This window comes from Phascolarctos cinereus, unplaced genomic scaffold (assembly GCF_003287225.1).
Source record: "Phascolarctos cinereus isolate Bilbo 61053 unplaced genomic scaffold, phaCin_HiC Scaffold_2;HRSCAF=192, whole genome shotgun sequence".
Taxonomy (NCBI): Eukaryota; Metazoa; Chordata; class Mammalia; order Diprotodontia; family Phascolarctidae; genus Phascolarctos; species Phascolarctos cinereus.
The window spans coordinates 136,038,037-136,170,469 of record NW_027555625.1 but is presented as its reverse complement, the minus strand read 5'-3'; the positions used below and the strand labels follow the sequence as shown (position 1 = coordinate 136,170,469).

Genomic DNA, 132,433 nt, shown 5'->3' with positions numbered 1-132,433 from the left:
AATTTTCCCAGAAATTTTTGTCAAATAATGAGTTCTTGTTGCAAAAGCTTGGATCTTTATATTTATCAAAAACTAGATTACTGTGATCATTTACTGCTGTATATCATGTACTTATCTTATTCCACTGATCTACCACACTATTTCTTAGCCAGTACCAGATTGTTTTGATGATTACTGCTTTGTAATACAGTTTAAGATCTGGTACTACTAGGCCATCTTCCTTCACGTTTTTTTTTTATTAATTCCCTTGATATTCTTGGCATTTTGTTCTTTCAGATGAATTTTGTTATTTTTTCTAGTTCTCTAAAATAATTTTTGGTAATTTGGTATGCACTGCATAAGTAAATTAATTTAGGTATGATTGTCATTTTTATTATATTGGCTCAGTTTACCCAGACGCAATTAATATTTTCCCAATTGTTTAGATCTGATTTTATCTGTGTGAAAAACGTTTTGTAATTGTGTTCATATAGTTCATGGGTTTGTCTTAGCAGGCAAACTTCCAAGTATTTTATATTGTCTGCAGTTATTTTAAATGAAATTTTTCTTTTTATCTCTTCCTGCTGGACTTTGTTGGTAACATATAGAAATGCTGATGATTTATGTGGGTTTATTTTATATCCTGAAACTTTGCTAAAGTTTTTAATTATTTCAGCTGGTTTTTTAGTTGATTCTCTAGGATTGTCTAAGTATACCATCGTTTTGTCTGCAAAAAATGATAGTTTTGTTTCCTCATTGACTATTCTAATCCCTTCAATTTTTTTTCTCCTTTTATGGCTAAAGCTATCATTTCTACTGCAATATTGCTTAATAGTGGTGATAATGGGTATAATTGCTTTACCTCAATCTTATTGGGAAGACTTCTAGCTTATCCCCATTACAGATAATGTTTGCTGATGGTTTTAGATAGATACTACTTATCACTTTATCTACTATTTATTTTATCTATCATTACTACTTATCATACTTACCATTTGTATGAGCAGCCAGGTGGTGCAGTGGATAGAGTGCCAGGCCTGGAGTCAGGAAGACCTAAGTTCAAATCCAGCCTCAGATACTTACTAGCTGTGTGACCTTAAGCAAGTCATTTAACACTGTTTGTCTTGGTTTCCTCATCTATAAAATGAGCTGGAGAAGGAAATGGCAAACCACTCCAGTATCTCTGCCAAGAAAATCCCAAATAAGGTCATGAAGAGTCAGCATGACTGAACAACAACAAACTTATCATTTAAGGAAAGCTCCATTTATTCCTGCTTTCTAGTGTTTTTTAATAGGAATGAGTTTTGTATTTTGTCAAAAGCTTTTTTTCCTACATTTATGAGATAATCTTATGATTTTTGTTGGTTTTGTTAGTGATATGATCAATTGTGCTGATAGTCTGTCTAATATTGAACCAGCTCTGCATTCCTGGTATAAATCCCATCTACTTGTAGTGTATGATCTTTGTGACATATTGCTGTAATTTCCTTACTAGTGCTTTATTTAAAATTTTTGTATCAATATTCATTAGGGAAATTGGTCTGTGGTTTTCTTTCTCTCTTTTTGCTCTTCCTGGTTTAGGTATCAGCAACATATTTGTATTGTAAAAGGAATTTCGTAGGACTCCTTCTTGGCCTATTTTTTCCAAATACTTTATTTGGTATTGGAATTAATTATTCTTTTAGGGTTTGATAGAATTCACTTGTGACTCAATCTGGTCCTGGGGATTTTTTCCTAGGGAGTTCATTGATGGTGTGTTCAATTTCTTTTTCTAAGATAGATAAACATTCTATTTCCTCTTCTGTTAATCTGGGCAATTTATATTTTCATAAGTATTCATCCATTTCACTTAGATTGTTAGATTTATTGACATATAATTGAGCAAAACAGCTTCTGTTGATTGCTTTAATTTCCTCTTCATTGATAGTAATTCTACCTTTTCATTTTTGATACTCATAATTTGGTTTTGTTTTTTCTTTTTTTAAATCAAATTAGCCAATGGTTTATCTCTTTTATTCATTTTTGTTTATAAAGCCAGATCACAGTTTTATTTATTAGTTCAATGGTTTCCTTACTTTCAATTTTATTAATTCTTCCACTGGTTTTCAGGATTTCCAGTTTGGTGCATGAGGATTTTAAATTTATTCTTCTAGTTTTTTTTAACTGAATGTCCAGTTCATTGATCTGCTTTTTCTCTATTTTATTGATATAAGGATTTAGAAATCTAAATTTTTCCCTAACTACTGCTTTGGCTGCATACCATAATTTTTGGTATGTTGTCTCATTATTGTCATTCTTTTTAATGAAGTTATTCATTGTTTTTATGATTGGCTCTTTGACCAACTCATTCTTTAGTTTAGGTTACAATTAATTTTTAATCTATGTTTGTATGCTCTTTATTTAATATAATTTTTATTGCATTATGAGCTGAAAAGACTGCATTTAACATTTCTAGTTTTCTGCATTTGGTTGTGAGGTTTTTATGCCCTAATACATGGTAAATATTTGTGAAGGCTCTATGTTCAGCTGAAAAAAAAAGGAATAGTCCTTTTTATTGCTATTAAGTTTTCTCTAGAGGTCTATCATATTTAGCTGTTCTAAGATTCTATTCATCTCCTTAACTTCTTTCTTGTTTATTTTTTGGTTAGATTTATCTAATTCTTAGAAGGAAAAGTTGAGGCCCCCCATTAGTATACTTTTACTATTTTCTCCTGTAAATCATTTAACTTTTCCTTTAAGAATTTGGATGCTACATCATTTGGTACATATATATTTAGTATTGATGTTACTTCACTGTCTATGGTACTATTTAGTAAAAGGTAGTTTCCTTGCTTATCTCTTTTAATTAGATCTATTTTTGCTTTTGCTTTGTCTGAGATCATGATTGCTACCGTGCTTTATTATTTTTTTTAAACATCACATGAAGCATAATAGATTCTGGTCCAGGCCCTCTGTGTGTGTCTGTTTCAAGTGTGTTTCTTGTAAACAACATATTGTCATATTCTGGTTTTTGATCTATTCTGCTATTCATTTCTATTTTATGGGTGAGTTTGTCTCATTCACAATTATGATTCCTGTGTATTTCCTTCTCCCCATTTATCCTTTTCTCTCTCTCTTTTTAACATGCCCCTCCTCAAAAGTCTATTTTGCTTCTGACAATTGCCTCCCTTAATCTGCCCTTCCATTTATCAGCCTCTTCTCTTCTCTTCTCCCCTTTTCCTCTTATTTCCCTATAGAGTAAGAAAGGTTTCTATACCCAATTGAATGTGTATGTTATTCTGTCTTTGAGCCAATTCCTGATGAGAGTAAGGTTTAAACATTGCCCACCCACCCCCATCTTCCCCTCTATTGTAAAAGCTCTTCCTTTTGCACTTTTTTATGAGATAATTTTCCCCATTCTACACCCTCCTTTTCCTCTTCTCTCCCAATGCATCCCTCTTTCTCCCCCCCTTCATTTTATTTTTCTGAAATCATCCCATCATAGTCAACTCACACTCATACTTGCTGTCTATGTATACTCCTTCTAACTGCCCTAAGAACAATATAGTTCTTAGGAGTTATAAGTATCATCTTCCCATATAGGAATAAAAATTGTGTAACCTTGCTGAATTCCTTATAATTTCTTTTTCATGTGAACTTTTTTAAGCTTCTCTCGAGACTTGTATTTGAAAGTCAAAATTTTCTATTCAGCTAGGTCTTTTCATCAGGAATGCTTTAAAGTCTTCTATTTCATTAAATATCCACTTTTCCCCTGAAGGGCTCAATTTTGCTGGGTAAATTAATCTTGGTTGTAATACCAGCTCCTTTGCCTTCTGGAATATCATATTTCTAGCTCTCCACTCCTTTAATGTAGAAACTACTAAATCTTATTATCCTGACTGTGGCTGCATAATATTTGAATTGTTTCTTTCTGGCTACTTGCAATATTTTCTCCTTGACCTGCAAGCTCTGAAATTTGGCTATCATATTCTTGGGAGGTTTTATTTTGGGATCTCTTTCAGGAGGTGATCAGTGGATCTTTTCCACTTCTATTTTACCCTCTGGTTCTAGGATATTACTGCAGTTTTTCTTGATAATTTCTTGAAACATGATTTCTAGGCTGTTTTTGATCATGGCTTTCAGTTAGTCCAGTGATTTTTAAATTATCTCTCCTCAATCTATTTTCCAGATCAACTGTTTTTCCAACGAGATATTTCACATTTTCTTCTATGTTTTTTTCATTCTTTTGACTGTTTTATCTCATGGAGTCATTAGCTTCCATTTGCCAATGTGAATTTTTAAGAAATTATTTTCTTCATCTGTCTACACATCCTGGAAAGAATCCTTTCTCTTATGTTGGAATGGTGAAGGACAAAGGTTGTGTCATTGGTTGTGCCTTTGCATTGGGTATTCTATCCACAACTACCTTCCTGTTAACTCCCCAAGGGTCTACTTAGGACTCAGGCTTACACCTTTAGCTTAGCTGAAAAACCTCCTATGAGGCCAAAGTGATTAAAATAACTTAGACTTCATATCATGGTTTTATTTTTTTTAAGGGAACAATGTGCTTTAAACTATAAGCATTGTAATATCAAGAAAATAAATTATCTACTAGCCCTCTCAAAAAAAAAAAAAGAAATTATTTTCTTCAGAGAGCTTTTGTACCTCTTTTTCCATTTGGCCAATTCTGGTTTTTAAATTTTTTTTTCCAGTGAGATATTTCATATTGTTTTCTATTTTTTCATCCTTTTGGTTTTGTTTTACAATGTCTTGATTTCTCATAAAGTCACTAGCTTCCATTTGCTCCATTCTAATTTTTAAGGAAGTATTTTCTTCAGTGAGCTTTTGGACTTCGTTTTCCATTTGGCCAATTCTACTTTTTAAGGCATTCTTCTCCTCATTGGCTTTTTGGGTTTTGACATTTGAGTTAGGCTATTTTTTAAGGTGTTATTTTCTTCAGCATTTTTGGGGGTTTCCTTTAGTAAGCTGTTGACTTGTTTTTCATGATTTTCTTGCATCACTCTCATTTCTCTTCTCAGTTTTTCCACTACTTCTCTTACTTGCTTCTTTAAATCCTTTTTGAAATTTCACCACTGTTAGTGAACAAGCATTTATTGAGCACTTACTATATGCCAGGCTCTGTCCTAAGTGCTAGGAATACAAATGTAAGCTCTAGGTGAGAGCTGGGGAACGATTTCCTCTCACTATCTTACAAAAACACCTGTTGGTTTTTTATATTGAAATGTTTCCTTTGGTTTCTGTGGGGCTTTTTTCTTTCTTTTCTTCTTTTTTAAAAATTTATTTTCTTTTTAATTTATGAGATAAAACATGCATTTCCATAACATAGTATAATAAAAAGATGATTGCGCATGAAACTACAAATTTATTATGTACAACTTGCTATTCCTTTAAATGTGTAACAAAACTATCATGTGCAATAAATAAATAAATAAAGCCTTTTTGAGCTCTTCCATGGCTTGGGACCAATTCATATTTTTCTTGGAGGTTTTGGATGTAGGAGATTTGACATTGCTGTCTTCTGGTTGTATGTTTTGATCTTTTTTGTCACCAAAGAAAGATTCGATGGTCTGACTTTTTTGTGTAGTTTGCTCATGGTCCTAGCCAATTATCTGAGTTATAAACTCTTTGTTAAGGTAGGGGTCTGCTTCCAGTGTGGAGAATGTACTGTCCCAAGCTTCGGGGGGTTTGTACAACTGTTTTCAGAGATACTTCTAGGGACCTGTAAATTTCCAGTTCTTCCAAGGTGGTACAATCAAGGGCAACGTGTTTACTCCTTTCCTGACTCGTGCTCTACTCATTTCCTGACCCGTGCTCTACTCTATGATCAACCACAAGCACTCTTTTCTGCCTTGGAACTGTGAGAAGGATTTCCCCTTCACCACAATTACAAGTTCCACCACACCAGTGCTCTTCCTTGCCCCAGGACTGCCACCCAGAACTGCAACCCAGATCTAAGCACCGGGAAAGCAAGAAAATCTTGTCTCAGCAGCAGCAAAGAGATCCCTACAATCCCCCTCTGATCAGCCACTCGATTCTCCCTCTGTCTGTGGGCTGAGCTCAGAAAGCAGCCGCTGCCCCGGGGCTATGCCAGAATGGGGGCAAGGCCGAACTTCTCTCTCACCACAGTCACAGACTTTTCTTACCGACCAGAAGGCCAAAGTTGTCTTTGGCATTTGTGGGTTGAGAAATCTGGACACTGACACAGCTGCCTGTGATTCAGTCCTCTGAGGCCTGCTCCAGGTTCTCTGAGGCCTGTTTTGCCTGCCTATCCATGCTGAACTGTGTTCCTCTACCAGCCCAGCACAATAGACCTTTCCAATCAACCATCCAGGTTGTCTTGGCTAGAAATTTGTTTCACTCTGTCTTTTTGTGGGTTCTGCTGCTTTAGAATTTGTTTAGAGCCGTTTTTTACAGGAATTTCGAGGGGTTTGGGGGACAGCTCAGGCAAGTCACTGCTTTTACTCCACCATCTTGGCTCCACCTCCCTAGTCCCAATTCTGGTTTTTAAGGTATTATTTTCTTCAGCATTTTTTGTGTCTCTTTTTGCAACACTGTTCAGTCTCTTTTCATCATTTGCTTGCATCACTCTCATTTCTTTTCCCAGTTTTCCCCATGCCTCTCTTACTCAATTTTTAAAGCCCTTTTTGAGTTCTTCCAGGAATTTTTTGGGGGCTTGTGTCCAACTCACATTTTTCTTTGAAGCTTTGTATATAGATGGTTGGACTTTGCTGTCTTCTGAATTTGTGTCTTGATCTTCCCTGTCAGCATAACTTTCTATGGTCATGTTCTTTTTTTGTTGTTTGCTCACTTTCCAGTATATTTCTTGACTTTTAACTATGTTAATGTTGGTCTCTGCTCTTGGGATGAAGGGGGTACTGTTCCAAGTTTCAAGTTTTTGTACTGTTGTTTTCAGTAAGTTTTTGGTTCTTTCAAGTTGGTATGATCTAAGGAGAGGTGTGGTCTCTGCTTTCCTGGCCCATGCTTTGGTCTTTGAGAAACCATAAGCACTCTTCTCTGCCCTGGAACTGTGACCAGAGCCTGCGGCCACAAACATTAGAGTGCTGGTGCTCCTCCTTGCCCTGGAACTGCAAACCAGAACTGTATGTTGGCAATGCAGTAGGATCCTGTACCCAGTACTAGCAAAGGATTCCCTGTAATCTCCTTCAAACCTCCTTACTGCGTGTGAGCCAAGAGCTCCCGAAACTGCTGCCACCACTAATGCAACCACCTCCAAGATCTGCTGCTGTTTTGCCAGGGTGTAGCCTGCACTACACTGTGCTCCAGGCCTGACCACCATTCTGGTGACATAGACCTTTCCTACTAACTTCCTAAGTTGTTTTGAGCAGGAAAATTGTTTTACCTCAACCTTTTGTTGGTTTGACCACTTCAGAATTTTATTTGAGGCATTATTTTGAAGGAGCTTTTTTGGAGGGGAATTTGGGAGAGTTCAGGTGACTTCTTGCCATTACTCCACCATCCATACTTTTTCCTTAATGTGATCACAAAGAATAACTGAGCTTAAGCTAATAATTTCTCAGATTATCAGAAATATAGCTTTCTTCATAAAAAAATGTAGTTTAGTAAATTATGACTTTTAGCTTTATCAAATTGGTATATGAGTAGTGAAACAGATTTTGGGATGGATATTGCTGTATTTTGAAGATAGTTCAGGAAAAGAGAAAAAATCCAAGTAGCCAGTTATGTCTTCATTTTGTCGTCTTGGTAACTAAAGCAGCTGTTTGAACCATTTTCTATTATTTTCCACTACTGTCACTAGAAAGAAAATTTTGAAATGGGAAAGCAGATGTACAAAAGATATAATTAATCTCCCTGAAAATGGCCCATTAAAATAATGTCAATGGACATAAGGATAAAAAATTATCCAAACAAAAGAAGTAGAATAATATAAAGTTAAAGCTGAATACTATTGCACAAATTATTCCTTTAACATAGTCATACTAAAGATGTTGCAACAAACCAAAAATCTCTTTGGCTGAAATCAAATGAGGCCCCAGGCAGACACATTTTACTCAGTAACCAGTTATAGAGGAAAAAAATCTTTTTGGTGCCAAAATCTTCAATAGGAAGTGCTAAGATTTCTAATAACTCATGCTACAAAGAATATGGCTTTGTGAAATAAATTTTTTAAAAGTTATTTAACTCTCGGCAGCCTTGCATAGAGTCCACCAAGAGTAAACAAATAGAGAATTTCTACTTGTACAAAAACATAGAATTTGAGAGATGAGGACTTCAGCAGCCATATAGTCCAACTGCTACACAAAAGAAGTTCTCATTATAACATGTTTAACAAGTAGTCAACCAGTAAGCTTTTGCCTGAAAACCTCTAAAGACAGAGAACCCACCACCTCTTGAGAAAACCTATTCCATTTTTAGACTGCTCTACTTGTTAGGAAGCTTTTCACAAAATCATGCCTAAATTTATTTATTTGCAATTTCCAACTAAATCACCTATCTCCAAAATAATAATATGCAATCATTCTATTTCTGGATGGGAGATTTACTATAGATTTTTTTTTAAGTCAATCATAAACAATTATAAAATTCCACCAAGGTCATCTATAAGCTAATAGTACAGTTAGAGATAAGAATAATATTACTTTTCTTTCAAGTAAAATGTCAAGATAGTTTCAAGTCATCTGTGCCTGATGACTTAACATAAGCTCCTTAAGAATAAAGAGCATACCTTGAGGCAAAGCCATGATGGTGGATTAGAGACAGCAATCCAGCTGAACTCTCTCAATATTCCCCTCCAAAAAATTTTAAAATAATACCTCAAATCAAATTTTGGAGCAGTAGAGAAAATGAAGGTGAAGGTAAAATATTTTTCCGTTGTAAGGAAACTTACCAGGTCAACAGCAGAAGTCTTTGACACTGGGGTATACATCTCATATACATATCATATACACATGGAGTAGTCACAGCAGCAACATTGGCTTCAGAAGCCCCAAGGCTAAAAGAGGCTAGGGACTAATGGGGTTGGACAGCTGGTCAGAAAGAGATTATAAGGCACTCTTTGCTGGCACTGGGTACAGGTAACACTGATTGGCAAGTCTATTGCCCATATGCAGTTCTAGATTGCAATTCCAGGGTAAAGAGGAGAACTGATGGTCTGTCACAGAGAAGCAGGAGCCCTGCTCACAGTTCCAAAGCAAAGAGGAATGCTAGCACTTGTGGCTGTAGGGGACTAGGAGCTCTTCCTGGGTAAAGACTAAAGCACAGACCAGGAGAGTAGTGATCATACCTCTCCCAAAATCACATTACCTTGGAGGCACCAAAAACTTGTAGACTCCCAGAACTAGCTCTGAAAACAGCAGTACAAAAAAAAAGCCTAAAGTTTGGGACAGTCCCTTCTCAACTCCAGGTGAGCAGAGCCCAACTTTAACAAAGTTAAAAGTCAAGAAACAGGCTGGAAAAAAAAGCAAACAACAAAAAGGTAATTTGACCATAAAAAGCTACTAGAGTCACAGGGAAGACCAAAACATAAACGCAAGAGAAGACAACATGGGGCAGCTAGGTGATGCAGTGGATAGAACACCGGCCCTGGATTCAGGAGTATCTGAGTTCAAATCCGGCCTCAGACACATAGTACTTACTAGCTGTGTGACCCTGGGCAAGTCACTTAATTCCATTGCCTAGCCAAAAAAAAAAGAAGACAACATGAAAATAGCTACAAACAAAGCCTCAAAGAAAAATACTAATTGGATCCAAGCCCAACAAGAATTCCTGGAAGAATTAAAGAAAGTGACAAGATTGGTAGAGGAAAAATTGGGAAAAGAAACGAGAGTGATATAAGAAAATTATGAAAAGAGAATTAATGGCTTGGTAAAAGAGGCACAAAAAAAAAGAAAGAAAATAACACCTTAAAAACCAGGATAGGCCTAATAGTAAAAAAGAGGCACATAAAATCACTGAAGAAAAAAAAGCAGAACTGGCCAAATAGAAAAAGAGGTACAAAATCTCACTGAAGAAAGTAATTCCTTAAAAATTAGAATTGGGCAAGGGAAAGCTAATGTACCCATGAGATATCAAGAAAGAATAAAACAAAGTTAAAAGAATGAAAAAATAAAAGAAAATGTGAACATCTCATTGGAAAAACAAGTGAACTGGAAAATAGATTGAGAAGAGATAATTTAAGAATTATTGGCCTGTATAATATTTCAAGAAACTATCAAAACAAACTGCCCTAATATCCTAGAACCAGAGGATAAAATAGAAATGGAAAAAATTCACTGATCACCTCCTGAAAGAGATCCCAAAATAAAACCTCCCAACAATATGATAGCCAAATTTCAGAGCTTGCAGGTCAAGCAGAAAATATTGCAAGCAGCCAGAAAGAAACAATTCAAATATTATGCAGCCACAGTCGGGATAATAAGACTTAGTAGCTTCTACATTAAAGGATTGAAGAACTAAAAACATGATATTCCAGAAGGCAAAGGAACTGGTATTACAACCAAGAATAACCTACCCAGCAAAATGACTGTAATCTTTCAGGGGAAAAATGTATATTTAATGAAATAGAAAATTTCCAAGCATTCTTGATAAAAAAAAAAAAACCAGAGCTGAATAGAAAATTTGACATTCAAACACAAAACTCAAGGAAGCATAAAAAGGTAAATATGAAAGAGTAATCATAAGGGGCTTAATTAAGTTAAACTGTTTACATTTCTATATGGGAAGATGATAACATGTAATTCCTAAGAACTTTAGCATTATTAGGGCAGTTAAAAGGAGTTTAAGTAGACAATGGGCATGGGTATGAATTGATTATTTTGGATTGATCTCCAAAAAAATGAAGGGGAAGAGGGATACACTGGGAGAAGGGGGAAGGGAGATGTAAAATGGGGAAATTTTTCTCACGTAAAAGGAGTGCACAAGCAAGAGCTCTTACGGTGGAGGTGAAAATGGAGGAGGCAGGCAATGCCTGAATTTCACTCTCATCAGAACTCGTTCAAAGGGGGAAGAATATATATCCACATTCATTTGTGTTTAGAAATTTAACTTAATAGGAAAATAGGAGGGAGAAAGGATAAGAAAAGTGGGAGGGTGATAAAAGGGAGGGCAAATTAAGAGAGGCAGTGGTCAAAAGGAGGGGTTAGGGTAAAAAGAAAGAAAGATAAACAGAAGAAAATATTACAGAGGGAAATACACAGTCAGTAATCATAATTGTGAATGTGAATAGGATGAACTCACTCACAAAATGGAAGCAAATAGCAGAATGGATTAGAAACCAGAATCCAACAATATGCTGTTTGAAAAAGACACACTTAGGAGCAGCTAGGTGGCGCAGTGGGTAGGGCTCCAGACTTGGAGTCAAGAGGACCTGAGTTCAAATATGACCTCAGACACATAACACTCACTAGCTGTTTGACCCTGGGCAAGTCACTTAACCCGATCGCCCCATTAAAAACAAAACAAAACAAATAAAAAAGACACACTTGAAACAGAAAGACACACACACATACGGCTAAAACAAGGGGCTGGAGAAGAATCTAATATGCTTCAGCTGAACTGAAAAAAAAAAAGGTAGAGGTAGCAATCATGATCTCAGACCAAAGCAAAAATAGACCTAATTATAAGGGATAATCAGGGAAATCACATGTTGCTAAAAGGTACCACAGACAATGAAGTAGTATCAAAATTTTTCACTGCAAGTTTCTCTGATAAAGGCCTCATTTCTCAAATATATAGAACTGAGTCAAATTTATAAAAATAAGAGCCATTCCTCAATTGATAAATGGTCAAAGGATATAAACAGATGGTTTCAGCAGAAGAGATCAAAGCTATCTATAGTCATATGAAAAAAAATGTTCTAAATCACTATTGATTAGAAAAAGGCAAATTAAAACAACTCTGAGGTACTACCTCACACCTACTGGAAATGACAAATACTGGAGTATATGTGGCACACTAATTAACTGTTGGAGTTGTGAACTGGTCTGATCATTCTGGAGAACAATTTGAAACTATGCCCAAAGGGTTATAAAACTGTGCATACCCTTTGACCCAGCAATACCATTACTAGATCTGTACCTCTAAGTGATCAAAGAAAAAGGAAAAGGACCTATATGTACAAAAATATTTATAGCAGCTCTTTTAGGGGTAGCAAAGAATTGGAAATCAAGGGGATGCTCATCAATTGAGAAATGGCTGAACAAGTTGTGGCATATGATTGTGATGGAATACTATTGTGCTATGAGAAATGACAGGGAGAGGAGTATTAGGAAAAAAAATGTGGCAAGACATATATAAACTGATGCAAAGTGAAGTGAGAAGAACCGGGAATTCATTGTGCATAGTAACAGCAATCTTGTCATGATGATCAGTTGTGAAAAACTTGACTATTCTTATCAATACAATGATCCAAAATAATTCCAAAGGACTTATCACGAAAAAATGCTATCTACCTCCACAGAAATGACTGATGAACTCTGATTGTAAATTGAAGTATAATTTTCTCAATTTCTTTATGTTTCTTGGGTTTGGGGGAAAATAGGGCTGATATATAAATATGGTTTTTATGATTTCACATATATAATTAATGTCATATTGCTTGCTTTCTTAGTAGGTGGGAGAGGTATGGAAGGGAGGCAGAGAATTTGGAACTCAAAATTTAAAAAGAAAAGAATGTTAAAAATAAATACTTAAAAAGAGTATACCTTGTACTTTCTTTGTATTCCCCATAATTCCTAGGACTATGCTATGCTCACAGCCATCACTCAGCGTATGCTTGCTGAATGAATCAATCAATCAATGAAATCACTGAAGAAAAGTAATGAGTTTATACTATATACTTCTTTGGCAACTAAAAAAAAGTACCCTCTGGGGGAAAAAAAGAGATCCTACTAAATTCCTTCAGTAGTACTCTGGGCTAGTCTCTAAATCCCACTTGAAGATTTTCAGTTTAGGTGCCCAGAGAGGGCAACAACCTTGGGGCCTTGGGATAACCCTGTGGGGTATGTAATATCAATACTGTAACTCACAAGGCCCCCACCACTGTGCTTCCCATTAACAATCAGCTGGCCAGCTCAATCAGCTCTTAGCAAAGGCATTTACTCAAATGGTATATCAAGAACAGTAATTCCAAAACATTCTCTCCATAAACCAGCAGTGTGCTCTCTCACAAACATAGAATCCAGCAGAAGAGTTGGCTCAGACTTAGAATAAAATGGTAGTAAGGTACACATGTGGCAAAGACAACTCATAATTACTCATAAAGTAGAGGGTGGAGGTCCTTTTTCTCTTTGGAGAGTTCTCATGCTAGCTTTCTAGCTCCTCTCTATAACTCAACTCTTGATTGCTAGGGATCAGGCTCCTTGAAGCTGCTTCCTTCTTTAGATGGTCATCTCTTTGTATCTGTGTCTGTCTGGAGTGTGTCTCTGTTCCTCACTAAACATAGTATATTCCACTGGTCCAGTAGTTCCCTTTTAAACCTAAATGGACAATGTAGGGAAAGAAAAGAGAGAATTTGCTTCATACACCCAAACCCCTGAAGGATTTTCTTCTACAAGTAGTTCCTGGCTTTCAATGTCTTCCACTTTTGGACTCTGAAATCTCTGAAATTCTTCTAGTACTTAGCCCTCAGAGGTGTGGCTAATTTGTTTGCTCAGCCAACCAGAAAGATGTTCATACATTATAAAAGGATTAGGGTGTAGGCTCATCTCTACAGTCAGTTTAACATTTCATTAACAATTTGCAATTATATTCTCAGTTTTCTGTGATTCTATCCTAAGATGGAGAGGGAACTGTCCCTCTGCTCCATTCTCTTCCAGAGGCAGCTGGTGGTACAGTAGACAGAGTATGGAACCTAGAGTCAGGAAGACCCAAGTTCAAATTCAGTTTCAGACACTTACTGTCTGAGCCTGGAAAAGTCACTTAGCCTCTATTTGCCTTAGTTTCCTCAACTATAAAATAGGGATAATAGTAGCAAGGTTTGTTGTGAGAATCAAATGAGGAAAAAAAAATATATATATATATATATATAAGTGCTTAGCATAGTGCCTTGTATATAGTAGGTACAATATAAATACTTATTCCTTTCTTCTTCCTCTTCCCTTTGTAATGGAGAAAAATAAGTTAAACGAAATCCAATAATATAGCATAGTACCCATTCTGGGTTACCTTCTCTCCCCAGCAACTCATGCTTGCAGGTTGGGTCTCCAAGAAAGTGATTATCCCCACTTCAAAGTACTCTCTAAGTCAGCACTTTTAAACCTAGCTCACCAGCCCAAACAGAGGTGCTTACAATAACTCAAAGCAAGGGCATTTACTATGATGGTTTCCAAAGAACAACAGCAACAAAACATTCTTCCCATAAGCTTGCACATGTCATCCCACAAATATACACAGTGTCAGTGGGATCAGTGGGCATGCACTTGAAGACACTGGTAGAGAGACAAGACACACTTGAGAAAACACCTGTGGCTTAGGCAGTTCACACCTTTGGCATCGATAGACCCCAACGTCCTTTGTCTTTTCATGCTGCTCCCCGTACATGTCATGTCTGTGCTGGGCAGGCCACTCAGTTGGGCTCCCTGGGCTTATTCCTCTCTGCGGTTTAATTCCTAATGGCCAGGCCTGGTTCTCTTGAATTCACAGAGGTCACACTCCTCAAAACTGTCTCCCGCCTGGACTTTCCATTAACCTATTTTTTTTAATTATGTTTGATTTTTAATTAATTTTTGGTCATTGCACATTCAGAAACCTCTTACTGTTGCCAAATTTTTCATGACCCCATGTGGGGTCTCAACCCACAGTTTAAGAAGCGCCAAGCTACGTGACTTCTGAGAAGTACATCCTAGCTGAGACTCTAGGATTTTAGGCCTACCCAAGGTCTTGTCCTTTGTTTCCAGTTCAGGTAACACAGGCTGTTACTGAGGGTGGTCAGAGAAGAAGTCTCACCTAAGAACAACAGAGATTTGTGCATGTACAGCCCTTGGGAAGGGCCCTTTAGAAACCTGCCTAAAGGCCTTAACCTTCAAATGTTGTCAAGGGCACTCTTCATCCTCAACAGCTTTTTGTAATTCTGGGCATCCTGTTTAGGAGCAGAATCTACTGCTGGAACTCCTAAAAATGTGTGTGTGTGTGTGTGTGTGTGTGTGTGTGTGTGTGTGTGTGTGTGTGTATGTGCATGCATATATAGAAATATATAAATGTAAATATATATATATATGTACATATATATATATATATATATATCTTAATATTCAAAGAATATAAAAATGATACCTAAGAAAGCAGTGACTACTGATGGGAAATACTCAGTTGTATCAGTTCTAGAGGGTCACTCTTTGACAAAGTCACATAAACCATGCCATGTAAGGAGCCTGGCCCATGTTCTTCACCCCCAAACACATTCTAACTGGGATGGTGTCAGAATGGTCCTAAGAGGACTGGGAAGGAGTTTAGTTCAGGTTCACACAACTGCCAACAATGTCTGAAGGGACAGAAATACCTCTGGGACCCAAAAGACATACAAGAGACCACTCCTTTTAAATGCACAACCTTCAGGGAATGAGAAGCATGTTCAGACAGGGATGTAAGTGGCACATACATCTCCAGACTTTCCCCACCACGGTCTGGCCACACAGGTCAGAGTTAAAACAAGCCATCCAATTCTGGACTTTCCCTTGGGCCATACAAATGGCCCACTCTCAACCCCTTGGCTCAAAAAGCATTTTCAATATTGACCAGGGAGTGGGATCCAGGAAGCTGAACTCTCTCTGTCTTCACCTGCAAGTGTGGATAAGGGTGTTCAGGGCTTTGGATCAGGCTCTTTTAAGGAGGCAGGCCTCCTAATCTTTATGGTTGAAGAGCATATCTGAGGTCCAGACTTGACTTTGAAGCAGACATCATGGTGATTCCAGCTGAGCTCCCAGTGTCCCACCAGATAACAGCCATGGCCCTTGCTGGTCATGAGGATCACCCTCAAAATCTGATAGAGACGAGGTAAATGAAATGTGAAGATTCTTCATTGCTTTCAAACAGGGATTATGGAGATTGCAGAGATCTGGGGAACACTGCTCAAGGAAAGCCCTGGTCTAAGTCTGTTCAGGTCATATAGGAGTGGTCCAAGGATATCAGCCTAGATTGGGGACAGGACTCATGCCCTGAATTTGAAGAGTCACTTCAGGTGCCTGGTGTTGGGGGGACTTGGAACAACCCAGTGTTTGGCTACTTTGAAGCTGTCATCATAGGGACTTCAGAGGATGGCTCAGAGCCTGGCTGGGCAGAGGCCATTGTCCTGTAAGGCCTCATGCCAACACCATCAAGCCTGAGTTCCTGGTTGAGGTGACTGGACTCTGCCTCTGGCCTAGAGGGTATGGCCTCACAGACTGGCCCTCCTCTTGTCAGAGGCTAGGACCATTCTAGAGATGATATGCTCCAGAGGGCCTGTATGCATGAACACCAAAACAAAGAGCACCTAAAGTGAAGCAGACATCAAAGGCAAGGCAGGGATATAGAGTAAGGGCCAAAGTCTTCCTCTCTGTGCTGGCCTCATGAAGGACAGGAAGTCTTTGCCTTTGCAACCCATTTCCTGCTTGGAAGGAGAGAGGGTGGAGATGGCAGGAATTTGAAAGTGGAAACCAAGGTTGTAGATAAGTCCAAGTCTCTGTCCTTTTTTTTTTTTTGGTCTCTGTCCCATATCCACCATGGGGTAGGATGCAAGAGGCTGAACTCTCTTTGTTCTCACCTGCAAAAGGGGGATGGGAAGGGCTGGAGGGAGGGGATTCAGGGCTTATGATCAGCCAGCCTGGGGACAACAGGCATCTGGAAAGGGTTAATCAGGAAAGAAGGCCCTGGTTAAAAAAAAAATCACTGTTCTCAGGATTCCTGCATCCTTTAGGATCAACCAAAGAGGTCACCCCAGGCTGGGCTAGATACAGATTTCCTGGATGCCACCAGTTACTTCAATTTCCCTAGTGAAACTGTGTGTGTGGTGGAGGCAGGGGGAGGGGAGGGGTTGAGATGTTTCCAGTTACTTGGATTTCCCTAGTGAAACTAGGGGATAAGATACAGTCCAGCACTGTGTAGTTTGAAACTGCCATTATGGGGATATCAGGAGATAGTTCAGACTCTAGCTTGGCATCGTCCTGAAGGTTCCGATGCCAACCCCATCATTCTGAGCCGATGGGGGCCTGCCTCTGGCCCAGGGCTTGTGGCCTCCTCCACTGGCCCTTCTCTTGCCAGAGGCTGGACCCATTCTGGAAATGACACACTCTACCTGCTCCTGAGGTGTGGGGACCCTCCTGGGGCCATGGGGAATGAAGGGCATTGCTCAGGCCTTACCCCCTGAGGGCCTGGTGTAGATGGGCAGGATGGGGAGGCTGCAGCTGGGTAGCCCTCCAGGGCAGGGGCCTCTGGACTTGAGCTGCTCCCTGGGCACCCCCCCACTCACTCCCTCCTGTTGCTGCTGCCCTTCAGGAGGACAATCAGAAGAATCCATTGACCTACTTCTTGCTGGATATTGTGCCACCTATTGTGCAAATAGTGCCATTACAAGATGTCATAGCCAATGATGGGGGCGCTAGGTGAAGGCAAAATCCTCTCCTCACTTTGTACATAGTAGATAGTTAACAAATATTTGATGATGAAGATAATTGAATGACTTCTAGAAAAACCCCAAGGAAACAGAAAAGACCAAAAGGTAAAGGGTATATGTAGACATAATTTAATTCAAGATTTTCTTAAACCATTTTTTGTCATCAACTTGCTTAAAGTATTAAAAGATTTAATATTGCGTAATAAAATGTGTCAGAGGTAATAGCTCTATAATTTGAAAGACAAAGAGAGTTCTATTGGACAGGGGTGTCATTTATTTTCCCTAATGCCTCAAAAATCAACTTCAATGCCAAGGACTGTTGCAGTATAAGAGGTTGAGAGGTTGTGACCCCTCAAAGACTGAAGTACATGGTCATCTGGAATGAATTTACAGACTGAAAAATTCTTTAGGCCAAGGTGGCAAAGTTTATTGCTACGCTTTTCAGCGGGCAAGGATTCTTAAAGGATCCTGCAACCTTAGAGAGGTACAGTTAAAGTTTATATAGGATAAAATACAATAAAACATGTGCCAAATATGCTAACTAGGGGATTCAGGGTGGGATTAGGGAGTGGTTAAGGAGTGGTCAGTTCTTAAAAGAACATGCACTTCTTGTACCTACTGCGCAGGCGTTTTACCGGTAGTTCACTAGGAAAAGCCTACAAGGGGGGGCCACATGGAGGTATGGTTTTAGGCCTGCTATGTCACTAAGTCAACTAGAGTTCAGGGTAACTGAGAGCTGTCCAGTCTGCCACCAATCAATGTCTTGTTTGACAAGATAGATATAGGGAGCATACATATGTCTTAAGTCTAGAATACAGTTAATGAGGAGCCCAGGATGTAGATAATAAGGTAGGGCGGTAGGATAGTATAGTAGTGGGTAAGAATGTCTTTATGACCCAGTGTAAAGCCAGTTTAAACTAATAAATCCTTCAGGTGCTGTTTGGAACTGCACCAGGGAGAGAGATAAGGGTCTTGCTGAGGCCCACTCATGAGTAATTGCTAGGCACAGGGTCCTTGGGCTGGGGAGAAACTGTCAGGGACAGTGTTTCTGAGGCTAGGGAGAAATTGGGGTCCAAGTACAAGCACCCAAACACAAGCACTCAAGCACCCTGTCAGTACCACCTCCAAATAATCATAGTAATGAATTAACACACTAAATCCTTAATAAACCCAAAAGATATGTAGACAGAAATAAAGAGGAAAAAAAAGAAAGACATGGTAGAGTGAAGAAAATCATATCCCCAAATCTGTGATTGATAATAGACTCCAACTTTCATAACATTTCCGTTAAGTGGGAGTCCTTTGAAGAAAATCATGTTTACCCTGATATTAGAAGTACTCAAAAACCTCTGAAGTCAATCAGCAGGTATTTATTGAGCCCCTACAATGTTCCTAACACTGATAATCATTATAAGTATAGAGTTGACCAGAATATTAAATGAAGGTCAGATAGTCTATTATTGGAAGTTATATACAGCAAGTGTTAAGATTGATAGCTTTGTGGCCTCACTTAGACCTTCTGTTTTTGCTCCTAAGTTTATTTCCATGTCACTTCAAGAGCATTATGGTTACTGAGTAGGGCCTCATTGCCCCAATCTTCCCACAGCTACTGTGGGATTCTGTTGGGACAAGTTCCTGAAATAAGTTTAGGAACTCAGATTGATAATCAGGATTTAACAGGCATTAAAAGGATTTTTGGAGTCCAAATCAGATAGCTGACTTGGGCCAGAGACTTCAAACTGAAATGAGAAGAAAGGCAATCAAAAGAGTGGACTTAATCTTGGTTTAAAGGCTTTGGGGAGCTCATTTAATTAGTTGCCTACTTTACAATCCTGGGCTATGCACTAATAGAGCTTTAGCCCCGCCCCTTGCCAGAGAAAGGCTTTAATAGCTACTACACCGCAGCATGTGGTATCAGAGAACAGTAGATGGACCTGTAGAGGTTAGATAGCTGAAGCCCAAAAGATGGTAGCAGAAAGCAGGTAAGTGAAATAACTGAGAAAACAAAGATATGAGATACTGAACAAATAGATTTACTAAGCAGCGCATGCCAATTGCATAACAAATCAGGACCAAGACTCCCCAGCTTGGCACTGGACCCCAAATACAGGGGAAGACAGATTTTTATGCATTAAAAAGAAAACAATCAACAGGATATAAAACAGGATACAAGATTAGGTAATCTGATTTCTATTTGGAGGAAAGATTAGGGGCCTTTCCAAATTGGGATGGGGAGACAGAACAGGTGCAACTCCCTGAAATCAGAAAAAGAGGTGTCCCACTCCCCTCCAGGTAACTGTATTCAATCAAAGGAACATGAAAACAGTAACTGATTGACCAATACAGGGTCAGTTTTCAGTTGCTTGAGATGTATAATTGTGAGAAAACCCCTTACCTCAATCTTTGGGTCTGACTGGGTTTCTGGTCAACACACTAGGTCCTTGGTTAAGGGTCTCTTAAGTAGCAAGCAGAGGTGGTCCAGCTTCTCAGCCATGCAGGGCTAAGTTCAAATAACCCAATATAGTTTTCTCACAATTACCATAATTGAATAAAGTTTTCTCACAAAATGGAAATTGCATTAGACCTATAATTGAATAGAAAGGAAACTGAGCTATCTCCAGAATTGAGTCATAAGATGGAATCACAAGATGGAGTTCACTCCATTCTCACAGAAGAGACAATGAGACTGGAACATAGTAAACCCTTGATAAATGCTTGTTGCCTGAATGACTAACTATGATTGGAAGGAAGGGGCATGTTGTCTACTATTGCCTCCCCACACCGCAGATCATCTTTCTCAAGTTAAGTACTCATTATCTTCTGCTCCTTTCTTTTTTCTTCCTCTCCTTCTTAGTTCCAGTCTTTTATGCTAGGACACTTTGTATGCTGGTGCTCCCTAACCACCTTACCTCCAGTTTCTCAATCTCTTCAAATCCCAAGTCCCATTCCTCCATTCCACCTTAATCACAAAGATCTCACAATTACCCAGAATTATTCCATTTCCTTGATCAAAAATGCTAACACCCCTCTATGACCATAACCTTCTATCATTACTTCTCTCCTTCCTACACCTATTCCTCACCTTTATTACAACCTCCAATTCCCCTATGCTTCAATATTTTCTCATATTTACTCCTGTCCTGACTTCATTTTCTTCTCTTTCCCATCTCCACAGTATAGTTAATCAATTCAAGTCCACAGTATCCTCTACTCTCAAATTACTGGACTCTTCATCTCTTGCTAAACGCTGACCTTGGATTACTCCTACTATCATTTGCTGTTTTTCAGAGGTGGGGAAAATCACACAATTGAGCTGACTGGGTCCACTATAAATTTATGCTATCTAACCTCAACAAGGACCTCTCTGTAAAAAGTCCTTTTATCCTTCCCTAATTGATTCTCTATCTCCCTCTCCATGGAAGCTATTCTAGACCTTCTCTTCTCTCCACAAGTTTCTACAAATCCTCTTCTCTCCACCCTCTCATCTGAGGACCTTGTTTCTAATTTGCTTTTTTTTTTTTGCTAGGCAATGGAGTTAAGTAACTTGCCCAAGGTCACACAGCTAGTAAGTGTCAAGTGTCTGAGGTCAGATTTGAACTCAGGTCCTCCTGACTCCAAGGCTGGAGCTCTATCCACTGTGCCACCTAGCTGTTCCCTTTTGTCTCTAATTTTACTGAGAAAATTGAGGCTACTGGATGCAAGCTCCCTCTTTTGACTCTCTGTTCATTTCAAAACCCTCCGAAACCATGCCCCACTCTTTCCTTCATTGTTGGAAAATGAGATGGCACTGTGCCATTGATTCCATCCTCTTCATTCTTCTCCAGTAGATTGTCCCCTTAATGATCTCCCACCTCTAATCTCTAATCAAATCTCTGGTATCCACTTGTTCAATTCTCACCCTTTCAAACATGTCCAAATCTCCCCCATCCTTAAAACCTTCACTAGACCCCACCACTCCTTCGTTATCTTCCTATATTTCTCCTCCCTCTCTCATCCAGAAAAGTTCTTAATTGTCAAATCGAATGTTCTTTTCTGTTTTTGTCTTTCTTAACCTCTGCCACATTTGATACTCTGTCTCCTCTCTGGGTTTTCATGACACTGCTTTCTCCTGGTTCTCTTCCAACTTAGAACACTACTCAGTATCTTTTAATGGCTCATCATCCAGATAACAATCCCTTACTGTCAATGTTCCTCAAGACTCTGTCCTGGGTCCTACTGTCTTCTCTCTCTACACTCTCTTGGTGACCCCATCATGTCCCATGGGTTTAATTATCTTCTCTGCAAATGACTCAGATCTATATATCTAGCCCCAGATTCTAACCTAAGCTTCAGTCTTACATCACCAACTACCTAAGGAACATTTCAGACTGCATTCCTAGAGACATTTCACCATGTTCAAACACAGAACTTAGTCTTCCTCTCAAACCCCCCCATCTATGTTGAAGGCACCTCAGGGGCAGTCTTCCAGGCATCCTATGTTTGTAATCTTAGCATTATCCTCAACTCCTCATTCTCTCCCATAGCACAATCAGTTGACAAATCTTGGAATTTCTACCTCCATGGCATCTTTTGCATGGCACCCTTTCAATATCCTCTCACAGCCACAGTTCAACCTCTCATCACCTCTTGCTTGGACTGTTACAGTGGCCTTCTGATTGCTCTCTCTGGCTCAAGTCTCTCCCCACTCCAAAATCTTCTTCACATAGCTTGCAAAGTGATTTTCCTTAAGCATAGATCTGACCAAGACATTCCTTTACTCAATAAACTCCAGTGGCTCCCTATTGTTCCTGAGATAAAACAGAAACTTCTTTTTCAGGCTTTAAAAGTCTTTCACGACTGGCCCCAACCTATCTTTCCAGTCTCATTGAACATTACTGTTCTCCCCACATTCTACGGCCTAGTCCATTGGGTCTCTCTCTTCTTTACGCACTCCATCTCCTATCTCCCTGCCTTTATACTGTCTAACCCCCATATCTGTAATCCCCTTCCTCTTCACTTCTACATCATGTTTCTGTGCTCCAGTAAAGACACAGCTCAAGCATCATCTTCCACTTGAAGCCTTTCCTGATCCTCCAACCCATGTGTAGACACATGTACTCATATATGGTGTCCCAAAAGTTTTAATGCAGTCTTAAGCATGAATAGTCCAGGCATGAGATGATAGGACAAAGACCTGCTGTAGCGGCTGTGTCAAAGAAGGGGACTTATATGAGATACACTGTGAAGATACAAATGACAGAATTTGGCAATAGACTAGATATGTGCAGTAAATAAGAATGAAGAATCAAGGATATCCCCTAGGTTGCAAACCTAAGTGACTTTGAATATGGTGATGTCCTCAGCAGGAAAGTTCAGAAGAGGGAAGAATTTGGGAAGAAAGATAATTCAGTTTTGGACATGTTGAATTTAAGATGTACATAGAACATCCACTTCTAGATGTCTAATAGGTAATTGAAGATATGAGACTGAAAGTCAGAGCTGGATTAAAAAAAAAATCTGAGGATCATTTGAAGAGATGATAACTGAATCCATGAGAAGTGATAAAATCAAGTGAGAGAATATAGAGGGAGAAGCCCAGGACAGAGCCTTGTGGGATACCCACTGTTAGCAGGCATGACCTGGCTAAACACACAGCAAAGGAAACTGAGAAAGAATAGTCAGAAAAGACCAAAGGAAGATCTCTGGAACATTGGGTAAATCTTCCATTGAGTATTTATAGACAGAAATGGACAAGAATTGCCCCAACATGAAAAGGTACTGGTGGCTGGTATCTTTGCAACTAGAAAAAGCCCACAATGATGAGATCATGAAACCATCACATGATAGCCTAATAACATTTACAGTTTGTAGACATATGATATTTATAAAATGCTTTATATACATTGTCTCAGATCCTTATGATATGCCTGGGAGGTAGTAGTAAAAGTATTATTAGTCCCGTTGATTGAATTAATCTCGACTCAAACTCTATAAAAGTTTTTAGGTGGCTCAATTTTTTCCCTAAATTATAACAACTTTTGATTACTTTAATTTTTTTGGTTTTACATGAAAAGATATTAACAATGAGGGAATTTTACTCATATTTATCTTAAATAGAATTTTAATTTAAAGTCTTACATAACTGAATTCATACAATTGGAGCTGAACAAATACAACATCAAACTATTTTTAAAAATTTTAAATGCAGATCATGGGACCAACAAGTGCTAACCTGATGATCTCTGAGTCAACACTAAATCCGGTGACATTGTCGGTGAATCCTTGCCTTCTCATAAGAGCGAAGTTCTAGAGTTGGATCCTTGTGATTCCATTCCCAAGAAAGAAGCAGGCCTCTTCTCAGTGACTATCTAGCCATCTCCTTTATCATTGCCGGAAAGGACAAAGTGAAATACGTGATGGTACTTTGAAAAAGTTAAAACCATCATAAAACACAAGATAGATTAACATTGGAGTTAGAAGACCTATGTTCAAGTATTGGGCCTACCACCTAATAGCTCTGTGACCCCAGATGATTTAATCTCAGTCTGTTTAATCTATAAAATGGGGATAATAATTATGCTTCCTTCTTGAAGGGTTATCATGAGAATCAAGTAAAATAATCTTTCTACTAGCATTTTGCAGACTATAAACACTAAACAAACATAAGGTGTTATGATGGCAGCTGTGGAGAAAATGTCATTAACACATTGCTATAAATTGCAGGCATTCACCGTCCATTGGTAGAGTGAGTTTCTTCACCAAAAGTTCCCTACACTAGCGAATTCACAGGTTGTCTTTATACCTATACATCCTCACAAAGTGCTCTATGCACATCATGAACTCTAAGGTCCCTCCGATTTAAATCAAAGATATCTTTTAAGCATGATAACAACCCCATGAGATTGGCCCTATAGATATTATGTCCATTTTGGAAATGAAGAAACTGAGGCTCAAAGAAGTTAAATGACTTGCCCTAGTTAAGAATAGTATATTTGTAATTGGGTTCAAGTTCTGTTTCTGCCACTTACTAGATGTGACTTCATACTTGTAAATGAAGTAAAGTGTTGCTAGATGGCATAGAGGAGTCAGGAAGACCCAAGTTCACATCTGGCCTTAGACACTTACTAGCTGTGTGACCCTGGGCAAGTCACTTAACCCTGTTTGTCTCAGTTTCCTCATTTGGGGAAGGAAATGGCAAACTGCTCCAGTATCTTTGCTAAGAAAACCCCAAGTGGGGTCACAAAGAGTTGGACATGACTGAAACGACTGAACAACAGCTTGAATGTGAGGTATAGCTGCAAAGGAGGGTACTAGCTACTAGGTACTAGCCAGGTTGTTCTGAGGATCAAAAATGAGAACATATTTCTAAACTCTAGGAATAGATTCCTCAGTCAGGTGAGAAACATTTCTCTGCTAATACGGATGACAGCTGTTCAGTAATTTGTTTGGTCTAAGAGAATTACTCAAGGTTTAGTGACTTGTCTAGGGTAACAAAGCTAGCATGTATCAGTGACAGAAGTTGAACCCAGATCTTTGTGTCTCAGAAGCCAGCTTAATTATTGTTATGCCATACTGCCTCTTAGAATCTGACCCCCCCAACTACTTAGCATATATTTTTATTTATTAGCTTTATATTTATACTGTATATATTTTTATATGTTCCTGTCTCATCCATTAGTACATAAGCTCTTTGGGGGTAATTTCATTTTTATTTGTATTGCCTGGCATAGAGTAGGTACTTAATACATGATTGTTCTGAGTTCAAATCCTAGCTACTGACCTAATTTAGGCTGGTCTTTTGATGAGGGACAGGTTCTTATTCACTTATTAGAAACCTTATCACCTTGGAAAGCCCTGGCAGAGCTTGTAGTCTACTGATATTGTCCTAGAAAATCCAGGTAAATTCAGTCACCTAGCCACCATCAGAGAAGAGGTTTAGTGTGCCAACAAGCATTTATGAAGCCTTGCTATTTAGAAGGAATGGAGTGGTTAGACACAAGGCAAGGAGACTAATTAGGAGGTTTTTGCAATAATCTAGAGGACAGCTCATCAAGCCTGAACTGAAGATAGTGGCCCTGTTCGTGGTGACAAGGGGGTCAGAAGAGAATAATGATGTTGTTGAAAAGGGGAAGATTTGCAAACTGATTGATATATGGGGTGAGGGGTTGTGAAAAATAGAGGATAATGATAAGATTAGGAACCTGACACAATGCAAGAATGGTATTTCTTTTTTGAAAGAATTTTTCTTCAAAAGAAACAGGGATGTTTGGAAGAGGGGAAGGTTTAATGGAAAAAACAATGACTTTAATTCTGGATCCACTGAGCTTGAGATGTCTACAAGACATCAAATTCAAGCGTTACAAATTTAGAGGTTGTCCACAAAAGCAATATTAACTATTAATAGCATTACTAACTCCACGATGGGTCATATCCTATCACACCGTAAACTTCCTGAAGGGAGGTGGTTGTTCGATGCTGCACTAAGTCACTGGCCTGTGAGTCTGTATTCTCATCTGTAAAATGGGAAGAGTCGTTATTCACCTTGGAGGAGGCAGCTTAGGTTCCTCGGAGTCAGGAAGAGGGGAGTTCAAGTCTTCCCTGAGACAAATCAGGTGTCTGGCCACGGGCCATACCCTTAACCTCCAGTGGCCTGGGGAATTCTCTAGACGCTCTAGACTCCAGATGAAATATTCAATTTACACCGGGTGAGGCAGTTTCCACCCGGGCATTTTCTCACACGACAAAAATCCCAACTCAGGACAAAAAAATAAATCACCTTTTAAGGTTACTGTAGGGAAAGAACTTTGGAGAACACATGCGTTCCAATTATTATGACGATAATTACTATCCTCTTTTGGCCTGAGCTCTCTTACTATTTTACATGACGTTGGGAAGGATATTTCAGGCTGAGGAGCGACATCCCCAGGTCCGACCCCCCAGAGAAGTCCCGACTACCGCCCTTTTCCGTTCTTTTCCTGCCCAAAGCACCCACGTGGTCAGGCAGCCCTTCACACCCCAGCCCCGCCTCTCCCCTTTCTCACGCTCCAACCGCCAAAAGCCAAATCCCCGCCCCCTGCACCTGACGCATGCGCAATAAGACCGTCCTGGCGCAGGCTCTTTTCGCTCGCTCCTCCCCCGCCCCAGGCCCAGGATCTAGCTTCTCGCGACCGGACTCTGGGATCACCGCTCCTCCCCTCTCAAGGGCTCACAACAAAAGAAAGAAGAGAGGGATTGGAGGGACAACCAGACCAGAGGAAAGAACCAATAGACTTCCTTTCCTCTGCGCATGCCTGTTGGGAAGGACCGGGGTCGAACGGGAGATTAAATCCACTTCTCCATAGTTTAGTGGTGGCTGGGTCCGCCACTAAAATAGAACCGCTTAGGAAAAGGAACGCAAAGAAAGGGCGGCCTGGGGCAGGGCTAAAAAGCTGCTGATAAAATCCGGAAAAATGGAGCCAGCCTCTGGAGGCGATGGCGCGGCTTTGGACATGCGTAGTAGGCTTTCCACGGGTTCGGGTCCCGGGGTCGGAGGGTCGGGCAGCGAGTCCAAGGGACTCGCTTGCTCCAGTGTCATGTCGTCCCTAGGGGACTGTGAGTTCCTGGTGCAGCGAGCCCGGGAACTGGTGCAACAAGACCTGTGGGCGGCCAAGGCCTGGCTCATCACCGCGCGCAGCCTCTACCCGGCCGACTTCAATATCCAGGTCAGGGCCCGGCGTGCGCGCGCGTGCTTGTGTTTAGGAGACCGGACGTGCGTGGTGGGGGCGCGCGCTTGCGTGTGTCGGGGCGGCTGTGGGGCTGTCGCTGGCGTCCCCGCGTGCGCACGTGTGGGGGTGGGGAGCGCTGTGTGTTTGTGGTGTGTGTGTGTGCGTACGGCACGCGCGTGTGCGTGTATGTATGTATAGAGAGAGGGTGTATGTGTGTGTGTGTGTATATATATATATATATATGAGAGAGCGTGTGTGTACAAATCTAGGGCGCATGTGTAGGTAGTGTGTGAATAGTGTGCGTGTGTGTGCATATATATGTCTATAGAGAGTGTGTGTATATATATATATGTAGCGTGTGTACATATCTAGAGTATATAGGTATATGTAGGTAGTGAGTGTGGATAGTGTGCATGTATGTGTAGTGCAAGTATGTGTGTATATGGTGTTTGTTAATATAGTGTCTATATAGTGTATGTGTATATTATAGTGTGTGTATACATAACATTATAATGAGCGTGTGTATCTAGTGTGTGTATATGTGTGTGTGAGTGTATATGCAGACAGACAGACAGACAGACACACATACACAGAGAGAGAATATATGTGTGTGTGTATACTGTGCCCAGAACCAAGCTAGGTGAAGGTGTCAGGTTCTAGAGCAGGGGTTCTTAATCTGTAGTCCTTGAACTTGCTTTTAGGAGGCAACTGAGTGGCTCATTGGAGTCAGGAAGACCTCAATTCAAATCCTGCTTCAGACACTCCTTAGTTCTGTGGCCTTGGGCAAGTCACTTAACTTCTCTCAGCCTCCGTTTCTTCATCTGTAAATAGGAATGTAGGAATAATAATAATAATAGTATCTATAGGGGTGTTTCAAGGATGAAATGAGATAGTGTTTGTAAAGTGCTTTGCTTACGGTGCTAAGGCACCGTATAAATGGCAGTTATTTTATGTTATCATCATTATTAAAGGGGGGTAATAATAACACCTTCCTTCTAGGGTTATGGTAAAGTACTGAGCTATATAAATTCTAGTTATTGTTGTTATTATCATTATTATTACAACAGAAGTATCTGAAGTAATTCCTAGTGGCGTTCTGTGACTCTTTATGCACTTCTTTTTCATATCCTCTCCTTTCTTTAGTTTTCTTCTCTAGCTGTCGTCTTCTATTTTAGGTACTGGTGTTCTCTCCTTCCCCAAATTGTTAGGTCCTGACTTTGTCCCAGATTACCTGTGGAACTTTAGGCAAGTTATTTCTTTCTGAGCCTCAGTTTCTTCATCTGTAAAGGAATAAATTGAATTAGATGAACTCTAAGGTCCTTTCCAGTTCTAAGTCTATATAATATTGTCGTCTTATCAATTTATATATTATTTCTCCCTGTAAAATGTAAGCTCCCTGAGGACAGGGGACTATTTTTCATTTTTGTCTTTGAATCTCTGGTGCTTAGCATACAGCAGGCATTTTAAATTGAAATTGAATCCTGCTCCCTACCTTTCTCTCTGCCCCCTTTTCTGCTTTTACAATATGTAACATTGCTGAACCCCTGCAGTGAATGGCAAGGCTAAAGGGGCGGCAGACCCCATCATACGTTCTATTTGTTTTTAACTACATATAGTTTTTTGTTAAATCCATTATCACTACAGAAAAAAATCTCTCGATATTTATATTTTGACATAAAATGTCATGAGTGCTCAATAAATGTTAACTGGTGGTGATAGTTTACACTAGGAGTTGGATTAGGAATGAAGCAAACAAAGTTAGAAATTAGCTATTGCTGGCCCAGAAACAGTGGATAATGCCAAATGTGAATGGTCTTTGTTTCAGTATGAGATGTATATCATTGAACGGAATGCAGAGCGGACAGCTTCAGCTGGAAGGCTGCTGTATGACATGTGAGTGAAGACATCTCTTAACCCTGTTTAACTCAACATATTTTCCTCACTGAATTTCTATGTGAGGCTTTGTATCTGGGTATGGAACTGGGAGTGCAAGGATTATCTGCAGGCTTATCCAGATCACTAGGGTTTATTGTTTAGGAGGGTAGTTTCTTAAAAACAACACAGGGGCAGCTAGGTGGCACAATGGATAGAGCACTGGCCCTGAAGTCAGGAGGACCTGAGTTCAAATCCACCCTCAGACACTTGACACTTACTAGCTATGTGACCCTGGGCAAGTCACTTAACGCCAATTGCCTAAAAATAAACAAACAAAAAAAATTCAAATGATGTTTTTTATAAGTTTATAACATTTATATTTCTGGAGTTATTAAAACTTAAAACTACTCAAGACTTTTGGGATATCTGTATATGTGTATTTTATTTTCAAAGCGTTCTTTATTTTAAGGTTTGTGAATTTCCCAGACCAACCAGTGGTATGGAGAGAAATAAGTGTCATCACTTCTGCATTAAGGAATGATTCCCAGGATAAACAAACTCAATTTTTAAGAGGTAAAGTGTGACAATCTTGCATATTACAAAGCAAACTTTCCTGAGCCTCAGATTTTCTTAGCAATAAAAATTAATGTTTTTGACTCTTGTTCCTAACTATAGGCATTGTTCTTGGCATCTAAATTTGTTTAGATGTTGTCAGACAATCTCATGAGCATTTTCTTGAAGCCCCTTAGCATCCTTGGAGAGATGATTTTATCATTATTCCTAAAGAAATATTGTAAGTTAAAATAGGCTACTACTCAAATGCTTAAGGAATGAAGGCTGTTTCTTAAGAATTTTCTATATAGTGTCACGTTTAAAGTGAAAAGAAAAAAAGACTGTCTGATGCCAGATTTCTTGTAAATGTAGTTGAAATATAGAGGAAAAAAGATGGAGATTATTTTTGTTTTGTTTGTGTATTTCACCCAGAGGAAGGAAACCTATGGATGTCCAATAAAAGAACATTAATGATTTTAAGTCCTCATGGAAAAAAAAAAGCGAGGTGATCTGCCTTATTCCACCACTGTGCGCCAAGCACTATGCTAAGTGAGGCATAAACAGGGGAGACAAAGAAGGGCGAAAAACAATAGCTACCTTGGAGGAACTCACAATCTAATGAAGGGAGACAGTAAGCAAACAACTACATACAAATAAGCTATGTGCCTGATAAATAAGAAGTAATCAATAGAAGAAAGCCATTAAAATTAGGAAGGATAGGAAAGGCTTCCTGTAGAAGATAGTATTTTAGTTGCCACTTAAAGGAAGCCAGGAAAACCAGGAGGTGGAGATGAGGAGGATGCATGAGGAACAGCCAGGGAAAAAACTTGGGGTTCAGTAGATGATATGTCTCATTCCAAGAACAAGGAAGCCAGAGTCCCTGGTGTCTGTAAGAGTATGTGAGTGAAATTAAAGGATAAGAACACTGGAAAGGTGAGGGGGAGCGTAGGGGAAGGTTATGAAAGGCTTTAGATGCTAGATGATTTTTATATTTGATCTCAGATCTGTTAGGGAGTTACTGGAGTTTGCACAGGATGGTGACTGGGGGTGGGGGAATGGATGACATGGTCAGACCTGCATTTAAGGAAAATCAGTTTGACAGCACCAGTTGTGATCCCAGTAATACAGAATTTCCATCTTTAGGCTGCTATTGGCAAGAAATAATAAAAACTAACACAACAGAATATTCCATTTTGTGTTGGCTGGTCTGACCATTAATCTTACTCTTTTGCCTCTCTCTTCTCATTTTCCAAAAATAAATAAAAGAAAATTTTATTTTGTACAGGTCTATTTGAAACACTTCCTGGTCGGGTACAATGTGAGATGTTACTAAAGGCCACAGAACAATGCTTTAATACATTGGAGCGAGCAGAAATGTTACTTCTGCTTTTGAGGCGTTTCCCTGAAACAGTTGTACAACATGGGGTAAGAGAAGATTTGACACAGTAGTACCTTAATAAGTGTTCCCATTCAACTGATAATTGTTTTTCTTAGATCAGAGTGGAGGTGAAACTGATAGCCAACCAAGTAGTTTAAAATATTTTCTGTGTTGACTTTTACCTATAAAAACAGTTTGGTAAATAGTAATAGTTTAGATTTTCAACTGAGAATCCTTAGAAATTTGCCATATTGATTGTAAGATATTAAACTTTGCCTTATCATGCTAAGGAAACAGTGACTGAACTATGATAATAATACATGCTCAGCAAGCAGTGGTTATATAAATTTTTGTTCCTCGGGCCTAAACAATGTATAAATCCTTAATTTTGGTGTGTTTTGCGAATGGGCTAACAATTAGGTTTCAACAGCCCCAGTTTGTTTCTGGCTCAATCCTGTCTTTGGCCATGTTGCTTTCCTTCTGTCTCACTTTACCAGTCGTTCTTTAGTAGGTCAGTTCTGTTCTTCCCTTAGCCTGTTTTCTGGCTTGCTGACCAGATTGGCCTATTCTGTTACCCCCTCCAGTCTTTCTTTGATTTTAGCTTTTCCTATTCTGCAGCACGTTACTTTTTTTCACCAGTGCCACGATCTGGTGCTTTGTTAAAATGTGTAACCTTTAGTTTTACATACTCAGTGGGCAAGGTTGCTTTTAAGGGCCCCTTCAACTTGAAGCTCTTATAACATTTATTGGGAGCATCAGAAATACACAGGTGTCTTCATAATTTTAAAGGCATTCCTTTTGTCCCAGTGTCTTCAGGGCTTGCCTTTCAGAGCTCTTCAGCCTTGACTTTTGTGGCTGTAAGAACAAGTGCTGGTACTGTTACTTGTCCTGTACAGAGGAGAGTTTCCCTTCTCTGTGTACTTCTATGCACTTATAATGCTCTCCAAACTCCATGTCTGATGCTTTCCATTAGTTTTGTAGTAATGGTACCAGTTTCTCAGTTTTCCCAGCTAATAGAAACAAGTAATAGAAGCAGAATGGTCTGATGATCTGTTTGAGATTTTATTCCTGGCTTTGCCATGGACGTCTCATTTTGTTTCTCTAAGATGTAAAATGAGGATGCTTGCTTTACAAAAAAAAAAATTCATCTTTTAATAGGGAATATAAGTATATCAAGACAAAATGTTATTCTGTTTCCTTTATAGACTCTTAACTTATCAAACCTTACTCCAGTCTGCATTTGAATTTACATTTATTTGCATTTTAAAACAGGTTGGCCTTGGGGAAACATTGTTGGAAGCTGAAAATATTGATGAACAAGAATCCCCTGTCAACTGCTTTAGAAAATTATTTGGTAAGAGCAGTTTCCTTATTTCAAGCCAAGAAACATCCAGAAGGTTGGTGGGCAGGAAAGGCCATGTTATAGAAGCCAAATAGTGTGTCAGGAGACTCAGATTAATGTAACCATTTGTATTATGGAATTTTAATGTAATTAACCCATTTGTCAGTAAATTTTTATATTTTACTTGCCCAGGAAAGTGCTTGCCACAGTTTTCTTTTTAATGAAAAGCTTGGATTAGTAAATTTCCAGTGAACTTAGATTTTGCTGGTATTCTTAGTAGGGGGAAAAAAAACAACCAATTTTTTTTTCTTTCAACAGTTTGTGATGTCCTTCCTCTAATAATTAATAACCCTGATGTTAGATTACCTGCCAGCCTATTATATAAGTATTTGAACAAAGCAGCTGAATTTTATATTAATTATGTCACTAGGTCTACCCAGACAGAAAATCAGCATCAAGGTAAGTGAAACTAGCCTGAAATTGTCAAGTTAAAAACTGAAGAATATGTTTTGAGAAATTTAATGTAATGGTGTTATATCTAATAAGCTTAAAAGTTTTAAAGATTTTATTTGTTTGGTTTTTTGCTTTTTAAAGAAAAATAATGGAAGGCTTTATTCTTTTTGGTGGGGGGAGGAGAAAGGTGGCACAAATCACAAAGTATGTTTCTAATCAGACTGTCTTTCCTGTTTGACCTATCAGTGAACAAATACTTATTAAACATCTGCTCTGTACTAGACATTGGGAATATAGAGACAAAAACAAAATAACCGTTGCCCTTTGGGAGCTTATATTCTATCAGAGGAGCCATGTACACATTTCAATATATAAGGTAATTTCAAAAGGATAAACTAGCATCTGGAGGACAGAGGCAGGGTCAATAGGAGGTGACATTTGAACTTGGAAGGGAATTAGAGATCCTAAGAGGTGAAGAGGAAGTACATTCTAGGCGGGGGCAACAGCCAGTACAAAAGCACACCTGTGGGAGATAGGTTGTCCTGTGTGAGCAGCAGCAAGATAGCCGGTCCGATCAGCCCGTCACATTTGGGGGAAGTCTGGTGCCAGCTTCCAATGACAAACAGGAGTTTGTATTTGGTCCTAAAGGTAATAGGGGGCGACTAGAGCTTAGTGGACAAGAGAGTGATTGTCAAGCCTCTGCTTTAGGAACATCTCTCTGGCAGCTGGGGATAAGATGGACTGTGGAGGAAAGATCCTCTAAGATAGGGTTGTAGATTTAGGGCTGGAAAAGGCCATAGAGGCCATCAAGTCTAACCCCTTCATTTTACAGATGAAGAAACTGAGGCACAGGGAGGTTAAGTGACTTGGCCAGGTGCACAGCTAGTAAGTGTCTGAGGCAGGATTTGAACTCCAGTCTTTCTTATTCCAAGGGCAGTGCCCTATCCACTGTACCATGTTGCCTCTCAAGAGCTGAGGCAGGAAAACCAATTAGAATACCATTGTAGTAGTCTAGGTGAGAGGTGATAGTGGCCTTAAGAAATGACAAGATTTGTTAACTGATTGAATATGTGGGGTTAGGGACAATGAGGAATCAAGAATGACTCTGAGGATGCAAACTTGGGTGACATGAAGAATGGCCACCGAAGACTGGCATGGATTTTATTGTTATTCCATATCATTTTTCTTGTGCTCTCTTCAAAGCCAGGCTGGTTTGGGTCCAAGCTTTAGGGTTCAGATTGTGATTAGTCTGATCTGAGTCTTTTCTCCAATGGCCCTATTTGATCATTTTGGGAAAAGTGGGTAGAAAAAAAGAAGTTGAACAGTTAGAGCAAGATTGAAAATCTTCTAAAGATGCTGGAGAACTGGGTAAATTCAGGGCAGCAATACAGGTTGAATACTTACTGTGTACCTAGCATGATACTAGTTCTTGTGAGGAATAGGGAAATAGGATCATCAAAAGATTCAGTGACAGAGATAATGTAAGAAACAACTAACAGAAAGCAATATATTGAAGTGCCAAAATGTGTTTTACAGATAGAGTGCCATGATGAGAGATCAGAGGATTCATGAAAAAGTTGGGGAAATTTCACAACATAGATAAGAAATGAAAACGGTTTAGGAGTTTCATGGAATCTTTAGAGTAAGAAGGAACTGTTCGTTGATATCTCATTTAGATGTCTGGTCCAGTCTCCTACCAGCATGGGCACCTTATCTTCCACAGTTTTGACTAGTTTTCTAGTCTTTTCATATAAACATTTCCAGGGATGGCTTGCTGCCTCTTTGGGCAGTTCACTCCATTTTTAACAACTTTAATTGTTGGAATGTTTTTCCTTAACTTTAATTGAATCCTGCTTCCCTGTAACTTTGCTCATTAGCCTGAGTTCTGCCCTCTTAAGTAACACAGTAACTACTTCCTCTTCTACACAATGGCCTGTGTAGCCATGTGTTGATATCTGTTATGTCACTCAGGCACCTTCCCCTTCCCAAGCCTTCTCTTCTCCAGGTTAAATTTTCTCAGTTCCTTCAACCACTCCTCATAAAATGTGGCATTCAGAACTGAACACAGTATTGCAGATTTGCCTGATCATTGCCGTATACAGTGGGACTGTTACTTCCCTTGATCTGGACACTACTTGCTGTCATACAACATTAGTGCACAGAAGTTTTATAGAATGCAGCTCAAAATTCTGTTCCTAGCTATACCAGTGTGTGACCTTGACCAAAGACTTCGGGACCTCCATGTCCTAATCTTTCAAATGAAGGTAATGCCTCCTGCTTACCTCACAGAATGTGTGTATGGGAGGGGTGTGGCATGTGGGCTGAGGGGCATTTTTAAAACCAACTAGTCTTACTGTCCATAAAATGCAATATAAGCACCAGATATTTCCCCCTTTACTTTTCAGGAGCCCAGGATACACCTGATCTCATGTCCCCGAGCAAGCGTAGCTCTCAGAAGTATGTTATAGATGGTCTGACTGAAAAATCATCCCAGATTGTAGACCCTTGGGAAAGATTGTTTAAAATTTTGTCTGTCATAGGAATGAGATGCGAGTGGCAGATGGATAAAGGAAGACGGTAAGGAATGGTCTTTCCTCTTGGATTTGGTGTCTGATCTGGTAGCTTTGTAGTCACAGTTCTTTAATAGAGGACAGCTGGTGTGATTTGAAAAGCCTGTTGTGTGGAGGTATACCTTACTTTAAACAAAGTTATATGATCTGCCTTTACATAAAATAAAAGAGGGTATTTGTTTACCAAAGATTTTTTCAGCGTAGTTTAGTATGTATCTGAGACTTTCTTCAGCTATTCTGTTATGTTGTTAACAGCTATAAAACTCATTAAGCATATTTAGACCAGGTGACATCATGTTCTTACCCCTTTGCTGTCCTTTTTGTCTTTGTAAACACAGTGTTTATCACCGTGCTACGTAAGTAGACAGTTTAATAAACATTTGTTGCACATTTGTTTATCTTTCATCTTTCAGAAACCTTGGTGATATTTTGCATCGAATGAAAGACCTCTGCAGATACATGAATAATTTTGACACTGAAACTCACACAAAGTATAAAAATCAAATCGTGTACTCTACAATGCTGGTCTTCTTTAAGAATGCATACCAGTATGTCAGTAGCATACAGCCATCTCTCTTCCAAGGTTTGTCCTGAGAACTTGATGCAGTCCTGAAGTAGTGTTCATTGTGACAGCGGAGTGGTAAAGATGAAAGTTGGTTTTAGGAATAATGTTGATGAAAAGTATAACTGAAGTCCTCATTTTGGGTCAGGGCTTAACTATAGGTGATTTGTTCAGGTTTGCATTAATGTTGGAGTTTTGATTTTTAATTAATGTACCACCACTGAAAGGTCTCTAAGTGTGTGTAAAGAAAATAAATAAATAAATGCCTGTAGCATTAGCAGAATCAGAAAAGAGTGAGAGTTGTGCTCATAGAAACTTCTTGCAAATCAAGTAGCACTTCTAAAAATACTTTTATTTTTACTTGTAGGTCCTAATACTCCCAGTCAAGTTCCATTGGTTCTTCTTGAGGATGTATCAAATGTGTATGGTGATGTAGAAATAGATCGTAACAAACACATACATAAAAAGAGGAAACTTGCAGAAGGAAGAGAAAAAACTATGGTAACCTTTTCATTTATTCAACATGTACACTTATCAGTCGCTATGGTGCTTGAGTTACATCTTTGTATTAGTCTAGGCTATTGTTGTGGGGACCAATTGGAAATTTTTCTTTTGAGATGAAATAACAAACTTAGATGATGCTAGAAGGGCTGGTTAAACAATTATATACCTTTTTAGTCTTTTGTTGCATTGTAAAGCCTGTCCTAGGTGTTGCCTTGGTGATTGGAAGGATGCCACGAGGTCCAGCTTTCCTAAGATAAAACCTGATCTAGTGGGAAAAGAGTTGGGCTTGGAGTAGAGACCTGGGTTCAAATGCCACCTCTGTTACTTGCTAGCTCTGTGAATGTGGGCAAGTCATAGGACCTCTCTCAGCCTTAGTTTCCTCTTCTGTGTAATGGAGATTATAACATTTGTACTTCCTCCCAGAGCTATTGTGAAAACCGAATGATGTCTTATGTATGAAGTGCTACACAAGCGTCAGCTACTCTGGTTAATTTTGTCTGTCCCTAAGACTCTTTTAGGGTACCTGAATTCTCATTGTTACAGACCATTCTTTCGAGTTGTAGCATTAACAGTAGAAGGCTCTTTCGGAACACAGTGTGTTATTTGAGGAGGCTGTGACACAATTATGAGTTCTGTTCTCCCAGCCCAAGGATGCCCTGTCTCGTTACTACAGGATAGACTTTGGGTTCCTTCTTTACTACTACCATCCAAGGAGAAAAAGGGAGGAAGGATCCATAAGAATGTATACTTTCTCCTAACTTCTGTCAGTTTGTTCATTGTACATTGAAAGAGAATACAAACCAAAAATAAACTACTAGTCACGTTCTTCATTTATATACAGTCAACAAATTCCTCATCCTGTCATATGTTTCATATTCAACCAGACTAGGACAGATTTACCAGCACTCAAATAGCCTTTGCTGATGTGACTGTTGAATGTGATTTGAAAGTCCTAAATGGACTTTTCCCAAGTATTGTACTGCCTATCCTTTATCCCATTCAGTCTAATTTTCATTCTAAGGTCAAGTAATCTTCTTTATCTCCTACGGTCTTTGAAGGTCCTGTTTGAGTTCCAGGTCCATTTCTCTGGTTTCCAGTTGTAACAGCACTTTTCCCACAAAGATGTTGCCAAGGGATATCTTTGTACAAATTATAGATGTATAAACATTTTTTTTCCTTCCCCTGTTGGATTATTTACTTCAGGTAATTCTCTGGAGCAGAATCATGAGGTCAGAGAATGTTTATATTAACTTCAGCATACCCGTTTTCTCAGAGCTCCAACATTGGATTATCACAAACATTTTTGAAATAGCATCATAGGTACTGTGCAAAGCACTGAAGATACACAGAGGGGTAAAAGCATGATTCCTGCTCTCACGAAACTTATATTCTAATGAAGCAATATAGCAAAAATTGTACATACTCTACACACACACACACACACACACACACACACACACACACACACACACACACACACACACACACACACTACATGGAAGTTCGTTTCAGAGAAGAGGCACTGCCATGGAGATGGGGACAAGGAAAAGCCACGTACAGAAGGTCGGTTTGAGCTGTGTCTTGAACAAAGCCAGGAGACTGAGACGTTGAGGGAGAGCATTCCAGGCATAATGTCAGCCCATGAAAAGACATGGAGTCAGGAGATAAAATGTCATGTATGAGGAACACTAAGGTCAGTGTTGTTGACTACATAGAAAACGTGGAGGTTTAAGAAGACTGGAAAGGGAAGAAGGGACCAAGTTATAAAGGGTCAAGCATGGGACTTTATATTTAATCCTGAAAATAATAGAAGAGCCACCAGACTTTATTCAATAGGGGAATGATGGAACATAGCTTGAATAGCTTCTTGTTGGATGTACTGAGTGGGGAGAGCCATAAGCCAGGGTGACCAACCAGAGGGCATTTAAGGAGTCCAGGTATGAGGTGATGAGGGCCTTGGGTGGTGGCTGTGTGAATGGAGAGAAAGTGACATATAAAAGAACTGTGAAAGTAGAAACAACAAGTTTTGGCAATAGATTGAGTATTGGATGAGTGTGAGTGAGGATCAAGGAAGACACAAAATTAAGGTGATGATGCCCTTGAATGAATGAATGAAACATTAAACACTATGTACAAAAGGAGGCAGCTAGGTGGTACAATAGATAGAGCACTGGGCCTGGTGTCAGGAAGACCTGAGTTCAAATCCAGCCTCATACTTACTAGCTGTGTGACCCTGCACAAGTCACTTGACCTCTTTTGGCCTTAATCCACCGGAGAAGGAAATGACGAATCACTCCAGTATCTTTGCCAAAAACAAAAACCCAGAAACTATGGACAGTATGATTCACGGCATCATGAAGAATTGGATATGATTAAGGACTGTACAACAAATATATAAAGCACTGGGGATACCAACAATTAAAAGAGTCCCTGATCTTAAGGAGGTCACATTTTAAAGAGGGAGACATCAAATGTAGTGGGTTTCAGCTACAAGTGAAAGGGAAATGTCCCGTGATCTCAAGGTGCAGTGGCAAAGCAGATAGTAATGACTCTTCTTTAATGACATTTCCACTGGTAGAGTCCTATCAATTTCTGATGTTGAACTACTGAACAGTGCCAAAGATGTTAGCGTCAAGAACTTTCTTTTCTGGGTCTATAATAAATGTTGCTATAGCATCTGCAGGATGTTGCCAAACTACATCTTCCCAAGAGTGGGTTCTAATTATGGCTGTGGACTCTGAGCTGGAAGCATTACTATTCCAAAGATTCTTTTTTTGTTTTTTGTTTGTTTTAATTAATTAATTTATTTTTAGTTTTCAATGTTAACCTCCACAACATTGAGTTTTAAATTTTCTCCCCATCCCCTTTCTTCCCTCCCCCACCCCAAGATGGCATACAATCTAATATAGGCTGTACATATACATTCATGTTAAGCATATTTTCTCATTAGTCATGATGTAGAGAACAATTAGACCTAATAGGAGGAACCACAAGAATGAAGCAATAAAACAAAACAACAAAGGAAAAGGAGAGCCAATAGTATCCTTCCATCTGCATTCAGAGTCCGTATTTCTTTCTGTGAGTGTGCATAGCAGTTTCTATCATGAATCTTTTGGAGTTGTCTTAGATTCCTGTGTTGCTGTGAAGAGCCAAGTCTATCAAAGTCATTCATCCCGTAATGTGGCTGTTACTCTGTACAATGTTCTCTTGGTTCTTCTGATTTCTGCATCAGTTCATGTAAGTCTTTCCAAGTTTCTTTGAAGTCTGCCTGCTGATCATTTCTTATAGTAAAATAGTACTCCATTATATTCATATACCCAACTTGTTCAGCCATTCCCCAATTGTTGGGCATCCCCCAATTTCCAAATCTTTGCAACCACATATACATGTAGGTCCTTTTCCCATTTTTTTGATCTCTTTGGGATACAGACCAAGAAGTGGTATTGCTGGGTCAGAGGGTATGCACAATTTTATAGTCCTTTCAGCATAGCACCAAATTGCTCTCCAAAATGGTTGGGTCATTTCACAACTCCACCAGCAATGTGTTAGTATTCCAGTTTTCCCACATCTTCTCCAACATTTATCATTGTCCTGTTTTTTTTCATGTTAGCCAGTCTGATGAATGTGATGTGGTACCTCACAGTCGTTTGAGTCTCTTATCAATAGTGATTTTGAATTTTTTTTCAAATGACTATAAATAGCTTTAGTTTCTTCCTCTGAGAACTGCCTGTTCATATCTTTTGACCATTTATCAATTGGGGAGTATTCCAAAGACTGTTGAGTTCAGGGTCCTGAGCTATCTTTAACAGGATCTAAGAGGAAATGGTGATCAAAGTGGTGGTGGTAGTAGTTGGTGGTTTTACTTTCTGACTTTTTGACTTGTTGCTTCCTGTCTTTCCCTCAGGATTACTTGATAATAATAGAGAAGTTTGGGGAGGGGGAGGCTTTTGTAAGAAAACTGATGAGTTGACATGTTGAATTTGAGTTGCCTATACGTTACCTAGTTAGAGATGTCCAGGAGGAAGTTGTTGCATCACTGTAGGCCAGGAGAGAAGTTAGGGCTGAATAAATTGGGTCTAAGAATCATCAGCATTGAAATGATCATTGAACACATGATTGCTGCTTACATCACTGAGAGAGAGTATAGAGGGGAAAGAGAAAGAGAACGGGACAGACCTTTGGGGGACCCACACTTCTTTGCCTACTTTTCTCAGTTTAATAAATGTGTAATGATTTAATTTTTTAAAATTTTTTAATTTGCATTTTATTAAGTTTTAATTTGCATTTCATTAAGAACAAGTGTGATTTTCACATATGATGATATGCTATCTATTGCCTTTGACTATTTACCAAGTAGAATCTTGGAACTGATTTCATAAATATTTGTATCAGTTCTTTCCATGTTTTGAATAATAACATTTTTAAAAATCAGTTGTTTTTCACTTTCCTTTTGCACAATGAAATGTAATAAAATATTAACCATTTTTAAAATGTGTGTATACTCTAACACATCCATCTTGTCACTGATAATATCCTACATTTCCTTAATAATCAAGAATTATCTTCCCTCCCTAGCTAGGATAAGTATTTTCTGTTTTATTCTAGTGTTTTAAAAATTATTAATTTGTTTGTCCATCAGGAACTTATTGCATTGTATAGCATGAGAGATGGATCCAAGTTCATTCTTTATTGATTTTTTTTAGTCCAGAATTATAATTTCTTTGTAAGGAAGCTCCCTCTATTGATGCAGATCTGTATCTGTTCTACAATTTATAATATTAGAGTTGCCTGAACAGTTAGAGGTTAAGTGATTTGCCAGAGTTACACAGCCGTTATGAGTCAGACTTGAGCATAAGTCTTCCTAATTCTGAAATTGGCTCTTTATGCACATACCAGGGGTTGACAAACTATTACCTCAAGAGCCAAATCTACCTGCTTCCTCATTTTGTATAGCCTCCGAGCTAAGAATGATTTTTACATTTTATTTATTTGTTTGTTTATTTTTAAGCAGTTGGGGTTAAGTGACTTGCCCAGGGTCACACAGCTAGTAAGTGTCAAGTGTTTGGTCTGAGGTGAGATTTGAACTCAGGTCCTTCTGACTTCAGGTCTGGTGCTCTATCCACTGCACCACCTAGCTGCCCCCTACATTTTTAAATACCATAAAAGATTAATGTAAAAAAAGATAAAATGTAAAAATCGTCCTTGGCCCTCTGTGCCAAATGGTTTGCTGACCAAAGTTTGATTGGGGATATAACAAGCAGCCATATCTGAGGCCCTCTATTACTGACCTTCATTTGGCTTGTACCTTCCCCATAGTTCCATGAGTTCTGCTCCCTTACCTGCCACTGTGCTTTTCTTTTATCTCAAAGCCTTAGTTAACGCTGCTAATAAGAAACTTTTTCATTCTGATTTCCTACTCTTGACAACAGTACACACAGAGTAGAAGACTACCATAGTGTATAAGGCACATAAAATCACAAGAGAAGATCAAGGATAGAATAGCTAATCCTGAATCTTGTGGGAGTGTCACATTACCCAAGATGATCTGACTTTTACCATCTCTGTGACCCTGTGCAAATCAGTCATTCAGTAGTAAGTGTTAAGCACCTGCTCTGTGCCAGGCATGATACTTAACAGCTGGAGATACAAGGACAAGTGAGACAGCCCTGTTCTGGAGGAGCTCACAGGCGACCTGCCTTTGTTGATTGGTTGGTTGGTTGTTGTCCTGGCTCTTGAATTTATAGAGATATTCTTTACTATGTTAAAGAAAATTTCATTTATTCCTACGCTTTCTAGAGTGTTTAATAGAAATAAGTACTGAATTTTGACAAAGCCTTTTTCAGCATCTATTGATATTATGTTTTTTTTATTATTTATGTTATTAGCATGGTATATTATATTTATAGTCTTCCTTATGCTGAACCAATCCTGCATTCTTGGTATAAACTCAGCCTGGTCATAGCGTATCATCTTTCTAATATATTGTGGTAGGCTGCTTGGTTATATTTTATTTAAAATGTTTGTATCAGTATTCTTTAGGGAATGTTGGTCTTTAGTTTTCTTTCTCTGCTTTGTCTCCCTGGTTTAGGTTTCAAAATCATCTTTATATCATAGTAAGATCGGAAAGTTTCTACTTTTTGGATTATAAATCAATTTTTCAATATTTGGTTGAATTTACTTATAAATCCATTTGACCTTGGAATTTTTTTCCTCTTTGGGAGTTCATTTATGGCTTGTTCAGTTTTATTTGTTTGTTTATTGATGCTGGGTTAGTTAAATAGTCTATTTCTTCTTTTGTTAACGGATATTTTGTATTTTTGTAAATGCTCATCCATTTCCTCTAAGTTATAGACATATATAATTTGGCAAGATACTTTCTGATAATTTCTTTTGTTTCCTCTTCAGTTATTATGGGTTTTTTTTCCATTTTGATAGGTACAATTTGGTTTTCCTTTTTTTTTTTTAAACCAAAGTAGCCATTTATTTTCTTACTTTTTCTTTGTCTCTTTTGTTAATAAAAGCATTTAAAGTTATAAGTTTTCCCCTAAGAATTACTTTAAGATGGATCTCCATTTTGCTAAATTGTTTCTTTGTTGTCATTTTTCTTCATTGAAATTTTCTGTTAATTTTTGTAATTTGTTCTTTGACCATCAGTTCTTTAGTCTCTAATTACTTTTTTAAACCTTTTAAACACCTTATTGAATATATATATTTTATTGCATTGGGATCAATAAATTTAATATTTCTTCTTTATTTTTGGAGAGGTCTTTGCGCCCCAACACATGGTCAGTTTTTTCTTAAGTACCATGTATGACAGTATGTAAATCCTTTCTATTCCCATTCAGTAATTGTCAGAGATTTATCATATCTAATTTTTCCAAATTTCTATTTAGTTCCTTAACTTCTTTCTTATTTATCTTCTGGTTAGATTTGTCTAGATCTGAAAGGTATGTGGTAAGATCTTTCACTGTTATAGAAGCTTAATTTTCAAGACTTAATTGCTAGGAGGTGGAGAACTCCCTACATATTATTTTTTTATTTTATTGTATTTTTATCATATTATTGTATCTTTATTTGTTTACTGTAGTATTATATCTGAGTCATAAGGATGTCAGACTTGGTTTTTGTCCACACCTAAACAAGAGTCACTTTTACAATCTTCCTCAAAAGTTGTTATCAGCCTCAAATCAGTTTACTCTGTACGAGGCATCTACCCAGTCACCTCTAGTGAGAGAAAATTACTGCCTTTTAAGACAAGCCATTTAACTTTTGGATAGTTGTCTATGTTAGGAAATTTTTCCTTACATTGATCCTCTGTAGTTTTGTCCTCTGGGGCAAGGCAGAGCAAGTTCAAATATTCTTCTACATGATAACCCTTTAAGTACTTGGAGACAGCTCTCATTCTCCACTCCTGTCTCCTGTTCCTCAGCGTGATTTTATTATTAGGTACACAGAGTTAATCATGATGAAAGCATATATTAGGAACTTAATAAATCTTTGAGGGATTGACATTAGCCTCTTATCTAATCTTCTCTGTTTCTAATCTATAATATGCTATCTTTGCAATATCCAGAAATAAAAGCAACACATTTATTTAAAAAATGATATGGAATAGATATTAGTTATAAAAGGTGGCATTAAATACATTATTCCTATTTTTTTAAAGCAGAGTTCTGATGATGAAGAATGTTCAGGGAAAGGAAGAAGCCGGCACATTGTAGTTAATAAAGCAGAGCTTGTCAATTCGGTTGAAGTCCTGGAAAGCTTCAAATTGGCACGTGATAGCTGGGAGCTACTCTATTCCCTGGATTTCCTTGACAAGGGTAAGGAATGTTCTCACATTGTACTGCTTGTGTGTGTTATTTCAACAGTGCCTAGTTAGGGCTGTACAAATCATTGGCACCAGTACACCACGTTAAGTCTTTTTTATTTTTGAACAGAAATCATCCATTGCAAATGTTGCTTTGTGGTTTTGAAATGCTATTTCTTGGCTGTACATGATGATTTTCAAGAGTATCGTATAAACACTCTCATATTTTTGTCCTTCCCCCTCCAATTCTTTTCACTCTTTGCTATGGTCTTTTGTTCTTTCTTATTCTCTGGTGGCTCTTCCAAGACATAGTGGTTGAATATACAATAGAATAAATGCTTGATACTTTTAGCTTCACACCTTTGCCCACACTTTTTCCTAAAAGCAGGCATATCTGTAACTGTAACCTGCCATTTTGGGTGGAGGTGGAGTCGGGGGCAAGTTATGAAAATAAGGAAGAGGGAAAGTTTTACACTGTAGTGAAAAGTAGAATAGCTGAACATTTACAGATTCCTTTACCATGGATTTCCTGATCGTGATCATTTTTGCTGAATTTTTTGGAAGTAGAATGGTTCCTTCTTTTACATTGCAGTATAACCAATAATATCATTCACCTACTGGCCTCCTTGCAGAGCTGTTACTTGGTATCCTTCCTAACTCCTCCAGATGGAATATTCTAAGATTCTTCAGCTAGTCTTTGTATAAGATCTAAGGATAGCCTCCACTGTCCTGGCCACCCTGTTTTGGGTGTTGCCCAGCTTGCCAGTGAATTCCTTAAACTATTGTGCCTAGAGCTCAACGCAATATTCCAGATTTAGCCTGATCGGAGAAGAATACTGTGGGACTGTCGCCTGCTTTTTTTTATATACTATTGCTCCATCATATTTGATTCTTAGGGAGCTTGCAGTTCACCAGAATCCCCATCATCTTTTTCAGATCAAATGCTATCTAGCCATGTTTCTCCCTTCTTACACTTATGAAGCTAATTTTGGGAACCAAAGTACAGGACTGTACATTTATCCCTCTTAAACTTCATCTGATTATATTCAGCCCAGAACTGCAGCTTGTTGACGTATTTGTGGATCCTGTTGTACAACACGTTAGTTTTCCTTTCCAGTGTTATGTCATTTGTAAACTTGATATGTCTTAATTCAGGCTATTAGTAAGTGACAGATTCGTTCAGATGTCAGCTTCCACGGTAATATTGACCCAATAATATTTATTCTTTTTGGTATGGTTATTTAACCAATTATAGATTCCCACTTATTTTCCACTTTTGTTCAGTGCTGTACTGAAATCTAGGTAAACTAGATACCCATTTATAGAATTTCCTTGACATACAAATTCCCTGACATTTTTCAAAGGGAAATGAAGTAAATCTGGCCTGATTTACTTTGTTATTTCTTAGTGATTACTGCTTTCTTTTATAGATGTTTACTGTCTCTTTATTAATATCATGTTCTAGAATTTTGCCAGGAATCAAAGTCATGGTCAGTAATCTATAATTTGAAGACTTTACCTTCTTTCATATTTTTGAAAATTAGAACGTTTCACCCTACTCCAGGCTCATAGTGTCTTTCCCATTTCAGGCATTGCTAATAGTGACTCAGCAGTCACAACATCAGATTCTTTCTGTGTCTTGGACCTGGTGACTTGAACTCTTTGAGGATGGCTAGGTACTCTCTTCACTTCTTTTAGGTTTCTTCTCTTTATTATCCACATTGTTCTGTCCATTCTTTCCAAAGATCCTTGGCAGCAAAGACAAGCAGGATGAAAGATGTTGCTTATAATTGTCTTCTCCCCTCTGCCATGTCCCTCCAGTCATTTTATTTTACCTTAAAAATTGTCTTTTTTCTTATCTGTTGCATTCCTTGCTAAGTTCAACTCTGAGTTTTTTCTGTCATTACATTATTCTTACAGCTTTCTCCATTGTAGAGTATTCTCTGTAGTATCATACTTTTATGTTCATCCTCCATTAACTGCCATTACTTATATATTCTGATTTAGTTTGTTTTTTCCCTTAAAATAGGTTGAGGAGTAGGTAGGATAAAGTGTTCATTGTCTGTAATTTTATTATAGATAAGTTCCCCTTTTTCCTCCTCATCAGAATTGATTCTCTTTTTGTTTTTAGAATTTCATGCTTGAGAACTTAATCCTGAATTAACTTCCCCTATAAAACTTTTAGTCATATAATCTTGTTTCTCCTTTCTTTGAATGCTTTGACATTTGTTCTCCTACAATCTAGGGTGCTTGTCAGAATCAGCATCTTCCTTCTCTTCTTTGATGGATTCTGAGATGAAGTGAGCACTTCCCCTAAAGGTCCACTCATTTCTACTTCAGCAACCAACTTTACCTTGGTGGTAAGAACTAGGTATCAGAGAGCGTTTCTACTTGTGGCTTCATCTGCCACTTTTGAATTATGAAATTATCATTAAGTAGGCCAAGGAATTACTACTCTGATTTTGAAAGAGAGCACCAAAAGATGTCCACATGAGAACAATATATCATCGCTAACATAGCATGCCTATATTCCATGCATGACTTACAATCCATTTCTGTAATTTTTTATCTGTACCCTCCTTCTGTCCAGGTAGCCCATGATATGCTCCCAAGACAATATCATTTCCGTTTTTTCCTCCACAGAGCTTTACCCAGACTTTCCTTACTTGATGCCCACTCTTCCCCACTCCCATCCTTTTCCTGGTTTTCCTCACATAAATATATCTACTTAGTATAAAGTTCTACTCCATTTGCTTTTCCATAAGGCATACTCTAGAGCCATATTCTGGTTATGGCACTGATGCGGTAAAATTTGCTGCATTGTGTTAGAATCTCTAGCTCACCTTGGTTGTTCTCCATCCTTTGTGTCACCACCCCCATTGCTAGGGTGAGAGGTAGATGAATTCCTGGAATGTCAGATTGCAGCTGTGGAGCATGTTTCAGAATGAAGTATGGTGTAGTGGATAGAGTGCTGGACTTGGAGCTCTGAACATCTGGGTTTGGATTGTGCCTCTGTCACACTGTCAGTGTGTGATCATGGGCAAGTCCTCTAACCACTCTGAGCCTCAGTTTCTTCATCTATAAAGTGGGGGTGACTAACACCTGTAATCCCAACCTCACAGAGTTATTGTAAGGATCAGTGAGAAAATGTACATATTTTCTAGACTTTTAAGTGCTGTATAATTACCAGCTATCATTAATACTTGTTTTCATCATCGTCATCATCTTGTTCCATGGAGTGGATGCAAATGGTCCAAGAACAAGTCACTCCCACTATTATTCTGTTATTTTTAATGTTCAGTGAACTGTTGAACAAGTGGCTAAAAAGACTTTTTGTAGCTGAATAAAAATATTAGGGTGTAAAGCCGTATTTCATGGGCTCAATGAAAGCAACTCCAAAGGCAGGCAGAATGATGGGAATTATCCTATCAGGATGAATATATACTTAATCTTTTTCTCAGAGTTACTCATTTATTTATTTGCCTGTACAAACACTATTGCATATGGTTGTTTTTTTGTTGTAATGTTATTAGCCCATTATAGGATAAGTAGCCTTTTGGAGGCTTCCAGCCATCATTTGTCATATTGATTGTATGGATGACCTGATTTCCAAAAACCCGCCTTCAGACTTTTGGAGTATGGCCCATTTATGGCTGTATAGGCTTTTGGCTCGCATAGCTGTCTATGGCAGTGGTAAAGTGCTAGTGTGAATGTGTGATCAGATTTCTAACCCATCCTAAAATTTTGAACCAGCATGTCCTTTAAAATTTTTTTAAATCTGACCGAAGATATGTGACACTTGCTAGCTGTGTGCCCCTAGGCAAGTCATTTAACCCCGATTGCCTCACCGAAAAAAAAAGTAAAATTTTTTTGAACACATACACATATATTAATTGACAAGCATTTATTTTTTCTCTCCCACAGCTTCCTTCACGTGCTTAAAATTTTAGTAACATATAAATGTAAACATATAAATGTAACATGACTATAAGAGTATTCTGTAAATTTTAAATTTGGAAGATAATTGGGAATCATGGTGTATTGTCATTTTTCCTGAATGAAAACAGCTCTGTAAAAACAACAACATATTTAGAAAGATAAGTGAATAGAAATTAAAATGTTTAGTATTATTGTGCTTTATTTATTTCCCTGTATGTCCAATCAGATTTTTAGATGTTGCCTTAGAAATCAAGGTTAGGGGCAGCTAGGTGGCACAGTGGATAGAACACTGGCCCTGAAGTCAGGAGAACCTGAGTTCAAATCCTACCTCAGACCAAACACATGACACTTACTAGCTGTGTGACCCTGGGCAAGTCACTTAACCCCAATTGCCTTTAAAAAAAAAAGAAAGAAAGAAATCAAGGTTAAATAATTATATTCTTTTCTGTAAATTTGCCTTTTTGTTTCCCACAGAATTTACAAGAATATGTTTAGCATGGAAAACAGATACCTGGCTTTGGCTACGTATCTTTCTCACTGACATGATTATCTATCAGGTAAAATGGAACATACTAAATTCCATTTGTACAGATCTTGCTTGTATTGTATTTTAATGAGTGCAGCATTTCATTATACTATCAAATGATCTACATGTGCTTTTAAATATTGCCCATTCATAGGCGAGATAAGTATTGTCCATTGATAGAGTTCTCAGTTCATGTGTACAGTAATATATAAATATCTTTTGTTACGTATGAATATAAATATCTTTTCACTGTAAGGAAAAAACAAACTGCCCTAAACCCATCACAAAAAAAAACCTTGGAGGTTTTTTTGAAGTAGAAGAGTGACTTTCCAGACCTTTTTCTGCTGAGGTATGGCCTTTGTGGCCTTAGAACTGAATCATCTAATCTTAAAGTAAGGAAAGTAAATGATCAAAGAATAAAATGGAAGAAGAATATTCTGCTTGGCAATAGTGAGAAGGACAGGGAGGAAGGACAATTAGGTTTATTATGTTTATAATTAAATAATGTTTATAAAATAATGATTAAATAATTTTAATAATTAATATAATTTTATATTATATATAAATATAATAAATAATTTAAAGAGCTGGAATTCATATGGACTTGGATCATTTTAACTAATTTTATGAAGTTTCTCTGGCTTACAGAAAAATAAGGAAAGTAAATGATCTAAGTAAAATGGAGAAAAAAGTCAGAAGTGCAAAGGTGAATGGTTAAGGAATGATAACTTAAAGGAAGAAATTGTTTTAATGGTCATTTGATTTTCTCTTTCCCTGTGTGAATGACCAGCTGTAAAGAAGATGGTGATAGCAATTTTACTTTCTCTGACTAATTTTTACATTTATGTCTCTTAGCACAAAACTAATTTTGGAGATTGTGTTTGATCTCAGATCATTGGTTCTTTGGTGGCTTATACCCCCTAAAGGCTAGAGATGGTAATTACAGTTTCGCAGAGGTTAATGTGATCATATTAAACTGTAAGACTCGTGGAGTCTAGAAGAGAAAATCTCTATGCCTTTTAGGTGAGATTCTATAAACTCTGTGTAGCTTTAAATAATACCATTCCAGAATTGCCTTGCTACTTACCAGAAGGTCAAAGTATAACCAGTTATTTACAATTACTAGGCTATTTCTACCTGATTGACGCTGGAAATGTTTTATAAAATAAGGTTTTTATCCCTTTCTATAAATACTATTTCTACTTTTTTGTGGCTTATAAGGGGCAGTATAAAAAGGCAATAGCCAGCCTACATCACTTAGCCGCTCTTCAGGGATCACATCCTCAACAGCAGATTACTGGACAAGGAACACTAGAACATCAAAGAGCACTCATCCAGTTAGCAACTTGTCACTTTGCTCTTGGGGAATACAGAGTAAGTACCGTGTGTGTTCTGAACGTACCCACAAATGCATTTAACCATTTCTGGCACTTTTACATTGTTAGACAGTTTTTTTTTTCTCATTTAACTGCGTCTTTACAAAGTTCTGGGCCTTTAGACCTAAAACATTGAAATCATCTTCGACTATTCTTGCCTTCATTATCTATATCTAATACATCACCAATTTTTTGATTCTTGCTTCATGTTGTCTTTCAGATTGCTTCCATCCTTTTTATTCCCACTAATACCAACCTACATCGGATTCCCTTAAGTTCATATGCTGACTGCTTTACCTCCTTCTACTTAATTTCCTTGTTTCTGGTCTCCCTTCCTTTCAGTCATCTCAGAGTTTATCTTCTTAAAATGGTTCTTTAATTATGCCATTCAGTTAACCAAATATGTAACAAACCTATGATCTTCTTGAAGGCAAAGACTTTCTTTTTTGGCTTGTATTTATATCTCCTGCACTTAACCTAGTGTCTGGCCTTTAGTGTAGTGGGTATTTAGTAAATGTTTATTGATCGATTGGGGAACATAGAAGTATAAGACAACATGGTCCTTACCCTTAAGAAGCTTATAACTTAGTTGGGGGATACAGATGCCCCACTTGAAACCACTTGAAACCATTAGAAAGCCGTGTAAGATACTTTTCAAATGGAAAGTCATGTGGTACAGTCTGTAAATATAATTGATGATAAGAGAAGGGTAAAATCACTGTGGTTCGCTAAAGTAGTCTATGAAGAATAATACTTCCTTGAGTACGTAAGACTGGAAGGAGTCCTTAAAGGGTAAAGGATAAAATTTAGAGAGGGAATAATCATTTCATATTGTTAACTGGATCAAGAGACCTTGGAGGATATTTAGTCCAACCCCTCCGTTTATAGATGAGGAAAGTGAGGCCCAAAGAGGTTGAATGACTTACTCAAAGTCACATAGTAGCAGAGAGGAGATTTAAACCCAAGTCCTCTGATTCCAAATCCAAAACTCTTTCCATTATTCCAAACTGAGAACTGGCATTCTCACTTCCTGCCTTAACCATCCAACATTATAGCCCTGTTTTCTAATATGCCTGTAGGCAGCTTGTGTTACAGAGGATGGAAAATATGACATGAAGTTAAGAAGACCTGAGTTCAAATCCAACCTCAGATACTCACTAGCTGTGTGAGCCTAGGCAAGTCACTTACCTCTGTTTGCCTTAATTTCTTCATCTGTAAAATAGGGATCTATCATGCAGGATTGTTGTGAAGATCAAATGAGATAATCATTGTAAAGCAGTTAGCATAGTGCCTGGCACACAGTAAATGCTATATAAATATCAGCTATTATTATTATTATCATTAACAACAACAACAATAATAATAGGTGTTTGCTAAAACTTGGAGTTGAATTGAATCAGGTGATTGTCCTTATTAGAGAGGCACCATTGTGTAGTAAAAATGGCACTGGATTTTGTGTCATGGAGTCTAGGTTTGAATCCTGCCTTTGCCACTTACTAAGAAGGAAGGAGGGAAGGAAGAGGTCAGTATTGCTGAATCACTGAGTACATGAGGGGATGGGATGGTGCAAGTAAGGTATAAGGAGACTGGAAAGGCAGGAGGGGGCCAGATTGTAAAGGACTTAGAATGACAGACGAGGAGTTTTATATTTGATCCTGCATGCGGCAGGGAGCTGCTAGAATGTATTGAGTGGGAGGGGTGACATAGTCAGACCTGCACTTTAGAAAGATTAATTTGATATCTAAGTGGAGGGTTGTAGACTGGAGTAGGAAGAGACTTGAGGTTGGGAAACCAAGCAGATATTTTTCCTGTCTAAATCCTATCCACCCTTCAAAAGGCTATTTCGCATCTCGTCCCTTCCATGGAATGTTGCTCTTCAATTTTAGTGTGTACTGGATTCTCCTTTGCTGAATTCCTAGAGCACATATGGTTCCTGCTATATCTTTTATGAATAAATGCCTACCTCATTAAATCATTGTGAGAAAAATACTTGTAAAATCTTATTAGATTGCTATAGAAATGTGAAAGTTTTTTGACTTACATATCTTTGAATAGTACAATCTTACCTACGTATCAAACAGTCAGTAAACACTTGCTGGTGTCTTGGCTTATATATTTTTATGTTTTGGCATTGTTACTCAAAAGGATAGATGTTGTTCCCTCAAAGAGGAAAACTAGACTGATTTAATTTTAGTCTTAGTTTCCTCATAAACAATGTGATAATCCCATAAAAAGAATACACATTTATTATGGGGTGGGGCGAAAGCCTTCAGATACACATTTTTTGCCCTGTATTTCCCTTGATTTGTGCACTGCTAATATGTAATTTGAGTCTTTTTTTAGGACAGCTTCAGATTAATATATATGCATGTATTTACATGTGACTATATATGTAGACACATTTATGTAAATATGTTTACTTTTGACACTTTTTTTGCTATTTAGTTGACATGTGAAAAAATTCTGGATCTTATGTGCTACATGGTACTTCCCATTCAAGATGGAGGAAAACCTCATGAGGAGCCTTCTAAAGTAAAATCCAAGTTTAGAAAAGGTAAGGTTGAAAAATTAAGTTTGGATTTTATTTTTGTTTAATTTTAGGTCTCAAGGGAATTAAGAATACTTTTTAACATTTATTAGTAAAATAACATTATTATTAGTCCTACAAGCTTCACAGTTTTGTGTATTTAAATTGCCTTAATTTTTTTTACAGCTTACAACTCATCTGTGACTTAGTAAGTAAGTCCTAGTAAGTTACTAGAGGCATATGAAGGTTAAGTGCCCAAGCTCTCATAGCTACTATGTGTCAGAGGTAGGATTTGAACCCAGGTTTTCTGGACTCTGTCTGTCATGCCATACCTCTCTGAAAAGAGAGAGGTAGTGTTGCATGGTGGATAAAGGACCATTCTTAGTGTCAGAAAGAACTGACTTCAAGTTCCACCTTTGACATTTACTAGCTCTGTGACTTTCTGTGTGTTTGAAGCAACTCTCTAAAATTACAAATTGCAGCCATGCTGCTGATCTGCATTGACAACTCCATTCTTGAGGGGGAGTTTCCTCATAAGGAGTTTTTACCAATGAAATCACAGATCTGACAACACCAACACCACCCCCCATGGACACTTCTTAAAGTTTGTGATTGCTTTGAACACATGAAATAATAAGGATGGTATTTGGAAGGCTATTTTACACGTGTAGTACTTATGCCAGTGAGCTTCCATACTGTATATATATTTCTGAGGCCTACTAAATGAGTATGACTGTATTTCTCTGTAAAGTCCAAGGGCCTTGATAACTAGGGTTATAGATGATCCATGTTATGCTTCCCCTGGTAACCACTATCCTATTAATAATAGCTAAAATAATAATAGGTAGCATTTATAGGTTTGCAAATCACTCTACAAATATTATCTCATTTTATCCTCATAGTAACCCTGAGAAGTAGGTGCTATCATTATTATTATTCCCCATTTTACAAATGAGGAAACTGAGCCAGGATTTCCTAGGGTCACACAACTAATATGAGGTAAGATTTGAATTCAGTTCTTCCTGACTACATATCTAATACTCAATCTACTGTGCTACCTAGATAAAAAAAAATCATCTAGAAAGTCTATATGTGGGATAAAAGAAGAGTTGGAAAGAAATCTGGTGGAGTTAACAGTGAAGAGGTGGATAGGGAGTATTATGGGCAGAACCTATCAACACACTGCTTACAGGGAAATCAGTGCTTTTTTTTGTGAAACTATATTTCAACATGGGAGGGTACATAAAGGGGGAGAGGAGAACAGGGAGAGAGGAGTAAATGATACGCCAAGGCCAGTTTGGAGGCTAGCAGTGAGGGAAAGATGACCTATGTGCTCTCAAAAAGAAAAGAGCTTACAAAGGACTGGATGAAGAGGAGGGGTGGGAAAGATTGAAAAGGTAGGAAAGGAAAAAGACCTTACTTTGGAGGAGGTTCCACTAATAAATGCTCCTATGAATGAGGTGAGATGGTCAGTCACTAATGCAGTAGTGGAGATGTGAATCAATCTGACCATTCTGGAAAGCAGTTTGGAACTATGCCTGAAGGGCTATAAAATTGTGCATACCCTTTGATGCAGCAATACCACAACTAGGTCTATATCCCAAAAAGATCATAAAAAAGGGAAAAAGACCCACATGTACAAAAATATTTGTGGCAGTCCTTTTTGCGGCAGCAAAGAGTTGGAAATTTGGGGGATATCCATCAATTGGAGAATGGCTGAGCAAGTTGTGATACATAAATGTAATAGAATACTATTGTGCTATAAGAAATGATGATCAAGCAGGTTTCAGAAAAACCTAGAAAGACTTGTGCGAACTGATGCCGAGTGAAGTGAGCAGAACCAGAACACTGTACACAGTAACAGCAACATTGTGTGATGATCCACTATAATTGGCTTAGCTCTCCCCAGCAATACAGTGATCCAAGACAATTCCAAAAGACTCATGATGGAAAATGCTATCCACATCCAGAGAAAGAACTGAGAGAGTCTGAATGCAGATCAAAGCATACTATTTTCACTTTATTTTTTTTATTATCGTTTTGCAAACTATTTCTTCTTCTACAACATGACAAATATGGAAATAGGTTTTATATGATTGCACATGTATAACATATCATATTGCTTACCATCTTAAGGAAGAGGGAACGTAGGGAGAGAGGAAGAAAATTTTGAACTCAAATTTTTATTAAAAATGAATGTTAAAAATTGTCTTTACACATAAGTGGAAAAAATAAAATACTATTTTAAAAGAGAGAGAGAGAGAGAGAGAGAGAGAGAGAGAAAGGGTTAGCAAAGGGAGATGAAGACTTTATGCTGGATCAGACCTGGGGAATTTGGTGTTTGAAAAGTCTGCTTGTCCTGGTCATGGGGGAGTTGGATCCCCTGGAAGGGTGGGACAGCATGGACACAGGGAGGAGGTTTCCAAGCAAATGTAGAAAAAAGGGACAGTATGATAAGGTATAGATCCGTGATGGGGCATGGACCCTACTGTAGATCAGTGTCCTCTCTGATATCTTCAGTAATTGGCATTGTTCTGAGGATGAGGAACAATGGAAAAGAGAAATCCATGGGACAAGCCCTATAAGTAGTGGGAAAAGCACCTAGAGGGGAGAACCTAGAATGGATATTTTGGACATTTTGATTGTGTGAGAAAGACCAGATTGGTCATGAGTCAGAGAACAAGGGTCTAGAGTAAAGAGCAGGGGGAGCAGCTAGGTGGTGCAGAGGATAGAGCACCGGCCCTGAAGTCAGGAGGACCTGAGTTCAAATCCAACCTCAAACCAAACACTTGACACTTACTAGCTGTGTGACCCTGGGCAAGTCACTTAACTCCAATTGCCTAAAAAATAAATAACAGAGTAAAGAGCAAGGGAAGATGGTTAATGAAAAGAGTGAGAGAAATCCTTTTTTGGACAAGGGTGCAAAAAATGAAATTTAAAATCTTAGAAACAGGACTAGCTAAAGGGGAGGAGTAGAAGGGGATGTCTACTAAAAGGAAAAGGTGGCGGGCAGGGGACATACATAAAATCAGGAGAGAAAAGGGAAACTAATAAACAAAATCCTAAAGGGAAAGGGGTATCAGAAAAGAAGAGGGGATCAGAATCAGGAGAAGGAAGCCATTGAAAATGTGACCACCTTAAAAAAAAGATTCATATAAAGTAATGGAAGGAGCATGATACAGTGTTTACAGCAGAAGAGGGAATTTGAACTGAAAAGCTGCATAGGCACATTAATGCATTTAGGATAAGAAGAGAAGTGGTCAAATGGAAAATAATCTTTGTATCAGATTTTTTTGGTAAGAGTTTAATATCTAAGATATATAAACAGTTAATAGATATCTTTTTATATAAGACTAATAGCCACTCCCTAGTAGATAAATGGTCGAAGGATATGAATAAACAGTTCTCAAAAGAATTACAAAGTATTCTCAACCACAAGAAAAGATGTGTCAAATCACTAATAATAAGACATACAAATCAAAAGATCCCTGAGGTTTTACCTTACACTCTGCAAATTGGCAAAAATGGCAATAGTCAACGTTGGAGGGGTTGTGGAAAAATAGTATATTGCTGGTAGAGCTATGAAGAAGTATAACCATTTTGGAAAGCAATTTAAAATTATGCAAATAGAGTGAATAAAATGTCCATACCCATTAAGCTCAAGATTCCATTACTGGGCTTATCCCCAGGGAAACTATTGATTTAAAGGGGGGAAAAGTATCCATATACTCCAAAATATTTATAGCAGCACTTTTTGTGATAGCTAAGTACTGAAAACAGAGTTGATGCCCATCAGTTGGGGAGTGGCTAAACAAATTGTGGTACAAGAAAGTAATGGAATGTATTCTTGTGCTGTTAGAAATGATATGTGATGAATACAGAGAAACATGGGAAGATCTATATGAACCGATGCACAATGAAGTAAGGAGAGCCAGCAACTACAACATTGCAAATGGAAAGAACAATGACACACTAGAAATTCACAAGTACATGTGGCAAAAGTATACAGATTAAGTGGGATTCAAATGAAATATGAGAGGACATCCCCAACTTAACTCTCTGTGGAGGTGGGAGGTCCACAGATGTAACACATTGTGTATGTTTTGAGACTTTTTTTCCCTCTCTGGAAAATACTATGTCTTATGACATGGCTTTCTGAGAGGAGGTGGGGCAAGGTTACATATATGAGATACTGGTGGTGAAACATAAAATATCAATAAAAATTTCATTTTTTTTAAGAAGCCCTACCCAAAAAAAAGTCTGTATGTTCTAAAAGTACTTGAACATGTTATTTATATTGAATGTATACTGCTGGATGTAAAACATAGGCTAACTCTTAGGCTGACTTTTTATTGTTGCTTCATCCTTCCTACTTTGGCATGCCATGTAGCTAGCTCATTTGTGATTCCAGCAGAATTTGGGACTGGGGAGAAAAGGAAATAAAACTATTTTTTGCTACTTGTAAAAAAATTTTTTTTAATTTAAAACTATACACCTTTTAAAAGGCTTAGATAGGACCAAGGTTGGCTTTTGAATTGGAGTTCAGTTATCAGTCTCCTATTGATCATTGATAGTCAAGAGCTGTATGTCCTTAAAATTGTGACTTCTGTCATCTTTTTGATTGAAAACATCTTAAATATTTGCATCATAAAGTTTCCTTTCTTTAAGCTAACAAATGTATTTTTTTTTAGGATCAGATTTGAAACTTCTGCCTTGTACTAATAAGGCTATTATGCCTTATTGCCTCCATTTAATGTTAGCCTGTTTTAAGGTAAGCCTAAAGATATTCATTGGGATTCTTGCTTAATTTAAAATACTTTATAATATTTAAAAATTTTTTATTTTTTTAAGTCAGTGGAACAAATACATTCTATAACATTTAATTATATGTGTGTTTTATTCCATTATGTACCTTTTAAAGAAGAACATTTCTCTAAGGAAGAAATAATATTCTTCCAAAGAAAGATTTTTTTGTGGATAGTAATATTTTTCTAAAAATCAAGTTAATTTTATTTTCAAGTTTGCATTGTCTCCTCCCATTTTCCACTTCATATTGAGAAAACAAGAAAAACAAAACTCCCTGTTATAAATCTGTATAGTCAAGCAAAACAAATCCCCACGTTGGCCATGTCCAAAAAATGTCTCAGTCTTTGCATGTTACTTTTAAAATGTTAAAATTTAGAAATAAAAGATGTACTTTTCACATCATAATTTGCTGGCGGTGGGGAGGGAGGGGGTCCCTTCCCAATGTTATTTGTTTAGATACCAGAGTGCTGTATCTGTTAGAAACCTTAAAGATCATCTATTCTGAATCCTTCGTCTCTAAAGTAAGAAGGTGCAGATCTATCAGGGATAAGTGACTTGGCCTAAGCAGTGAATAACAGAGCCAGAGTTTCTATTACATGTTCAGTGGCAGTTTAATGGTAAGGCTAGCTCTAGAGCAAAGGCTGCAGTCCAGAGCTTTCAGGGGCTTCAAGTATTCATGGGAATTACCCAGGTTAATAATAATTTAATGAGGGGCAGCTAGGTGGCACAGTTGTTAGAGCTCTGTCCTTGGAGTCAGGAGGACCTGAGTTCAAATGTGGCCTCAGACACTTGACACTAATTAGCTGTGTGACCCTGGGCAAGTCACTTAACCCCAATTGCCTCACAAAAAAAAAAAAAAGGAGGGGCAAAAAAAAAATTTAATGCTCCAATCAGTTGAGGTGATGGTCTTCAAAGGCAACATCATATATGGTAATTGCTCTAAATTTGGAGGAGCAGCCTCAGTGGGGAAGGGCCTGCTGCCGTTCTTAGGCTGGTTGGGAGTCCTGGAGTTAAGTTTCAGTTCTGCTGCTGTTGATACTTTCTCAGTTTGAGCTAATCACTTTACTTCTCAGGACCACATTTTCTTCATCTTAGTGAGAAGGGGGCTAGACAGGATACCATTAAGCCCCTTCTAGTTCAGACATTCAGATTATAATTTCATGCTTCTTTAGATTGAGAGAGAGAATCTATTTCCATTAGACTATGAGCTTCTTGAAGGTAGGACTGTCTTTTGCCTCTTTTTGTGTCCCCAGCCCTTAGCACAGAGCCTGGAACTTAATAGGCACTTAATACATGTTTACTGATTGACAAACTGACTTCTTAGCAGAAACTTCCTGCATGGTTTCTAAACATCAATTCTGTAATATAAAGGTAGATTTTTTTTTTGAAAGCCTGCGTGGACTACTGTCAGTGAGTCATGGCCCTGTACTATATCTGCATTTATGTGGATGAGCTAGAGATGAAACAACATGCATCATGTTTTTGGTTCTTTTTTTCCTTAGATGAAATAGAGTGATTATTATTGATTTGTTTTAGAATAGGTTGTTGTTTTTAGTGGATTTTGTGGATTTTTCTCCCTTTGACAATCTCTGGAGACCTTGTATAACAAGACAAAGCCTCTGCTTTAATGTCCTTATGGGGAGCCCTCTAGAGAGTTTTTTCTGTGGGAATGGAAAGTTAAAGGTTGTGGTCTCAGAGTATGCACCTTAACAAGTGGATTCTGTTCAACTCATCCAGTAAGTGGGAGTATACTGCTTTGTTCCCAGATAACTCTGTAGTTATCTTTTTATCATAGAGTTTATAGTATGAAACAAGGGTACATTAAGATGGTATTTTTTTAAATGACTTTTCATATACTTTTTTTCTTTTTTTTGCTTGGCATAAATCCTTGTCTTACAGTTAAGAGCTTTCACGGATAACAGGGATGATATGGCATTGGGGCATGTAATCGTGTTGCTTCAGCAAGAGTGGCCACGTGGAGAAAACCTGTTTTTGAAAGCTGTCAATAAAATTTGTCAGCAAGGCAACTTTCAGTATGAGAATTTTTTCAACTATGTTACAAGTATCCTTTTTTCATACTAAGGAGCCTGCTCTGCCAATTTTCAGATTCTGTTTCAAGAATGACTTTTGTATTGTGTATTTTATTTAGCACTGAATTTTTAAAAATTAGTTTTATACCTCATTCTCATTAATCCCTTTTGGAACACCATCACTAAAGAAGAATAGAGAAAATAGGACAACAATGTGAAAAAGATTGTCTTATCATCAACATTTATTAAGCTGCTCTAGAGCAATAGTGTCAAACTCAAATAGAAACTGATCTCTGCAGGCCACATATTAACTTAGAAAACCACAAATTAACACAAATTTTGTTAAACATATATCTCAGTTACATTTTAATCTGGTTCAGATGATGCTGGCAGTTTTCTAGTTTGAAACCTGTTTTCTTCAGCACAGCCAGTTGACTAATAGGGAAGATACAGAGGTGAATAAAAACGTGGTCCCTGCTCTCATGGAGCTTACAGTCCATTGTAGGAAATGACACATTAATGTAACTGTAATACAAAACAAAATATGATCATTACATAAAAGAGGTGTTAGATGATCAAGAAAGGAAAGATTATTTATGGGGCAACGGGAAAGGCTACATTACATAGAAGAAGTGTCAGGTGAGCTGGGTTTTAAAGGATACATAGGAACTTGTGAAGTAGAGATAAAAAGGAAAGCATTAAAGGCTTAAAGAACAGTGTGCACAAAAGCAGGAAAGTGTAGGATGTGAAAGAAGGAGTAAAGGATGTCAGAGCAGTGGTCCAAAGGTCATCTTTTAATAAGAAGCATCAGTACTCCTCACTCACATGCCAGGATGTGAAGTCTGTGAGTGCATGCACTACAGCCAGCCCATGCTCTTCACAGTAACTGCTTTTAATCAAGGGGTGGCTCTCTTCCTTGTATCTAGCCACAATATGCCAGTTTTGTCATTTGCTAGGATGTTGACTATCCCTTGAAATGTGATTAACTGTTGTGCCCAATAGTACCCATTCCTAACACGGAGTATCCATCCCCTAAAAGATGCTGTTAAGCTACTCATCATTCCTTTCTTTAACAGAAGCTGCGTTTTTTACATGTTTATTGTTATTTGTGAGCTTTTTTAAATTGAGTTAATTTGTGCATTCACGCAGCAAGCATTCACTAAGCGTCTGCTGTGTGGTAGGCACACACTTCTATAAAGCAACCAGTGGTTTCTTAATTGCCAAATGTGATGGTCTTTCCTCAGTTGATCTGTCTGCTTCAACATTTAATGCTGTTAAGCACTCTCTTCCTGGTTACTCTCTCATCTGTTGATTTTTGTGATACTGCTCTCTCCTGGTTTCTCTTGCCTGTTTGAAGATGCCTTCTCAGTCTCCTTTGCTGTCTCAAAGTCCAGATCACTCCCCTTAATGAAGGCTGCTTCCCAAAGTTTTGCCCAGATCCACTTCTCCCTCTTAGTAACTTCATCAGTTCCCATTGGTTTAATCATCATCTCTATGCAGATGACTCATTTCTCCATATCCAGCCTCAGTCTCTCCCCTGAGCTTGAGTTTCACATTATCAACTGCCTATCAGACATTTCAAACTAAACATGAACAAAACAACTCATTAGCTTCCCCCTCAGCCCTCACCTCTTCCAAATTTCCCTTTTTCTATTAAAGGTATCACCATCTTTACAGTCTCCCAAGTTCATAACGTCAACATTATCCTCAATTCTTCTTTCCTCATAAATTCACAGTTGCCAGATCTTGCCATTTGTAAGTCTGCAATGTTTCTCAAATCAGACCATTTCCTTCCAATTACACATCTACTGCCTTAGTTCAGGTCCTCATCACCTCTCACTTATACTATTATTTTTTTTTAAAGGCAGTTGGGGTTGAGTGACTTGCCCAGGGTCACACAGCTAGTAGGTGTCAAGTGTTTGGTCTGAGGTTGGATTTGAACTCAGGTCCTCCTGACTTCGGGGCCGGTGCCCTATCCACTTCACCACTTAGCTGCCCCATCTCACTTATTATTATTGCAATGTCCTGTTAACTGTTCCCCCTGCCTCTCAAGTCTCTCCCCACTCCAATCCATCCTGTACACTGCTGCCAAAGTGATTTTTCCTTAAACATAGAGCTGACCTTGGCACTTCCCTGCTCAGCACCATGATTGGCTTCCTGTTGCATCCAGGATCAAATATAAACTCCTCTGTTTAGCTTTCGAAGCCCTGTACAACCTGGCCCCAACTTCAGGGGTCAAGTGAAATTTGTTTTAAGAGCAGAGGAGACCTGTATATTTTTAGGTGTCAGGGATAAAGAGAGGATGATAGAAAAAGAGAATAATTGATGATACAGATTTCCAGAGGGAAGTAGAAGGGATGGACTTCGTAAAAAATACTGTGCCTTTTTTTTTTAAGTTTTTATTTTTTCAATAACAGAATTCAATTTTCTCTCTCCTTCCTACACACCCCCTCTCTATGGGAGGTGGAGAAAGAACCTTTTAACAAATAAGCACAGTCAAGCAAAATAAATTTCTTCATTGGCCATATCCAGAAAAATGTATGTTTAATCATGCACCCTGAATCTATCACCTCTCTGTCAGGAGGTAGCATGAGAATCACTACCTCTTCAGAGAGTGTTATGAACGTTAAGAGAATAAATGATCTTTTAGATACCAGTTGAGGGGGGAAGAAATGTGTAACAGCCTCTCTTCAGTAACATAGGAGGCAAATTCTTCTGTTTGAGAAGTTTTAGAATAGTGGAAAAGGTTAGTCCACTACTAAAGAGATCGGGTAGATAAGCTGTTAATTATTACATATATGGAAAGGTTATTCCAGTGTCCTTTGGCTTTGGCCTTGTCATTTCTAGCTCAAAGGTACAGTATTTCTTTATTCATTAGCTACTTAGAGAGCTAATTTATTATTACTTGTATCATATGCAAAGTTTGGTGGTGAATCCTGAACCTAGGCCTACAGATATAGACATGCTGGAGGAATTTGCCTATTTGAGGACCCAGGAAGGTGGAAAAATCCATTTGGAATTACTGCCCAATCAAGGAATGCTAATCAAGTAAGTGATCTTAATCCTACTTTAAAATTTAACCCTTTCTAGCTGTTATAAGGTTTTGTGTAAAAAATAACTGCTTTTTGGTCATTTGCTTGATTTTTTTGTGTGTATTTGTGGGAAATAATGTTTACAATAATATATTTCTAATATTTTTCAAAAAGATAGAAGTCCAGGCCTGAGTCTCAGCTTCTATGAACATAATTAGGTTTGGAAGACATTTTAAAAGGCTTAAGCTTTCACAGTGACCTTCTCTATATTTCTAATATGATATTCACTATTTCAATGGTGTTGCTTCTGTCGTTTTTGAGAGCTTTCACTATGCAAAGGTCTCATCTGTAGTTTCTTTTATTTTTCCTTAAATTTATAAAATTAATAGAATTATAGACTTTTAGAGCTCAAAGGGTCCTTAGATGTCATCTAGTCTTGTTTTACAAGTGGCCCATGAGAAAAAGAGACTTGTTCAAGTTCGAAGACAGGTAATAAGGAGAGAGGCTGGGACTGAAACCGAGATCTTTTGACTCTTCTTGCCACCAACACCATTCACACCTCAATTCCTTTTTGGCCAATGAAGCATTCCATTTTTTTTAAATGGGAAAAAATTTTTGCTCCTTTTTGTGAGAGGCAAAAGCTCCCAAAGAGTAGCTAGCTGTGTCAAATATACAAATTGCACTTGATTTGAAAGTTTTACTCAGTAAACTAGAATTAAGTCCTATTATATGCCAGACACTGTGCTGTGTAAGTACTCTTAGCTCTAATGTACACAGAATAAAATAGTTGTCTAGTACCTCCTAGACAAACTAAAATCTTATTAGAAATTTATTCTCTTCAATTAATAAATGTTTGTTGATGTGAAGAGGACCAACCAGAAGGTGATTGGTTTTTGTTTTTTTTTCCTATGCCACACAAGTCAGTGACCCGAAAGATCATTAAATAACTCGCGGAACTTCCTCCGTCTGCAGCTCAGTACTAATTCTGGTTTGAATAATTGTGGGCTCTGCATTCTCTACTATTTTTTGTTTTCATTTTTCCCAAAGGTCGGTATTATGGTCACTTCAAGAAAATGAATCCTCAGTTAACACAGATCAAAAAGGATTAAATCCTTGGCTGTGGTCAAGATTCTTTTCCTCTCCCCTATGGAATAAATGGGTTCCCAGTTAACAGAAAGACAAGACTTTTCCCCTCCTTTTTCTCCCTTTCCCCCTGGACTTCCTATACCCTAGATTCCTTTTCTTAATTTCTCAGTGATTGAGAGTAGAAAAGGAATATTGTCTCTGGAACTCTAAGCCTGCTGAGTAATTTGGAAGATGGCAAACTTTCCAGCAGCATCTGTGCCTCCTTTCCCTTCCCCACATTTATTAGGGACCACAGGAAAGATACTAAAGATACAAAGAATTAGTAAGAATTAAAAGAGGCATATGTGTCTTCCCCATGGGTTTTTTTTTTTAAGATTGTAAAATAGACGCTGCACTTGATTTTTGACTCTGATCCTCTCAGTGACAGCAGAATGTCTCCCAATGACAACTGTTTACAAATAAAAACTGTTGTTTTGATTTGGGAGATAGGAAGCCACCAGTGTGGTTTTTCATTGTGATTTCCTTTCCAGATTGTGATGCTACATGCACAAATAGATGTCAAGATGTCATTTAGCAGAATCAAACTTTGTTTAGTTAGTAGCAAATATTTATACGGACAGTTCCTTTATATAGACAGTGTTTAATTATCATTAGTGGTGGGACAGAAGTATAGCTTTTCTAAAAAGAAAGACCTAAAATGAATCCTGAAACCTCATTTTAACTATTTGCTTTAACCTTGTCAAGTCAACAAGCATTTATTAAGGGTCTGCTGTCTGCTAGGTACTAAGTGCTAGGGATACAAAGAAAGTCCAAAGGCAGTCCTTGCTCCCAAGGACTACACAGTCTGTCTAATAGGGGGAAATACCACACAAACATTTGTGTACAGACAAGTGGTGAACAAGATAAATTGGATATAATCTCAGAGGGAAGGCACTGGTATTAAAGAGGATCGGGAAAAGCTTTCTTAATATGATTTTTTCTGGAAGCTTAAGGAAGCCAAGAATTCCAGGAGGCAGAGGTGAGAAGAAATCATTCCAGGGATGGGAGACAACCATAGAAAATGCCCTGAGCCGGGAGATGCAGTATCTTGTGTGAGGAATAGCCAGGCACTGACCAAAATGTTGTCCCCACCAGATGATTTATTCAAGCTGAACAAAAAGTGACATGAGAGATGTGCTAGAATGCAGACGTCCCCTGGACAAAGTGGGAGAAGTGAGGCTCAGGGTTAGACCCAGAAAGGATAGATCCACAAGGGATCATGAGGGTAGGTTAAGGATCTCTACTCCTAGCCTGTTAGTATAATTGAGATAGCTAATATTTATATAGCACTTTGAAGATTTATAAAGTGTTTTCTGTGCATTTCCATGTTTAATTCTTACCACAAACCTGTGAGGTTCATGTTATTTTTATCTCCATTTTACAGATAAGGAAAGTGAGGCTTAGAAGGTATTAGATACTTGCTTATGGTCACATAGCTAATACATGTCAGAAGTGGAATTTAAACCCAGAAATTTGCTGGTGCCGGGTCCAGTATCCTTTCCAGGACACCATTCTTCATTTTAAGAGCAACTAACATCTCCTACAAGCTAGGCCTTGGTTTCAGCTCTTGAAAACTGCTAAACAGCAAGGTATCAGAACTGGAGGCAGGTCTGGGCAGGACTAGCCTAATTCTTCTGGGAACTTTACTTAATGGGATTTGCCTAATATACTTTGTGTAGTTCTTAGAGTCATTCTAAAATCTGTATCTAGTCGTAAACTGCAATAGTGGAAGGACAAACAGGGGACAGAAGGGGAGCTCAAAAGACACCTGAGTAAAAATGGACATTGCCTTCCTCTGAATTATAAAGTTATTTCAAAAAGCTATTCCAGATGTAGAGGAAAGTTGTTTATTATAGTGCCTTGCACCCTTTGTAGTAAGCCATTAAAATACACAATACATAATTTTAAAGTGCAGAACTAATTGAGATCCTGTGATTAAAAGAACCGAGAAGATGGTAATAAAAAACTGCAATAAACTGTGTAGCCTGTCTTTAAGGTTGGTTCTCTATAAAATTGGGGAAATAAAATATGGAAATAGGAGCACCCTCTGCAGAAAACAGCCAGCTGGCTCAGGTCCTTTAAGCTAAACGAGGAAAACTCCAACCTTGAGAATAGATAAGAAGTAATTGCAGAAATATCTAGGCCACAAATGCATACACCCAGTGTATAGTTGCCTCCTTCCATTACATTCAGAAGTTATAGGGTAGTCAGTATAGACTGAATAGCATCTGTAATATTCACTTGTGGAAGCTTTATGCTGTGGCCAGCTTTGGACATTTTGTTCACTCCTCCCTGGCTGTCGGCTTGTCAGAGTTGTTGCAAATGTGGTACATCCAAAAAGGGTGAAAGTTGATGAAATGAGAAGTACCGAAGGAACATGGCATGGTTCCTAGAAACAGAAAGAGAAATTCTTTATCTTCATAGAGCAGGGGTTTTTAACCTTTTGGGTCAAGGAACCTGTTTTGGCAATCTAGTGAAGCCTATGGACCCCTCCTCAGAATAATGTTTATTACCTGCATTTATAAGTGAAGGAAATGTTACATTTCAGTTACAGGCTAGTGAAAATAGAGATGTGATTTTTTTTTTCCCCATCCAAATTCATGGATGGATCCCTTGGGGGTCCATAGACCCCAAGTTAAGAACCCACTGCTTAAAGGTTTTGCTTTTACATATTTAATGAGAAGTGGTTGGTTTTTTTTTTTAATATTAAATGTCTGCCGTACTTTTTTTAGTTGGATCAAACTAGCATGAAATATTGGTATATACTGTACTGTGTATGTCATGATGTGATCACTCAACATTGAATTATCTCCTAACCAAACCCCAACATAATTGCATTCCAGAGAGTTTTCAGGGTATATGTCTGGACTGTTGTTGAGAAAAAATAAGGATGGATAGGATTTTAAAATTAACTTTTTTAATGTATAGTTCATTTCCCACTACAAATTCATCATGCTCAGTTTCCTTACTGCTCTCTTTGGACACCATGCCTATCTTGAGACTCAGTTCAAGTCAAATTCTACATAAGACCTGGACAACATACGATCAGTGGGCATCATGAAAGTAGATGATGCTTCTTCCCTTCTGTCCCCTTCAGCACATGACTGGACTAAGGTGGTTATTGCAGGTTTAAAAAAAAGCACTCATATGGTCTCCTTCCAGCTCTCTCTTATATTTTCTCTGGAGTGTTTTACAGTACAGGGTGAGTCGGTGTGGGTGTTTGAATGCTGCTGTTTGCTGTTTTTTAAAGGCCTTCTAGCCCTCCCATGGGGTTACTGCAGCAGGAATTCATACCTGTACTACAGCCCAGCATACAGACTGCTGACAGGTACCAAGTGGGAAAAAACACACCTGCTCATAGTGTGCTGTTTCGTCAACATGTTGTACTGCCCATGGTTTTCAGCTCTCTGTTACCCAGTGCCCTCATCCATGCTTTTCTTTTAATTTATTCTGCATTCCTCAGCAAACCATCTGGTTGTAATATTGTAACATTTCTTATTTTTATCCATAAGTTGACAGTGTGTGTGTGTTCAATTTAATATTCACCACCAAATTTAAACTGAAATGAAGGTTATATGAAACTGTTATTAGACTGTACTAGTGTAAGTTTTAGTCTGAGATGCTAGCTTTTTAAATCAAGTTTCCTTCCCTAAATATAGGTAAAAATACCACTTTTTAGCTACAATTTTAGCCCTTTTCTTTTTCGTTGAGTCCCTTATCTAAGTAGAGATCATAGGTTCAGAGCTGGAAGGAACTTACAGGTCATCTGGTCTAACTCCCTTATTTCAAAATAATGAAGTTGAGACCTTGAAGGTTAAATGACTTGCCCACTGTAACATAGTGAGGATTCAAATCCAGGTTGGGTTTTTTTGTGTGTTTTTGGTTTTTATTTGTTTTGTTGGGTTTTTTGTTTGTTTTTTGTTTTTTGGTGAGGCAATCAGGGTTAAGTGACTTACCCAGGGTCACACAGCTAGTAAGTATCAGGTGTCTAAAGCCAGTTTTGAAATCAGGTTCTCCTGACTCCAAGGCTAGAGCTCCATCCACTGGACCACTTAGCTGCCCCAGATCCAGGTTTTCTACATCTAAATTCACTCCTGTTTAGCAGGTATAATTTCAGCGTTTTTTCCCTAGCCATTGACAATTTCTTTAGAGTAGGCAGTTCCTAATTTAAAGTACTGAATAGGTTAGAATGCTATAGGCTTCTATCTTCAGCTGCTTGGAGTTTGCTCTAGCAGTAGGGATGGGTTTGTCACTGCTACCATCAACATTTTTTTCAGTTGTAAGATTTACAAGATCAGGCTGCAGTTAGTCTGTGGCGCTGGAACAGAACTTTCTTGATGCCGTTAACTGACCTAGACAGGGATGGAACCCTTGACCTTGATTGATTGCCTTAGTACTGCACCCTAACCAAACTCAGCTGCCAGTCCTAACTCAGAATGCTTTGAATGGAGCATCTCGTTTTCTCTGTGCAACCAGTAAGGGTGTGAGTCTCATGGCAGATGTGCCACAGACTTCCTACCGTGAAACTACTTCCCTGAAGCCAGCAATTTAAAGCTTTCTGCTACAGTTGCAGTGTGACTTTTGATTGTGGCACCTGTATAGTTATTATAGCTAAAGTTATTTTTACTTCACATTATAGAATAGAAATAGTTTATAAGCACTTTTCAATTTTTAGTTATGCAAATGCATCACTACATCATTCCATCCTACATCACCTTTATAATCATGGAATAAAGGTGGCTTCTGATTTGAATTTATCTAAATCTGATGAATCAGTGAACTAGTAAAGTGAGGACCCATTTCCCCCATAGCTGTTGATTCCTGCTCATTTATTTTATTCATTGATAAGAATTTGCTTTATTGGATTTCCTCTATTGTTTCTCTTCTTCTTTAAGGGTCTTTTGAATATGCTCTTGATAGCATCCCAAAATGTTAACACCACCTCAAACTTTCCTGTTTATCTCCACCCCCAAGATCTTAGAAGCGCCAAATCTGTGGCAGCTTTGTGAAACATTGTAAGACCTGCTGCCACGCCATTGAGTTACCCAGCCTGCCACATGCCCTGCTTGATTTGCCTGGTTTTTGCTCAGTCTCTGACCTCTTTGCCAGTTGTTATTTCGTTTCCAAAATGGACCTACATCTAATGGTTCTTTTACCTGGTATTCTTAGGGAGCCACTCCCATGGTGGCTTCATGTTCCCTGAGCTCCCACAGATGACACTGAGGGCCTTGTGTAGGTGAGGAGGATCTCCCTCTGTTGGGTTCAAGAGCCTCAATTCCTTTAGAAGGAGTAGCAGCAGCAGGAGACAAGGATTGAAAACAAAGCCAGATTTTAACCAGTCAGATGTTCCTGTGCTGTTCTTATAGGGGAAAACGGTGACGATAACTTTTGAAGATGCCCATCTATCTTAAAATTTGGGGTAGCGTTTTATTTTGTATTGTTTGGGTTTGTTTTTTTTTTTAAGGAAATTTATTTTTCTTTTGCTGGCTTCCTTTTAAGTAGAAGGCAGATTTATGTATTAGACTATCCTTCAGGATTAATATGGATTCAGGCACAGATGATAATCCCATTTTCTCTTTGTTTTCCTGTTGCTAACTTCAGGCACCACACAGTAACCAGGGGTATCACCAAAGGTGTAAAAGAAGATTTCCGCCTGGCTATGGAGCGCCAGGTATCCCGCTGTGGCGAGAATTTGATGGTTGTGCTCCATAGGTTCTGCATTAATGAGAAAATCTTGCTGCTTCAGGCTCTGGCTTAAGTGAAGTGATCCCCATGAGCACAGTTTTCTTTTCTAGAAGTTGTGATCAATAACAGTGTGGCTTTATGACTCTTAAAAGGAATCATCTGAATGCTAACTTTAGTTGCTTTTAATGTGGAAGATACAAAAATCTAAGAAGGTATTTCTATTTTTCAATATCATTTTTTGTAACTTTTATAAAGGAGAGTGAAATCATTTTGTAAATAAAAACCATCCTTAAAAAAACTTGATGAGTGAATGAAAAAGCATTTATTAAGTATGTATGAGGTACCATGCACTGTGTTAATAAGCTGGGTACAAAAATACTTTTCAGAAGAGAGGCCCTTCCCTCGAGGAGATTACTTCTTAATAGGAGCAGACAGACACATAAAAGGGTGTTTTGTTCTGGAGAGGTAAAAGGATAGGGGGAAATGAAAGGGGCCAGGGACTCACAAAGCATAAGGTAGGTGGTGAGAGAGCCCGAGTGGAGGCCTGAATGGGATGTGAAACTAGTACAGATTGGGGTATCTAGGCCTGGCCAGGAGATATATTGGGCTAACGTGCACACACACTCAGTCACCAGTCAACTGTGTTGTGTCCTCAGGTGAGCGTTCCAAAGGTGATATGCAAATAAAATGTGTTGACTTTTACAGGTATCCCTGTTAAAAGCAGCTACTTTCTAATTTTGCAAACAGTACAATCAGCAGTCTGATGCATGACTGGATTTGGTAGTGAGTTTTCATGTTACAGATAATATTGAGGCATCATGCCAATGAATACAGTGCATTCTATAAGCCAAAATTCCCACTGTCAGCCTGAGTACTTCTCTACATTTCTCAGATTTGTTAAATATAAGAAATTCACTTTGTCTTTCAAGGGGCTTTAATCGTAAAACGTCATCACCCAGAGTACAGTAGGCTCCACTCGCAGGACCCTTATTCCCCCAGTTGAAATAAGTACAAGAGAGAGCGGGTAGTGGGACCTCGTGAGGTGGAACAGAGCAAGGTCCCTGGGCTCTGCCAGGCAGACCTGGAGGAGTAAAAGGATTCCCCAGAAGCTTTGCTTTGTAGAGCCTACCTGGCTGAGCAAGAGTTTTGGTGAGATGAAGGAAGAACTTGCCGACTAGCGAATATGTTTTGTAGATGGTTCTGATGAGAATACAAATCACTGTCCTTGAAAGTCAGCATATTTACACAGTGGCCTAAAAATAAATCCAAAATACCTGTTTTAGAGGAAAAGAATAACATACACGGAGAAAAAAAAGCAGTCAGGATTTCAGTGATCCACAATAGAGGTTTAGAACACTTGCCAAATACTTTTTATGATCTGTACAGTCATCTGACTAGAACAGAGGCAGGGATCACACGGATACTTGCTATAATCGTGGAAAAGCCTGGAATAATTGAAAGATGGCTTTCAGTTAACTTTTAAATGTGAGTTTCTAATACTCTGCCTTGTATTAATGCATTACAAATATAAGTGATCTTTTTTTTTAATCATGCAATGTTTCATCCTATCACTTCTTTCTAGTTAAATATTCTCCTGTGGCACAATGGATAGAGCTCTGGGCCTGGAGTCAGGAAGACCTGAGTCTTCCTGAGCAAATGACTTAACTTCTGTTTGCCTCAGTTTCCTCTTCTGTAAAAGGAGGATGAAATGAGATAACATAAAGTGCCTGGAATATTGTAGGTGCCCGTATAAAAGCTAATCCTCTTCCCCGTTCCTTCACCCATAACACCTCTCCCAGATATTTGCTCTTGGGCAACACACATCAGAGCTTTGTGTTTTGGATCTAGACTCGCTAGGCAGCAGAAAAACAAGCCCATTCGTTTTCAGTGACTAGTTCCATCAGAGGCCAGCAGGTTTAGCTGTTTCAGAACTGGCTGAAGTGAAAAGATATTCTGACAGTCAGCTTTATCTGTGGAGCAGTCACACTGCTCAGGTAGTATGGATGGAGTCAGTCATTCAGCCATAGCTGTGAAAATATATCATTCCTATGTCTTTTATATCTAATTCAGCAAACATTTATTAAGAACCTACTGTTTGCAAAGCACGTAGCTACATCACAGTGTGTTTTAAACATCAATGATAATGACAAGATTGTATTTCTGTGCCAACAAAATGATTTTTTTGGCTAAAAGCATAAAACAAAGTTGGGATGAATGCAGGGTAGGGTAGAAGGAAAGAGGAATGCTATGATAACTTTGCATGTGCACACAATAGAAGCACATTTAAATCGTATATAAATGCTGAAATAGTAAAAATTAAAACTATACAGTCTTTTTTTTTAGTCTTCAACATAACCACCATCGTTGGTGACACACCAATTTTCAGTTGCTACTCTTGCATTGAATTTGTGGAAACAAAATTAACCCAAAATTAACAATGCTAATACATAAGCTTCAGCAATCTACCTTTGATATTCCATTTACAATGTGCTTTCATTATGTGTAAATCTAAAGTTAGTCAAGTTACATAAAGATTTTATAACCATCCAGTGTACAGTTTACTCAGATAACAAGGAGATGGTCTACTAGTACCAGAAAAGGATGAGAAGTAATCTGGTATAGCCAGGCTCAAAGAAATGGCAAAAGGTAAGTATAAGGCCAGTTAGCTGAAGACGAGGGAAACCGGAAAAGAACCTATTTTGGCCAGAGTTCAATAAAATACAGTGCTATTGTAGGAAACCATCTTCACGGGACATTGGCAAGCTGTCCTGAGAGGGCTTCACGGGCCTTCACATGAAACGCTAAGCTGGGAAGCCAGTGCTGATGGTGACTTTGGTCTTTTTTAAAATGTTTTGGTGCCGTCCACCAATCAAGGAATTTTTTTAAAAGTCTGGCATTTAGTCACATGGTGCAAACATCTCAAATTTCTACCAACAGGGAACTTAAGAATTCATAAAACTTGGAAGGGCAAAAGGCAATAAGTTTGCGATTACTGGAACTAATGCCCAACAGAAATTGATTACTAAAAGAATGTGAGCTTGTGATGAACTAATGAAAGGAGTTGAAAAGATCCCATGAATCTACAACTGAGCAAACCATTCTTTTCTACCTCATTTGGAAACTTACAAGAACCTATGTTTGAGATGTTAGAGAATTCGTACCTGAAGCAGCTTTACTGTTGAACTGAGTTTATTTCATTGGATCACATTTACATAGTAGTTAAGGTTAGCATTTTACCTCTTTGGAAGGAGTTAAGAACTTTGCTGCACTGGAAATTCTAATCTAGCCCCTTGCTCTGGTGTAAGAAGGATTGTTAGTGTTAATTTTACTCTTAGTTCAAAATCTGCTCCTAATCTTTTCAGGTTCTAGAGTGACCTCTACCTCTGTGAAGTGGTAATAACTAAGTTCATAGTTAACAGTCTCAGTCACATTGGGGAAATTCTCTTAAGCGTGCGTTTTGCAAAAGTTCATTTGCCTTCCATTCACCCTGAGAGGTGGCTAGTCAGTGATTCCAGCTCATTTTTATAGAGGTTCAGGAAATAGCAATACAAGTAAACATAAAAAATAGGCCCATAAGAAAAGTCACTACTTTCTTTGGATATAAACTTTACATGTGGACCCCTTCATATCTGTGGAATTGCCCTTGCTTTGGCTTATCGGCTTATAGGATTTAGTACCTAAAAGAAAAAAAATCTTAGATCACCTCATTTAAATAACAGGTAATAGCTAGCACATGCATATTTATATAATGCTTTAAGATTTGCAGAGTGCTTTATAAATATTTAATCTTCACCACAGAGGTAGGGGTATTATTAATCTTATTTCATAGATCAGGAAACTGAATCAGGTTAAGTGACCTGCCCAGGGTCCAATAGCTAAGTAAGTGTCTAAGGCAGGATTTGAATTTATGCCCTTCTGACACCAGTACTCTCCATGTAGCTGCCTTGAATAAGGAAACTGAGGGTCCAGAGACATAAAAGAATCCTCCCTTAGTCACACAAGTAATAAGTAGCAGAGCGATGAAGACCTAAGTCCATTGTCCTTTGTATTACCCCCAAGTGAACAGGAGTAAGATAAGCACGTTTTAGAACCCACACTTAAACGTACTTAAAATACAGTTTGAACATAAGAATAAACATAAAAGCATTAAATAGATGCCAAAAGGCTTTTTCTAAATTCACAGCATAGTATTTTCTGCTTTACTACATGAAACTCTACCACTACGAAACGAAATGCTACATATTCAGTTTTGAAAAGGTTCCTAGATAATAAGATATACAGGCAATGGGGTATAGAAATCTATTCTGCCCTATAGGAAAATAGAAGGGGAAGTGAATAAGAGAAGGGGGTTTCATCACGAATTCTCTAGAATTATAATTAGTCATTACACTGATCAGAGTTCCTAATTCTTTCAGAGTTGTTTGCCTTTAAAACCACATTGCTGTCATTGTATGTAAATTGTTCTGGTTCTATTCATTTCACTCAGCATCAGATCATACAAGTTTTCCCATTGTTTCTCTGAAACCCTCCCCTTCATTCCTTACAACACATAACTTGTGCACTCATTCCCTAATTTATAGACACCCCCTCAGATTGCCATTCTTTGCCACCTCAAAAGAGCTGTAAATATTTTCTTCCCTTCCTCTAATTCCACCTACCCCTCCATTTCCCTACTGAATGAAATGTATTACTGTACCCGTGTGTTCTTCCTTCCTTTAACCAGTTCAAATGCAAATAAGGTGGAAGTGTCAGCTTCTCCCCGCCCATCTCCTCCTTGTTTATATAGATGTCAACTCATGTGTAAACTAATCACATGAGATAATTTCCCCTAACCTTTTCCCTTCCCTACCCCCACCCCCCAGTGTATTCCTCTTCCTCCTCTTTCTGTTCTTTTTCTTAAGATCATCAAAACCTTAAAAGAACCACCCCTTGGCTTCATCTAATTGGACTCCGTTTTTTGAACCCTCATGATGATACAGATCAGAGGCGACACATGTATCATCTCCCCACATTAGAATGTAAGTAGTTTATCCTTTAGTTCGTGATCATTCATTCATGTTTCCCTTTTTATGCTCCCTGTGTTTGAACTACCTTAATGAAATAGCTCTGGGTCTTTTCATCAGGAATGCTTAGAAGTCCTCTATTTCATTAAGGCAGGATTATACTCAGTTTTGCTAGATAAATTATTCTTGGCTCTAAGCCCATATCTTTTGCCTTTGGGCACACATTCAGAGTTCTCCTCTCCTTAAGGGTAGTGACTGCTAAATGGTGTGTGATCCTGACTGTGGCTCCTCAGTTCTTGAATTCACTTTCTGGCTGTTTCCAGTATTTTTTTCTTTGACCAGGAAGTTCTGGATTTTGGCTATGATGCTCCTGGGAGTTTTCATTTTGGGGTTTCTGATGCAAGTGACCAGCAGATTCTATTTCCACTTTGTCCTCTGATACTAAAAGACCTTGGCAGTTTTAAGATTTCTTGAAATATATTTAGGGTTTTTTTAAAAAAAATTTTGAGGGAGAGGTCATGGCATTCATAGTCCAATGAGTCTTTAAAAAAATTTTCCCCACTGTTTTCCTGGTCAGTTGTTTTTGCTATGAGATACCTTACATTTTAATTTTTTTAGCTTTTTGACTTTAATATTTCCTGTTGTCTCATAGAATCATTCATTGGATGGTCCTGTTGCTACTTTCTTAGGGTATGTTGTGTTATTCCACAATCCCAGATATAGCCTGAGGACCTACTAGTTCCTTCCAAAGTGGTCTGATCCAGGGCAAAGTCTGATTGCTGTACTTCCTCCTCCCAGTTCTGCAAGTTCTTGACCCAGGTTTCCGTCAGAGCAACAAGAGAATGCAGCTAGACAGAGCCCCCATCAGCCAAGTAGGAAGTTCTGTTCTAAACTGACAACTGCAGCCTCCTTTGGTCTGAGATTCCTACCTTTGTTGTTTTTCTGCAGGAAGACACGGCTAGATATTGGAACTGAAATCCATTTCTGCTCCTGGGGTGTGTGTGAGCCACACCACTGCTGCTGCGGGCTTCTGGACTTCTTGGGGCACTCCCTAGGAATGCCACCCCCATGTGCAAGTTCCCTTTTCGGTCTACTGTGGATCTAGGACCCAGGACTGGGGAGTGGGCAACAAAGCTGCTATCTGGTACCTGTCCCTGTTTCCGTGGCCATGTAAGGGTCGGGGGTATCCTGATATGAGTGTGGGACCTCCTCTTGCTCTTGTACACAGCCTCTCCCTGGGAGCTGGAGTGCACACCCATAACATACTCTTGCCCTGACCTAGTCCCCAGTGTCGACAGATCTCTCTCTCTCTCTCTCTCTCTCTCTCTCTCTTCTCTCTCTCTCTCTCTCTCTCTCTCTCTCTCTCCTCTCTCTCTCTCTCTCTCTTTTCTCTTTTCTCTCTCTCTCTCTCTCTCGTCTCCCCATGCCAACCTGGGCTGAACAAAGGAGTCATTGACTTTTTCTGGATTTTCCCATCAAGATTCAGTCTAGTGCATCTTCTAGGTCTGCTGAAGTTTTGTGAATTGGAGCCTGGCTGCCCAGCTTCTTGAGAGTCTGCCATCTTGACTCAACTGTAAATGGCACCTACATCAGAGATGTATAAATGCTTATTTCCTCCCCCATTTCCCCTTCTTTCCCTAGGGGAATTGGAAATGGCTTAACATCGAAGATGAAACATGAGCTGATCTTAAGATTGTACGAGACAGTGTTTATTTCATGATCACTGATATATTTTTATTTGTCTGGGGTTTCTTTAACATCAAATGACTTAGATCACATGAAGCTCTCAGGAGAATTAAAACAAGCCAAAGGACAGTGGAAAGCAGTATGGTGGGCATGGACAGACTGTGGCAAGCTTCCAGGGGCATCAAGTACAAGGAGTGGTGAAGACATATGACTGAAAAGGGAGATGACTCAAGTCAAGAAGTAGGAATGAGAAATAACAGACAGCTTGAATAGGGCATAGAAGTGTCTGCAAGATACTAAAAGAAAAGGAGGACGACCTTCAGCTGCTTTGAAAGATTTATGAAATACTTGGATACATTTTGGTTTCTGAAGACTGATAGTGAAGGATATCTCTCAGGAGAGGTGGCGATCTCTAGGTGGAAAGCATACATTTGCAGATTTGGTCAATGTATCGTATTTGTTTTGCTTAGCTGGGCTTATTATTGGGAGGGGATCCTGGGGGCAGGAAGGAGTTATTCAAAAGTAACAGGGATGTAAAAAAAAGGGGGGGGTACTAATGAAACACTTTCAAATGAAAAGAAAAATGAGGATAAGACTCCCAGGGGAAGAGGTGTGGGTGGGGTTGCAGTGTATGTCAGTAGATGGAACACACATTGATGAACTCCCAGGTCCACTGAGAACCAAACTCCAAAATTCCCCACCCATATGTGCTAATGAAGCATCTGAAAGCTGCTAATTCTTATTTTAGGTTTTCCCAGTTCCATTAAGAAGAAACACTCCCATGTCAGCTTGCTGACAGTGGGCAAGAACAGATCTCCGTTGTGAAGATATAATAATGGGAGGGGGGTTATACAATGAATGGTCTGACAAATGATGCTCAAACATTTTAATTGGAATTTTTTCCATAATAAAATACACCTTTACTGAGAATTTCAGAAAAACCACAGATAAACTCTAGATAGCTACAGAATACTGGCAAGAAAAGAAGTTCAATACATGGCATCTTTAAAAAAAAAAAGTAGGAATGACAGAAAAAGTCTTGACAGAAGGAGGCATTTTTTTCAAGAAGCATCAGAGAACAGAAATGTGTGTCATACAGCGAGCGCCTGGCAAATCTGAAAAGGGCACTTAGAAAGGTAGGCTTTCTTGGAACTCACTTAGCAGGAGTCACACTTAGCAGAAAAGCTGGGATTATTAAATAAAGCAGAGCATATCAGCACATAAACACATTCAATAATCTTAATAGTTCACAAGAGAAATAAGGCTGCTCTTCATAAGCGGGGTATATAAGCTCTAAAACATCAATTTTATAGGAAAATGAGATAAGTAAGAAGAAATCAGGTCTTCGATTGTTTTTTATCAAACTTGAAAGCAAAAGGCCTGCAGAAATTCCCTTTCAATGAGACCTCATCAGAATGGAACTAAAACTGTCAAACACATCTATTTTTTTTTTGAGGCAATCAGGGTTAAGTGACTTGCCCAGGGTCACACAGCTAGTAGACATCTGAGGCTGAATTTGAACTCAAGTCCTCCTGACTCCAGGGCTATTGCTCCATCCACTGTGTCACCTAGCTGCCCCTAAATAACATTTATTTACACAGAATAAGGGGGAAAAAACCACCATGGTCAGCTACACTACAAACACATGATTTACAAATACACAGAAGACAGGATTTCTGATGAGTTAAGTACGGGATTAAACCAGTTTACATGACTATAGCATCTAATTTATGCACATTAAAAGAGGATTCCATGTTCCCACAACTCAGACATTCCACAGCCCATCCACTTTTCTCACTAATACAGATGGCAGTCTATTTGCTTCACTGATCTCCCTGGGCCCCTCTAGAATCAGTCCAGTGAAATGTATCTGCATGGCCCTCAGATTTTCCAGAAGATCCTCTTTCGGTAGAGCACATAAGCAATGATAACCCAGAGGGAAGTGGCAACCAGGTTCTGAGTCAAGTGTTCCTTATGAGACTGGTAGTCCTCCATCTTCCACTGAAAAGGGAAGTAGTTCTCAAAGACCTCATGCCCAACGTATACTAGGATGGAGTTCATTCCTTAAAAAGAAATTATAAAAAGATGTTGTCAGCTCAAATGCACTGTTCCAGAATCATGAGCTGGGGACAGCATCTTGCTTAGCTGAGACATACAATATAATATCGAATGCCTCAAATGGAGGGTGCTATGCATTACTGGGCAGACATGCTTTCCTCCCTATGAAGCCTCAAAGAGAAACTAGAACAATGCGATTTATAGACAGATAAAACAAAGATCTTGACAATGTAATTGAGGGGGGAACCACACCTGTGATTTCATTGATGGGGGGAACTGTCGATCAGAGAATCGCCTCTAACAGTGTAGACTCATACCTGCTCTGCAACTTTTATTCCTAGAGAGGTGTTTGGGGAAATAACAGGGTAAGTGACTTGTCCAGGGTCATGTAACCAGTATGTGCCAGGACTAGGGCACATGGAATTATACTACAGTGAAACCAAAAACTGCCAGAGGTAGAGACCCTTCCACCTATCTCATCCATCCCTCTGCACTTAAGCCAAATCATGGACCTATTTTTTTTTTTGGTTGACACTTATGGCTTCATTAATGAGTAGGAACTCTCAGTATTGAAAAGTCCCTCCAGAAGAGCAGATCAACAACTCTTTTGTAACTTAAAATCTTAGAGACTTAGAATAACTGGGACGCAGGGACATCAGGTAAGTTGACTATGACCACCTAGGTAGCATGTATTAGAGGCGGGATTAGAACCGGGGTCTGATACCAATGATGGCCCCCTCTCCACTACACCACACTGTCTCTCTTGGGACTGTCTTGTGCTCTGATCTTTTTCATTTTGGGAAAAATATTATCTCTGCACAAAACCTTGGACATCAAACTAAGCATATTATTGAAAGGCTGATGTCTTCCAGGAGGGACAATGAATTGGAGCTGTTCTGACACTAGGTTCATTAATTATGAGTATTATGTCATCTGTCACAGATACCTCTGTTAAAGTCTCTATTCCCACAGTGGCACCCTTGTTACCCTACCCTACTAAAACAAATGTTAGTCTTACACAGTAGGCTCAGCTCCAGACAGGCTGTTGACACTGTTGATCCCTCCCTGCCCCCTTCATGGAAAAAATGCCCAAGGTGGTTACTGTCCCCTCGGCTTCCAGCTGTCCAACTACCATCACAGGCAACCTTTGCTCTGAGATAAACCTGGCTGACCTGGGTAAAAGAAGGGAGCTCCAGACCAAAGTCTTGCCACATCCACCAGGAAATACATAAACAGGAGCAGAAGGAAAGCAAAGAAGCTCAGGGTTGTCACATAGGAGATGGACCTACACAGTTAGGGGGAGAAAAGATAATGCTATTTAGCCATCATAGACTACAGCATACTGTAGTGTAATCAATTAAAAGGATTAAAGCAATATTTTGTTTTCTACTTACCAGAGATTTTTATTTACTGGAATGAAGCCTTCATTTTGAGAAAATTTGGTCAAAACACCTGAAATAATAGCCTGTAAGAAAAGGGAAAAAAAAAAGGACAAAGGTTTATATCTGGTGTGGGAAAATAAAATTTATACTACAGGACACAGGAAAAAGGACTTGTTTAAAATACCAAGAGATAATGAGGAAATGTCCAATATGTTTTTAACAGGAAGAAATATCTTTTAAGATGCTTATATAATTATTTAACTCTTTATAACAAAATTATACTTTAAATTCATTTTAAATAAGTTACAATATATGAATGTGACGGAATACTATTGTGCTGTATAAGAAATGATGACACAGATGGCTTCAGAGAAAACTAGGAAGACTTGTGTGAACTGATGCAGAGTGAAGTAAGCAGAACCAGGAAAACAATTCACACAATAACAACATTGTTAGGACAACCAACATATTGTTGTTGCTATCATATTGTTTGCCTTTACAATGGGTGGGGGAGGGGCTGGAGGGAGAGAATTTAGAATTCAAAAACAATTTTTTTTAAAAGGTTAAATAATAAATTGGGAGGAGAATGACTTGGAAACTGACCAACACAATAACCACACACAATTCCAGAGGTCTCATGATGATAAAAACATCCTGCCCACCCCCTGACAGAGGTGATTCAGAGTGCAGATGGGGATATTTTTGAAGGAACATGGCCAATGCAGGAATTTGGGGGTTTTCTGACTCTTCGTGTTTGTGACAGTTTTGTTTTTCTTGCTTTCTCAATGTGGGGAGAGGAGAGGTGAGGGAAAGAGAAAGTGGATATTTTCTTTGAAAATAAAATAAAATTTAATTTAAAAATTAAACTCATTCTGATAACAATATCTGATTCATCCTTACAACATTTATGGGAGAGAAACGGAAGAGGGCAGGAAGCCTGAATTGCCTCCCACTTCCACACACCCACAGTGAATCAGTGACCAAGATGAAGACAGGATGATGATGGAACAGTGTCTCTACACATTCATTTTTCACATGCAATTCCAGAACACAGCATTGGAAAATTGCCCTTGGCCTTAACACAGCAGCTTACTTTTCTTATTCATGTAATTATCTAATGTGAAGAAGCAAAAACCCTCTCCTTTCATTAAAAAGGAAGCGTTTTTCCATAAATCTGAGTGAGGGTGCTCATCACTACAATACAAGTAAAACAGGGGGCCTGATGGGCACTGGAAATGTAGTGGACAGTTACTATGGGAAATTTCACAAGGATTTCTAAGTACACACATTTTAACATATATTTCATTAACGAGAGGCAGCATAATCTAGTGACCAGTAAAACTGGCATTGAAGTCGGCAAATTGGTTCCAGTCCTGCCCTAGACACATGTTGGCTGTGGTAAAATAGGCAAGTCATTTAACTTCTCAGGGGACTTCGCAACTCCTCAAGACTAGACGTTACAAAGGAGGTGCCGATCTACGTTAGAGGAGGGAGCTTCCAGACCCAGAGTCCCCTGTATTAATGAAATCAAAAGCCAAACCTTCCCTACCGTCTAAAAAATTACATTCCTAATTATTTCCACATTTCTACTAATTTCTCAAAGATCAGGTGTATTAATTGATGCAAAAAATTTATTTTTAATTTTACTTTGAAGTAAAAACTTTCATCCTATCTCTATTTTCTGTCTCGCAGATTAAAAAAAGGACACAGTATCAGTCAACGGACACAGCTTGGTCCTTCAAGGGATTCTTAAATTGTAGTTCCTTTTAAGCATAGATGAAAACAAGTGATCGTCATGAGTCAATCACTTACCAACATGGCACTCCACAGAAGGAACCGAAGGAGGATCTGTTTCTGTTGGTCTTTGTAAAACAAGAGGATTTTTCCAGCCTAGAAAAGAAACCATCACTAATGACAATGTTCATCTGTACAAAGCTCTAGCACCTAACAGAATCCCCTCACATAGATGATCCCCCGTGAGCCTGAGAGGCAGGCAGGGGTTAGCATTATGATCCTCATCTCTAGAATGACAAGAACCCAAGCCTTCTGATTCTCAAGCTGGGTCTTTTTTTGGCTGCGTCACACTGACCAAGACAGCAATAATATATACAGTTATCCTTTCCACATTGCTGGAGGGGGTATGGTGCCCGCTAAATCTGGAAAATCCATGTAAAATTTTTTGGCCCTTCCTTTGTACCAGAGAAGTCTGAATTTTTTCTTTTACAAGGTGTTGATATTATCCACTATATTTTATGCATTTCTGAGTCTCTAAACTGTTTCTGTAATGTCTGCTAGCCTTCGTGTGTCCTCTGCAGCTTCCACAAAACTCCCAAAAAAATTCCCATTCAGTGTCTTATGCTGATCCACCATATATTGAAACCATAATGGGGAAAGTCACCATGTGAAAGGAATAACTGTAATTACCCACAATTCCTTGAAACAGTGGAGCCTAGCAAAACAAATTCCCCTTTGGTCATGTCCAAAAAAAAAAAGTATGTCTCAATGTGCTCTGAGTCCATCACCAATCTGTCAGGAGGTAAGGCAGCGTTTACTGAAGGATGGAGTCTAAGGAGCCTAAGAACTCCTGCTCTTAACTTGGGCTTATGTGAGGATAAAAGTAAATAATGTTTGTAAAGTGCTTTACACACTAGGTGCTATGTAAATGCTAGCTGCTATTATTATCATTACTTTAATATTTTTGAGAAGTGTATTTTAAATAACTGGTAGCCTTTCTCATCCTGGGTGTTTTGTTTTATATACTGAAAAACATGATTCTGAGAAGGGGTCCATGGGTTTTCATCAGACATAAAAAAGGATAAGGACCCTTATCTAGATTAAACATTTCCCTAAAACGAGAAGATAAAACATGTGGAAACAACAGTGTAAAATATTATTCCTAGAGAAAATGAATCTGTTAATTGGGGGAAAGTTATTGCAATCAGCTAGGCAAGAAGTAATGAAGTGGTTTAAGGACTGGCCTTGGAGTCGAAAGACCCAGGTGCAAGCCATCTATTAGCTGTGTGACTATGGTTAAGTCAAAGGCAGTTAGGTGATGCAGTGGACAGAGAACTGCACCTGAGGTCAGGAAGACCTGAAGTCAAATGCAGCTTCACACACTTACTAGCTGTGCGACCCTGGACAAGTCATTTAACTGCTTGTCTGCCTCAGTTTCCTGATCTGTAAAATGGAGATGATAATAATAGCACCTACCTCTCAGGGTTGCTGTAATGATAAAATGAGATAATATTTGTAAAGCACTTTGCAAACCTTAAAACACTATATAAATGCTATTATTATTATTATTTATCATTATTACTAAGTCACTTAGTCTTGCTGGCCCAGATAACTGTCTGACCATAAATTATAGATGAATTACTGATCTCTACAAGGAGAAGGAGTTTCCAGCTTAGGAATTTCATATACTGATGAGTTCAGAAGAACGCACTCCACCCCACCCAGCTGCCAAGAAATGGACTGTCATTTCCATTAACAAAATAAACATTAAAACAGGCTTTTCAAAATAAATAAGCAAAGCATCTTTGGGAGATGGGGGAGGGTAGCGCCCTGGCAGTTTATTTTGTTGTTCTGGTTCACCTGGCGTGTATTATTTTGGAAGAAAATAACTTTCTAAAGAAAAACACTACCTGCACTCCTAAAAATGCCATCACAATGGAGTTTATGGTTCCCAAGAGTCCCTCTGGATCATAGGCCACTTTGGTGTGGTAGATCACCTGGACAAGAAAGACAGGAAGAAGGTGAATGACGCAGACAGGCCTAGCACATCAGAACTGTCTTTCCCAACACCCTTGTGGAGGGTCTGATATCCACTATATAGGAAATTAACACGCAAGCCCAGAGTTGCAACTCTGATGGACAAGACTGACAAAAGATGAAAAAAAGAAAAAAGAAAAAGACATATACACTAATATGCCGCTAATGAAGCTGTGAATTAGTCCAACCACTTTGGAAGGCGATTTGGAATTATGCTTAAAATAAACCATCCCTACTCAGAGATCCCACCATTAGGCACATACCCCAAGGAAGTCAATGACAAAAAAGAAAGTCTCCATTCACATACATCATCACATTTACAGAAGCATTTTGTGTAGTGGCAAAGAAGTGGACATAAAGTTTATTTAGCCCATCAATTGTAGTTGTTCAATCGTTTCCAACTCTTCATGACCCCATTTGGGGTTTTCTTTTTTTGTCTGTTTGTTTGTTTTTTGGTTTTTTTGTTTTTGCTAGGCAATGGAGTTAAGTGACTTGCCCAGGGTCACACAGCTAGTGGCTGAGGCTGAATTTGAACTCAGGTCCTCCTAATTCCAGGCTGGCACTTTATCTACTGCACCACCTAGCTGCCCATCAATTGAGGAAGGACTAAACAATGCTAGGGTGCTATAGGAAATCATGACTGGGGGACAGCTGGGTAGCACAGCAGATAGAGCACTGGCCCTGGAGTCAGGAGGACCTGAGTTCAAATCCAGCCTCAGACACTTGATACTTACTAGCTGTGTGATCCTGGGCAAGTCACTTCACCCCCTTGCCTAGCAAAGAAAACAAAAACCAAGAAATCATGATTGGGTTAAATCCAGAAAAGCAGAGAAAGACAAAAATTGATCCAAATGGAATAAGCAAGGCCTAAAACATAACTGGAAAGAATGAAAAAAATTAAGCCGAACACTTTAAATACAATGACCAAAAAGGTGTCTTCCAAGTAGAGATGAGAAAATGCATCTCCCTTCCCTTTCTGCAAAGGTGAGCTTTTATAGGTGTGAAACACTAGATACTGTCAGACATGGCTGAGAGCTGGCTGGCTGGCCTCATTAGCCTGCTTTTTTCCTCCATTTCTTTTTTTTTTTCTTAATTTTCTTAATTTTTGTTACAGCAGAAGGCTCTTCTGGCAGAGGCAGAGACAGGGATATATTTGGAAATTGAGGTGATACAAAAAAACAAAAGATATCGACAAAAATGAGATTTTCTTTAAAGTGACTTTCCCTGGTCATGTGCTTTAACCCAGACACAGGAGTCTTAAATGAAGCATCAATAAAAAAGTTTCAGGAAGGACCCCAAAGATCCAGCAATGAAACTTCCTGTGAACCGAAGACAGCAGAGAGAGTAAACAGATCATATGTAAGTGTTAACCTACTTTAACACAGAGGCCTAAGAAAAAACACTGTGCTATCAATAAAATGATGGTGCCACGGCTACTTCTCCTAATAAGCTCCTAAGGCTTGTAAGCTTAAACTCTGTGCAATCTTCATGACACAATGCTCACTCTCTCTGAATTACTAAGGCCGGCCTAATTTTTAGCATTAGGGTGAAACAATTAGAGGACATTTACCAGCAACGTGACCTACCATGCTCCACATCTGATCCACTGCTACCTCACTTTGTAACCCAAAGGCTTTTAAAAATTCACGTAACAGAAACAGCAAACAGCAAAAAGTAGCCCACAATTAAAATGAGCCTCAGTTCAGCCACCCTGCACTGGGTGCAGGCTGTTTTCAATGAACCACCCTTCCCCCTTCCCTTCACTTCTTCAAGGATGGGTTAATTTTACTCACATTAGGAGACGGATGCTGGTAGATGTGGTCTTCTCCCAGAAGCAAACGATCGATGTAGCCGGCAGCCCCTCCTGTACAATTCGGGTATTTTCCAAAGTCTCCAATACCACCAGGGCCAAGATAACCCCTAGAGATGGTAAAAGCAAATTCTTACTTTATAAAACTTCATAAAGAATAATAAATAATAAATGTATGAAAGAAATAATGAATATGAAATAAATTTATGAAACTACAGAATAATAAATTCATAATAAATTTATGAAACTACATAATGAGATGAGTTATGTATGGATACAAACCTTGTAGGCTGGCTGACAAGGAAGGCACTTTAACTGCCCTAGCCTCAGTTTCCCCATTTGTTAAATGAGTGGGTTGGACCACACGATTTCTAAGGTCATTTCCACCTCTAGATCTTTGATTCCCTATTAGCGTGAGATTTCTGATGTCTTGTCTGGCCTTCTTATTGTTCCCACACAATACTCCATCTTCCATCTCCACATCTGGAATGCACCCCTCCTTACCTCAGATTTCCTTCAAAGGACAACTTAAGCATGACTTTTTACATACTTTTTACAACCCTTCATATCAAATTATGCTGTGTATCTCTTGAGTATATATGTATATGTTGTGTGTATGTGTATATACATATATATTTATATTTATATATGTATACATATATCTATAAATATAGTGAAGGAGACAAAGACAAAAATGGAGCAATGCCTGTCCTCAATGAGCTTATATTCTATTAGAGGAGATGTATGTATATATACATGTACATACACATATGTGTATATGTTTTTATTTACATGTACCTACATGTGTATACAGGTATTTGTATATACATATATCTGTGTATATTTATATATCCATACACATGTGTATGTGCGCGTACACACACACACACACACACACACACACACACAATCTCCTCTAATAGGATGTAAGCTCCTTGAGGGCCAGGCATTGCTCCATTTTTGTCTTTGTATCCCTAGCACCTTTCTGGTGCTTAATGAATGCTTGTTAATTGATTGATTGAACTTTTCTCCCATCATAGGAGCTTAGGAATAAGTGTATATTAATTTAATTCAACAATTCAAGGAGCATTTATTAAGCACTTAACTCGGGACCAGGCATTGGAGATCCAAAGATAAAAACACAAACGGAACCTGCCCAGAAAGTACAACATGTACAAAGATAAGTAAATTCAAAGTAATTTAAGTAGGGAGGAGAGAGTGAGAATCAACAGCTGTAAGCATCAGGAGAGGCCTCCTAATGGAGGCCTTTGATATTATTTATACACTGTTATTAAAGCTGACAATTCTCATTCCAAATGGCCATTGGGAAATTGCACTGAAACATTTCTCAGGACACGCTGTAGATTCCTCTCTTTAGGCCCTTTACACATTAGAGAGCTAGGGGAAGAAAGATTCACTTACCCAAAATAGCTCTGATAGACTCAAAGTCATAAGATACAGGAAAAAACTGCTATCGTGGCAGGAATGACAATAACTGGTATTTATATTGCACTTTTAAGGATGTTAACTGCTTTCCTAGATGCTTTCTCATTTAAGCTAACAAGCCTGAGCTTCACCACCACCACTAATACTACCACTACCACCACCCACCACTATTACTATTACTACTACTAGTATTATTATCATCATTATTATTACCATTCCCCTCATCTTGCAGATGAGAAAATTAAGGCGCAGAGAGGTAAGTGATTTGCCCACCATCATCCAGCTGGCAATGGCAAGTATCGGGAGCAGGATAAAAACTCAAGTCTTCCAACCCTAAGTCCAAGTCTGGGAATCCACCCCCTATGCATCACTGCCTCTTGTTTTTAACGCCTCCAAAAAGTAAGGAGAGCATTTACTCACGTTGGGCAGCCAGGAACTGGTAACAAGAAGGTCACACACACCCAAACAGCTTCCAACATCAGAATGAAAATCCACTGTGGCCAGTAAGAGATGATATCCTGGAAAGAAGAACAAGGTCTCTCCTATTGTGAATGGCAGAACAGGAAATAGAATTGACTGGAAAAATGAGCTTTGTACAATATTCTAGGCAAACACCCTACACATCATGGACCCTATCCTGGGGTGTTTGAAGTGAAAACGAGAGATGAATTCCCGTGGGTTCTAAGTTGTCTGTTCTCCTATGAAGAATCACGATGAAAATATTCATTAAGAGAAATCAATAATTTCCAAGAACCTTGCAGCAGGCTTTATTTAATAGCCCTCAGCGTTGTTTCTTCTAGCTTCCAGCGCACATACAGTTTAGAATTTCCTAAATGAAATTACACGAGAAAATAATGCATTTATTAAGCGATGCTGTAAGCTGTAGAATATTTAGCCACACTAACATTAAACAAGTAAAATATAATTAAATTCCTACAAAATATCCCTGGTGAGAGGAGATGTGCAGGGAGAGGGTGGGATCCAGAATAAATCACCACTATGACTGCTACTCGTGACAAACTTGTGACAACTAACAAACCAGTACTGGGTTGGATCCATTTCCTAAGGAAAAGGTGAGTTATTTCTCTCGAAGGCTGGGGTTCAGACCTGTGATTTCATCAGTGAAGGAAAAGCTCAGTGCAGAAACTTCCTCTACTAAAGCAGATTGCAGCTGTCAAAAATGTAGAGTCTAGGGGCAGCTAGGTGGCACAGTGGATAGAACTCTGGCCTTGGAGTCAGGAGAACCTGAGTTCAAACCTGGCTTCAGACACTTGACACTTACTAGCTGCATGACCCTGGGCAAGTCACTTAACCCCATTGCCTAGCCAAAAAAAGAAAAAAAGTAGAGTCTAAGCCCTCAGACACATAACACTTACTAGCTATGTGACCCTGGGCAAGTCATTTAACCCCACTGCCTAACTCAAAAAAAAAATGTAGAGTCTAACAGTCTGGGGGCACTGAGGGGATTGAACGATTTGTGTCTAAGTCCTGAAGCCAAGGCCTGTACTCTAGATACCATGTCCCTGCAGCAATGCCTCTCATGAACGACTCAAACGACTTTTCTGAAGCACTTTGCAAACCTTAAAGTGCTATATAAATGCTAACTATTTATTATTGTAAATGTTCAAAGATCATCATAAGATTATCATGGGAAGAACCAAGAAAATCTGGGATGCACTGTTAAATCTGCTCGCAAGAATCTACCTACAATGAAAGAGGGGAAGGAAAAATTAGAAAAAGAATCTTTAAATGCCTGCCACATGGTAAGCGCTTTATGAACACCTGGTGACCGATTGATTGACTTTAAATTAACGATCAGAATTCAGGAAGATGGGTCTTCCTGACTCCAGGCCCAGCACTCTATCCACTATGTCAACTAGCTGCCCTGTAATCTAATTAGGATGGGATTTCTCTTCCTATTATTTCCTCCTGTATGCTGCTGTTACTATAGAGAAATGGTGACAATTTCTGTGGATTAATTTTGTTTCTTGCTACTTTATTAAAGCCATTACTAATCTCAAAAAAAATAATAAATTTTTAAAAATTTTTTAAAAAATAAATTAATGATCAGAGCCCTCAAAAGAGAACAAATAAATATTTCCACCAGAATTGAGATTGCAATAGTTTTCTGCAGGGAGATGGCCTGTCCAAGTAGCTAAATGTAATTTAAACTATTTCAACTTATACAGGAAAGGAATCTGAAGATGCGGGATCTCATTCGGCTCTTTTCCCCTGTCTGTGTTCATCCTTGGGCTGACGTCACTGAGCAAAAACAGAAAGGCTGACTTGGTCTGGAGGAGTGTGACAAGCCCTTCCCAGAATTCCTCCCTCTTTTCATCCTCTTTAGTGCCCACTGCTGTATGGAGCTGTAATTATCCTTAGGGTGCCCTTTTCTCGTATGCTCCTCACGAGCACTGCACGTCATGACATGATGCTTCCTGCTGCCGTGAGGCACGTGATAAAAGCAACTCTGCCCTTTCATTTTTCAGCCTCACTAAAGAAGATCCGTGAGTCATCTTTCCGTTTAGTGACCACTTCCTTATATCTCCTGGTTTCACTTTTAGCAAAAATACAACAATAATAACTATTATTATAATTACAATAATGATGGTGATGATGTAGTAACATTTACATAGCTTCTGAAAGTTTACAAAACACTTTACAATTATTATCTTATTTGATCCCCGAAACAGCCCTGTGAAGTAGGTGCTATCATTGTCTCCATTTTACAAATGAGGAAACTGAGTCTGAGATAAGGGTTAAGTGATTTGTCCACAGTCACACAGTTAGCTAAGTATCTGAGCAAGCATTCGAACTCTCATATTCCTGACTCCTAGAGCAGGGAGCCATTATACCACCTAGCCAACTGATATGATCCAAATCCTCTAGAAGTATGTCAACCTGTTGGTTACTTGGAAAGGGATGTTACATACAGAGTACCAACAGTTAAATTAGTGTTTACCTGAAAAACTATGTGATTCTTAGCAGGCTCTGTCCCCTTCTCTACTGTCCCTACAGAAGGAGGGCTACCCAGGCCTAAGGACCACTCTGGACTTTTCTGTGTTCCCCTCGTGGGTTGCCGTGGCCAAAGACTCCATCACCTGGTTCCTAACCTGCTAGTGATAAGCCAGCCTCTGCACATACAATTCCCTCCCTGACAGAAGACACAGGCAATCACTCTGACCAAACATCAGCAAAGAGGGAAGGGGAAATACCCCCAGGAACACATAGCAAGTACATTAATGACTATGCTTTAAGAGCAGCAGCACAGTCTCTCAGCAGGACTTGAACTAACTTTATATAATCACTGAAATGTTACAGACACAAATGCTCTATACCAACAATGAAGAATACAAAAAGGAACAAAGCTTTGGCTGTGCTCCTACAGACCGAACTATCAGATCAGGTTGGTGGGGATGCAGTGAGATTATTTCATGCCTTTGCACCTGAGCCTAAGAAGAGATATGAAAAGACATTTTCCCTTATTCCGGTTCCCTGACAGGAGTCCAAGGGTATGGGACATTGCACATACTGTCATATTTTTTCTCCATGTTATTTGATTTTCCTGAATCTTGTTTCTTTTTCAATTTTTAAAAAATATTTTTATAAGGGATAGCTGCTTAGGAAGGGGAAAAGGAAAGGGATACAGGGGGTAATGTAGGCAATATAAATATATATACATATATATATATATATATACACACCACCAAAGTCACTGGCACTGTCAAATGGTTCTACATCAAGAACTGATGATTTTTATCAATGGGAAACCATTGTTTAGATTACACCGTGTTATGGGAATGCTTGTTTTATTCCATAAATTAAAAAGAAATAAATAAAAGATGCAAAAAAAATTAAATTTAAAAAATAAAAATCATTTTTTAAAAAATAGGCCACCTGAGCAAGAAGCTGGTATATGATGAGGAGAGATAATACCGACATGGTATGTTACTATGGGGCAGGGAGCCTACATTCAAAACACAGGGCTGCTGTGTTTGTAACAACAAAACACTCCTTCCAGAAATAGAGACCTGAATAACTGGAGAGATATTAACTACTCTTAGTTGGGATGAACCAATATAATAAAAATGACAATAATATTTAAGTTAATTTATCTATCTAGTGCCCTACCAATCACTAAGCATAGGATTATTTTATGGGGATGTTAAATAACAAATTTCAGCTAGAGGGACAAAAGGTCAAGAATTTCAAGAAAAAGAATGTTAAAAAAAAAAAGTGGGCAGAAAGGGGCCCAGCAATGCAAAACAGTAATTATCAGAACTCTTTGGCATTGGCTAAAAAAATAAGAAATGTCGATCAGTGGAGCAGATTAGGAAAACAAACACAGCACAGGGTTTGATAAACTCCAATATCGTAGCTTCTAAGACAAAGACTCACTATTGGATATAAAGTGCTGGGGAATCTAGAAAGCAGCTTGGCAGAAATTAGGTTTAAAGTAGACCAACATCTCCTGCCATATGACAAGGTAAGTTCCAAATGGATACATGACCTGCATGTAAAAGGTTGTATCATAAACAAGTCAGAAGAGCAAGGGAATGAAATACCTGTAGCAAATATGGATAGGGGAAGAGTTCATGATCAAATAAGGGACAGAAAGGAAAAAAGAAGATAAAATGAACAATTTTTATGACAAAAAGGAAAAATGGCAGCTGTTGAAGAAGCTGTGGGAAAACAGGCACCTTAAAGACACTGTTGGTGCTGTGAACTGGTCTGGACGTTCTGGAAAGCAATCTGGAACTAAATCGAAGGTCATTAAACAGTGCGTACCCTTTAACCCAGTGATAACACTATTAGGCTTATACCCCAAAGAAATCAAAGAATGAGAAAAATCATCATATGTAAAATATCACATATAAATGATCACATGTAAAAATATGTAAAATATGTAAAAATATACATATATACATATGTATCGCAGCTCTTTTTTGTAGGGGTAAAGAACTAGAAACTAAGTGGCTGGGGGGAAGATGGAGGTCCCATCAAATGGAAACTGGCTGAACAAATTTTAGTACATGTAGAAAGGTACAGTGTTATTTCACCTTAAGAAATGACAAAAAGGACAGTTTCACACAAATTGTGGAAGGCTTTTGTGAAATTATGCAGAATACAGTGAACAGAGCCAGAACAATTTACATAATAACAACACAGTAAAATCAAACAACCCTGAAAGACTTAAGAACACTGAGCAACAAAATGACACACCATGAATCCAGAGGACCAATCGTGAAATGTGGTATGCAACAATGTTTGGACATGGCCATATAGAGTTTGTTCAGCTTGACTGTTCATATTTGATTTATTTTAAAAAGGGGGGAGGGAGTCTTAGTTTTCCCTCTTTCAATTTGTGCAGAGGGGATTTGGAAGAACTTAATATTTATTGAATTTAATATTTCCTTAAATTATTAATTGAATTTAATATTTACTTAAAAGGAAAAGCAAGTTGTCCTTTTGAAGATTTGCACTTTCATGTTCAGCACTTTTTCTTCTGTTCTACTTTATATGTGTATATGATCATTTTATTTGATGGTAGTTAAGTTCAGAATTTTAGAAGAAAAAAAAGACATAATGGAATCCCCAGACCACTACTTTTTCAAAGAAGAGGGTCTCACCATAGCGCTGTTTTCAGGCACGGCTTTGGCAAAGAGAAGCTCTAAAACCGCAACCACAAGGTAGGTCAATCCCAGCCGCTGAAGCACCCCAGGGATGCGCAGCTTATCCCAGGACACTGGGGAAAATGCAAATTAGAGCGTTAGCCAACATATCTCATTTCGTAGATGGACCATAATTTGTTTTCTGCAAAAGGAAGCGTACCTAAACTGTGTCTGAATACACCTTTAGAAGCATTTGGAGATGGATGCACAGCTCATGCCTGAGTCTTTCAGACTCTGGTCACTAGGGAATGTGAGGTCAGACCAGGGGTGTATCTGGATCAGAGGACCTCTTCAGTCTCTCTGTTGTCATTGAGTCAATTCAGCAGTATCTGAACCTCTCTGACACCATTTGGAGTTTTCTTGGCAAAGCTACTGGAATGGTCTACCACTTCTTTCTCTAGCTCAGTTTACAGATGAGGAAACTGAGGCAAACAGGATTAAGTGACTTGCCCTGGGTCACACAGCTAATAAGGGTCTGAGGCCAAACTTGAACTCAGGCCTTCTTGACTCCAGGCATGGGCCTCTATCCATTGTGTCCCCTAGATACCCTAAGTCTCTCTGTGGCATCTTCTTTAAAGTTTCTCTGCTGTCCAGCCCAAGTGAAGGGCATTGGCATTGATGGAATCATGGATCTTTTGATAGGGTTTCAACTATCACCACCTCTATTAGATCTAAGTCCCAAGCCTTTCTCTCCAGGCCTGACCTCTTCTGTCAGTTCCACTCCCATAACTTTAATTCTAAATATCTGATTACCAACTATTTCCATTGGGATGTCCCATTGTTAACTCAAATGCAGAGCTTTGAATGATTCCTCACAGCTTAAGAAATACAGTCTGGAAGGGCAGCTAGATGGCACCGTGGATACAGCAACAGCTCTAGATTCAGGAAGACCTGAGTTCAAATCCAGCCTCAGACACTTGACACTAGCTGTGTGACCATGGGCAAGTCACTTAACCCTGACTGTCTCACCAAAAAAAAAAAAAAAAGACAGTCTGGATTGGCATTCAAGGCCCTTTGTGATCTACTTCAACTGTCCTAGCATTTTCTTCTATCTGTTATCTCCTTAAATGAAACCACAACCACAAGTAAGTTCGTCTGCTTTCCTTTAAACGCCCTATCATCTCTCCCTGGCATTCTCTCCACTCCTAGACACACAGAGAGTTGTGGAACCATAATCATATCAATATTGCCATTGCTACTAGAAAGGATGAGTCAGCTTACTCTCTTATGGCTCCAGTCACCATCTCGGTAACTCTAACCCAAAAAACTCCCCAAAATGTGTTATCCCTTCCTATTAGAATGTAAGCTCCCTGAGGATGGATGTTTCTGTACACTAACAAGAATTATTCTATTTGTACCATCCCAGTGCTTAGTATACCGTCTGGCACAAAGTATGTGCTTAGTATTTTTTCTTTTAGTCATTCTGGTTCAAATCCCACCTTCTCTATAAAGTGTTACTAGAAATGATCTCCCCTTCTCTGAAACAACCACCTCCTGCAGTGTCTGAACTGTCCCAGTCACGTGGTACTTATGTACTGGCCTTGAACTGCTGTGACTCACGTGTCTCATTTCCCCAACTAGATTTTAAGGGCTGGAAGATAACAATGGCACACTATACTTATTTTTGTCTTCTACAACTCTTAGCAGCATAATCTTGTACATTAGGCAAATGATCAATAAACACTTGCTGATTTAGGTTCACAGGTTTAGAGCTAGAAACTTCCAGGTCATTTCACCCAGGCCCTTCACTTTAAAAATGAGAAGACCGAGGCCCAAAGAATTAAAATGACTCTCCAGAGGTCACACAAGTAATAAATAGCAAAGTTTGGATTTGAACCTAGGTCCTTGGACTCCAAATTTACATTCTTTTCAACGCATCACGCTGCCTCCATTGAATGAAATTTAACAAGTATAAAAATGAATTAAAAATCCAGTGCCTAACCAGCACCCCACAAAAAAAAACCCAACAAAATCCAGCTAGCTTCTCCTCCTGACTTTCCAATTTCTGTTCATGTACCACCATTCTCTTCCACCAATCTGTAATCTTCAGTCATCTTTGACACCTGTTTCCCTCTCACTCACTGCTACCCACATTCAATTCAATCACCTAGTCTTATGTACTGTTCTTTTACAAAGTATCTCAAATCAGTCCCTTCTATTTTCACACACATTCTCACTCCTAAATAAAGCCTTTATTCATTTCACACCTAGACTATCACAACTTCGAGGATTCTCTGCCTCCAGTCTCAACACCATCCCATCTATCCCATACATCACTGCCAGATTCATCTCTTTAATTATGTTAGTTTTCTACTTGAGATCTGCAATGGTTCCTGTCTTTCTAAGGAGTGGGGGGCAAACTCAGCCTGGATCCAAGGCCCTTCACAAATCTTTGCCCCTGTGTGGTCCCACCTTATTTCCCATTACGTCCCTATGAGAACCCCTCTACACCAGACAGACTAGTCCACTTGCTGACCCCTAAATTTCAAATCCCTTTGTTCATATCACTTACCCCACTCAAACTGCCTTCCCCTATCTGCTTCAGGAGTCTTATCTCCATGGATAAAACTGCACAGTGAATCTTACACTTCTTTGTACCCTCTTCAGTAACAAGCCCAGTGCCTGTTTGTAGAGAGGGAGCGATTATGTCATGTTATGCCTCACACCCTTCCTTCAGGCTCCATGCCCCAGTGATAAATAATAGCATTAAATTGGACCAAAGACAATATTCCTTAAGGGTATCTCAACCACCCTACAGGAAATGAAGATGAATTCATGTTGTTTAGCCACACCCATCTCTTTGTGACTCCATTTGGGGTCTTCTCGGCAAAGATACTAGTTTGCCATTTCCTTCTCCAACTCGTTTTACAGGTGAGGAAACTGAGGCAAACAGGGTTAAGTGACTTGCCCAGAGTCACACAGCAATTGTCTGAAGCCAGATTTGAACTCGGGTCTTCCTGACTTCAGGCCTGGCACTCTCTCCACTGTGCCACCCAGCTTAATTCACAGGCCAGCTACAAAAAACCATGTTATGAAAACTACTGAAACAAAGGTAACTGTGAGGTTTAATGGAAACATCAAAAAGTGATACTAGTGCCTTCCTCTATAAGGTTACCCACCACCTGTGCATGTACCTATTTATGCACATATTGTCTCTTCCATTAGAACATAAGCTCCTTGAGGGCAGGAACTGTTTCACTGTTGTCTATCTCCAGCACTTAGCAACTCATTCTTTTTCTTTCTCTTGTATTTTATTCGTGTGTGTGTGTGTGTGTGTGTGTGTGTGTGTGTGTGCATGTACACACACACATACACGTGTATATGTATATATAGCTGTGTATATACACACATATATACTTATGTGTATACACACAGGGAAACATATACATATACACGTGTGTCTACATATGTATAGAAATGTTGATGCTGCCACTATCTAGATGTATGACCCCACACAGACCCCTAATCTTTCTGTAAAATAAAGAGTTTTAACTCGATGCCCCCTAACTGCATTCCCATCTCTCACATTCTCCATGACTATCCAGAAAAGAACTTTTCCCCAAAATAAAAAATATATTGGGAAGTAAATGCATTCCTATTAATTCCCTCCTCATTATGCTGACACATATTTGAAATTAATTTAATATCTTCCCCTTACATGATACTATTTAATTTCCATCTTCCAACTTGCATTCAGTTTTTTAAGAGAAATGAAACAATGGCTCACAGGGTCCGAGGCAATAATTAGGATTCACAATCAGGACTCCCATCACGCAGAGCAGAAGACTCCTCCACAGAATTTTCCCCAGCAGCTTCCATTTGGAACATCCTCGCCTCAGCATAGAGCTCAGAGAGAGGGCAATAGAAGAGCCCATGATAAACACGAACCTAAAAAAAATAAAGAATTAGTTAATAAGAAGTGATGGAGAGGGGCTTTTTTTGTTCTTGGAGAGGGTGTCTTCAAGTTCTGCTATAAAAGCGCATTTGTGAGGATGGCCAGAAATCCCCAAGGACTGACTATATGAGCAGTTTGGAAACAGACAATGAAGTTATTGGAATCCAAATAATTTGCCCTTAAAACTCTCCGAAACAGAAACAGAAAACTGGAAGTTTTTGTATTCTCACCTTTGCCAAATCCACCCTTGGCTCCTGAACCAGGAAAAGGGGAGATAATTGTTTCTCTCTAACTACCAGACAAAGCAGTTATCTGAAACTCAGACCAATGCAAGGCCCAATCATGACTCCAGAGGATTAACAAGGAAATAATCAGAAGTTATGGACTCAAGATGCAGAGTGACACCTATATTCTCGGACATAGCTAATGAGGGGATCTGTTTTGCTTGACTATGGACATTTGTTATAAGGGTTTAGTGTTTCTTTTTTCTTTTTCCAAAGGGAAGGTGAAGTGGACAGAAGAGAAAATAAATGCTTGCTAATTTTTTTAATGACATTTTAAAAAGATATATGAACCACATCTTCTTATTCTCTAACTAAACTTCCTTGATACTTCAAACAAACAAAACCCAGAAAGCTAACTGAACTTATTAGAGGATCTTGACTAAGGCATTACTTTCCTTGGCTTCCTTTGGCTTCTTTCCTGAGGTCAACAACATCCTGAGCAATAAATGGGAAGATGATCCCTAAATACAGGGACCATTCATTTCTTTATGTAGCCTCTCCTAGAGAATTACACATAAAAAACGTAATAAATATACACTGGAGTTTTGCAATATTAATGTAGTCTCCTCTGTCATGATATTTGATATCACACAAGCTATAGAAGCAAAAAGCCTATGCAACAGACCTTAAGGAAGGCCTTAGAACAAAGCTCTAATATAACCTGGATGGAAATGTTCTCGGAACTGTTCATTAGGATATTAGAGTAGATGAGGGGAAAAAAAATCACTGCCAACTTACCATGGAAACACAAGGTCTGCCACAGTCAAACCTGGAGAACAATACAACAACAGTAAGGAAAAGGGGCTCTGGAAGGAGCATCCTTTCCAATTCTGAGGACAGGTGTAGAGTCCTCTTACTACCTGGGCATCAGTTTACTCATCGGTAAAGGAAAGGTGTCAGACCAGGTGACCAACTAGTCCCTTCCCGCTCTGGATCTATGGCTGTTTGACCCACATGCTACTATGCAAACAAACCATCCTTCCAAAGATGAGAGAAATGTGGAAGCTTCATTTGACATTTTTTGAAGAAAACTCTACTGAAAAAATATCATTTGTTCTCTTTATACACTATGAAGTCAATGAGTCAAAAGCATTTATCACGAGAATCTACTGTGAAAAAGCATTGATCCAGAAACAAGGAATTAAAGCACTGAATGGGAAGAATATCACTTTAAAGCAGTGTCCCCAGGGCTAGTCCGGATCTATTTTTCAATGACCTCCTAAGCCAGATTTCATAAGAATTATTCAGGGTCACATAAAAAGTTCCCAGCACCCCAATAAAGGTGGCAACTTGGAAGTTAAGATGTTGATAAGACACAATACTCAAGAGCAAAAGGCCTGTGACAAAGCCAGGCAGAATATGGCAAAGACAACAGAGGGCCAAATTCTTGTCATTTTACTGCAGAGCCTCAGGAGGCATTTTACAAAGAAACATCTCTCAAAGCTATTAGCTGCTATTGCTGGACCTTGTTTATGGGCCCATGGTCTGCCAAATGAGGCATAAAGTCTCACAAAGTAACTGATTTCAATGGACCAACCATCTATGAGATAAACAACACGGAGGAGGAAGGCTGTGACCTTTGCTTCCTTGGCTTCAAGGTAGGACGGAAGACTTCGTTTTTCATATTTCTCAAAAGCTGACCAAAATAGGCCCAACCGAGTTTAGCAAATACTTTACCATTCCAGCTCTCATGTTTGAAGAACCAGTATTTTCCTCCTCCATAATTAACGAAAATCATGATGATGAGAGCTATCCTAAAAGAACCAAGAAAACACAAAAAAAGGCAGAGTTCATATATCAAGACGTGGAAGAGTTAACAACACATAAACATTTTGTACCTGCAAAGAGAAGCCTCACATTAAAAACTTCCCAGCATCCCAACATCATAGTGCCTGGCAACCCTTGCTGGCTGACTAACTGACTTAATACAAGATGAGTTTTATGGGTAGCAAGTTATATCGCCTGACAATTTCTACCAATTAGAACGAGCCACTTTAAAATCTTCTTTCACCTATATTGCTTAAGACCTGTAACGGATTAGGGGGAACCTGGAGTGGTACTAATCTATATCACTAGGAAAAGGGTTGTTATCTCTAAGGATAAAAGCTTGTTAATTAGACTTCAGTGCGTTCTGGAGACATTCCTAAGAACTCTTAGCATAGAACTTACTTTTACTATAAAGTTATATGTACCCTCTGGCAAATCTCTTTCTTTTCCCAAACAGACTACGGATTGAAGGATGATGGAGCAGAAGGGAAAAGGAGATGGATATGATAAAAGACAATGAACGAAGCCTCTGAGTTGTCTTGAAAGATGCTGAATTTTAATTTAAAAATGACATCTTATTTGAGTACTACACCAGGCACTAGGGATACAGAATTTTGTTGTTGTTTTTCAGTTGTTTCAGTCGTATCCAACCCTTTGTGACCCTATTTAGAGTTTTCTTGGCAGATTCTGAAACAGTCTTCCATCTTTCTTCATCTTATTTTACAGATGAAGAAACTGAGGTAAACAGGTTTAAATGACTTGCCCAGGGTCACACAGCTAGTAAGTGTCTGAGGCCAGATTTGAACTCAGGAAGATGAGTCTTCCTGACTCCAGGCCTAGCTGCCTTAACTAGAATCTTGGGGGAAGCAGGGATAACACAAGAACACAAACAACTATAATATTCATAGGACTGTGGCAAGTATAAAAGAGAGAGCCTAAGTATTATAAATGTTTAAGGAAGGAGAGGTCACATCTAGATGAGGGGAATTGGGAAACACTTCACAGAGGAGTTGGCATCCGAGCTGAGTCTTCAAGGATAGATAAGATTTGATAGGCTAAAATGACTAAGAACGTCAGGTACGGAGGGATACCAGGATCTAAGGCATAGAGATCAAGTCTCTCATACTATGCTCCTGGAAAAGATTGAGAAAAGTGGGCTAGATGACAGTACGGTTAGGGAGATCCAACAGTCACTAATAGCTGGGTGTCGGTTTGGAAAGAAGTCTCCAGCAGAATGCCCCAGGCATCTGTGCTTTTAATATTTTGGTCTATGACTTGGATAAAAGTATAAGAGGCGTGCTTATTAAATTTGGCAGCAGATAAAAACTGAGAAGGATAACAAACACAACAGGTGACAGAATCAGTCAAGTTAAGACTCAAAGTGACTTTGACAGCATGGAAACTGGGCCAAGATGAATAAGATAATAACAGCTAGCATTTATAGAGCACTTTAAGATTTGTAAAGTTTAGGGCAGCCAGGTGGCGCAGCAGATAGAACTCAGGAGGACCCGGGTTCAAATCCGGCCTCAGACCAAACACTTGACACTTACTAGCTGTATGATCCTGGGCAAGTCACTTAACCCTACTTGCCTTAAAAAAAAAAAAAAGATTTACAAAGTTCTTATCCTCTCAATAACTCTGGTAGGTAGGAGCTATTATTATCTCCATTTCACAAATGAGGAAACTGAGGAGAAAGTTAAGTGACTTGCCCAGGGTCACACATCTAGGAAGTATCTGAGGCAGGACTGGAACTCAGTTCTTCCTCATTCTAGTTCCAGTACTCTATCACTGTACTATCTAGCTGCCTCATGAAATTTAATGATGAATTTAATAGATATTTTTAATTTTTAAACTCAATGAACTTCAGGGCAGCTAGGTGGTACAGTGGAAAGAGCATCAGCCCTGGAGTCAGGAGGACTTGAGTTCAAATCCAGCCTCAGATACTAGCTGTGTGACCCTGGGCAAGTCACTTAACCCCAATTACCTCCCCCAAAAAAGATAGAAAAATATTTTAATTTTAAAAATAAAGTAAATGGAGACAGAAAGATTAAGTCCAACTCTGACTGTGTGAGCATTGGCAAGTAACTCAACCTCTCAGCAATTTTTTAGAGTTGCTGAGTTTTAACTTAGTTTTAGCTATTAAAACTGAGAACAGTTACAGATCTGCACTGTTAGCCAGAGTTTCTTCACTGGTACATCTTGACACTGAGAAAATCAAGGTGGGGGTGAGGAGAAGAGGGCAGGAGAGAGGAAGAATGAGATAGGTTGGGAACTAAGACGGCAGAGTGAAAGCAGTGACTTGCTTGAATTCACCCCCAAAGCCCTCTAAATACCTGTAAAAAATGGCTCTAAACAAATTCTAGACTAGCAGAACCCACAAAAAGACAGAGAGAGAAAAAATGAGTAAATTTAGGAAGCAGGTAATCTACAAGGTGATAGCTGAAGCAAACCTCAAGTTAAGGCCACTAATCACATCAGACCGAAATACCTCCCATCACACCCAAGAGTTCCTAAAGCTTGCAAGATTCTGTTTACCAGGCTAACGAGGAACAAAGTTCTAAGGGAATGTCCACTTACCCTCTGAATGTGTCTAGAGAACGAAGGCGATGCACTGGAGTGGTCAGCCTCCACGCTTCAACCTGCAGGTCACTACTATAAGACTCTGCCCTGGTTGGAGATCCCAGCTCCTTCAGAAAGAAAAGAAAAAGAAAAGAAAATAGAAAATTTGTTTGTTGCTTGATATCTGGGCTCAGTTTCTAACTTCACTTGATCTTCTGGTGTTTTTCTTAAGCTTGTCTAAAGACATGGCCACGCAGAACTGGTCTGAAATAAACTCATTTCACCCAATGCCAGTCAGCACATTCCAAAGGGAGCAGAAAAGTGCACTATGTCAGTACATGAAGTGTAGGCAGACATATTTAAAGCATCCTTTAAAGACCTGTTATCTGACCAATATGAACACCCCTTCCACAACCTCTCATCATCTTCAAGTTGCTACAGCCACCAAAAAAGTTCCTAAGTATATGAAGTCTGGCTCTCCACTGACAAATAACATTGTCTGTCACAGTTCCTGGACTTAAAACTGTCCCCACTGGGTAGGCTCACTTCCACTCAATGATGAGGCACGAAAGTGGAACTTAGGTGGAGGTTAGGCAACCACGCCACAAATACGGATAAGAACCACTAAAGCAGAAGCAATAGTGATTACATTTGAGGGGGAAAAATTCTCAATCTTGTAGAAGAGAGCAAAGACTCTTAAGTTGATACATTCCAGTTACTCACAGAATTAATGAGACGATCAGTTTCTCTGGGATTCATTTTTTTGTACAGCCAATTCCGAACTGGATCAAGTCTATAAATAAATGAACATTCCCTGTTAGCATACTCTACTTTCCTTAAAATGACACCCCCTTATCAAATTAATTCACATTAAGACATAACAAGGCAGAGTTTGAAATTATTGATAATTCTGCTTTAAAATGAGGCAAGAAGAAATCTTTCACAAAAGTACATGACTTTATCTTGTAAAAACATAATTCATGCTTCCCATAAGCATTCATGTTTTATACAAATTTTGTTGACATCTTTGTTGTTTAGTCAACGTAAGATTTCCAAGTATGTTTTCTTTCACTGATCATCTCCTCACCTCTACTTAACTCATCATCTTATGAAAAAGAGTTAAATAGACCTCAGTGAGTAATTAGAAGAAGTCAGTAAAATGATTCCATCTTACAACCATCAGATGGACAAGATCACAAAAAATGAAAATGGTAACTGTTGGAGGTGTAATGGGAGGAAAGAAACAATAATGCTCTATTGGTGGAACTGTAAATTGGTTCAATCATTCTAAAAAGAAATTTGGAACTATGCCCCCCCCCAAGTTACTAAAATACGCATGCCCTTTTATGTGTATATGCCCCTGAGAGGTCAAAGACAAAGAGAAATGACTCACATATACAATATCAATAGTAGCCACAAAGAACTAGAAACAAAGTGGATTCCCAACACTTGAAGAATGGCTGAGAAAATTATGGTAGGTGAGTATAATGGAATATTATTCTACTGTAAGAAATAGACGAAAATGATAGATTTGGAGAAACCTGAGATTTATATTAAGAGATGAACTAGAGGTACAGAATGAGACATGACCAATATGTCAATTTGTTTTGCTTGACGACATTAATTACAAATGAAAGCTTGTATTGGGAGATCGAGGAGTTGGAAGGTGTGAGGAAGGAGTACTGGTGGTTTGTGATAATAATTTAAAAAAAAGGAACTGAAATAAAAGTCATTGAAACATTCAAAACCACAAGAGGGAGCAGAATGGAGTTCAGAAAGGTACATGGAAAATCAGAGCAGTTTTGTTACTTTCATCAAATTTATTACACACTTAAAAACTGTAATTGAAGTTTAGCCTCAAATCCAATCTCCTTTCTCTCTTTGTATATGGAAGCATTCATGTCTGTCAAGATTTGTCAAGCTCACAATAAAAAGGAAAACTTTAATTTAAAAAAGAGAAGTTAGGATGATTTCCTGATTCTCCTTTACACATAAGGAAATACCCATTTCCCAAAAGCAAGTGGTCACAGGAAGAAGAAAGAAAGAGAAATTGGTGATATCTTGTTGAGGGGAATCAAGGTTACTACAGGTCTACTTGATAACAACAGTGGAGAGATCTGATGTCTTCCCAAGCCATATATCTAAGACCTAAGAGAGAATCTCCCAAGACTGCTATCTACTACCTACTTCTACTGATTCCCTTCATCTCCCCTCCATGATTCTGTTTGAGAGTCAAATCACAAGAGGACTATATGATAAACAGGCCTTCATTTTCCACTAGAAAATGTTGGAAGAGGAAGTGTTTATCCTATCATCTACTCATAAATCACAAAAATCAAGTTATTTTACAAAGATTCATACTCATATTGTTCATCATTCCCACGAGGAGGTAAGATCATAGGGTCAAGGCCTCAGAATGGTAGGTCCCTCCAAGGTCATCTAGTTCAAGCCTCTCATTCTCACATGAGGAAAACCAAGTCCAGGGATCAAGTGATTTGCCAAAGGTCACGTGGCTATTAAGTGACTGACCGCATCAGGATTTGAACCAAGGACCTTGGACTCCAACTCCAGTACTCTCTACATCCCACAACATTGTCTTATTCTTGTAGTGACCTTCTCTTGGTCAGCTATCTCTTTAAAAAGCATCATTCACACTAAAGGTTATAAGAGGTAAGTAAGAGAGCTAACCTTCTCTGATGTATATTCATTTAAAGGCAGGTTGGAAAGGCAAACCTTACCTTGAAGGGAAGAATATAATGCTATCATGCTAGGATTTTTATTATAACTTTTTTCTCCTTTGACTCTTTACATACTATCTTGGTTCATACTTAATTGCATGCAAACCAAATGCAATATGAAAAAAATATGAACTTAGTAATAATAATAATATTGCATCTGTACTATACCTTACGATCACAAAACAATTTACATACATCAAAAGGAAACATATATTAGGATATGATTTTTGCATTATAAAAACACCTACACTTTTTTAAAATAACAAATCCCAAGCGTGTTTGATATGTAAGAATATAATGTACCCAAAAGTTTCCAGAAGCTTTATCTATTGTGTAGAGTGAGCTATACCTGTATTCCCTTTTGGTCACTTCCTCTTCAGTTTTTCCCTTTTTCCTCTTATTCCTCCATGAAATCACTTAAAGAGTGTTATTCTTCTATGTTATGTAGAACAGGAATTATAATTTTTTCTTCCTTATGACATTCCTAGACTATTTTACATTTTTATGGATTTAAAGGCTTCAGTGCACCTGAGAGTCACTAGATTTCTGTTATACCAAATCTGGTCTCTTGTTCTGACAAGAGAAGGTCAGTACTGACCTTGTGAGACAAAAATTCTATTCGGAATTTAGGCAAAATAAGCTTCTTTTCATCTTGGAAGAAATAGTATTTATTAAAATTCCAAGCTAAATGTCTCAAGTTTTGAAATTGCCCTCTTTCTCTTTCCCTATTCATCCCTTCTCATTTTTTCTCAAGACCACTCCTCTTATTCTCACCCCTTCTCAAGATCCCTCCCTAGAACCCCAACCCATCCTAACACAAAGTCAAAATCACTATCCACAAAGTACTGAACAGTAGACTTCCTATCTTAACACTAAGTAGGAAAATGAACCAAGATTAAAGTAATGAGATATGGAAGCTCCAGTCTCTTTTCCCATCCTACCCAGGTGTGAAATGGCAGCAGCAGGGAAGATGTGGGTGAGGAAGCTTAGCACCAGGGAAGAAAGATGATAAAGTGTTAGGGTTTTTTTGGTTTTTTCACACCTGGGAGCCACCTCCTAAAATTCCCAGAGATTTCTCTTCTGTTGAGTTTTGTTTCCTCTTTCTGGTGGTTCCTCTTATTGGTTCTAATTCTTACTTACAACATCACGAATGTGAAAATATGTTTAATAGGAACGTATATGTGTAGCCTATATCAGATTGTGCGCTGTCTTGGGGAGGGTGGTGGGGAGAAAGGGGGAGAAAAATTTTAAACTCAAAAGCATATGGAAGTGATTGTTGATAAATCAAAATAAATTAATTAAAAAAAAAGAAAAAAAAGAAATGTACAAAATATGCCATGACCCACTTTCTCCAATTCTCTGCTTTATCCCACCCCCAACAATTTCTACTTACTTCACAAAGAAATTTCCTACGGACGAGGAAATGAGGATTGCTATATAAATAAGGAATGCAATGTAGATAGCTGTATGAAGAAAAAGAAGAATACCATCACAAATAATGTCAACATTATAAAGAATGACATCATTGTAATCCATAAAATTACTTTCAGTTTACAAGAGGCATAAAGCATTGCTGGAAAAACTGCAAGATAAAATGTTACTGGGGAGAGAATCCCACATTTCTGTGCTAAATTTCCTACAAGCAATGGAGAAAAAGGAAGGGTGTAAAATCTACGTATTAATGCCTCATAGCTACACAGTTTACTAGAATTGTCAGAGAGGAGGCAAGATTCTGAGCAGCCTCTTTATCCTAATCCTAAAGTAAGGTAAGGTTTTTCTTTGGTCCAGTGCTCCTATTTCTAAATTTCTATCCTTGACTTTTGGGGCCTATTCGTGTCTAAGCTTGGTAACTAATACTATTCCACTCATTTTTCACTAAAAATATGATATAACCAAAAAACCTTATTAACAACAATAGCTGACAAATTAAGGAGCACTTCAAGATTTCTCAAAGCACTTTACCTATATCATCTCCTTTGATGCTCACAACAAACCTGCGATAAGTGATATTATCATCCCTTGTTTGCAAATGAGGAAACTGAGGCTCAGAGGTATTAAGTCATTTGCCCAGGGTAGCAGAGCTAATAAATATTTGAGGGAAGAGTCGGTCCCAGGCCTTTCTTGCTCCAGTTCAATACTCCATCCATCATGTTATATTCTCTCTAATGCTCTGAGATGAGCTCTACAGTTTGGGTTTTAATTACCCCAAAAGTATCGTATGCTACTACTATTTCCAAGCAGCACCCCAAAACTGAAAACATTTTCAGGCTAAGTTAAATAATTAACAAATGGGTACATACGAAGGTTGCTGTTGACCGGATTTTCATTGACGACCATGTCACAGGACATCTGATTGATACCACCATAGTGAGGTTTTACCCAGAGAGAATAGTTTCCAAATTCTCCAAAAACATAATGTATCCTACAAAGAATTGGGAAAAATAACAATTAAAAAGAAAGAAAGAAAGGTTAGAAACCGAGTTGGAATTTGACAAATATGTTCACTGCAGAGGGGTATGACTGCTGGAGACCAAGAACAGTATGGAGATGCGTTTGAAAGGGAAGGAAAAAGGTATGAGGAGGGTGGAGAGAAAATGTAGATTTTATTTAGATAGGTCAACATCAAAGGAGGTACAGACCGGCAAATCTCTTTCTTTTCCAAGGTATCATTTAGAAGCAGGGTGACAGGGTGTTGAGAGCTCACTGCAACAGCTGCAATGCTAGGGTGTCCAGGTTTTGGACTCACTGGAACAGACACCAGAAACTGATACAAGCACTATAAAAATAGAAGCACAAGAAGGAAGGGAGTTGGGGATTTTTAAAGTCTGCTGGCTTTTTAAAAAGAAGTTTTTACTGATGTCTTCTTACATCAGTTTTCTCCTTCTCCCCCTCCCAGAGAGTTATCCCATGTGACAAATAGTACTTTTTAGAGAAGAAAAAAAACCCAGCTCAACTGATCAATACATTGGGAAAGTCTGACAACATGTGCAATGTGCATAACACCTGCAAAGATTCCACCTTCACAAAGGGCCAGGCTGGGGGCTGTCATCTCCTATCTCGTCATTCAAGTCTGGCTGGATCTTTAAAGTTTTGCTGCAGTCACTTTTAAATTTGGGCCACTTTGTTCCTTCAATTACATTGTTGTAATTCACGTGTATGTTGTTTTCTTGCCTCTGCTTACTCTGCATCTGTTCATAGAGACCTTTCCATGTTTCTCTGTATTCATCACACACATAATTTCTTAGAGCACAGGAATATTCCATTACATTTATGTACCACAATTATTTTGGCCATTCTGCAATTGATGGGCATCTATTTTGTTTTCAACTCTTAATTATCACAAAAGGTGCTACTTATAAATATTTTGGAATGTACAGAAAGTTTCTTCTTATTGATGGCTTCTCTGGGTATAAGCCCAATAATGGGGTGTCTGATTCAAAGGATATGGGCAATTTATTCACTTTATTTGCATAATTCCCAATTGCTTTTCAAAACGGTGATATCATTTTACAGATCCACCAACAATGTATTAGTGTGTCTATCACAATCCTTCCAACATTGACTATTCCCACTTTTTACCAATTTGCAGGGTGTACAGTGAAGCTTCAGAGTTATTTTGATTTGTATTTCTCTTATTACTATTGATTTGCAGCATTCATTCATGTGATTTTGAACACTCTGCAATTCTTCTGAGAAATGTTTCTTCATACCTTTTGATTATATATATATGACTATTACTCTCTCTCTCTCTCACTCACACACACACACACACACACACACACACACACACTCTTAAAGGACTTTAACATCAAACTAAAAAAGACCCTGACTTGAATTTTGTCCACCATGTCTTGTTTTCATCTAAGTGTTTACAATGAAGAGAACAATATCTGCTGAATTTTCTTAAACTACCCCCAGCCATACACAGTTACTTCAGTCATACATTTTGAAATATAGTAGTATTTCATTTTTCCATAGAAATATTTTTTACTTTTAAAAAAAGGAAGTTGAGAATAGAAATACAGAAATAAGACCTTACTATAAAGTTATCCAGAAGCATACTATATGATTTGGAATTTGGATGAAACTTCCAAAGGGGAGGAGGATGGACATTCTGAAGAGGAAGCCTGTTCCCCAAGGACTGATAATGCCAATACATGTGGATAAATAAAGACTAAAATTAAAGATCAGCCAGTAAGGGTCACAGGAAGAAAAGAGGAAGGGGAGGAAGAAGAGATAGTGACTCATTGCTGAGAAGTGTTAAGGCAACTACTGGTTGACCTGATAACAACAGTAGAAATCTGCTTTTGCTACCTCCTCAGGTCACATATCCAAGATATAATAAAGGATCTCTCGTCAAATGTGATAATTGCTACTTACTTCTGGTAATTAATTTGGGCACAAATTATACTGCCAAGAGGAATCTGATCACATTACTAAAGGTTATAAAATTCAGAGTGGAAAACCTTAGGTGTTATTTTCATCACTCCTGTACCCAAAGGCAAGGGCTTCAGAAAAGGAAGGCAGAATTGGGAAGTGAACATACAGTTGATTAAGAAGATGGGGTTTAAGAATGGGATCTGAATTCCTAGACCATAGCTTAAAATACAAGAAAGGCAATCTCCTGGTCAAAGATGTAGTACACCTAACGTGCTAGTAATATATTTGCCTGAAGTTTTGCAAATTTAATGAAAAGGGCTTTAAAATTAAAAGGAAGAGAGAGGGAAGGAGAAAACTGCTGGTTCACTATAACCAAGCAAGATACCCTAGAGAGCAGACAAAATATACTAAGAGATACACTCAGAAATTCACCGAGGACAGAATCAAGGGAAAAAAAGAACAGTAATAAAGCCCGAAGCTTCATATCTTTTTTAAAAATGCACAAAGTATGGGTAATAAACAAAATGGGCCAATGATTCTAATGCAAAGAGGAAAATTTAACTTAATAAGTAACACTGAGACTTGGTGGAATAAAATTCATGACTAGAATATGGCTCTGGGAGATTCTACCTTATTCAAAAGAAACAACCTAAGTAAAAAGTCAGGGACGAGAGATGGGTAGTGCAACACAGTATATCAGGAACATCAGAGTCTTGAGAGGAAATTCAGGAACTTTCAAGAAGCCCCAGAGGAAGAACTGGAGCAAAGCTCATCATTAAATTAAACAGAAGCCACCTGAGTGTATTACTGCCACGGCAAGTAGATAGTGCAACGGACAGAGCAGCAGGTCTGGTGTCGGGAAAACCTAAGTTCAAATCCAGCCTCAAATACTTACTAGCTGTGACTTGGGCAAGTCACTTAACCCTGTTTGCCTTCATTTCCTCACTTGCAAAATGGCAAAATAGGAAATGGCCAACCACTCCAGAGTCTTTGCCAAGAAAACCCCAAATGAGGTCACAAAGAGTCAGACATGACTGAACAACAGTGTTATTGCCAACCCAGATATAACAAAGAAATGCAAGACCGGTGATATTTTTGGAGAACGGAAGCTATTCTTCTTAATTAAAACCTCGGCTCTACCTAAAATCTAGCATGCTGACCATGGCAGTGTCATTGTTACTATGACATGAAACTCACTTAAGACATATGACAGAACAGTGATGGCAGACTTCAATAATCTGTACATCAGCTGAACAAAAACACAGTAGTTAATTTCTTGACTTGCCTTAGAGATGTTATCTTTCAAAAGGAATAGGAACAAAAAAAAAAGGGGGGGAAATTCTATTCTGAATCTGATTCTTGTCCACAAGAACTGGTTGCTGAGGCAGCTAGGTGGCACAGTGGATAGAGCACCAGCCCTGGATTCAGGAGGACTTGAGTTCAACTCTGGCCTCAGACACATGAAATTCACTAAGCTGTGTGACTTTGGGCAAGTCACTTAACCCTATTGCCTATCCGGAGGAAAAAAAAAAAAAAGAACTGGTTGCTGGGTGATGAGAACCTTGGGAGGAAGTCACATTTTGGCTTAAATTCTATGACAGAGAAGGAATAGAAAGTGAGAAGATCCTAGATCTTAGGGTAGATTTCAAAGGGTGTAGGAATAAGAACAGGTGGGATCTCATAGTCTAAAACTTTACAGGGGAAGAAGTAAGCCCTGGAAAGGCAAAGTTCTCAAAAATGAAATTCTGAAGACACAAAAGAAAAACAATGCAAATGAAAATGAGAGGGTTTTCTGAAGAGGCCAATGGGGTACACAAAGCAACTCCCCAACCAATCTACGGTGAGAAATAGAGTAGCAAAGTCGAATCACGGGTAGGGTACCTGAGGCCGAGGGCAGTAATCAATCATTAAAAAAGCCATCCAGACTTTATCAAGAGGGACAGCTAGGTGGCGCAGTAGATAGAGCTCAGGTCTTGGAGGCAGGAGAACCTGAGTTCAAAACCAGCCTCAGACACTTGAAACTTACTAGCTGTATGACCCTGGACAAGTCACTTAACCCCGACTGCCTCATGGGAAAAAAAATTATCAAGAGCAGGTCCAGTTATGCCAGATTAACCTTATTTCCTTTTCTGATAAGGTCTCTAGACTGGTAATGAATAGGAATGCCAGTTTTCCTAGATTCTAGCAAATCACTTAATGAAGTATCATAAAATTCTTGTGGAAAAGACAGAGAGATATGGACTAGAGAACAATCTAATTAGGAAAATTTAGCAGTGGTTGAATGGCTGTAGGCAAGGAATGGTCATTAATTGAGGTTTCAACGTCAACTTGAAAGGAGGTCTCCCAGAGACCTATGCTTGGCCTGGTGTTGCTAAATAGTATAATCACTGAGTTGGATACAGCAATCTATCGATCAGCCAATAAGCATTTATTAAAGTGCCAGGAGCTGAGGATGTAGAGAACAAAAATGCAATGATCTCAGCTCTCAAGGAATTTATATTCGACTTAAACATATATGCATATACAAGATACTCACAAAATACACATGTACACATGTAAAAATGTACTTATCAACTAATCAACTGAATAATTATTAAGAATCTGCTGTGTGCCAGGCACTGAGCTAAGCATTGAGGATACAAGTACAAGGAATTAAACAATTCCTGTTCACAGGGAGCTTACATCCTAATGAAGGAAGCAATTAGTACATGGAAAAATATATAAAGCCCATAAGTATAAATACAAAATATATACAAATTAGTTAAATACAAAGTAGTTCATCTATATAATAAGCATTACATTTTTTGCTTTCTAAATGGGCAGAGGAGGGAGGGAAAGAATTCGGAACTAGAAATAAAATATAACTTAAATTTTATAAAAGTTACTGTCTTTCAAAATTGTTTGTCTTTACAAAATTGTTATTATTGTATAAACTGCTGTCTTGTTTCTGTTCACTTCACTTTGCATCAGTTCATAAGTCTTCTCAGGTTTTTCTGTAATCTTCCTCTTCAACATTTCTTATAGAACAATAATATTCCATCACATTCATATATCATAACTTGTTCAGCCATTCCCAACTTACAGGCACCTCCTCCATCTCTAATTCTTTGCAACAAAAAGAACTGCCATAAATATTTTTGTATATATGTGTCACTTAAATCTTACTTTGCTCTTTGGGGGTATAGGCCTACTAGCAGTATGGCTGGATCAGAGGGTATACGCAATGTAATAACTTTTGAGCCATGGCTCCAAACTGTTTTCCAGAAAGCAAGCTGGACCAGTTCATGGCTCCACCAATAGTGTACTGGTGTACCTTATTTTCCCAGAGCCCCTCCAGCATTTTTCATTTTTCCTTTTTGTCAATTCTGCCAATCTGATGAGCATGAGGTAGAACCTCAGAGTTATTTTAATTTGCATTTCTCTAATTACTTGTGATTCAGAGCATTTTTTCATATGGCTATTGATGGCTTATTGATGGCTTCCACTGAAAACTGTCTATTCATATCCTTTGACCATTTATCAATCGGGGAATGGTTCTTACTCTTATAAATTTGAATCAGTTCACTATATACCTTAGAAATGAGACCTTATCACAGAAATTTGCTACAAAGATTTTTTCCCCCAATTTCCTGCTTCTCTTCTAATTTTCAGCTAGGTTTTGTTTGTGCGACACCTTTTAAATTTTATATAATCAAAACTGTTTTACTTCCTGTGAACTTCTCTTTCTCTTGGTTGACCTTAAATTTCTTCCACTATCCATAAATCTGACAGGTAATTCCCATGTCCCTCTAATTTCCTTATGACATTACCCTTTATATCTAAATCATACACCCATTTGGAATATGTCGGTCTATAGCTAGTTTCCACCAGACAACTTTCCAGTTTTCCAAACTGTTTCTGTCAAGCGGTGAGTTCTTCTCCAACAGTTAGGATCTTCAGGTTTATCAAAAAAAGGCTACTGTTGTTTCAATATATTGTGCACTTAATCAGTTCCACTGATCAACGTCTCTATTTCTAACCCATTCCCAAACTGTTCTGCTAATTACAGCTTTGTAGTGTAGTTTGCAATGTGATACTGATTCCTCCCTTCCAATTACAAAACAACATTTGAACCCAACTTTTCCTGACCTCAAAATCTTTCTACTGTGCCATAGTGCCTTTCTTTTTAAAAAACCAGGAAAAGAGTTACATGGGTGTAAGAGGCATTAGGAATTAGAATGCATTTACCTCAAATAAAATATAAATTAAGAACATGCTTACTTGATAACAGTGGTCAGAAAGCCAGTAGACATTCACATCTCCATGGAGAAATTCATTGTGGATAATTAATAATGCCTGATCCATCTTCAATTCTGGGAGCTTTCTTTTGTTGATATCTGGTACCAATTAAGATGGAAAAGGAAAGAAAAGAATGCAAATTAGATCTATTCTTCCAGAAAAGGTACACAAATTAGAATGTTGGCTCCAAACTAGTGGTTTTTCAAAACTCATTCTGAGACCCCTCCTCCCTCAGCACAGGCCTTTGGCTCTCCTGTCACATTTTATACTTCAATTTGACATTTATTAAGATCCTACCATAAGTTAAGCACTGTCCTATGTGCCATGAATTAAAAAAAAACATTTCTGCCTTCAAGGAGTTTGCATTCTTACATGGACGGATACAATATACATATATAATTAAATATAATGTACACAGAGAGAGCACAAGTGCAGATTAATAGAGAAGAGAAATGGAGGGGAGTTTCAAAGAAGGTTTCATGAAGGAGCTAGGACCCAAGCTGTGCCATGAAGACAGACAGGGTATTCTGAAAGGCTGAAATGAGAAGAGAGGACATTCTAGGGATGGAAGATGTGTGTGAAAGATGGAATGTCGAGGTTCATTAACAGACTGTAGTCCAATATGGCTGGAATGAAGCTGAGGAATATATAACATAATCCTGGAAAGGAAAGTTGAAATCAGATTCATAATGAGGCGATTGAGGAGGATTACGACAGCAAGGGGTTAATTGTAGAAATTGAGTGAATCACACTGACTCCATGTTGTGAATCAATTCTGAAGCTAGCTCAGTTCCCTTTATATTCAATTATGAGTCTAGTCCGGGGCAGGGAATCTGTGGCCCTCTAGGTCCTCAAGTGTGGCCCTTTGAATCCAAACTTTATAGAACAAATTCCCTTAATAAAAGGATTTGTTCTGTAAAACTTGGACTCAGTCAAAAAGCCGCACCCAAGGACCTAGATGGGGCCTCCGGGCTGCAGGTTCCCCACCTTGTCTAGTCCAAATTCTGTCTGGTAAGAAAAGTTTATTCAATTGTGGGAATTGGGAGAAAACCTTATTACACACTGTTTAAACCTAGCTCTGTGTCGCTGGGAAGCCGGACCACCTTTACGGTTACTTAGAGACCCTTAACCAAGGATCTAGGTTATGCTGACCAGAAACTCAGTCAGATCCAAAGATCGATGCAAAGAGTTTTCTCACAATTGTACATCTCAGGCAACTCATATATTTTATCTGAAAACTGACTTCACAATGATCAGTCAGTTATTGTTTCCACGTTCCTTTGATTGTTCACAGACACTTGGGGTTAGTGGGACACCTCCTTTTCTGAATTCAGGGAATTACACCTGCTCACTCTTCCCCTCCCAACTTGCAAAGTCCCTAATCTTTTCTTCAATTAGAAATCAAATTACCTAATGTTGTATTGTTTCCTTTTAATTAACTGGCCTTATTTGATTAATTATTTTTATTTAGCCTATCTCCCTCTGTATTAAGGCCTAAGCTGAAGAGGTCTGTCCCCATTTGTTAGGCAGTCAGCATGCGCTGCTTGATAAATCAATATGGCTCCCTGCCTTCACATGCCAATGACTTAACTGCTGCTATCAGCAAACAATCCCTCTCATTTACATGGGGGGAAACTGAGGTTCAGAGGAGTGATTTATTGGAGTCGCACACTTGTAGTCAACAGCAGAGGGAGGATTCAAACTCCAGTTTCTCTAGGTAGGGGCTTGTTCCGCATGCAAACAATTTTCTTTTGGTGAACTCAGCATAAAGCCCAAGTAAAGTAGAGCGAATGAGTCCAAAGAAAGTGGTTCATCTAACATTTAAATCAATAATTTTATAAGAGGGATAATAATAATAATAGCTTATATTTTATACTGCTTTATAACATGACATTCTTACACTTATTTTTCACAACAACCCTATAAGGAAGAGAGTAGGTGACTATCCTCATCTTACAGAAAGGGGAACTGAGGCAACGAAATGTTAAAGGAATTTGTTAAAGGTCACATGGCTAAAAAAGTGAAAAATATGGGACTCAAACCTATTTTCTTTGCCCCCAAGTCCAGTGCTTGTTTCAAGATACAACAAAGTCTCATGTTACATCTATTTCATTAACAAAGATATTCTAATATGTAAATATGTTTTGTAAGATTGCACATATACAACATATTAAATTGCTTACCCTCTCAGGAAGAGGCAGGGAGGAGGGAAGGAGGCAAACAATTTGGAACTCAAAATTTTAAAAAACAAATGTTAAAACTGTTCTTGCATGTAATGGGGGGAGAGGATAATAAATCTTTTTTTTTTTTACAAAAAGATGTTAAACTTATTGCTTCCAAGACAGAAAACAATGCCAAATCTATCCAAGAGAGGTAAAAATCTATTTAATCACAATTTTAAGAGTAAATCTTCAAGAGAAGCCTCCAAGGACTCCTTCAGTTATTAAAAACTGCCATCAGGAAATTCTTCTTTGTATGTCTTCTAAACCCCAGATTCCGTAGTTTAAGTTCGTTTCCTCTTAGGTCTTTGGTATAGACAGAACAGATGGTCACTGGCTGCTGTTTGTCTCCAATAGAATCAATTCCTTTCGCCTTTAGTCACCAACCTCATTTCTATCTTTCTGTGGTACTCCTCTCCTTACAGTGGCACTTATGTGGAAATCCTCTCCAAATTCTCCTTTAATGAATAATAATAGCTACCATTTAACTGATTTTTGCAAAGTGCTTTACAAATCTTATTGTCACAACAACCACCCTGGGAAGTAAGAGCTATTATTATAGTCATTTTACAGATGAGGAAACTGAGGCAGAAGTTAAATGACTTGCCCAAGGTCATATAGGCAGTAAGCATCTAAGGTAGCATTTTATCTCAGATCTTCCTGAATCCAAGTCCAGAACTCAATCCATTTTGCCACCTAATTGTATCAATTATAGAGCAGGGGGAAAGGATATTCCAAGCAGGGTCTGACTACTGGTAAGGATTTCCTCTTTTACGTGTGTGTGTGTGTGTGTGTGTGTGTGTGTGTGTGTGTGTAATACAGTAAGACTTCAGAGCCTTAAAAACGTTTTATTGATTTACCTCTTAATGCAGCTTAAGCCCTCACTAGCTTTTTGGCTACCATAGCCAGCTAATTAGACTAAATTTGTAGTCCATTAATCTCCTATTATATTTTCATAAAAATTGTCATCTAACCACAAACTCCACTGTTTTATATTTGTTACTCTGATTTTTGGAACCCAAAGCTAAGGCGTTATCTTTTTTATCTTTTTTCCTGTCAAATATTATCTTATTAAATTCAGCCTATCATTCGACCCACGAAAATCTTTTTGGGTCTTGACGCTGTGGTCCAGTGTACCAGTCATTCTCCCAGCTCTGTGTCACCTGCAAATTTGGTAAGGATGCCTTCTATGCCTTCACACAAGTCACTGATACAAATGTTCAACAACACAGGACCAAAGACAGATCCACTAGAGGCCTTCCCCCAAGTTGGCATAATCAATCTATTCATAACTACTGTTTAGATCTAGTCATTTCACCAATTCTAAATGTACTGAATTGTAAGCCAGTTGTTTCTTTATCTCACAGGGATAGCATGGGAGACTTCTGCTAAGTTCTCTGCTTAAATCCAGTTAGGTCAATCTCCTAGTTACTCCACTGCTAAAGGAAAAGAGTCTAGTCTAATATGTCTTGGGCTTGAAAATGCTCAAATCTAGCCATTTAATAATACATTCTGGGAAATAGTTTAGCTCTCCATTCACACTTGCTTTGCTGAAAGCCAAGTCCTCAGTTAAAGACAAGGGTGTAGCACATTCTAGATAAGACCTATGCAAAATTTGAGCTAAATTGATGATACTATGAATTTACCAAGGCTTCTCTCATCTTCTCAAAATTCTAAGATTCTGCCATGCCTCAAGTATTTTCCCTTGGTATGAATTTACTTGGGCTAGGTGTTTTTTTCCCATTAAGGAATGAATTGAAGGGAGAATGATAAAAAAAAAAATCAAATAATATGATAACTAGTGTTTAAGTGGACCAACAGTGGTAAAAAACCAGTAGGGCATAAAGAAAGACCAGTGGTTGAGTTCAAATCCTGCCTTTGATACTTACTAAATAAGCAGCACAGTGGAAAGAAAGAGTGTGAGACTTGGAATCAGAAAGACCTGGGTGTGAATCCAACCTTAAACAATGACTAGCTATGTGATTCTATGCAAACCTAATCTCTCTGAACCTGTTCCCTCATCTATAAAAGTGATAATAACAGCAACTACCTCACTGGATTGTTCTGAGCATTAAACGAGATATTATCACATGCCAAAAGAAGAGCTTTGCAAATCTGAAAGTGCTATTACTATCAGTGGTGTGAGCCTGGGCAACTCACTTGAATTCTGAGTCTCAGTTTACTCATCTATAAAATGGGGATGATAATAATACTGCTAATTGTTGATAGCTGCACAACACTTTCATCACAACAACTCTGTAAGGTAGATTATGTAACTGTCCCCTCTCAACTTCCACCTTTCTTATTTAATATTCTAGCCAATCCATCAAAACACAAATACACACATACACACACACACACACACACACGTATACAGAGATATTTGTATATATCTTTATATTCACCACTTATCCTTCATGTATGTATATTTAAGCATAAGTATATGTACATTTAACTATACACACAGATAGACATACCTTTCTACTCACTACTTATCCTTTACCCTGAAACTTGTCTAGTATCACTGAAAGCTGTGGTTGAAAAGACCCAGCCTTGGCCACATCAATTAATCACATCTAAGACTTCTAACACGAACCTGACTTATCTGGCATTTCATAAATAAAGTTAAAAGACTGATGGTGCCCTTTGCCCCAGGAAAGTCACTAGTGAAAATATACCCCAAGAACATAATTAAAAAGAAGGGAAAAAAATCTACTAACTGTAGAAAGATTATAATTAATAGCGATCAACTGGAAACAATTTGAATCCAATAGCTAGAGTCTGGCTAAACAAGTGAAGTATGTCATTATATTCCCATTAAAAATGACCAATTTGATGAATATAAAGAAATACAGAAAGCTAAAAATGCCAACAGTGCTAGCAGAATATATGACTATGTAAAAAAAAAAAAACCAAAGTGACAGAAAGGGGGAAATAAAGAACTGGCAAAATTTTATTGTTGTTTGTTTAAAACTATTTTTAAATTATGAAAAGTTCTGAAGATGAGGTCTCTTTTTGTTGTGTAAAGTTCATTAAAAAGCATGTGTAGGGGCAGCTAGGTGGCACAGTAGATAGAGCTCTGGCCTTGGCCTCAGGAGGACCTGAATTCAAATCTGATCTCAGACACTTGGAACTTATTAACTATGTGATCCTGGGCAAGTCACTTAACCCTGACTGCCTTAACAAAAAAAAAAAAGAAGAAGAAGAAGCAGCAGCATATTTGGAAGTTAAATAAATTTAATCTATTATTTAAAAAATTAGTAAAAAATCTCTATAGTTATGACTTTGATACCTTAGGATATACCCCAGTAACACGGAAAGAAGGAAACAAGATTTTGTTATATGTGCCAAGCACTTATCTCATTTGATCCTTAAAACTACCTTGAGACATTGGTGCTATTATCATCCCCATTATACAAATGAGGAAACTGAGGCACCTGGTGTCTTGCCTAGAGCCACATAGCTAGTTAAGTTGTTGTTCAATCATTTCAGTCATGTCCAACTCTTCATGACCTCATTTGGGGTTTTCTTGTCAAAGATACTAGAATGGTTTGCCATTCCCTTCTCCAGCTTATTTTACAGATAAGGAAACTGAGGTAAACAGGGTTAAGTGATTTGCCCAGGGTCACACAGCTAGTTAAGTGTCTAAGGCCAGATTTGAACTCAGGAAAATGAGTCTTCCTGACTCTAGCACCAGTGGTCTATTCACTGGGCCACCTAGTTACCTGAGCTATGAAGTGTCTGAATCCAAATTTGAACTCAGATCTTCCTGACTCCAGGACCAGTGCTCAGTCTACTGTGGCACCTGGCTGCCTATCACATGCTCAAAGAGAAAATTTCCTACCTCCACCTTTCTCTCTGAGTCTACTTTCTTGGTAATAAACCAATAATCACTGACATTTATATAATTTTATAAGGTAGACTACTGAAAAGTAACCTATATTTCTTCATTTGATTTGATTCTGACAAAAATCCTAAGAACTGGTTACTATAGGAGTGTGATAATACTCATTTTGCAGGCTGAAAGAATAGCTCCTTGTAAGACAGGCAGTTGAGTTCTGGAGGCAAGATGTAAATACAGAGTCAAATGAGGTAACACATGAAAAGCATTTTAGCAGACCTTAGGAGCAATATAAACATTAGCTATTATTATCATTATTGCTTCCAGAGATTATGCCCAGGAAACTTCATTCTTTCATCTCTAGAATTCCTGCCCTGGCCTGCTATATAACAGGCTGGCCCAGAACATGATTCACATTCCATCCAGACATATACCCCCTAGCCAACTTCTGGCTATCCAACTGACTTCTCAGACCAAAACACCTTTCCTGTGGATGGACAGAACACAGGCCCTGAAGTCAGGAGAACCTGAATTCAAATCTGAACTCAGACACATAACACTCACCAGCTGCGTGACTCTGGACAAGTCAATTAACCCCAATCACCTAGCCAAAAAAACAAACAAACAAAAAGAAAAAAACCACCTTTCCCTGCCAACCCCTGGGTGGCTTCCCCCAACGATAATGCAAGATCTTTGACAGCCTGGAGTATCTAGCTTGGGTACCACCTCTACGGTACTTGACAAACTGTCAAGTCTTTTACTAAGTATTTTACAAGTATTTTACTAAGCCTCACTATATGCCAGGCACAGGGAATTACAAACAGAAGTAAAAAGACAGTCCCTGCCCTCAAGGAGCTGACATTCTAATGGAGGAACACAACACATAAAAAGGAGATGACACATTGTAAGTTCTTACCAAATTATTTTCACTCATTGATTCATTCATTCATTCTTGACTTCAGGTTGCCTTCCTCTCTTCAATCAATTACATATATTATCCAGGCCCTACTGACCCAGAGGGCTATTTCCCCATTCATCAGTGCCTGCACTGAGGAGTGGGCAGGTAAAGTAAAGATATCTTATCAGTATATCCTTTCCCCTGGTTCCCCCCTCCCCCGTCTAGTACCAATGACTTCCTATAAAACGATAATAAATAAATGGTGATAAACAAATAAAAAGGGTGGTATTGAATGGTCTTTACCAGAATCCATAATTGAATTATATTGGAAGACCATACATGAGCCTGGATGGAACTAGTGATACCAAGTGATCCCTCTGGGTCTCAAAATTAATCAATTCAATTCAATTCAACAAACAATTATTAAACACCTATTTTGTGCAAGGTGAGAGGCAGCATGGTTTAGTACATGGAAACATGGCCTAGGCAACACAAAAATCTGGGTTTCAAACCTTTTGCCCATCAAAAGCAAGCAGGTCACTTAAGAGTTAAGGGTTAGGATTAGGGTTTAGGGTTAGGGTTAGAGTTACCCATCTAGTATGTAACTATTTATGCATATGTTTTATCTCCCTCGTAAAACGTAAGCCCCTTGAGGGCAGGCGTCATTTTCCTTCCAATATCCAGTGTTTAGCACAGAACTTAGACTCTAGTGAGTACTTAAATAATTCCTGATTGATTAGCTTATGACATCAAAGAACCAAACTAAAAGTTCCAAGCACCCTGTACTCTGTTGTTTGATGAACTGGACGGGTCTTCTAAGCAAGGAATTAAAGACACGTGCAAGCACTTGGGAGAAAATGGTAAAAGTTTATGTCAAATGACTTCACATACATAATAAGATGTCTTAATAATATAATGAGATAATATAGATAATATAGCTTGCCTTTTCAAGGAGTGGGGAAGGGACCAGAGGGAAATAATTTGGGACTCAAAATTTTTAAAAATGAATGTTAAAAAATTTTAATGTAATTGGGAAATATTTAACAAAAATATTTTTAACTTTATTTTTAAAAAAGCAGTTAACGTTAGCAGAGATTTTGATAAATTTTAATGAATGTCCCATGGGTAGGGAACTATAGTCTGGGGTGGCTATGGCTCAAAAAGGATGAAAGGTAATGACACCCAAAATTCATTTTTGTTGTCCTGCATTTCAAGATAAGAAGGACTTAGGTGGCTCTCCACCATTATTCAATATTATCATTGAGCATTCCTATGGAATTCTGTGACTGAATGAACACCATATACATTGCAAAGTCACCACCTATGGTACTTAGCTATTTTTCATAATAATGAAAGGCAGTGTGGACAACCTGGGTTTAAATACCATCTCTCATACTGTGTGTATGAGGTTGGGTGAACCTCATCAGGTCACTTAAATTCTCACTGCTCTTATTACTATTTTTATTTAATTATTATGTGTTATTATTTTTTTATTTAATAGTATTAATTAAGTGGAAGAGAGAGTGCCAACCTGCATTGGTGGAAGGAGTTTCTTCACTCAGGGGTTGCCTATAGGTACCACTGAAACCCCTATTCTCCATCATACTGGATAAAACCAAGGCCCTGGAGGTGCTACAGTGGATAAAGAATTGAGCCGAATCAGAAAGACCTGAGTTCAAATCCAGCCTCAGACTCTTACTAGCTGTGTGACCTTAAGCAAGTCACTTAATCTGTTTGCCTCAGTTTCCCCATCTGTAAAATGGGGATGATAATAATAGTACCTACAGGGGCAACTAGGTGGCGCAGTGGATACAGCATTGTCACTGGAGTCAAGAGGACCTAATTTCAAATCTGGCCTCAGACACATAATACTCACTAGCTGTGTGACTCTAGGCAAGTCACTTAACTCCAACTGCCTAAAACAGAAAAAAAAAACATACCTACATCCCAGGGTTGCTGTGAGGATCAAATGGGATAGTAATTTTATAGTGTTTTAGCACAGTGCCTGGCACTATATGTTAGCTTTTATTATAAGCTGTGTGACCTGGGCAAGTCACTTAACCTGTTTGCCTCAGTTTCCTCAACTGTAAAATGGGGATAATAATAACACCTAATTCCTAGGGTTGTTGAGGGGATCAAATAAGATACTAATTGCAAAATGTTTAGCAGAGTGCCTGGCACTATATAAATGTTAGCTATTATTATTAGTTGTGCCACCCTGGGCAAGTCATTTAATCCTTGTTTGCCTCAGTTTCCTTAACTGTAAAATGGGGAAAATAATTGCAACTAATTGCCAGGGTTGTTATATGAGGATCAAATGAAATACTAATTGTAACATGCTTAACACAGTGGTAAGCACTATATAAATGCTTGCTATGATGACAGAACTCCTATCAGGTAACAGAACCCCAGGATATAAGTGATCTCCCCTCCCCCCATTCATCCATTTAACTTCATCTCTTCTTAAATACAGGATTCAAGAAGCACCTGGAGTGTCTCCAAATTCTTCCAAGAATCTATACAATCACCACCACATTACAATTTGCAACACCGAGTAATCATGCTGCTTTTGTCAGCTCTGGGGTATCTGATTCTCAAAGCTTCTCATCTCCCAGCTCCTTTCTACTGCGTCACCATCACTCCATCCTGATGGTGGGTGGATGTACCAGGTGGGCAAGGAACAATTGGTTTCTCATGGGGGCAGACAGGATGCCTGGAGGAGGAGGCAATGTTCCCTTCTAATTCCTCCCAACGTTAAGGCAATTAGGGATCTGTAGGACAACGTATAGAAAACCTGGTTAGTTTCAAATTCTGCCTCTTAAGATACAAAGTATGGGTCAGGCATTTATCCTTTTTCAGCCTCTTCGGGAAAATCGCACCTATTTCACAAACAAAATTTTGATTTGTCAATCAGAAGACATAATAAAAATAATACAAATGATGGCTAGTATTATTACCAATTGTGCAACAATAGACAACATTGAAGAGAATTGGGGGAGGGGAGTGGGGCAGAGGAATGGGGATGAGAATGGAGAGATAATCTACAATACCTCACTGGTATTATCTGGTAAATTGCACTCCTTTTTTTACATTCACAAAGCATACAGAGACAAGCATACAGCCGATATGGGAAGGAGAGAGAGAAAGAAAAGCAGGGACTGATTTGGTTTTTTGTTTTGTTTTTTCCTTCAATATGGAAGGTTTTTTTTTTCATTTGGGGGTGAGGTTTGGGGGGGTTTTTTGTTTGATTTTTGCTTTTTTGGGGGAGGGGGGAGGTTCTGCCATCTAACAGGATTTCAAATGTGATGATGCTTTTTCTCCAGGGAAGGAAAGGAATTCAGTACCTTGCTTTTCACCAAGGCTTAAAAGGGGGGATAATTGAGAACAAGGGTAGGGTGGGGTGGGATGGGGTTGAGAGCAAAGCTAGACAACTGGGGATGGGGAAGGAGAGAGTCAGAAGTCCAGCCTGGAGAAAGAAGAAAGCCACAAGAGAAAGGAGGGAGGGGGAAGAGGGAAGGAGGAAAGAAAGGAGGGAACGTGTGTCTTTGCAGGTGAATGGTCCGTGTATCTGAATGTTCTGTGTTGGCTGTATGTCTGCAGGCGTGCATGCAGCTAGTGTATGACTGCAGATGTGTGTTGTGGGGAGGAGAGTGCACGTTTGCTGTGTCTAATTGCCGTTGGCTGCACACCTATGTACGCACACATGCTTGTGGATAGTGTATGATTTCAGATGTATGTCTGCTGTGGCTAATAAGGAAACATTCCGCATGACTTCGCATGGATAATGGGCATCATATTGCTTGCCTTCTCAATGAATGGGAGAGGGGCCGGAGGGACAGAGAAAATCTGTAACTCAAAATTTAAAAATGAATTTTAAAAAAGATGCATCTATGTTGTGTGTCATCGAACGTCATGTGCGATGGGGACATTCTGGCATATGACTGCAGATGTCTGCGTGTTGGGTATGTGCGTTGTTAGGCAGGTCCGATGTATGATGAGTGTGAGCTGTGCCTTCTGTGTGTCAGAGATTCATGCGGTCACAAGACTGAAGATCCCTGTGTATTGAGTATGAGGTTGTCCGGAGGCATGGGGTGTTTTCCGTGTGAATGTTGTGTGTGAGCTGTCTGTACACGCACATGTGTCTGTCGTGGGACTGCAGATGTGTGCGTTGCCTGGGAGACGTGGGGTATGTTGTATATGAATATTGGGTGGGAGGTGTGTGGACCCATGTGTGTGTTGCCTGGGAGACGTGGGGTATGCTGTGTGTGTACTGCATGTGAGCTGGGTATGCAAACATGTATGTGTCTGGAGTGTGACTGCGGATGTGTGTGTTGTCTGGGAGACGCAGGGCCGTCTGTGTGAATGCTGCGCGGAAGGTGTGTGGACCCATGTATGGGGCTGCAGATGTGTGTGTGTGTGTGTGTGTGTGTGTGTGTGTGTGTGTGTGTGTTTGTGTTGTCTGGGAGCCGTGGGCGTGTGACCAGAGCAGGGGGGGGGGGCTCTGCGCTCTCGGGCACGCATGCAATCGCATGACCGCAGATGTGCACACACATGAATGGGGCCGCGCTGACCCAGCGGTCACTCACTCACTCACTCACCCCGAGGTTGCTGCTCCTGCAGCTGCAGCTGCCGCTCCTGCTCCTGCGTGTCCGGGCCCGGGAGCTCCCCGCGGGCCAGCAGCGCGGCGCTGAGCACCGAGGCGGCCAGCAGCACGGCCGCCAGCGCCCTGCGCGCGCCCCATGGCCCACCGCCCATGTCGTTGTCCGCTGTCGCTGCCGCTGCCGCCCGGGACTCCCGACACGCCGCCGCCCTGCCGCCTTCCCTTCCTCCCGCGCCCGCTCCGGCCCCGGCTCCGGCTCCGGCTGCGGCCCCCGCTCGTGCTCGCGGAGCCCGCTCGGCACACGTCCGCTCGCCTCTGCAGCCGCCGCCGCCTCTGCCGCCGAGCCCGCCCCGCTCGTCTCCCCCCGGCCCAGCAGCCGCCGCCGTCTCCTCCCCCGCCTCCTTGCGCTGGGCTGCTGTCGTCGGAGCCGCCTCCGCCATGAGTCACCGGCCGCTGGGGAGCGGGAGGGCGGGGGCGGAGCGAGCGAGAGAGGCCGGGCAGCCTCCCAGCGGCCTAGGGGCGAGGGCCGGGGAGGGGCGCAGCGAGAGAGGCGAGAGGCGGCCTGCCCTCGGGAACATTGCAGTCTAATGGAACCCATGGGCGTGGGGGGGAAGTCACTTCACCCTGTCTGCCTCAGTTTCCTCATCTGTAAAATGAGCTGGAGAAGGAAATGGCAAACCTCTCCAGTATCTTTGCCAAGAAAACCCCAATGGGGTCACGAAGAGTCAGACACGACTGACCAGGACCGAGTACCATTTAGCATCGCAGCATGTCAGAGGTGGAAAGGAGCAGAGGACATCCTGCTCAGCCTTCATGACATGCGGTCATCTGGCTTTCGCTGGACACCTCCAGGGAGGGGACCTATCACTTCCCCGCTTGAGCTGTTTTTCCTTCGGAACAGCCAAGACCTTCCTCTTCTAGAACCTCTCATTGCTCCAGGTTCTGCGCCCTGAGATCTAGGCAGAAACTCACTCCCTCTTCCACGTGACCCCCCTTTGAATTACAGAAGACAGCAATCATGAACTTGCCAAATCTTATCTTCTCAAGGCTATCTTCAGTTCCTTCTGTATAGATCTCAGACGGTGTCCAGTCGCTTCATCTTGTCAATGTCCTTCCTGAAGTGTGTGATTTCCAGACTTGAACACAGCACTCCAGAGATGGTCTGACAATCAAGAGTATAACTAAAACTTACATAACACTTTTGTGAGCTCTGGTTCACAATGACCAAAGAGTCACAGAGGTTTTGCAACCATTGTTAACTCCAAAAAATGCCAAAGAGCTCACCCAAGTTAAAAGCAAAAGCTTCTTTATTCCCGCGGCCCAGAAAAATTAGACCCATGTATTGGGGCCTCCTCTAGTAGGAGACCCGAGTCAGCGAGGCTAAACCTTAATTCATATATTTGTGGCTAGATAAAGAATCAAACAGCCTAGTGTAGCAACAGTGGTGGGGCACTGCAGCAAAGTGAGGCAAGGTTGTATAGTGACAAAAAGTCCAGTCATGGCGGGCTTCATGTCTGGGCCTGTTGGTGCTTGCCCAAGCTCAGGGACCACCAGTTCTGTGAGTTAGTGGCAGCAAAGTTCGTCTAGAATGCAAAGGATTATTGTTATGCCAATCTCAGGGCACAGCTTGCTTGCTGGGCCTTAGCTCTGAAAAGCAGGGCGTTTAAAAAGAGAGAAGTGGTCTTGGATCCTGACACCTTACAAATATTACCTCCCATATCCTCCATACAACCCTGGGAAGTAGGTGCTATTATTAGCCCCCTTTTACAGATGAAACTTAGGCAAGGAGATGTTGTGGCTTACCCAGAGCTTTAAAAAAAAAAGTGAGGCCATATTTGAATTCAATGTAAGTCAATAAGCAGCTACTATTTGTCAGGGACAGCGCTAAATGCTGGAGATACAAAAAGGCAAAAGACAGTCCCTGCCCTCCAACGTGCTCAAAATCTAATGAAACATAAAATGTTAAGGCACCTTGTGAATCTTAAACAAATATACAAGGTCATGCAATGACCTTTTTTCTGTCCTCATTCTTGACCTCTCTGCAGCCTTGGACGCTGCTGATCACTCTCTCCTCCCTAATACTCCTCTCTAAGTTTTTGGGGCACCTCTCTCTCTCCTGGTTCTCCTCCTCCCTATCAGACTATTCCGGTCTCCTGTGCTGGATCGTCCTCCAGGTCATGCCCTCCTCATGACAGGTGTCCCTCAGGATTCTGTCCTGGGCCCTCTTCTTATCTCTCTCTATACTATCTATTCTTGGTGATCTCATCATATTCCTATGGATTTAATTACCATCTCTATGAAGATGATTCTCAGATCTAGCTATCCTGCCCCAAACTCTGCTGACCTCCAATATCACATCTCCAGCTGCCTCTCAGACATCTCAAAGTGTTATGTCCAGTAGACATCTTAAACACAGTATGTCCAAAATGGAATTCGTTATCTTCGCCCCCTCCTACCTTCCCTGTTTCTGTCGAGGGTAACACCATCCTCCAGGTCCCTCAGGCTCCCAACCTAGGGGTCGTCCTGGTCTCCTCACTATCTCTCACTCCCCATATCTAATCTGGTACCAAAGCCTGTCAATTTCACTTTTGCAATGTCTCTCTAACCTGTTCCCTTCTCTCCTCTGATGCTGCTCCCACTCTGGAGCAGGCCCTCATCACCTCACACCTGGACTATTGCAATAACCTGTTGGTGGATCTGCCTGCCTCAGTTCTTTCCCCACTCCAATCCATTCTGCATTTAGCGACTAAAACATTTTCCTAAGCTCAGATCTGATCATGTCATACCCCATCACCACCACCACCACCACCATACTCAGTAAACTTCAATGGCTACCTATCATCTCCAGGATTAGATACAAAATGCTCTGTATGGTATTCAAAGCCCTTCATAATCTAGTCCCCTCTTACTTATACCTGACATGTACTCTTCAATCCACTGGCATATTGGCTTTTCCAAGAAGATACTCTATCAGCTCTGGGCATTTTCTCTGGCTGTCCCTCAGGCCTGGAACACTCTTCTTCCTCATCTTTACTACTAGCTTTCCTGGCTTCCTTTAAGGCCTAGCTAAAATCCCATCTTCTATAGGAAGCCTACAAATATGGGGCATGAAAGGAAGAGCTGATACAGAGGAAGCAGGTAGGGGTGGAGGGCTGGAGACATTGGAACCTTACTCTTATTGGACCTGGGTTGAAGAAGAAACAGCTTGTACGTCTGGAGGGGTACAGAAGTCTTCTGGACTTGTAGCCAGGTGAGAGAATTGGGGAGACAGGCTTGGGGAGGGACTTTTAGAAGGGTATATAGATTAAGATTTAGGAAAGTGGGGAAGAAGATGAGGGAGAGACTCTTAGAGGGGTGAGTAGAATAAGGAATAGGAGGATAAGGGGAGAAGATAAGGTAATTGGGATTGGGTAAAAAGAGAAGCTGAGGACAATACTGAGTAAAAATAAGATGGAGGGAAATGCACAAATAGTAATTATAACTTTGAATGTGAATGGGATGAATTCTCCCATGAAACAGAATGGATTAAAAATCAGAATCTGACAATATGTTTACAGGAAACATTTAAAAATAAGAGATTCACACAGTTAAAACAAAAGGCTTAAGTAGAATTTATTATGCTTCAGCTGATGCAAACAAAAAAAGAAAAAGCAGGGGTAGCAATCATGATCTCAGACAAAGTTAAAACTAAAATAGACTTAAGAGTTTAACAGGGTAACTACATTTTGATAAAAGGTACCATAGACAGTAGAGCAATATCAATACTAAATCTATGTGCACCAATATTACAGCATCTGAATTTTTAAAAGAATTAAGTTAAATGAATTACAGGTGGAAATAGATAGTAGTACTATGTTAGTGGAGGACTTTAATAATAGAGGGGACTTCCCCTCTCAGAACTAGATCAATTTCACCAAAAATAATAAATAAATAAGAAGTCAGGGAAGTGAATAGAAATTTAGATAAACTAGATATGATAAATATCTAGAGAGAATTGAATGGAAATAGAAAGGAATACACCTTTCTCAGCAGTTCATGGTACATTTACAAAGATTGACCATGTGTTAGGGCACAAAAATTAGTTAAAAGGAAAAAAGCAAAAATATTAAAAGTATCCTTTTCAAATCACAATGCAATAAAAATTATATTTAGTTAGAGACCACAGAAACATAGGTTAAAAACTAATTGGAGATTAAACAAGAAGAGAATGACAATGAGACAACATATCAAAACCTATGGGATACAGCAAAAACAGTGATCAGAGGAAAATTTGTGTCTCTAAATCCTTACATCAATAAAAAATAGAAAGAGGAGACCAGTGAATTGGGTATGCAATTTAAAAAACTAAAAATCTCCAATTAAACACTAAATTGGAAATCCTAAAAATTAAAAGTGAGATTCATACAATTAAGTGTAAAAAAAACCATTGAATTAATAAAGAAAACTAGGAGTTAGTTTTGTGAGAAAAAAAACCTAACAAAATAAACCATTGTTTAATTTATTTTTAAAAAAGAGAGAAAACCAGATCACTAGTATTAAAAAGAAAAAAGAATTAATATATCACTAACAAAGATTAAATTAAAGCAGTTGCAAGGAGTTACTTTCCTCAATTACATGCCAATAAATTTAACAATTTAAGTGAAATGGAAGAATATTTACAAAAATATAAATTGCCTAGATTAGCAGAAGAGGAAATAGAATATCTAAATAGACCTACTTTAGAAAAAGAAATTGAATAGGCCATAAATAAGCTTCCTAAGAAAAAAAAAGCATCAGGATCAGATGGATTTATAAATGAATTCTATCAAACAGTTAAAGATCGACAAATTCCAATATTAAATAAATTATTTGGAATAATAGGCAAAGAAGGGATCCTACCAAACTCCTTTTACGAAACAAATATGATACTGATACCTAAACCAGGAAGAATAAAAGCAGAGTAAGAAAATTATAGACCAGTTTCATTAATGGATGAATGGATTTCATTATGGATGCAAAAATCCTAAATAGAATACTAGGTTAAAAATTACAACAATATATTACAAAGATTATACATTATGACCCAGACCCTCTTCATTTTAGTGCCTTGCTTAATTATTTCTTATTTATCCTCTAGCTAGCTTGTTTTAATATAGTTGTTTGTTGTCTCCCCCATTAGATTGTAAGTTCCTTGAGGGTAGGACTGTATTTTGTCTCTTATTGTATCTCTAGTACTTAGCACAGTGCCTGGTACATACTGGGTCCTTCATAAATGTTGATTGATTTCTACTATTGTAATATGATTGCATATTAGTGGGGTAATTGACTAATTTATTGATTTGATCATACATTTAGAGCTGAAAGACATCTTAGAGGTAATATAATAATACAGTGCCCTTATTTTATGTATGAGAAGGCTAAGCGCAGAGAGTCACAAAGAACCGAGTTCAAATGTGGCCTTAGACACTTCCTAGCTATGTGAGCCTAAGCAAGTCACCTAGCCTCTGTTGCCTTCGTTTCCTCAATTGTAAAATGAAGATGATAATAGCACCTATCTGGCAGAGTTGTTATGAGGATCAAATGAGATATTTGTAAAAAGCACTTAGCACATTGCCTGATACATAGTAGATGCTATAGAAATGCTTATTCCCACCCTCCTCTCTCTGAGGAAGTCTACATGCTATCTACAAGGATTCTGATAATGCAGTTCAGTATTATCGATCAAGCCTTTGACATCTTTAGCTTTGGGAACAGCCATGTCACACTGTTCCTTCATGTTGCAAAGGCAGTCCACTAAAACACCCAGACCTTGTTTCCATAGGAACCATGCCCAGCCATCCTGCAAAGCTTATTTTGGGAATGCAAGCGTAGGATTTCACATTTATAATAATAATGATAATAATACATTCATATGGTGTTCTCAGATTTGTGAACACTTTGCTCATAACAACCCTACAAGGGAGCATTAGAGCACAGTATTTTTAGACCCATTTAGTGAAGAAAGGAAGGCTCTTATGGGAGCTAAAATGACGTCCATGGTGACGCAGTTAATGTGTCACATTCTGTGTATGTACGTATGTCTCTGAGCTCTCCTCCCCAAGTGCCCTCTTCTCTCTTTCTCTCCCTCTCTCTGTCTCTCTCTGTCTCTCTGTCTGTCTCTCTGTCTCTCTCTGTCTCTCTCTCTCTCACACACACACACACACACACATTCTCTCTGTCTCTCTCTGTCTGTCTCTCTCTCATACACACACACATTCTCTCTCTGTCTCTCTCTCTCTCTCACACACACACACACACACACACACACACTCTTTTCTCCACCATCTTCCCAGGGCTCAGAGTAGCCCCTCACTCAAATAACAACACTAGAGCCACAAAGGTTCATAAGGCTTAGCTAGTCCCTCCACTCCAGTGTTTCAGAAGAGGAAATGGGGACCCAGGGAAGAGAAATCAGGTGCCCATGGTCACACAGGTAGCGAGTGGCAGTTTTCTCAGACTTTTAATTCCAAGTCTTTGTGACAGTTTTGCCGCAAGTGATTAATAACTAACAAATGAATGAACAAATGAATGAATAAGCATTTATAAACAAAACTTGCAGCCAAGATTAGGAGGGAAGCAGGAAACTGGGAGCAAAAATTTTTATAGCAAATTTCTCTGATAAAAGCATAACTTCTCAAATATGTAGAGAACTGAGCCAAATTTATAAGAATATGAATCATTCCCCAATCGATAAATGGTCAAAGGATATGAACAGAAGAAGAAATCAAAGTTATCTATAGTTATATAAAAAATGCTCTAAATCACTATTGATTAGAGAAATGTAAACTAAAACAACTGAGGTACCACCTCACAGCTGTCAGATTGACTAATATGACAGAAAAGGAAAATGACAAATTTTGGAGGAGATGTGGAAAAATTGAGATGCTATTACACTGTTGGTGGAGTTGTAAACTGATCCAACCATTCTGGAGAGCAATTTGGGACTATGCCCAAAGGGCTATAAAACTGTGCAAGCTCCTTGACCAGCAATACCATTATAGGTCTGTATCCCAAAGAGATTTTAAAAAAAAAGGAAAAGTATCTGTAAGTACAAAAATATTTATAGCAGCTCTTTTTGTGGTGGTGGACAACTGGAAATTGAGCAAAATTTGATGTCTATCAATTGGGGAATGGTTGAATAAGTTGTAGTATATGAATGTGATGGAATAATATTGTGCTATAAGAAGTGATGAGCAGGATGCTTTCAGAAAAACCTGGAAAGACTTACACGAATTGATTCAAAGTGAAATAAGCAGAACCAGGAGAACACTGTACAAAGTAGCAGCAATGTTGTATGATGATCAAATGTGAATGACTTGGGTATTCTCAGCAATACAATGATCCGAGACAGTTCCAAAGGACTTATGATGAAAAATGCTAACCATCCCCAGAGAAAGAACTGAAGGCATATGAATGCAGATTGAAATATACTCTGTTTGCTTTATTATTCTTGGGGTTGTTTTTGGTCTGTGGAGGTGATTGGGAGCCCCTGGAGTTTACTGAATGGGAGGCAGAGAGCTGTGTGGTTGGACTTTGGAGTTAGGAAGATCAATTTGACACCTGAGTAGAAAATGGACTAGAATGTGAAGAGACTTGAGATGAGAAGAGCAACTAACAGGCTATGGCAGTAGAGCAGGAGTGAGGTGATGAGGGCCTGCACCAGTGTGGTGGCAGTGTCAGAGGAGAGAAGGGAGAGCATACGGAGATGTTATAAAGGTACAACTGATAAGACTTGGCAACTGCCTGGATATGTGGGGTGAGAGAGAGGAGTGGAAGATGACACCCAGGTTGTGACTGGGAGGATGGTGGTATCCTGCATAAGAACAGGGAAGTTAAGGGAAAGGGGAGAGAGGAAAGGTAATGAGTTCGATTTTGGACACAAGTTGAGATGTCTATAGGACATCCAGTTGAGATGTCTGATATACAACTGGAAGAATGGAAGTTATGAGAAAGGTTAGGGCTAGATAAAAAGATTTGGGAATCATCAGCTTAGAGATGATCATTGAATCCCTAGGATGGAAGTTGAAGCTGCTGAGAAGTTGGCCAGGGAGTTGAGAATGTAATGGACCATGGATGGGACCTGACTGAAATAGCAGGCCAGGTGAAACAGCTTCCAATCAGGAGAGCAGGCCCCAGGGAAGAAATTCAAGAGATGAAAGGGTCAAAATCATGGTCTCTGGTTTTAGACTCAGATTTTTAAGGCTAGGTTTTAAAGCTTCAGGGATCCTCTAAGAAGGTGAAGCTATCCTGATGGTGGAGGAAGGAATGGTTCTTCTATTCTGGAAAAGGAATATGAAAACCTTAGCCACAAGGAAGAAATTAGAAGACAAAGATAAGAGCTGATTGAGAATGAGAAACTTGAGAAAGGAAGACTCCTGGGGAGCTGGGGGAGAATTCCAGAGAAAGGAGACAATAAGCAAACAACTCCTAGGGAAGGCCCTAGCAGTGGGGAGAGGAGCAGTGGGGAGAGGGGCAGTGCGGACAGAGAAGGCCCGGTAAAGCAGATGGAATGAATATAGTCTTCAGAGAAGCCAGTGCTCTTAAACGAGGAGGGAGAGCATGCTGAGCAGAAGGACAACCGATGAAGAGGCAGGGAGTGAGTGGGGAAATGGAAGGCTGTAAAGCAGAAAGAATACTGCATTGGAAGTGAGACAGACTAGGTTCAAATCCTGGCTCTGGCACATGATACCTTTGTGACCTTGGAGAATCAATCAATCAACAAGAATGGATTAAGCACTTACTATGCACTAGGCACTCTTCCAGATGCTGGGAATTAAAAGGGAAAAGTCCCTGTCCTCAAGGAGCTTACAT

At 38.9% G+C, this 132,433-nt stretch overlaps 2 protein-coding genes across 9 annotated transcripts; one reads left to right on the top strand and one right to left on the bottom strand.

The window, feature by feature from the left end:
- Nucleotides 1-26,647: 26,647 nt before the first annotated feature.
- Nucleotides 26,648-75,646, top strand: INTS10 (integrator complex subunit 10). 8 transcript variants are annotated; one of them, XR_002321170.2, is made up of 18 exons: nt 26,649-27,222; nt 29,051-29,118; nt 29,570-29,673; nt 30,938-31,077; nt 32,303-32,384; nt 32,691-32,831; nt 35,231-35,402; nt 35,809-35,978; nt 36,325-36,458; nt 44,128-44,284; nt 48,685-48,767; nt 49,958-50,110; nt 52,558-52,666; nt 57,331-57,410; nt 59,345-59,507; nt 62,430-62,523; nt 74,219-74,335; nt 75,269-75,646. XR_002321170.2 is itself a non-coding variant. In XM_020969550.2 (18 exons), the coding sequence occupies exons 1-18, from the start codon at nt 26,971-26,973 to the stop codon at nt 69,388-69,390; spliced, it is 2,334 nt and encodes a 777-aa protein (XP_020825209.1). In that variant the 5' UTR covers nt 26,649-26,970; the 3' UTR covers nt 69,391-69,618. The 8 variants fall into 8 exon arrangements, 7 of the variants coding, with proteins under 7 accessions (XP_078005737.1, XP_078005736.1, XP_020825209.1 ...); XM_020969550.2 differs by lacking the exons at nt 74,219-74,335; nt 75,269-75,646 and adding exons at nt 66,883-66,960; nt 69,234-69,618 and having other exon boundaries at nt 44,131-44,284; XM_020969549.2 differs by lacking the exons at nt 74,219-74,335; nt 75,269-75,646 and adding exons at nt 66,883-66,960; nt 69,234-69,618.
- Nucleotides 75,647-76,007: 361 nt separating this feature from the next.
- HGSNAT (heparan-alpha-glucosaminide N-acetyltransferase) lies at nt 76,008-124,059 on the bottom strand. Its single transcript, XM_020969556.2, has 18 exons — nt 123,603-124,059; nt 112,029-112,144; nt 106,028-106,164; nt 105,689-105,810; nt 104,782-104,851; nt 101,374-101,443; nt 100,669-100,778; nt 98,002-98,078; nt 97,063-97,093; nt 95,873-96,033; nt 92,104-92,219; nt 86,894-86,991; nt 85,011-85,137; nt 83,091-83,177; nt 81,259-81,336; nt 79,459-79,529; nt 79,237-79,349; nt 76,008-78,069 (listed from the first exon to the last, which is right to left on the bottom strand). The coding sequence occupies exons 1-18, from the start codon at nt 124,042-124,044 to the stop codon at nt 77,888-77,890; spliced, it is 2,208 nt and encodes a 735-aa protein (XP_020825215.1). The 5' UTR covers nt 124,045-124,059; the 3' UTR covers nt 76,008-77,887.
- Nucleotides 124,060-132,433: the final 8,374 nt, after the last annotated feature.

Excerpts from the sequence above, each read along its gene's own strand:
- INTS10 (XM_078149610.1), top strand. The coding sequence starts at position 26,971 with ATGGAGCCAGCCTCTGGAGGCGATGGCGCGGCTTTGGACATGCGTAGT. Across the intron at positions 32,832-35,230 it reads GACAGAAAATCAGCATCAAG|GAGCCCAGGATACACCTGAT; the intron begins GTAAGTGAAACT and ends TTTACTTTTCAG. Across the intron at positions 44,285-48,684 it reads CCTGGATTTCCTTGACAAGG|AATTTACAAGAATATGTTTA; the intron begins GTAAGGAATGTT and ends TGTTTCCCACAG.
- HGSNAT (XM_020969556.2), bottom strand. The coding sequence starts at position 124,044 with ATGGCGGAGGCGGCTCCGACGACAGCAGCCCAGCGCAAGGAGGCGGGG. Across the intron at positions 100,779-101,373 it reads CTGATCGTCTCATTAATTCT|GAGCTGGGATCTCCAACCAG; the intron begins GTGAGTAACTGG and ends TTCTTTCTGAAG. Across the intron at positions 79,350-79,458 it reads CCAGTAAATAAAAATCTCTG|GTCCATCTCCTATGTGACAA; the intron begins GTAAGTAGAAAA and ends CTAACTGTGTAG.